Source organism: Cucumis sativus, chromosome 6 (genome assembly GCF_000004075.3).
Source record: "Cucumis sativus cultivar 9930 chromosome 6, Cucumber_9930_V3, whole genome shotgun sequence".
NCBI classification, from domain to species: Eukaryota; Viridiplantae; Streptophyta; class Magnoliopsida; order Cucurbitales; family Cucurbitaceae; genus Cucumis; species Cucumis sativus.
Window position 1 is genome coordinate 7128133 of NC_026660.2, and position 118615 is coordinate 7246747.

The 118615-nt window shown below is 28.2% G+C and overlaps 12 protein-coding genes and 1 non-coding gene across 15 annotated transcripts in view; 10 read left to right on the top strand and 3 right to left on the bottom strand.

Moving 5' to 3' along the window:
* Window positions 1-3543: 3543 nt before the first annotated feature.
* LOC101208220 lies at window positions 3544-7947 on the top strand. The gene is made up of 2 exons (XM_004140455.3): window positions 3544-4378; window positions 7000-7947. The coding sequence occupies exons 1-2, from the start codon at window positions 3595-3597 to the stop codon at window positions 7731-7733; spliced, it is 1518 nt and encodes a 505-aa protein (XP_004140503.3). The 5' UTR covers window positions 3544-3594; the 3' UTR covers window positions 7734-7947.
* A 2408-nt stretch (window positions 7948-10355) lies between these two features.
* On the top strand, window positions 10356-10874 carry LOC101217586 (immune-associated nucleotide-binding protein 9). Its single transcript, XM_004140572.3, has one exon. It carries the CDS (start codon window positions 10356-10358, stop codon window positions 10872-10874), a length of 519 nt encoding a protein of 172 aa, XP_004140620.3.
* A 4640-nt stretch (window positions 10875-15514) lies between these two features.
* TRNAF-GAA lies at window positions 15515-15587 on the top strand. The gene has a single exon. It is a non-coding gene; the product is annotated as a tRNA-Phe (tRNA).
* Window positions 15588-27288: 11701 nt separating this feature from the next.
* LOC101217354 (NAC domain-containing protein 43) lies at window positions 27289-29002 on the bottom strand. Its single transcript, XM_011658553.2, has 3 exons — window positions 28760-29002; window positions 28376-28650; window positions 27289-28283 (listed from the first exon to the last, which is right to left on the bottom strand). The coding sequence occupies exons 1-3, from the start codon at window positions 28938-28940 to the stop codon at window positions 27519-27521; spliced, it is 1221 nt and encodes a 406-aa protein (XP_011656855.1). The 5' UTR covers window positions 28941-29002; the 3' UTR covers window positions 27289-27518.
* A 5997-nt stretch (window positions 29003-34999) lies between these two features.
* Window positions 35000-38441, top strand: LOC101207978 (protein IQ-DOMAIN 1). Its single transcript, XM_011658554.2, has 5 exons — window positions 35000-35276; window positions 35369-35644; window positions 36262-36507; window positions 36629-36775; window positions 37523-38441. The coding sequence occupies exons 1-5, from the start codon at window positions 35196-35198 to the stop codon at window positions 38315-38317; spliced, it is 1545 nt and encodes a 514-aa protein (XP_011656856.1). The 5' UTR covers window positions 35000-35195; the 3' UTR covers window positions 38318-38441.
* Window positions 38442-40513: 2072 nt separating this feature from the next.
* Window positions 40514-41305, bottom strand: LOC105435778. Its single transcript, XM_011658555.2, has one exon. It carries the CDS (start codon window positions 41233-41235, stop codon window positions 40747-40749), a length of 489 nt encoding a protein of 162 aa, XP_011656857.1. The 5' UTR covers window positions 41236-41305; the 3' UTR covers window positions 40514-40746.
* Window positions 41306-46092: 4787 nt separating this feature from the next.
* Window positions 46093-47428, top strand: LOC101217115. Its single transcript, XM_004140570.3, has one exon. The coding sequence runs from the start codon at window positions 46207-46209 to the stop codon at window positions 47176-47178; it is 972 nt and encodes a 323-aa protein (XP_004140618.1). The 5' UTR covers window positions 46093-46206; the 3' UTR covers window positions 47179-47428.
* A 2466-nt stretch (window positions 47429-49894) lies between these two features.
* LOC101216876 (transcription factor MYC2) lies at window positions 49895-51346 on the bottom strand. The gene has a single exon (XM_004140569.3). The coding sequence runs from the start codon at window positions 51224-51226 to the stop codon at window positions 49931-49933; it is 1296 nt and encodes a 431-aa protein (XP_004140617.1). The 5' UTR covers window positions 51227-51346; the 3' UTR covers window positions 49895-49930.
* An 8268-nt stretch (window positions 51347-59614) lies between these two features.
* On the top strand, window positions 59615-61829 carry LOC101216647 (probable serine/threonine-protein kinase samkC). Of its 2 annotated transcripts, none has more exons than XM_031886529.1 (2): window positions 59615-60312; window positions 61019-61829. In XM_031886529.1, the coding sequence occupies exons 1-2, from the start codon at window positions 59698-59700 to the stop codon at window positions 61601-61603; spliced, it is 1200 nt and encodes a 399-aa protein (XP_031742389.1). In that variant the 5' UTR covers window positions 59615-59697; the 3' UTR covers window positions 61604-61829. The 2 variants fall into 2 exon arrangements, with proteins under 2 accessions (XP_031742389.1, XP_004140616.3); XM_004140568.3 differs by having other exon boundaries at window positions 59615-60306.
* Window positions 61830-70915: 9086 nt separating this feature from the next.
* On the top strand, window positions 70916-74615 carry LOC101216403. 2 transcript variants are annotated; one of them, XM_011658558.2, is made up of 5 exons: window positions 70916-71030; window positions 71175-71220; window positions 71341-71954; window positions 72576-72738; window positions 74387-74615. In XM_011658558.2, exons 1-5 carry the CDS (start codon window positions 71025-71027, stop codon window positions 74398-74400), a joined length of 843 nt encoding a protein of 280 aa, XP_011656860.1. In that variant the 5' UTR covers window positions 70916-71024; the 3' UTR covers window positions 74401-74615. The 2 variants fall into 2 exon arrangements, with proteins under 2 accessions (XP_011656860.1, XP_004140615.1); XM_004140567.3 differs by having other exon boundaries at window positions 70917-71030; window positions 74381-74615.
* Window positions 74616-76206: 1591 nt separating this feature from the next.
* Window positions 76207-77715, top strand: LOC101207730 (cytochrome b5). Its single transcript, XM_004140454.3, has 4 exons — window positions 76207-76343; window positions 76546-76673; window positions 76917-76983; window positions 77339-77715. The coding sequence occupies exons 2-4, from the start codon at window positions 76587-76589 to the stop codon at window positions 77578-77580; spliced, it is 396 nt and encodes a 131-aa protein (XP_004140502.1). The 5' UTR covers window positions 76207-76343; window positions 76546-76586; the 3' UTR covers window positions 77581-77715.
* Window positions 77716-108010: 30295 nt separating this feature from the next.
* Window positions 108011-110059, top strand: LOC101216159 (cytochrome P450 78A9). Its single transcript, XM_011658559.2, has 2 exons — window positions 108011-109052; window positions 109160-110059. The coding sequence occupies exons 1-2, from the start codon at window positions 108090-108092 to the stop codon at window positions 109802-109804; spliced, it is 1608 nt and encodes a 535-aa protein (XP_011656861.1). The 5' UTR covers window positions 108011-108089; the 3' UTR covers window positions 109805-110059.
* Window positions 110060-118141: 8082 nt separating this feature from the next.
* LOC101206207 overlaps window positions 118142-118615 on the top strand; it is a 3444-nt gene continuing 2970 nt past the window's right edge. The window contains exon 1 of the mRNA XM_004140447.3: window positions 118142-118615. This exon is cut by the window's right edge and continues 13 nt beyond it. Coding sequence (XP_004140495.1) covers window positions 118242-118615 — 374 coding nt within the window. The 5' untranslated portion in view covers window positions 118142-118241.

Genomic DNA, 118615 nt, shown 5'->3' on the forward strand with positions numbered 1-118615 from the left:
GAGTGTGACACCACTTCTGTTCGCGTTAGTTCTTTGCCTACTCTAGTTTTGTCTTGGTGTCCAGTTCTATAATGTCTCATCTCTCAACACATAAACCAAACTACACTCTTTCGCCTACATGCCCCTGGGAGTCTCCTAGCTTGCCACATTCATTACAACTTTCTGCTTTGGATCACCACTCCAATGCGATCCTTGATTGAATGTTGACTTGGACCTTTTACTAGAACCTCCAATACTTTTCTTCTTTTCTTCTTCTTCCTCTTTGCTAAATTCTAGATTTATTGACTAAACTTTTGAATCTGTTGTGGGCTTAGTTGTAGTCCTTAATCTACTTGCAGCTGACCTATCTCGTCCTCTTGACATCATGATTTCTACTCATTTTCCTCCAAGAACAACACTTAAATACTTAGCTCAACTTTGGCCAAAACATACTTACTCTTGCTCCATTCCCAAGGAACGTATTTCTCTGATACCAAGTTATCACACCCTGCTCGAACACGTCTTAAACTTCAAAAACTCTTCCTCCAAGTTCCTTTAGTTAAGCTCTCATTTTTTTCAAAATGACTCTTCTATTCAGATACGGATCTTACATCATAACATAGTACAACTTGCTTTTGTTATTTTTGACAAATTAATCTGAATAAAAGAAATCAGAAGAAAAAAACGTGTGTTTACTATTTTAAGTAAAAAAATCTTCAAAGTTATTCATCATGATTGGCCAAGTTTCAAATAAGATTTTTAATTATAAGCTCCACAATGTGTACAAATTCATAAACCAAAGTTTATAAATGAACAAAAGTTAAAAATAAATAGATTATCCAATGTAATTTAAAGTAATTAAGGTTGAGAGGAGATTGATTTAATAAGTGTAATTTTTTTTCTTTAATTAAGTTCATATATAATTATCTTCCTAAAATGCATTTTTGATATCATCTTCGCTATATACGTATTTTTTTTCTCCTAATCGTCAAAAGCATCCTTCCTATATTTCTTTTATATCCCCCAATATGGTTGGACAAGAAGTCATATGTCAAATCTTATAAAGAATATTGTAACAATTCAATTGTTCATATTTCATATAATTACTTCCAAACATTCTCCACTTCTTTTTCTCTATAATTAATAACAATTCAAAAAAGTAAAAAGAATAAAGCAATGTACAATAACGAAAGAGTTGCTCCATATTTGAAAATATAAAATATAAAATTCTATCATGACTCGTTCACTCATTTATCAAGTATCGAACAAGAGTTTAGAAGCCCATTATGACTAAAACGAATTTGAACCAAAAGTTTGTAATCAATGAGAAAAAAACTAGAAATAACTTATTGATTATAACTCTAAATGATCACAAGTGTTATATATTTCTTTTCCCTAAATCTCCTTATATCATCAAAACCATTATTGTCCCTGTTTTAGTAGGTCCTTTCGTTGTCTCTTGAGAAGAATAATTTCTGTCAAATCTAATAATTTATTCATTTTAACTCTCGTAATTTTAGTAATTATTCTCATACCTCTTACCATTTCTATTCTTCCTATTTCATATAATTGCTTTATAACATTTTCCAATTTCTTTTTATTTTTTCATAGAAACACTTTGAAAATAAAAGAATAAAGCAATGTCCGATATCAAGAATGAGGTGCTTGGTAATTGGGAAAAAGAAAATGAATAAGATTTTAGGAGCCCTACCACATCCTAAAAATCATCGACAAAGTTTACAATTCAACAAATATATCTTAGAGTATGTGTCAACGATCCTCTTCTTTGTTTATGAAAATTAATTTTTATAAAACAAGCGTGTTTGAAAAATAATTCATTTATTTTATTTTAAAAAGAAAAAAGTTTTTTTCTAAATTATTAAAAAATTTGAAAAAAAAAATATTTTGTTTTCCAAAAACATAAAACAAATCGAGTTATCAAACTTATATAAAATTTTCTTTCCATAAATAATCAAATTCAAAATACAGAAAAATAAAAACAAAAAAAAATTGAAATGATTACAAAAAAAAAAATCTTAATTACCAAAAATTAAATTTGAGACGTGATTTGATTAATTTTTTCTTCAACAGGTCTTGTTCCTCTCTATTAACATTCAATTGTACATAGAGTTTCACTTTTTCTAACATCTTTTTAGTATTTTTGTTTTCGAATTTCATATAACCCCTTTATAACATTCTCCACTTTTTCTTTTGGATACAGTAACAATTCAAACATAAAAAAATCAATTTAGATTAAGCAATTAAGCAATGAGGTTGTTGATATTTGAAAAGCAAAAATATCTCGATCATCATGACTCACTTACTTATTTATTAAGTCTCGAATAAGATTTTAGAACCCCTATGATCTCCAATAATTATTAGACAAAATTTAAAATTAAACAAATTAAAATTAACTTGATTACTATTATAACTAATAAAAAATTAAGAGTTAAAGTGATCTTAACTTCATAAGTATTGACATGATCTGATCTTTTCTCTAATTAAAGATTGAAGGTTAAATCATTTACCTTATAGTTGTTGTACTAAAAATAGTTACTCAAATAAGAATATCGAGGTAACAAGCATCATTTTTCATTGTCGTGTCCTCTCTTATCTTTATCTTTTCTCTTTTTTATCTTTTCTTTTTTCTCCCCTTCTTCAAAACCATCATTCCTTATTTGTGTACTATGTCCCTTAGGATGACGACAAAAATGAGAGAAGACCGTGTCATTCTATGAAGGAGAAGAAGGAATACTGATTTTTGAAGACAGTAGAAAAACGTTTCAAAAATATAAATTTTCTTATCGGAACATTAATGCGAAAACGATTTTCCATATACTAAAACCTTGCTCACAAAGCAGTAACTAAGTTAACGTGTAGATATTTATATATGTCTATTACTCTTTAATTAACATCTATAGAAAGTAAAGTTAAAAAAATGGTTCATTTTACTATATTTAAAAACATTTTTCTTTTGTATGCATATATATTTATCCAATCAAATGGATAATAATGATGATCCGTTTGGTTACGTGCATGCATAGATCGTTTTAATATCATTTTGTCTACCTTCTACAAAAAGGCAAACGATAGTCTAAAGGTATTAGAAAAAATGAATCAATGTTTTTATTATACGGTAATAAAAATCATTAAAATAAAAATAATAATAAAAGTGTTACGTGTGAAAGAAAAATATATAAATAATAAAGATGGTAACTGAATTGCTAGTTTTGGAAGCATAATATTTATTTATTAATCTATTTTTATATTTAGAAAAATATTTTATAATTTTTACATCCGTATTTCGTTGGATGTTTTCATATTGTATTAACTATAATTATTCTTTGTATTTATTTAAATATTATACAAGGTATCTGTGCTTCCATTAATTAAAGTTGAAGAACTGAAACTCGACCTTGACCAATACACTACAAAGAAAAAGAAAAAGAAAAAGAAAAAGAATTGTTATATCCACGTTGCCTAACTCAATAGAAAAAGTTTCATCATTGTCATTTTTTCTTTGGCATATAAAAAGGCTTTAGGTTCATTGAGGGTTTTGAACATACAGAAAACAGTTTGGGAGACACATTACCATCACACACACAATTATACAAAATGATTCCAAGTTTACCTCCTCCAGTTAGTACTCCCGCGACGGAGACGCCCAAGAAAGAAGGAAGATACAAACTTGACTTCTCGTCCTCCGACGACAAATCCATATTCCCTAAATATTTTGCTTTGCAAAACTATAGCCCAAGACATCCCCAGCCAAGAACTGCACCCTTTCTACAGTATATACATGAAAGTTACCTTGAATTCAATGGCGAACACGGCCTCCTTCATCCATTTTCAAAATTCGAATCCGAAATCTCCGATTCTAACCCCAAACTCATCCACATAAGATGTACGGGCATCAACAAATATTGGGTTCGCAAATCATCCGACTCCAACCACATTGTACCCATTGCCACCAAGAAAGAAGACAACGTATCGAAATCGTCGTGCACTTTGTTCGAGCCAATCTATGATGCCAAATATAAGGCTTACCGCTTTCGTCACGTGCAACTCGGTTATGAGTTGTTTCGTGATAAAACGGACAGGTTATTGGCAAGGGAGAATGGTAGTCCAGATTCTGAACGGGAGGATGCATATGGTGTATTCACCAGAGTTATTGATTGGAATTCGTTATGTGTGTTCCCAAAACACGTGACCTTTAAAGGCTACAATGGCAAGTATTTGAGATTTGAGGGTAAGTATTTGCAAGTATCTGGAGAGCAAAATCATTCATCTCTTATCCATGAGATCTACCCTCAAAAGGATGGAAATCTTATGATCAAGAATATTAAGTCCGAAAGGTTTTGGATCCATGATCCTAATTGGATAGTAGCTACCGCGAGAGGTACGAATCTCATACTTAACTCCAACGGCAAAAGTTCCACATCCTTCTGTTTTTAAAATTCTAAAGATTACATGTATAAACACTTTGTTATCCATTGCTTACCAAATTTTCAAAGACACCAAGCCTAATTTTTCTTTTTAAAAAAACATACACTTTAAAATATCGTTTTCAGGGTAGAATTTAAAATTCATAAATTTTTTTAAAACTCATGATAGAAAATTGACAATAGTTTAATTTTCAACCAAACCAGAAAAAACTAAATAGTTACCGAATAATAATAAATTTAAAACAAAATTTTGACTTGTTCTTTCAACAGATATTATTAACTAAGATTAATATCTATTGATCAACTTATGAATGATATATCTCTAGTTTTGATATACCAATTTTGATTGATATTATTAACCAAAGTTTATCATTGATGAAGATCTTATCTGTGTGTGTGATCGTAGGTGTATGCGTCTATTCATAGTTGTTTACATGCTCATAATTTGTTATTATCTTTAATTATTATTAGTTTATCATATCAATAACTTAGAAATAATAGTATATAACATCACGTTGTTTACTAAAGTTACTATTTTCTTTTCATGTTCATTTGTTTTTTTTCTTCTTCTTTTTCAAGTTTTATCATTTTTATAGCACCATATCCAGAATGATAAATTTTATTTTAGTGATATATATTTTGAAATTTCTTTCTATCCATGATTAGGTTTGATGCTCATGTGCTATGAGGTCTATTATAGTTAGTTTATCATACCAATAAATTATAAATTATAATTTTCTAGTATATATTTATCGTTTTTTTTATTAGTAGCTGTTTGCATATTCATTTGTTATTAGGTTTCATTTATGTCTTATACTATTAAATACAAAAGGTCTATTAATAATATTTATATTTTCTATTTATCAATAATTATTATATTTTACTATTTTCTTTATATAGTATTTGATTTATCGTTAATAACTACGAATTTATATAAATAATATTGTGCTTAGTTTTCCACCCAAACGCTTATTTGCTATGAGATTTAATATCCAGATCATAAGGGGGAAATCATATATTGATGACATTTAAATTTGTGATAGATAGTTAACAATAATGTTGATGGATGGTAGGAATTATTGCAAATATAGCAATTAGATTCAAAATAATTAAGTACAGAACAACATTTAATTTTTTTTTACAAATATAACAAAAGCTGTCAAAGTCTATCGATAATAGAAGTCTAATATATATTACAAATATTTGTTTATCAGTTAAAGATTTTGCTATATTTATAATTTTTATAAATATTATTATATACTTAATTATTCGCTTAATTTTCACAAATGTAACAAAATTAAAAAGATATTTATGACCGTAACAAATAGCACAAGCCCATGTTCTAGATTTGCTATTGAATATTACGGAAGATTCATATTATTTCTCTTTCTTCTTCTATTTTGCGGTCTATTCAACTTCCCTTCCAAATTTATTCTTCTCTTTCAGAATTATTTTTTCTTCTATTTTTAAATGATTCATTTTTCTGTTTAAATTTTCTATTTTATTTTTCTGTTTTCAACGAGATTCTTTTAAACTACTTCATATTTCTCATATTCAAGAATATCGAGATCATTTAAATATCATTTTGACATAATCTAATGCGTCTATCATGCATGGTCCACGTGATCGTTTAAATTTAAAATCTTTTTTATCATTATTTAAATTGATCTAAAACAATCACGTTGACATGATCTAAACAATTGTTAACCATAGTTAACATGATCATTAGATTTGAAGTTTTTAACGATCATTTACATTGGCTACATGATAATCACTTACCATAATCGTTTGTCATGGTTAACACGATCGTTTAATATAGTTAACACAATCATTTTATTTGGAAGTATTTTTCTCTATCGTTAAAAAGAACTATACGATCGTGTACCATGAACAAAACGATAGTAGATTATTTGTTTAGACGGTAGTACATGATTGGTTAGAAGTAAATTACTCCCACACATGTGTGGTTGATTAATTGCGTGTTGAATATTGGAGCATTTTTGGTAATTTTCAGTGTGGGCTTCTGGACTTTTTCGACTTTTTCGATTTTAGAATTGTTGTATGGAGTGTAAATGTTTTAATGATTTATTATATTTTCAAAAAAAAATTTAATTTTTATTCTTAAAATTGTTACAGTTGTAATCACCTTCATTCCCAATAAAAACCAATATATGAATGTGATTATGGCTACAACATCAATGAGGTTTGACCTTTTCTTTCTTAATTAACATACCATTTTGGTATACTTCATCATTTGTCCAATTTTAATTCTTAATTTGTTAAATTGTAATAATAATTTGCAGGCTAGAAAATATAATAGGGCGGTATATATGTTTCTAAATCTTGTAGTAAAAATAATAGTAAATAATATCTTTTTAAAAAAGAACAGAAAATATAATCACTAATGAAGGGAAAATGATTAGAATGTTAAAGATGGCGATGTGCTGATGAATAATACCAATTTTTAATGCATATGTTCTATACGTTTTATAATTGTGTCCTCGAGTTCTAAAAATAACAGACATTAATGTAATTTAATGTAATTTAAGCTAAATTGTATAGTTTGATTGAACAGATGGGAATAGAGACGATCCGAACTTATTGTTTCAACCTGTGAGCCTCCACAACAACGTCGTGGCTCTTCGCAGCTTAGGAAACACTGCCTTCTGCGCTATTATATCCGTGGATGACCAGAAAAATTGTTTGAATGCTACTGAATCTGACCCTACTGAAGAAACCCAATTTGAAGTTTCAGAAGATTATATAATATATAGAAGAAAAATAGATATCAACATTCACTATAGGCTTGGAAATGGAAGGATTTATGGGGAGAGAGTTTGGTCAATGGCCAAAGGATATGCCATTAACAAAACCGAAGAACCTGAACAAATCGAATTCACTTTCTCTTTTGAAGACGAAAGGAACATGAAATGGACCAACATATTTGCTAAACAATTTGAATCCACTAAGTATTTTAATGCTGAGTTTCCTTTGATAAAAGACGGCGAAATTACTATAGGAAATGGTACTGCTCAATCAATCATATGGGGAGAAACTTATCGTAAAAAAAAAATTTTGATGTCTTGTGATACCACCATCACCGTACCTCCCATGTCGAAAGTGAAGGTCAATGTTGTCGTCAAACGGGGGTTTTGTGAAGTTCCTTTTTCGTATATGCATGCCACAACTAGCGCAAAACATAGCGTAATAATACCATACAGAGACGGAGTTTTCACTGACGGAGATTTCACCGGTGTTAATTCATACCAATTTCAGATAACGACTGATGAGGAAGCACTACCTATATGAATTAAAAGGCACGAATTATTGGCATTGTCTTGTGTGTTTTAGTCCCATATGTGTGTGTAGTAATAAAGAATAATGTGGTTCAACCACACACCTTTTATATCCTTCATTTACTTAAAGTTTGTCATTTGTGTGTCCTTATGTTTGGAGGGTGTTTGTGATTCGTGTGTTACATATATTTGAAGTTTAATAATAATGACTGATTTATATTTTTCTATCCGCTCACTCTATACACTTTTTAAATTTGTTTTATGTTAGACACTGAGATTAAGCTTATATAAATTTCTATTAGGATTTAATTTGGAATAAGAATTAGCAGATATAATACTAAAAAATTTCTTTAATTCCAACCCGCTTAAGATTGTTGGAAGAAATTGTCTATTAATTAACACTAAAAATTCTCTTTACTTTTTATACATGAGTTAGAGTTGAACCATAATATCTCTACTAGGTAAAAAGTTTCATAATACACTTGTATCACCGTTATCGTTTAAAAATATACATTCATTAATAAACATGAAAAGAAACCAAATACGAAAGACACAAATGTACATTTACTTTATGCGATAAATTAATTCGACTTCTATGAATATTGTTTGTCGTGTAGTTATGAGCCACCATTAGATCTATTTAGAAGTGCTTTAAATTAAAATATAGGTTTTGGGAAGTTGAATAAATTAATTCCTAGCCGTTTCGTCATCTTTATGCTTGTGTGTGTTAGTACGTTGTGTAATTTACTTTCATTGTTCTTATAATGTCTTACAATTGCAGATGCTTTCTATATATTTTCCTATAAAATTGACATGGATGTGAGAGGTCTAAGAACATTTTCTTTTGGTAAAGAAAATAGATATATCCAAGTTCAAGTGGTAGTGGTAAGGGTGGTCTTTTCACACAAAATTAAGTGCATGATAGAAAGTAATTTGGGAAAAGGTGAGTAAAGAGATAATAATTTGGGAGGTAATTAAGGCAATATATATGTGTGTGTTATGTGGAAAGTGAGTTAAAACAACACAATAATAATAGGTAGTAGTAAAATAATAACATGAGACATGATACGATCATATAGATTCCAATTAAATTATGAATTTTATTCCTACATTTTATAAAAATATTTTTCAAAGGAAGTGGCTACCTAATTTTTTTTTTAATGAAATTATATTAAAAGATTATTTAATCTAATTTCACATTTTTTATTATTATTTTAATTTTTCCAAGATACTAACAATGTATCAATCAATAATCCTTCTAGTATGTTAGTTGTATGTATCAAATATCATTGACTTCATGATATTGCCTCTTTGGATTTGTTGTTCTGAGATAAAATCACAAATTTTATTTTTATGTCGAATATAATGCTCATTTGAACTTTAATTAATAATATTAAATACCATATTAGATACCATATTAGATAACATGATAAAGCTCAATCTCAAAAAAAGACACCAAATACCAAGGTCCCAACTGAATAGTTTTGAAATATTAAATCTAATCTCTACATTATATATTGGTTTTCATTCACAAGTCCTATACAAGAAATTTCCTTAATAATTTCATTGTTATCCTTTGCTTCACTTGTTATTGATTTAACTATTTTAGGATTATATTATTTCCTTTTTCTATTTATGTGAAAATTCTTTAATATTCATCCCACTTTCATTTCCATTCTATATACATACGCACTGCAAGAAAATAGTGTAATCAATTTGAACGTGTAGATAAGATTATGAATTTTTATTTTTAAAATTTGTAGTGTGTTTAAGTTTCGAATTTATAAATTAATCTTTACCTATATACACGTGTAGATAAGTTCGAAAGTTACACACTACAAATTTTTAAATTTTTTTTTGAAATTTGTAGGGAGATATATATACTTTTGAACAAGTAGAATTCTATATCTCTCTATGTATAAGTTAGTTTTGGGTTAATATTAAATTAATTGAAGTGTTTAGGTGTTAAATAATTTAACACACCATTGTTTGAATGTGAGTTTGATGCAGTAGATCGGACCCAAGATGGAAAAAGTGCAAGTGGGAACACTATTCTTGGGAGGAAGGCATTCATGTCAAGGTCAAGTTCATTCACCGTTACAAAAGTTTCTGAGTTACGAAATGGAGTGTGGGAAGGGGGCAAATCGTAAATGTCATCGATACTCCTGGTAGTTAACCAAAACATACAAATGAGTTTTTTTATCTAGTGTACCGATAAGTTGTCAATAGGATATATACTCTTCCAAAGAGAGTATGAAATCTTGTTGTTTTCCTTGAAGACTATGATGTCAGTTTTGCTTGAGCCAAATTGATGGAACACTACAATTTTGGGTTTTATTTTGACAAACAAAATTATATAAAGTGTTTTACAAGCATTAATATATTTAATTTAAAATTTAGGCCAAAAGTATTGAAAATTTTATCAAAATGATCACCTATGCTAAACAACTTATTTTCTTTTTTTATGATTTAATCATTAGAGTAGACTACGCAGCAAGGAAAATATCGAGATACGTTCACATGACAAAGTAAGGTATTCATGTCATTTTTATTTGTTTTTTCTGTAACGAATCAATTTTCTCAAGAAGAAGAATAAATCATTCGAACCTTACAAACATTATTCATAACCAAAATTATGGACTACACTATTCTCCTCTTCACTGGAGGTGATGATCTCGAAGAAGACGGCAACGCCCTAGAATACTACTTTACACATGATTCTCCTGATTCCTTAAAGGACATCGTAGCATCTTGCAAAAATCGTTGCGTACTTTTTGATAACAAGACTGAGTGTGAATCAAAAAAATGTGAACAAATGGGGAAGTTGATGGAGATGGTGAATGAGGTAAGGAAGGTAAATGGAGGACAACCTTACATGCATGACTTATGTTCTAGTATGACAGTTGAAACAAAGTTAAAAGAGGTTAAGACCAAACTTGAAAAACAATTGCAAGAGGATGAAAAGGATGCAAGAATTATAGGTGAAAAGAGAGGGGAAGAGAATGTAAAGGAAAAAAGTAGGAACCTTGAAAATCAATTGGCAAAAGCAAGAGAAGAAAGAGTAAATGCAGAGAATAGAACACAAGAGATTCAACGGCAATATAATGATGAAATTAGGAGGCTCAGTCACCAACTACAAAGCGCACTTCAATGAAGGATTATTATGATTGTGTGTTAACTAATATGTGTGTGAATGTAATGCGTATGAATAAAAGTTATTGCATATGGCAGCTACATATGCTTGTGTGTTATTACTAAGATTGTAGTATTGACAATAATAAGAATTCAAATTGTTGCAACCAAACTTGGGGTATTTACTATATGTGTGAGGTGTTATATTGTTGAGGTTATGACTATATGCAGGTTAGAAAATATAGAAACTCACCCTTTCTTATATGATACAACGGGTCACTTCATTTTAAGATTATAATTAAAACTATACAGGACTCTTTTGCAAATTGAGCAAAATATGTTTGAAAAATTAGATAAACGGTCGGTTTAGAATTATTTCTTTTACAAAAAGATCAAACACAACAAATCCAATTTATGAAATGTCAACAAAGTATGGATACACCTAGTACACACCACTCTGTCCATTTGATGATCTTGATACATTTCGATGTTTCCTATTTGTAAAATGAAAAAAAAATTAATGTGTAACACACTTTAAATATCAGATTTTACTAATTATGTTGGTAAGGCCAGACGATAAATCTATTTAACTTATCAAAATTCTTTGAGATGTGAGAGATGAGGAAGGAAAAGTTCTTACAAATCCCCATTCCACATGTCAATAAATAGTGGAAGGAATTGGAGAGAAGGATAATAGAATTGTAGAATTAACACAAATTTTGGCCTTGATTCAAACTATCATATTATTTACAAACAAAAAGTCATGCTTATGTTCAACATTCCCATGAAAGCTCTGGATGATGGAATTTCCCTTATCCTTACAATTGAACCACTGGTGAATATGAAATGCACAACAAAAATGTTCTCCATGATATTACCCTCAACACCCGATCGCTCCTTTACAGCTTCCTTTCAAATGGACCCAAAATTCTTCACTCAATTTACTTGCAATTATTATCACTATGCAATTATTCCCCTCGGTGACTTATACCTTCTCATGTTGGATATGCAACGCCGTGGCTTCTTTGCCCTAACCCTTAATCTTTCTGAACATTTCAATGATCGCCGTGTAGTTGCTGCTCTTGAATTTCATACTTATGGTTAGTTTGATTTGATGTATCATTTCTTGTTGTTTCTTTCTCTTCAAGAATCAATAATAATAAATACTAATCTTGTTTCTTGGATTTTTCTTGCAACTTTGTTATAGGTGACGAGGAGAAACTTTCATTGGCAATGTTGCCTAATTTTATGTCCAAGAATGAGGAGGATGTAGGGGAAATTGATTATACTTACTTTGTCTCGATTGAAATTGAAGATTTCAGAAATTTGGTGAAAGAGTTCAAAAACGAGGATGAAGGTAAGATGTATAATAGTTATATAATGAATCGATGTGTGATAAAGGTACTAAAGTTCGTTGAGATATATATAGCTAGGAATTTTGTTCAAAGAAAATTTAAAAAACTCTTTTTTCTTTTCCTCTTCATTTTTTTTTTTAAACAAAGACTAGTCATTTAATTTCGAAAGCATTTTTGTGTTTGATTGTATCATCTTTTTTGTGACAGTTCGTGTTGTTCTAACGAATTCATATGTCAAGTTATCGTTTGGAAGGAAAGTCATTATTCTTACTACAATGGTATGTTTTCTTTTTCTTTTTTTTTTTATATTGTTTGATTATTATTCATATAGTTTATTTTGTAAACATATTACAGGTTTAATTTGTTGAGTGTGTTTCAAATAGAGTATATAATTTGGAAGAATTTATGAGTTAATAATTTAAAATAATTTAAATTTTTGTCTAGTAATTCATTTGTTTTCTTTTCTAAATTATATTAAGCCTATTAAACACATTACCATCTATTTATAAGTTGCTTAAATTTGTTTTTGTTGTCAAGTTTCTACTAAAACTAAGCCAAAACTTTGAAAAAGGATAGTTTTCGTAAACTTGTTTTGTTTTTAAAATTTGAATAAGAAATAATTTTTTTTTTTTTCTTTTACATGCTAATACCAACTTTAAGAGGACAAAGTTTCGAATTCAGATATGCCAACATAATTGAAATATTATAGTACACTTGTAGATCTTATATTAGTTTAAAGAGTGAGTTTGTAACCGTTTTTCTAAACAAAAATTAAGGTTTAAAATATGTAAAACTAATTATACATTTATTTTGCAGAGAAAAAAATGCATAATTGGAGGCATTGAAGAAGGCGAAGAAATTCAAACCTCAATCAGTTTCTATCCATTTTGTTTTTTCTACAATTTCACATCCAAAAGGGTATGGTTCTTCAAGTCCATTGATCGTGCTTTAATGCTCTCTGCTCCTATGGGATTGTATTCTCAAATTTTAACTTATTCTCCCCAACGATTTTGACTTTTTTTTCCCTACTTTCTTTTAAAGAAATCGATTAGATATGTTCGTATAATATGTGTATATTAATGGTATTACTAATTAGATAAAGCCACCCAATAATTGTTCATTTGTTTAATTGGTGTGGTTTATTAGTACATGATAACATAAATTATATTAAAAGTACTCATGTTAAAGAAATATTATTTAAAAGTATTCACAAGTCAAAAAAGATTAGAGTGTACCAAAATATCGATTAATGATGACAATCGCTTTTGATCTTGGTGTGTGATAAATGTGCTAAAAGAGGTGACATATATTAAAAAAATGTTGTAAGATGTTTATTTAACAGAGTGATGAGGCAAATAATATATACTATAGCAAAGAAAGAGGCTTTTGTTGTTTCTTCAACTAAAGAAAGGAAAAAAAGAACAAAGAGACTAGAGAAAAGCTTCTGTCTTTAAGTCATTATATCAATTATAATAAAAGTTAAAAAGACTTGTTTATAAATTCATGATTAATTTTTTAAAAATATATATTAAATTTAATGATGGAATTAATATTTTATTTGGTAGAAAGTAGAAGAAAAAAGTGCAAGAAAAATGAGTGGAGAGGAGGCTATTGAAGTCGTTCAACGTAACTTTCCATATGATTATTTTTTCCTTTTAGGTTATTGGATGAAAGAACCAAAGTAAAAAAAAAAAAAAAAAAAAAAAGAAAGAAAATGGAAAAAAAATATCTTTTTTCAATGAATTTTTTCTACCTTTTTCAACAATGTGGGAAGAAACAAAAAAGATGCCAATCTTGTAGAGATCGTGAAAAATGTTATAGCTATCCTAAGGTTGATTAGGGTCCACAATTTAATTATATTACATTTTTTTTTCTCTATGTTAATAATTTACTTTATTCTTATAAGGTTCATTTGCCTTCTCCTTTTATTCACCTTTTTCTCATTTTTTTCCTCTCCCTTTTCTATTCATATTTGTTGTAATGTTACATTGCGCATAAACATGAATTGAATTAGGGTTTTAGCATAATCATGAATCATGATGATGAGATTCTTGAACCCTCGTTGAATATTTTGTAACAATTCCTTACTTAAGTTTAGTGTTTTAAATGTGCTCAAAACTATTCTAAAATGGTTAAATATTTCCTTATTCAAATTATTGTAGTTATTTTAACAATCCTTCAGAGAGAAAATAAATTTTAAAGTCATCTCTTGGCTGCTCTCATTTGGAAGGTATCACTGAATTTTTCCATTGTTGATGGTCGCCTTCCTGTTGCCATATGTGTCTTCTAATTCCTTTCCCTTTGGTTTGGAGTTTCGTGAGAGCTTCCATCTCTTTCAAATAATTATTAAATGATAAGGTTTAGTTCCTTTTGGAATAAGATTTTTTTACTAAGGAAATTATGGGCTTTCTTCTAGATGTTTACTTACTATTTATATGAATATTGATCAATTGGACTATTTTCTTGATCACTATTAATCAAAAGGAAATATGTTCCAAAGATGAAAATGGTTTGTATTTGTATAAATATTCCAATTTGGTCGAGGAAATCTTTTTCTTCTTTTTTTTTTTTTTTGAAAAAGGAAGATACCTTCCTAACACCCTTATTCGTCTCCTTCAAGATATTTTGTTAAACACAAGAGAAGTAAAGTAATACATATACTATTAATCTTGAGGTTAGACGTTGAATTTTAAACTTGATTTCTTCTATTTGAAACAAAATAGTCAAAAGATAACAACCAACACCGCACAAAAATATAAAGAATCGCTAATATGTTAACTTTATGGAATGAGAAAAGAGAAGAATCGAAAGAAGATGGATTTATTTGTTATTTACGAAAAATCCACGCTTACAATGTTTCCATCTTAATTCCAACTTAGAGTTGATTTTTAAGTCCTAAGCATTTTATTCTTTTCCTTTTCCTAATTTCTTTTTGAATACATAAACATTTTTAATACATGAAAGTGTATTTTTAGTGTGAATTTCAAAGTTAGATGTTGAAGTATATCCTATCAAGTTTTAACAAAATTTAATATTTTAATCATATGTTTTTTATTTAAATTATTCAACTATAAGCAAAAAGGTATTATTTCAATTTTTCTTAACTTATAAAATGTTATGAAAAATAATTATAATGTTAGAGTTTTGAACGGGGGTTTTTCTAAAAATAATGAAAAGGACTATTTGCATTTTATAGAAGACTATAAATGTTTTGTTGAATATTTGCTCTCTAAAAATAATTTTTTAATTAAATTTTTTTATTTGTTTGAGAAGTTATAAAATTATTTAATTTTTAAATAATTAACAAGCGGGGATAGCTCAGTTGGGAGAGCGTTAGACTGAAGATCTGAAGGTCGCGTGTTCGATCCACGCTCACCGCATATATATTTTTATTTTATTTTTGTGCACTTTTTTAAAATTGATAATAATGAGCTTCTAAAAAGGAGAAAAGGAGAATGGTTTTGAAAAGATGAGTTAATAATAATTTAGTGGAATCTCATGGAGAAGAGTAAAGGGAATATAAATGTAGGGTAAAGCTGTCTCTCTTTTACTAAAACCTCACCTTTTATTTTGTCTTTCAACTTGGAAGTTAGTGAAGAAAAATGAATAATATTAAAATCGAGTTAATCATTTCAAATGTATATATATCTATATACATACCAAATACATTGATTATCATATTTCAGATTGATTCCGTGGCTTTGATTTTCAAAATAAAATATTGTAATCAGAACCTATTCTTAAAGCTGTCTTACCCTAGTCACTTCAATTTAAAATTAATCAATTAAATAAAATTATTATAAACAACAAACTCTTTCAAATATTTACAAGTATAGATCTTAAATTTTATTATTATTTGTTATATTAGAAAATATCTCTAAATAAAATATTCAAATTACATTTCTAAAGATGTAACACTTTGCCTGTTTACATATATCATTATTCAAATTTCAAACCCTTCAAATAGAAAAGTCCCCACCTTCTTTACCTAACTTTCTTGCCCCACTTTTTTGTTCTTCTTGGTTCTTCATCTTCTTTATGTTTTTCTTTTTTTCATATATATCAATCTTCTTAAACAAAGTTTAGATATGTGCAACCTTGAAATTTGTCATTCTTTGGGTTTGATAGAGAAAAATGTGAAAAATGTGAAAAATAATAACCTTAGTTTATTATGGTTAAAAACTCCATATCAATAGATGTGGCTTTTGGTTCATCTCTTTTTTCTTCATTTCTAGTTGAATATAGTTGAAGATTAGAGCTATCAAAAGGAGAGGGGTAGTAGTAATCTTCTAAAAATAAAAGGGGAAAATATTGTCCAAATTCATGTTACTCTTACCTTCTTTAACTTCCCTAGATTATATTGCTTCAAAGAAAAAAAAGAAACATATCCCTAAATTATTATATAAAAAATTAGGTTCAAATACGACTATTATTTCGTTCTAATTTGGACTTTTGTATTTAGTTTCTATTTTGGCTAAAATAAAAAGAATCTTGATTGAAGTTACATTTATAATTATGAAAATATGTTTACTAAGTGTGTCTTTAATTGTCTTGAAAATCTTAATATTGTTTAACCAATTTCAAAAATAATAATTTTAAAAACTAAATTGAAGTCTTATTAATAAAATTCGATGTAGAGTACTGAAACTAAAATGGTTTAGGGATAATATAAGAACTAAAAACATTAAGCAAACGGATTAAACCTTAATTAAATGGATACAAATAATTAGTGTATAAATGTAATATTGCATGCCACAATAATAATCAATGTGTTGCTGTTGGATAGAAGAAATAAAAGTAATTGCAAAGAATTTTGAAGAAATTTCCTTTGTTTAATAATAATAATAGGTTTAAATTCTGAATCATGTACGTGGATTTATGATATTTTAGTGAGTGATGGTTGCCAAAATCCCGTCTCTTTGCCTTTCTAATAATAAAAGCAGTCTTATTTAAACCAATAATAATAATAAGACAGACTCAAAAATATAACAAATGATAATATTATAAATAACAATAACTACAAACTTGTAAAAGAACCTAATTTTTTGTGAAAAATGTGAATACACAATCAAGATATAAAATATGAAAATATTGTGTTTTGAAAGACCATATTATTCATTGCACGAAAACGACTATAAACAATTGATATACTGACAAATTAGAGATGTACATTAATGAATTTAATTTTGATATATCTTTCACTTTTTTTACCAAGTTGTAATTAAAATGCAACAAATAATTACTATGTTAAGAAAAATAAACAAGTGAAAGACCAAAAACAAAAATATGTCACAATAAGATGTGTATTGTCTCTTAATATTATATTGGTGGCTCTACATACAAAGTCAAACAAAAGTAACACCCAACCAGAACGAAGCCTATGCAATCATACATTGTAGTTGCTAAAGATAAACACAATTAACATAGTTTAGTGGTTGATTAGTTTTAGTTTATATATTTTTAAATGTTTAATTAAGTTACTTTGCAGAAATTTAAAATGTTTGGAATCCAACTCAAAATTTATTTTAAACCATTTTTTTTCAAAAGAAATTTAAATAAAACTTACTTTTCTAATATATTTTTTAATCCAACCTATTTGATTGATGCTAAAGTTACAAAATTATATACCCATATTTAGCAGAGGATGGTTTTGAGTATAATTAAACATGGTTGAATATGTTCTCTTCTTTTGATTACAAAAATGAAAATAATATTATAACATTTTGGAGTTCTCTTCTTCTCTAAAAATGTCGTCAAAGTATGTTTAATCAAGAGATAATGTTGTTAAGTTGATATGTTACCAGTGAGTTTGCGTGGGGGGAATTTATAAAAGATAATTGGGAAACATGGCATGGGTGAGGGGACAAAAACAACAAGAATGAGATGGAAATTAGGAGGAATAGATGACAGAATTAGTGTATAGACGATGATGCTGTTCAAAAGTCAGCCAACAACCGATTCATGGGACAAAGTTAAAGCGTACACAATTATTTTATCCCATGGTGAGATGTTTATGTTATGTGTGGGTTCCTTTTTTTTTTCTTTTCTTTTCAAAATAGTTACTATATATCCATATATTATTGCATTGGGTGAGGTTTTGTTTTTTCATATACCTTCAAACTTGTCTTCATAACTTTTTTGGTGACTAAATTTGAATAGATTCATTTTATTTCATTATTGACAACTTCTGTTGTTCACTTCATAATTTCTGATCACTTTCTAGGTTTATTTATTTATTAATTCAACAACTTGACACTCAAATCATTAATATTTAGATGAAATTAAATATTATAACAGAGATGATTCTAGATCAGATCGACCAAAAGAGAGAAGGTTTAGAGCTTGATGAGTTGAAATGCCTAATCCAGCATGCCCTGTCTACATGAGTTGAAACTTGAAAGGTTATCCTGATTGGACTCTCAATCCCTACTCGGGACAACCTACCTAGCTCATATATTTCTATAAATATATATCATTCTAGCTAGTTTTAGAATAAATAATTCTCTTCATAATTATAAAGACCTTTTTTAAGATACACTTTCATAAACTAAAGTACAAAGTACATCAAGTTGAGGTTTAGGGGCGGTGTGCCCTCCAGTGAGATTTGAGGGTAACCCTCCCAAAATCTAAGTAGAATTTTCATATTTGGGGTATTTAATTTTTTAAAATTTTATCTAATTATTATGACTTTAAGGTCAAAGAGAAATACATTATATAAACTTTCAAATCCTAAATATGTGAATAATTTGCATTTTACAACATTCTCTCTTTTAAAATTATTCTCTTTTTGTTCCACGTAAATCTATGTTTTGATTATCTACTACTCTATGTTTTAGATGTATTCCTTATTCGTTGATTTCGTAACATACTCTAAACTTGTTACAACTTATGCACTCTATAATTTAAATAGTGATTGGTGCATATGCCTTCAAGGGACAAGTACATTGACATGTAGGCCTTTCTATTTTGTAGGTAATCATGTATTTACCAAATTTATTGTTGTTGTCACATGAAAGATTTAAATCAATCTTTATCTTATTCAGACTCTTTCATGAATAACTATCATGTAATGTATGGTTTATTTGAATTCTAAACTACTAATTCAAAGTCATTTTTATAAATTTTTAAGAAAGTATATAATATAAGAACACAGATGCTCAAATCTTTATGCCATATCCTACTTTTAGAAAAACGTTGGAAAGTTGTTTTTGTAAATCCTTTGATACGTTTCTAATGTATGTAAACAACCTTAATTTATTGATATCAAAGTCAATATTTCTTTTAGTATATTAAGGAGTACATATAAATCTTTTCACTTTGTAAGTCATCCTCTCTTCTCCCAATCCACACAACTAGATTATATATAAAATGTATATATATATAGTTAAATGTTTTAGAATAAAAAAAAAAAAAAAAACTATCATGAGTAGAAGTTTATGATTCTGAAATTTTACTATACAATATAAATATTTGTAACAGTTTTATTATTTACAATAATTTATCAAAACTATATATATATATAACTCTAACGTTATTCTTCAATGTTTGTACTATATCAGATCTCCAAACTAAAAATAGGAAGAAATTTTTGGTATTTGGGACTTCAACATTTGTATTTTTTAATAAAAAATTGACAACAAAAATGATTTGGTACAAGATATCCCATATGATCTCTTTTGACACGACAATTGACCAATTTAATTAGGCATTTACAAATTAATTAAATAGAAAATTTAATTAAGTTAAGTTGGATGTTGTCATTGAATGAAAGTTTATACCAAAATTTGGGTAGAAATTTAATTTAAAGTGTTATTAGAGGATGATGAAAAATAGGGTTCCAGTTTTAAGAGAAAGGAAAAGACTTGTTTTCTTTCAAATTTGACTTTTTTTTTTTTTTTTATCAAATAATTAAGTTGACAAATGAAGAAAAAGTAAAGGAAATAAAGCAAAGATTGTGACAAAATGATAGATGAAAAGGAGTGAAAGAGTGTATATGTCTTGCATCATTATAGTTACACCAATAACAATAACAATTAAATTATTGTTTCTCGTCACAGCCCACAATTTAATTAAGTTTTTTTATATTATTTTTGGATTAACTAAAAGTAATTCATTTTAACTCAATTGTGTTGAGGTATATTAGGAATTCAATTATGGTAGAAAAGAAAAGTTAATTTGGGAAAACTTTAATTTGCTTTGAATTAATTAAACAAACAATTAGGTAATCAAGTTTAAAAAGTAATATTGAATTAGTTGTGTGTGTTTATGTCTGGAATGGAGACAGAAAAACAAAAGGTCAAGTCAATTTACAAAACACAGCACAAAAGTCAACTATATATTCTTTGATATTTAGAAGGTAGTTGTGTAAGTTCTATCATATGGACACTGTTATCAGATTCTTTTGTCTTTTAATTCCAACTTGTGTAATTCATACTTTACAAATATTTTATATATTATTCTCAAAGTCACACACACACCTGATAGATGTGTCATTTGGCTGTATTACCTCCAACTTTGACAATGAATTTCTCATTATATAACAAAGAAAGAGAGAGAGAGAGAGAGATTCTCTTAAAACTAATGTTGACTTATGGCCATATTTTACAACCACACTATACAAAACATTTTGTTGTCTACTCAAATGAGCACTACAAAAAAGGCTTCAGGATATCAAATTTTCATATTTTTATATATTAATAATGTATTCACACCAAAAACAATATTCATTATAAACCTAACTATCGCTTATCACACCTACAATAAATATATCTTTTAATCAAAAAATTGGACATTCAAATCATTTTCACTTTCACACACATATACAAAGGACATAATATCTACCCTTCATTCTAGTTTCTATTCGCCTTCTTTCAGCCTCTTCCTCTACTGCATTGTGGTTAATCTAATCTATAGGGCTAATTTTCTTTACTTATTCTAACTTCTTTACTACTCTACCTTTTCCTTAGAATTCATTCATTATAGCACATATTCTCCAAAAAGAATAAGGAAGTGAATGTCAAATAAAATTGTTGCTTGCTGGAATAGTATATATGTGATTCAAACATTTATTCAAGTCCCAAACTATATTTGACATTATTTAAGAAAAGTTATACAATAGTGATAATTTAGGAACATTTATAAAAGGTCAAGGTAATATGATAGGCTCACCTTTCTTAAGAAAACATAGACATAATTGTAGGTGTTTTTCATATAAATTTAGCCAAAAGAAAAAAGAAAAATATTATATATGAAATATTAAATTAAAATAGTTGCACTCGTAAACGATTAATACTATTTTTTAAAAACGTGTCTACTGGACATTTAGAAAAGAAATAGAGAGACTGAACTTACAATTTAACCCTAAATTAATGAAGTATCCATGCAAAACTAAATTTAATTATTTTTGTCCAAAGTTTCAACTGTATTAATTATTATTATTTTGAGATATAAATGTAATTGATTATTAATGAAACATATAAAAAAATTAGAAGTATTTCAGAGTATTTCCTTACTATAATAGATTAGCTTTATGTAATGTGTTTAGAAAGTTCATTATTAATTAATTTAGAACAATATACTAAATCTGTTGTTAGATAACACGTCTTTATAGGAATATCATCAAATTTTGGATTTCTTTCTTTCTTTACAAAAGGCAATTATGCAACAGAAAATTTTAAACCCATCATAGATTTTTTTTTTCTCTTTTTCTTTGGGGGGGGTGGGTGATAATCCGTCATAGATTATTGTTTATTGTATTGGGACTAATATTTGATTAATTAATTAGATGGGGACCTATTTCAAAAACTTTTTTTTTAAAAAAAAAAATAAATAATAAGGATTTCTTTCTAATTTAGTTTTTTTAAAAAAAAAAAAATCAATTATTCTATAATTTTGATTAGAAAATTTTAATTTATTTAATTAGATCATTGTTTTGAAAAGGAGTCCAACAATAATAAACATAGCTCAATAATTCAAATATAAAGAATCATAGAAACTTTTCTTCACCAAACTTAGGTTAATTTGTCCAACACTTGCTTTAAATCCTTCTAGAAAACATAATTTTGATTGGATTAAACTCAACATTTTCATATATAACTTTAATTAAATATGATTAGTTTCTTTTTTGTTAATGATTTGTACTTTTATCACTTATATATTTTTTATAAAAAAGAGATGAGGACTTGAAATAATTCTATAAAAAGCTTAGAATAGTGACATTAGAACTCGGCTATAGATCAAAATTAAATATTAATAATCTGAAAATAAATATGGGTTTTGAAAAAGGATAATAATAAATTAAAAAGGGGAATAATTATGATTAATAGGTTGTTATGAAAAAAAAGAAAGTGTGTATGCATGGAAGGTTGTAGGTGAGTGTGTGTGTGTGGGTGTGGGTGATTTATTAACACAATTAATAGAGTTTTGGAAATTAAACCCTTTTTATGATTTAGGTGGTTAAAGGGTCAGTATTTGCAAATTGAGGCTTTATTCAAAGTCCTAATTGACAACACAAACTTAACCTACCACCCTTTTAACTCATACACCTATCACTTTGTAGTTTGTATTCATCAAATCAAACACAATTTCATTTGGGTTTTTTCTTTTCTTTCTCTCTATGCATTCAAACTATCAAACAACCTATATCGCCTCATTGTTTCAGTTATACCTCTAAACTTTTAAAAGCTTTCATTTAAGCTTTGACTTTTGTGATTTGATTCGTCAATACAATCCGTGTATGCTTCTGTCAAAGTCTACCAACGTCTATGATAGATAATATCTATTATCAATCAATTTTGTTGTACTTACAATTATATGAATGTGTTGCTATACAATTAATTATTATCTAAAAAGGTTATTCAATCCAATAAAAACACATTTCACATCTTTTCAACCATATATCTGTTTATATATTTGATAACTATAAACAACAAGATACAAAGCTTTTTATATATATTGATCAACCATCCTACGTTTTTCAATATATATATATATATGTATTCAAAGCTTTATAATTGATAAAAGCCTTCAACAGATGTTTTGAGAAAACCAAATTTTCAACTTTAAGGTGTATAATTATAACCAATTTTATATTTGATGAATATTTTCTTATAATATATAGTTTTTATTTATAATAATTTTGAATTTTATCTTTACCTAAAACTATACACACATTTGCTTTTATTTTTTAGAATATGTTGGCTTTGTTAGTGTGTGTATATTATATAGATAGCAAAATTATTTTCCATTTTTTTTAAAAAAAAATCAAACTAGTTAGCAAAATGAATTCTCATATGATCCTTATATATATAATGTTGTAAGTAAATTGATCTCAATTTGATTCCTTAATACTTTTTTAAATTCTCAAATTTATATCCCTAATATGTAATGCAAATTAATCCTCTCCATTAGGCCACTTACAAACTTTTATTATTAAAATTTGAAATTTCTTATTATAAAAACAAAAGTTGGAGTCTTTGCTTTTATTTATTGGCCCCAAATAACCATAACTTAACTTTACAAAATAAATAAAATAATAGTAATATTTTGTTATATTTTTATAACTATTTGTTATACTCCCACCAGATATGCTGATTAATTTAATTTTTATATGTGATTGACAACCCTAAGTGTTGATATGTATGTTATTTTATTTTCCATATTTTCCATTATCACTTTTTAAGTAAGCTGTGTCTGTAACATCTTGTGAAAATAATGAAGTTTCGTTATATTTTCTCAATATTACTTTTAGACACAATTTTGTTTAAGTTTCTCAACATTTAAAATGTCTCTCTACACATGCTTAAGTCAAATTAATGTAAATAACAACTAAAAAGTAAGCATTATAAACTAATAAGTTCAAATTTGTATTTAAATACCAGGGATAACAATTAAAATTAAAATATTAGTACATATAGCAATTACATTTAAATGAATTTGTAAATATAGTATAGACTGTAACTTACTATTATGATTGATGTTTCAAAAATTGTTATCTATTATAATCACTCAAAACATTATGACTTGACTATGACTATTGTTGGCGCTCACCTGTTGATTGGCCATAGGTGTTCGAGACAATAATTGGTGATAGTTTTAATTACCATAGTAGAAATGAAGGTGTGAAGAGATTTGGGAAAATTGAAATAATGGATAGCACTTTTAGAGTCAATATTTAATTATATAGCAACGTCATTCAAAAAAGATGGTAAATATGGCAAAAATGAATGGTGAGAGAGTTTATTAATACTAAACAAATTTTTATATGAAATGAGATATGGTGGGTTGAGTTAATTAGGTTAATGGTTAAAAATTGGGGTGAATCATGGGATATATAAACACAAGATCTAAGTAGTCTAAATTTTCTTTAAAAAAATGACCACCATATTTATTGATTTTCAGAAGAAGCACGAATCAGTTCTAGAATAGAATTAATAGTACACATCCTACCTAAACTAATAAAAATGGATTATCTTCTATTTTAAATTAGCTACTAACAACAATTATATCTCTCTTTCTCTCTCGAACTAAAATCCACTTTGGATTCTTTCATAATTTGACATCTTCATTTAGAAATAAAATATTATATTGTACTAATTTTATGAGTTTTTTTTTCTCTTTAATTTTTTATTTATTTGAATAATGGGTTTGTTAATGGATTATATTTTTTGAAATAAAGAACAAAGAGTTTGGTTTATGTGATCAACTTTTTTTAATAGAAATTTTCTTAACTTGTAGTATGATTTTAGAATGTAAATAATGTAAAATTATATTTTGGATGTGATATATGTTTAAAGCAATTTTAGAATTAAAGTGAAGAAAAATACAAAACAAAAGATATATCTTTTCAAACAGTTTGGGAAAATAATAGAAAGTAGTTTTAAAAACATAATTTTTCTTAAAAAGTGTACCTAACAGTTCTTTTTTCTACAGTGATTTAAAAATATATTTATGAATAGTCAAAACAAGGTGTTGTTTCAAAAGCATTTAAAATTTTGTCTACTAAATAAAACAATTTATTTTGAAAAGTTATTTCACTACAAATAAATAAATTTCTTCTTTAGATATTGAATTTTAAAAGTTAGTTTAATTAGGTTGAGTATAATTGCTAGAATAGACCCTTTTTCTAAGAAATTAAAATAGAGACCTAATTCTTTTTTTAAGAAGTTAAAGTATAGACCTAATTAAATCTATCACAAACAACTTCAATAATAATAATATGTTACCTATTATTAATATTTATCATCAAAATACTTACTAATGACCACCTCCTACCTAAGTCGTTTGAAGTGATCGATCATCTAATTTATCATTGGCGATGATCGTCGGAGGTGATGTTTGAGTTAGTTGTTTAAGTTTCTGTCAGAGTTGGTCATTGGAAGGGTCCTTGGTGTTGGCCACTGGATGGTGTGTTCGTCAAATATGTGGTGCAAATGGTTGGTTACCAAAGTTTTTGTACAAAGCCGATGATCTTAGAGATTTTTCTCACTGGAGGCCAGTGTCACTAGATATTAGAGGTGGTAATCTGAGTTAGATATTAGAGGGGGTTGTCAAAATCATCATTGTCGACAATAGTTACTGTAGATGGGTGTCAAAATTGCTACTAGGTGGTTGTTGGCATGTTACTGTAAGTGCGCACTATCGTCATCAGATAGCTAGAGTATTTGCTAGATTTGGTTACTAGAGTTGCTAGTAAACGTGGTTGTCATTGGAGTTGGTCATCATAGGTCACTAAAGGTTCTCATATTGAAGTGATCAATTGATTCATAAATAAAAGTCTCAGAAGGTATTTGGTTTTTTTTATCTTAGATCTAAAATCTTTTCTACAATAAAAAAAAAAAAACTAAGATTGTCTAAATATTGAATTGGCAGGTCAACAAAAATATTCTCAAAACTTATAATATTGAACAATCTCATGTTCGTTTAATAATTTGTTATTGAATTAACACACCAAATACACTTAACTTCATTTGATATAAATCATTCAATAGATTAGAGATCAAGTGAAAAAATAAAGATAAACTAAAAATCTGTGGATTACACTTACAAATATTTTAAACCTAAGTTCTCTCAACACACAATCTAAATACAAATTACATTTATCCAAAATCTTATTAAAATGTTTTAATTAACCAAACCATAGATAACAATAATTTTTTTTTAAAAAAAAAAAATTCCTTTGTTTGCATGTATAAATAAATAAAGAAATATGTATATATCGAAAGAGAGAGAGAGGATCGATATCAAAAAACAACTTTTTTTAATCTTTTGATGTATGTCCCAATGCCCTTTTCATCGGCAGTCATTCATGTTGAGGAAGTGGAGCCCATACACCACACTCATATCATTGAGCAATGTATACTTAATTACTTGCAGATTTCTTTCAACTCCTTACTCAATTATATTCCTATATCAAAATTACATCATTTTTTCAACAAAAAAATAAGAGATTTTCGTGTGCCAAATTGTGGTTAGATAACTAAGTTTTATCGGATTTTTTTATAATATCATTAGAGAAAAAGAAACACATTAGTCCACATTTCACCCTTTCTCCTTCTTCACCTTAATCATTTCAACACACAACATCTACCAAAAATACACCTAATTTAGATCCGTTTTGACAAAAGATAAAAATAAAAAATACTCCACGTCAAATAGTCATTACTCATTTGAGATCATAGTTAAATCACCATTTATTCGGTTGATGGATTATATTACTACAAGAATGTATTTTATATTATAATATCAAGTTAAGCGATCAATGTATTGACACAAAAGTTTAAGTTTATGGATTATGAGATCAATAGCGTAACCGTTAGTTTGCACCATTAAATATATGAGAAAGAAACTATACGTAGAGTTATTTATGAAGTAATCACATTTTTATAGTAAGTCATGTTGACTGTTATTGTCTGAAATTAAATTAAATCCGAAAGAGATTCTAGAAGCACAGGAGGTTACAGGTTAAGGACAAAAAAAAATGATTAAACTCTATAAAATGAATTATAAGAAAAGAAAAAATAATTTGGAGTTTGACAATAATGTGACCCCATGCATCTAAAACCCTCTTGAATTTGATTAACCTTTTACTTTTTGAATTTGTGTTTTTTTATTTATGTTACAAAAGATTTCTTCTTCTTTCTTCCTTCCTAATATGATGTAAGACATATGAATTATGATAACTTGATCTATGATAAGATCATATTTCTAAATATTTAATTAATTAATTAAAACCCTTCTCGATAATTTCCTCTTTCCTCTCTGTAAAATTCTTGTCTCCCCCCATAATTTCGATGGATGGTTATTGTCTGTAGCTATATTGTTGTATCGGATACGTGGCATAACGGGTCAGTAGACGACAATCTGGCAAAGCTCCACAACTCGGTGTCGACATTGTTATAATCTTGAGGGGCGGTGGGGGCGGCGACGACTGCGTTGTAGGAAGAAGATGAAGATTTGGAGGAAAAGGATGTGGTTGCACGTAGTGTTGTAGTAGTTGGGAGTTGATCACTGTAATATATCATATTGGATACTTCGACTTGGCCGTTGAGTTGGGAGGCGACCAAACGGTCGAATGCTGCCCAATTATGAGGAGCGGAAGAGACGACGGAAGAGGAGTCCAATTGGTAGCCAGAAACTATCATAGGATCAGCGGGGCCCAGGTGGTTGTTAATAGGTTGGTAACAGTTATGAGTGCTGGTAGAATTTGGGCTTTCCAAGCTTGGAAGTTTGGAGAATCTTCCGTCCAGGTAACTACCGCTACCGTTTATAACAACAGAGGATGTGTCAATAGGATGGAGTAACCTCCCAGCACCCATCCCCATCCCCATCCCGTCCTCATCTTCTTGATCTTCTTCAATAATTTCCTTGCAAGTTCTTCCCATGTAGTGAATGATTTGATCTAATGCTCCGTCATTGCAGGAATCAAGCAACAAAGACGACGTGGTGTCATTAGTTGTAGTACTCATTGGACTATCTAGGGTTTTATGGTGGTTTTTCTTCTTAAAAATCCTACACACCACCCACCCTTCTTCTTGTCCACCATCTCCAATCACAACTACACTGGTTGCCTTCATCATCTAAATCAAAAAAATTCAGCCAATTATAAATAAATAAATTAGGAGGTAATTAACAAAATATATATATAGAGAGAGAGAGAGATTAGCAGTACATTATTGGATTCGGATGTGGAATTTTCATCAAGTCGATACTCATGCATAATCCAATCCGATTTCTGGCCATGAGGAGCGCGACCTTTATAAAACACAAGCGTCTTTCTCATTCCGATTCTTCGACAATTACTATAAATAACTTTATCACGACCTGTTGCCTTCCAGAACCCAGCTGCAGTAGCTCGGTTAGTCCGAGTCCCAGTTGGATACTTTTTATCCTTATGACTAAAAAAATACCAATCGTTTTGCGGAGTGGTTCCAATCTTACATTTCTCTATAGAACAAAACAAGCAAAAGAGAAATGAGACTACACGTCATTATTATGATCATAAGAGTGATCAAAGTTTGGTTGAGTAGTAGTAGTAGTTTGATACAGTAAGTACCTTGGATGTCCCAAGGCTCGAGCTTGTTGAGATCAACATCACGAATGACGTCCAAGTCGATCTTGTCGAAAGAAACCTTCTTGCGGAGATAATACTGGAGGAGCTCTTCTTCGGTAGGGTGGAAGCGAAAGCCAGGAGGGACTTGGGATTGTCCATTGACAGAGATGCTCATTTTTGGCATTGGAAGATTGTGTGTGTGTGTGTGTTGATGGGATTAATGTCATATGGTTATGTGTTATGAAGGGGGGGAGGGGGGGGAGGGGAATATACAATATAATATATATATATATATATATAGATAGATAGATAGATAGATGTTTAAGTTTTATATGAATGAATTAATTAATTTGAAGAAAAACAAAAGAAGAAAAAGGAAAAAGGGTGGGTTAGTTTTACTATGCTTGGAGAAGAGCAAGCTACCAAGAAAGATGGGGAAAGAGGTGGGAGCCACATAGAAGGGGGTATGCCCACATCTAAAACTACGACACTCGACCTTTAATATCTCCCACGAAAACCACCTCTCAAACAACCACTCACCTTTCTCTTTCCTTCCCTATCAAAATTACTCTTTTACACCCTCCACTCTTTCTCCCCTAATTTGGATCCATGATCCAACATCTCATCTCTACAATACACCCTTTTCTTTATTATTATTATTCACTTTAACTTGTTTTAATCATTATTTTTCTTTATTTATATATCTTTGTTTTCTATTACTCTTGGTTGGAAATTACTATATGTAAGTATTTTGGGATGGAGGTTCAACTATAATGGTTTGTTATGTTGGGTGAACTTTAATCTTTTTTAAGAATTTTAGTTTTTAGTATTGTGTGGTTGGATTGATTATTTGAATTGCAAAAATATTTAATATAATTTCTAGATATACTTAACTGTTACTATTATTTTAAAATCTTCACTTTTGTTAAATTCAAATATAAGTCAATTTTCAAAATCAAACCTAGCTAACCCTAAAAACTAACATGGCATTGAAAACTATTTTATTTTATTTATTTATGCAATTTAAGCTTATTAAATCCTAGTTATACTTAAACTTCCTTGTTTTGTTAGCAACGGTCAATTAATGATTTGAAAACTATGTTGAAGTAAAAACAATGGTAACAAATTTGATAATAGAAAATAAACTTCAATTTCAAAAACTAAACAAATATATAAAATAAGATATTATGAAACAAGAGGTAGGTGATTATGACTTAATTACTTCTCATATAGTTTATTTAACTAGTTCATATATGTGCAACTATGTCCAATAACAAACCTTATTTTCTCAACAAAAAGAAAAAAGAAAAAGGACCCTAACCTTCCAACGTGGTATTAAATTAAATAATTTTAAAAATTTTAAAAATATTGTCTAACAGATATGTTAATATTATAAAATATATATATATATATATATATATATATTAAATTTATTTTGAAAGAACAAAAGATGAATAATTTATATATAAGACACAACTAGTAACACAAGTAAAGGTTATAAAAATGGTAAACAAAATGTCAAAATCAATTAAACTAGTATAAACTTGTATTATGAACGTCAAAAATGAGATATTCACATATTGGTTGTTTATGTTTATAAAATTAAAAGAAAAAAAAAAAAGGAATAATGATAGTAGTTGAATTTCTCTCACTTTATGAGAGGGGGGGAAGAGAAAGGGAAGGCATCCACAACCACCGCAACAACAAAAAAGAAAAGTTGATGGGGTAGGGATTGCGCTTTCAAGGCTTTTTCATTTCTTTATTTTTCTATTTATTTAAAAATGTGATGCATGCCAATTTACATTTTTATTTTTATTTTAATCTCACAAAGGCTTGGATTCTATTTACATTTTTTTATTTTATTTTATTAAAGCAAAATCTTCATTATTTAACGGGTGGCTTTTTGGACTATTATATATTCTTAAATTAATTCTCTCAACTCAACACTCTTTTCTTTTCTTTTCTTTTCTTTTCCTTTCTTTCTTTCTTTTTAGGTCTTGTCACTCCAATGTCAAATTTGTACCATAAATTTATATTTACTCTCTTTTTTTAATATATATATATATATATATGACTTCCTTTTAATTATTTATGTTCGTGTCCATTTCATTTCATTATAATTAAGTTTGTTAAATATTAATGTCCCTATAGTGCAAACTAGCTACATGTTCCATCTCCCATCACTTGTTGCTTCTACTAGGATAAACGTTGTTGGAGAAAAGAAGAAAAGAAAACCCACACTAGCTACTCTCACAAGATTAATTAAGTAGACAAATATAACAAAAACAATTTTAAATAAATCGATAACATTGAAAATAACACAAGAAATAACGTGGACATGACACATTTAGCGTAAAATCTCTTCGTGACCTTAAGAAGCGCGTTGAAAAATTGGTTGTACTTCAAAAAGAGTTTGACATTATAAAATTTGAGATAAGTATTGAGATGGTAACACTAAGAAGCATAGTGAAAATATTTTTAAATTAAAATAAAATATTATTGTTTACTTACGATAATGATGATTTATTATTGTATAAGGATAATTTGTAAATATTTTAATTTGTTTTTTTTACTACACTGAAACCAACTTTGAAAAAGAATAGTTAATAATAGATGTCAAATAGTTAATATAGTAGATGTTTTAGGTGGATGTTAATATTAGATGAATAAACAGATTAAATGGAGGGGTGTGATTTTACATTTTACCAGCAGGCAATGGTATTATTTGGTAGCACATCTACCATATGATATGGATGAATCTTTTGACTTTCATTAGTTTTATTTACTTTTGTTTTCTTTTTACTAACAGTAAAAGTAGTAGGGTAAATCTTGTCAAGTGTTCAACATTTTTGCTTTATGTTTCGTGTAATTACATCACTCTGCTATACATTTCACAAGTTAGTTATAAAATTTAACTCTTTTTAATTTCTAATGTAATAGCTACGTTATATAACTTTGCATTTAAGAGAATAGTAATAAAAATAATAATATATACTCACTCTTTCTAACATACTTCTTTTTCAATAATAATAATAATAATATAAAATCTCATGTACATATATTCAACTCTTTTGTTCATAGTTTGGTGGATTTTATACTATTAATGTCCCATAATTTTAATTCAATGTATACTATCACATAATTGTAAATATAACAATCAAATTCAAAATATTAATATATATAACAATATTTTATAGCAAAATTTAACAAGAGTTTATTATCGATAGGAATCTCTCATATTGATAAAACATATTTCAAGTATTGGTCTACCAGAGTATAAAAGAGTTTATTAGTAATAGAAGTATGTCACGCTCATAAACTTTGTTATATTTGCAATTTTTATAAAAATGTTATTGTACCCTTAATTATTATATAAAAATTGTTATTCATGGTAATTATCTCGTGTATGTGTGAAAAAATAACAGTCCTGGCTTTCATGTAAGTTTTTTTTTTCTATCGACTTCTCCAATATTATTTTAAGATATCATACAAGCCCAAAATTTTTATTTCATGTATTTACTTGGATGGTTTACGACATCAAATATTAGTAAATATAATACAATACGAAGAAAAATATGATAATTAAGGGTATATTGGTGTTAGATTATATCACTAAAAGGAGTCTATAAGGTATAATTAATAAAAAATAATATTACATGATAATTTGAATGAATACTTTTATCCATAATATTATATTATCCATTACATTACATGAAAAAGGTGATTCTGTGTTGAGTAATATAAAGTTGAAAACAAAGCCCAATATCATTAATGGCCCAATTCTTTCATTCTTGTAGAGTGATAAGGTTAGTGAATGAACAATAGCCAGAATATTTGCAAAAACATATAAAATATAATGAAAATATTGTAGACATGACAATTTTATATTTAGTTATTCCTTAAATCTTATCCTAATTTATATATGATTGTATATGTGAATATCATACCTATCCATTATGGATTTCTTTAAAAGTAGTATTCAAAATTTTGATTTAGATAGACTATACTATTTCTATTGTTATTCGGTATATAAATGTCATTTATCGTTGATGGATTTCTATTTTACTACTTTCTTATATAAAGTAAATTTATAGAGATGTCAACAGATAAAGGTGAGAGATGAGACTGGGGACGGTTATTTCCATATTTTAATCTTCATTTCCACAAAATTCTCCATTTACTTTTTCGTGAAAATCAAGATAAGACTTTTCATGATCAATTTTATCTTTTTTTTTTTTAAAAGGATGATTGATTTAATAAAACTTATAAATTAATTATATTATTATCATAATATATTTTAAAAAAGAATATTATCTAATAATATAGCAAAAAGAGTTGATATATTGACTTTATTGCAACATTTTTTTTGAAACACAATACAAACATTTCTAGATCTCATGCAAACACAATGCAAAAGTATTTTTTTTTGTAAATTCATAAACGAAATAATGAAAGATTTTACATACATGGCACCATGGAAAAGATTTCACAAGTAAAAAAAACTTGATTTGAATCATACCCTTATATAGATGAAGACAACAACCTGTGGTAAACCTTGATTAGAAAGAATGAAAGATGGTAATTAATTGAAGAAGATTAAAAAAAGTGAAAGAGGAAGCATAATTGATTGTTTGAGCTAATTAAATGATAAATTTAAGTTTAAATAATTTTGAGATTTAGATGACAAAATCAGCCCAATCCAGTGGAAGGCCGCTAATAAACTATATTGTTGGAAACAGAATGATATTTTTTTTCAACATTTGAAAAGGAAAAGGAAAAGGAAAAAGAAAAGAAGTGAATGTAATGAAAACGAAAATTATATAGTTATAAGTTATATGTTTTGAGGAAGAAATGATTGTAAGAGTCATATTGTCCTTAGTATATTAAAAGAAAAAATAAAAAGAAAATGGAAGAGAAATAATGGGAGTAGCTGGAATGCCACGTGGGCAGTCAACAGAAAAAGGCATTGACTAAGTTTGAGTTAAGCATGTGGCTGTGGTCCCCCCATTTACTCAATTGCTTTCTACTGCCACTCTCACGTGGCACCACGTGTCTTTCTTCTCTTTCTCTTTTTTTTATTTATTTTATTTTTCACCTTCAAATACTACAAATTAGTAACCAATCCATTTTCTCTAACCTTTTCTTTTCTTACTTAAATATACGACCAATCAAAAACTCTCACATTCTATTGTGTGTGTGTATATATATATCATATTCCTATTCTCTCTTTTTTCTTTCTAAACCTTATGAAAAATCAAAATGTCAAGGTCACACCGATAATGTAATTGTATCATGAGCATGTGAGTGAGTAAGTTTTGTACCTTCTGGTGGTGTTTTTTTCTTTATGAATTGTGAATTATTATTTACGAAAGATCCCTCTGTGGTTTTTCTGACACCACAACACCATAACCTTTCCCCATGCCTATATTTCTATTTACAAAACCCAATAAACACCAAAACCTTATATATAATATTTATGTATTCTATAATATTAAAACACACACAAAATTCACTCACCCTTACCAACTGGCTTCCTTCCCCAATTACTGACCTTATCTTTAACTATGTGCCCTCCTTCAACTGGGTGCTTACTCTCACTCTCTCCCATGCATCAAAATTAGCAATTACATATTCCTTTTTCTTCTAACTATGATAATATATATATATATATATGTCTGTGAGAGATGTTTAAGATATCGATGAGAACGTGGATATACCAGTAAAAATGTAATAAGGTGAGGAGAGACTAATTTTTCCTCTCAAACATAGATGTAAAAGTAAGCAATCTAACATAACTTGTGAACATCACATACTAAAAGAACAAAAATATTGGTTTGGTTGAACTCAATGCTCTAAGGAATGGATCGAACTTTAACTATCACTCACAAAGGGGTTCACTCTCTGACACTAAAGATCACAAAAATATGGGCAAAATAAAACATATATAATCACAACGCTAATGGAGATGAAAGCAAGAAATAAGAGAACTCAACATATGACACAATGCTTCCGTAACAATCACAAAAAGATACAGGATCTCTTTGTCTAACCTCCCTTCAACTCCAAACAAAAATGCACCTTTTAGGGACATGTTTTTATGATCCATCTTGGTTTAGAAGTGGAATTAATTGATAACTTAGAATGGATATTAATTGGAAGGTAGTATGATGACGTACGTAGCTACCAATTTGACTGAGTGGAGTGTTATTTAAAACAAAGAACAATAATATACAATGGAAATAGATTCCCACATCAATTCCTAACGTCTCTCTGTCTCTCTCATTACCTACATCTCAAGTTCAGCAGCAGTACCAACCAACCTTTCTCTGCCCCCTTGCTTTTAATTATCATGGCTTCCTTCCACATCTTTCTTTCTTCTAAAGATCTCATTTTTCCTTTCTTAGTGTAAATGTAATCCAACCTCCCTTAACAAGATTCAATGGGGAAGAAAGGAGGTAGCTCATGGTTGACTGCTGTCAAAAGGGCTTTCAGATCTCCCACTAAAGATGACGACGAAAAGGTATAAACAAACAAACTAACTAACTAAAAAAAGCTCTGTAATTTTCTATTTTCTTGTCTTTCTTCTTCATTTTAGCTTTCTTCTTTCTGTAGAGGAGAGACAAACGTCGATGGATTTTTAGAAAACCAACTAATCAGCAGCCGGAGCCACTCGCTGCCCACCAACCGCCGTCTAAGCCGGCACCGGCTCTACCCATTGATTCTGTAGCTTTGGAAGACCAGAAACATGCCCTTGCTGTGGCTGAAGCTGCCATGGTTGCTGCTAGAGCGGCTGCACAAGCTGTCCACCTTACTCGCCCTGCTCGGCCTGGGTTGGATCGACATCGTCTCGCCGCCATTGTGATTCAAACGGCCTTTAGAGGATATCTGGTGAGCAATTAGTTTTGAAATGGTTAAATCACTTTTAATTTTGAGAGGTTAAAATCATATCTTTGAAGTGATTTGGAACCGGACAAAGTTATTTTTAAACCTTTCAAAATCATTCTTAATCATGCGCTAAGTTTATATGACTCTTCAGTTTAGACCTTTTGGTTGAGTGAGGTTTAACTTGATAATATCAAGAGGGGGTTGAAAATCTAGTGATATAACGTGACATACTTCTCAACTGATGTTGAGCCCACAATTAGTTTGTTAAACAATCAAAATTGATTTTGAGGGTTAAAATTATGTTTTGAAGTGACTTAGAACCAGACAATAGTGATTTTAACTCTTTCAAAGTCATTATGTAACTCTTGGGTCTAAACATGGTTAAGTGATTGTTAGCCTGATAATATCAAAGTAAGATGTGATTGAATATGCTATCCTTCTCAATTGATGTTTAGCCCACAATGAATTAATAGACTCACTCCTCCATTAACACGATGATAACTTGTTGGGCATACTATTTTCTGTAAATTTCAACTGGATGACTAACAATTTATTAATTTAAAAAAGGCGTAACACATGTTTTATCCACTTAAATTATATTATAATCTTTGGTTTGAAAGGCAAGGAGGGCTCTGCGGGCATTGAAGGGGTTAGTGAAGTTGCAAGCATTAGTGAGAGGACACAATGTGAGGAAGCAAGCAAAGACTACACTGCAATGCATGAAAGCATTAGTGAGAGTACAGGAAAAAGTGCTGGATCACCGGATGCGACTCTCCCTCGAGGGCAGCCGACGGTCGACCTTTAGTGACACCAACAGCGTCTACGAATCTCGCTATCCTCAAGACGTGTCTGAAAGGAAGACTATTGTAAGTTGAAAAAGAAAAACTATACGAACTTTAAAAGATTTCGGGCTCTTATAAAATCATTCAAAACAAGGTTGAAATTAGAATGAAATTTGAGTTCTATTGTGTTTCTTTTGTATGGAAGAAGTGTGTGTCAAGAGAAGGAAGCAGCATTACAGAGGATTGGGATGAACGTGCTCACACAGTTGAAGAAGTTAAGGCAATGTTACAACTTAGAAGAGATGCTGCTTTGAATCGTGACAACATTTTATCTCATTCCTTTTCTCAGCAGGTCCTTACATGCCTCTCTTTTATTTCTATTCGATTTTCGCTGTTTATTATTTAAGCTCCCTTTGGTTTGGCTTTTGATATTTGAAAATTTAATCTATTTCCTCTCACTTTCTTGCCATGGTTTGCCTGTTCTGAAGTTAAACAATTGAAATTTTTACCAGATTTCAGAATCAAAATATATATTTTTTTTATAGTTTTCAAAATTTGACTTAATCTTTAAAAACATTGCTAAAAAGATAGATAACAAACTAAGTGGATGTTTGGAGCTCTCATAAGGTCTGTAGTTAATATATTTGAGTTAAGAAGTTACGTATTTCGCATATAGAACTATTTAGCTGGAATTAGGAAGTATTTCTGATGCAAAGTTGCTTAATTTGGAGTTAGCAAACATTAGAGGGAGTAAGAAAGGGTGATGGAGTCCTCAAATGTGCAAATTTCAATATTGAACAATGTCGAGTTTGATAGAGTTGAGTTATTTAACGTAAACTTGCTAAGTTGATAGGTCAAACATTCTTTAAGAAGTTTAGTAATGAAAAAGTTGTTTCTAAACTTAATTTTCAAAAACAAAAAACTAGCAACCAAATGGTTACCAAATGGAGTATTCGCGTTTAGTAATGTGAACTTTCGGTTTGGATAAGTGAAGCAATTTAAACTTCAAGCCAAAAATCTCCATGCCGTTATTATTTTGTGTTTATGAACAATATTTGTTTCTGAATTTATCTTCTGATGACATAATTGATAACACAAGATATGGAGGACCGGAAAGAGCCCATCAATAGGAAATCAAACAGAGCTTGAAGAAGGACACAAATGGCTAGACCAATGGATGGCAAAGAAGCCATGGGAGAGCAGGGCAAGAGCTTCCATAGATCACAGACCACAGCCCCTTAAAACCCTTGAAATCGACACCTCTCGACCCTACTCCTACTTGTCTCCCAACAATCTCCACACAACCAATTATCAACCTCAATCCCAAAGATCAAACTCGCTTTCCTCCTCATCCCCACTCCACAGAGCCCATCAACACCAATTCTCCATCACCCCATCCCCATCAAAATCACGACCGGTCCCTCAAGTTCGGTCGGCGAGTCCTCGCTACAGCAGAGAAGATAGAAATCAAATCAACCATCACCATGTTACATCCCAAACACCAAGCTTGAGGTCAAAATATCAACATCAAAAAGGGGGTGGTGGTGGTGGGACTTCAATGCCAAATTACATGGCAGCAACAGAGTCAGCCAAGGCACGAGTGCGGTCACAAAGTGCACCAAGGCAAAGGCCAGCAACGCCTGAGAGGGAACGAGTTGGTGGTGGTGGGACTGCGAGGAAACGGCTATCGTTCCCAGTACCGCCGGATCCTTACGGTAGAATAGCAGGGGGTTCTGTTTATGGGAATAGCATGAAGAGTCCAAGTTTTAAGAGTGCTTGTGGAAGGTATGGTGGGTTGGAGGAACAGTCTAACTATTCTTCTTGCTATACAGAAAGCCATGGAGGAGAGGTTTCTCCATCTTCAACCACTGATCTTAGAAGGTGGTTGAGATGATGAACAAAGCCACAAAGTTGAGGAATGTAATTTTTAAGAGGCTTTTGTACTTGAAGATTTCCAAGTGTAAACAGGTTCAGCAGATGAATTAGCACTCAATTGAATAATTTTCTTTTGTCCTTTTCCTTTCCCTCTCTTTTTTAATTATCATTTTTCTTTTAAGCACAGGTACCTAAGAACAAACCAACCACCAAATTACACACTAACTTTTTCATCCAAGATGATGAGAGAATACGATTTCCAAAAACATTTTTCCTGATCAAGAGTAAGTTTGGTAGTATGTTAAAGTTGCAATAGCATGAGTTGCTGACTTATTTACAAGTGTCACTAACATGTAAAAACTGGTAACTCTAATAGATATTTAAATTTCATATATATTTCTGAATGTTGTTGGTCATCTCGGTTATGCTTTTGCGTTTCAAAGTTGTCATTTAAAGTGGTTTCAATATAACTTTCTTTACTTCCTATTAAAATGAAAAAGAAACTATAATTTGGTGATTAGTTTAAAATTGAAAGTAATACGTAAGCGTGCATTCGCAAATACATAAAACTAAGTCATTCATTTCATCCTCTCAAATGAAAAATGAAAAAGTAAGACAATTGTTACAATTGTCAAACAAGTTTGAACGACTTGAATTTCTTTGTTCGCCTCTTCCTCTTCACCATTCGTCTCTAGCATCAACTTCATTTCGAATGTAACTAAGATTATTTGGTATCTTTCTAAAAGCTCACAACTGAAGATAAATAAAGTGGTTCATGGTTGTCTTGAAACAACTGCAACTTAGAATGGAATACTGAACCATTCTCTAAAGTTCATTAGCCATACAAGAACTTGACAAAACGAAACATTCTTTCAAAAGTTTAGATAAGATTATTTGAACCTACGATCATTTTCATTTAGAAAATCAAAGGGTGTCTTGTATGGTTTAACCTAAAAATAGCAAAATACTTGAAAACCCTCCAAACAAAAATTCTAAATATATTTGGGTTAAGTCAGCAATTTTGGTAGGGATGTTTAGACAAATTGGTCAGAGAAGAAAATGAAAACAGTAGGGAACAAGCTATCAAATAGTGAGGAGACCATGCTAAAAAACAGTAATAAAAAAGTTGAGGAGAGTCTTCCACCGAAACATAATCACGTTATTGCAGGCATAAAATGGGTTCAAGGATTTGTTTAAATTTATAATCTTTTAAATAAACTTATAAAGTAACAGTTTCTCTTTGAGCATACCAAGAAAGATTTAAACAAATCTCCAAATCTAAGATGTGCATCATCTGTTGATTTCATAAAAGAATATTGTGAGATTTACAATAGCAAGCTCAGTCTGAGTCATGCAGATCAATACAACAAACTTAAGATCGTATTTAGAAGACTCAATCTGAGATGCCATAGAAGTAAACAAAGATATATGTTCTCAATAACAGCGCGGAAATATGTAACAAGAGCTCTAGGATATGAACTTCACCCAATTCCGGTGGCCAATTCATCTGGTCCGGACCAACGGCAATATGGTTGAATCTTAATGGATTATGAAACTAATCTCACTTCTTAGAATACTCTGTCGTGTATTATAGTCTTGTAGCTCTTTTTTGTCCATTATTATAATTTTCTATTATCTTTTAGACAAATGTAACAGGTAGATACAAACAATCAAGTCCTGGGTAGCTTCCAATAGCTCTCCTTCAGTCCTTGATGGACTGACATGATGTGGTTGGCCACTTATCCGTTGCAAGGAGTGGAGTTCTCAACTTCTTGTTTGGCCCTATGAGTTCATAACTTCGACAACTAAAGGACTGTCAATTTTATACTTTTTAACTCCTAACACGTTGTGAGCCTAGGAGTTCAAAACTCCCTGAGACTATCAGTTTAGTCTCCCTATCTATTAGGTAGAGCATAGTGCATAGAGTTCTGGACAAGGGGGAGCAGAGTTGTTCGGCCGAGTTCGTAGCTCCACAACTAAAAAGAATCAAAATTTTGCCTCAACTCCCACCCTGATCATACGAGTTTACACTCAAAACTTCATAATTCTTTCGAATTCACACAACTCCATCCCCTTTTAATTTCTGACCACGAAGCACAACAAGAAACAAACAACTATCAACCACTATAAACAAGAGGTTTGTTTCATCTAGTTCAAGAATGAGAACAAAACTCAGAAGGAATCCCAAATGGAGGAGTGGCATAACGAATATGAGTGAACTATTAACTCTAGTAGTAAGGTATTGTATTCAAATTTTGGTAATGTCATTTCTTTACTAACTACTACGCCCATCGCCCATCATTTACAGAACGTTGTGAAAACAAGGTGAAGTACCAAAAATATGAAAGATTTGCCATTTTACTTGAAAATTGAACACACGGAGACTTAAAATCTACATAAAACACAACATATGAATATACAAATCAATGACAATTCAAATAAGAATCATCAAACCGGGTCAGAGATTTCCAGAAGGCGTTTTTCCAATTGGGTGAGCCTCAATCCCCAATCTCTGTTGATCTTAAGAGGCCTCACTCTATGATTCATCTCAGATTGACTGTCTTCGGTGGCAGCCCCTTCTTTCTTCTTCTTCTTCTCTTTAACTTGTTGGGTTCTGATCTTCTCCTTCACGGCAGCCGCCTTCTGCAATGCCCTTAGAACATCGGACCCACTAATTTGGGCAGCCTCCGGATGGGATTCGTGTTTGGGGGTCGTTTGGTTTAGGGATTTGGGAGTTGGGGAGTTGACTGCTGAGAGAATTTTGTGGCCAAAGCCTTTGATGCTGCTACTGTTGTTTGGTTTGATGTTTTCAGCATCCGTTCCGGATGGCTGAGACATTGCGCAGAAGACTGATAACGGAGGGGTGGGCGGACGACTGGTTGTGATGGTGAGGCGGTGGCAGGAGGGGATGGGTGAGGTGGAAGAGGCAGCCCACATAGTTTGGAGTGAAGACAACCAAGGAAAGAGAAGCTCCAAGTTCAAACGTGTAAATTTTGATAAAGTTTTAGGAGTCATCTAATGACTAAATGAGATGGTTAAAAATTTTAACAATAAAAAACAATATATTCTCCAACCATTCTTTGATTAACTATACTTACGGATTTTAAAGTATTGTCCACCCATAGTTGCAAAAAAATTTAGCTATTAAATTTAAAATAATTAAATATAAAACAAGATTTTAAAAAATTTACAAATATAACAAAATTTGTCAAATTTTATCAATGATAGAGTGTATCACTAATAGATCATGTTGTAAAAATTGGTCTATCACTGATAGATCATACGAGTTTATCAGTGATACAAGTCAATCCGCGATAGTTTTGCTATATTTGCAATTTTTTTTAAATGATCATCCATTACAATTAACATATTCTTAAATGTCTAACAATTTTCAACTAAGAAAAACAAATACACTTAATATTTGAATTATACGTTTATTTATAAACTCTTCGACCAATGTCATTATTTTTATATTCAATCAATTTTTATATTCACTCACCATACAACTAAAATTCAAATTGAAAAAAAAGAATTAATAGCTAAGAGTACCCAACACGCCAACATAACCAAGAGGATTACAGCAAGTGGAAGATGTGCACGAACAGTGTTTTGTGCATGAGATGCATTATTTTATTGTTCTGTGAATGAGATGAATTATTTTTGCAGCCGCAATGGCCACTGTTATTGCATTTTTTTCATTGTAATACTTAGCAAAAGCGTCAATGTCTTGAGTGACTGGTGGGCTGCCCCAGGACGGCAGGGCAACAATTCAAGAGGAAAGAAAGAAGGAAAATTAGAGGGATAAACAACACATGAGGATGTCCTTGCCAAAAACCATACAAGATAGGATAAGGCACAACCAAGATAGTTGATAGGATACGACACAATCAAGATAATTGACGAAGTCTAGAAACTGTCCAAGAAAGAAGGCTCGAAGAACCAAGATGGTTGACGCATTCAAAAAAAAATGAAAGTGGTTTCCCTCCTCTTTTTAATATTTTTATTTCAAATTAAAAAAAATAATAATAATAATGACCAAAGTGGAATTTGAGAAATATTATAAAAAGTTACCTGTCTAGGGCAGCCTTAAATGGTAAAAGGCTTCTTTCTCCATCCTCTCAAATTCTTTCAACTCTTCCCTAAAAGATCTTCTACTCCCTCTTTTTATAAGACAATGTTGATTGTTTTTTAGACAGTGAGAGCATGCTAGAGAAAGTAGGAGAGTAAGAGAAGGTGGGAGAGTAAGCGTGGTCACGAGGAAAACAAAAAAGAAAAGGAAAATCCTCATCCAACAAAAACCAATATTACTGTAAAATCCAACATGGATTTCCAAAAATAAAGAATAATGTGCCAACCAGACCAATAGAATAATATATTCATAGAGGGCAAGTTTTAGTGGAAAAAAAAGCACTCCATAAATAATGAAAAATCCTGAAAAGTGTTAATATAATAGATTTCGTATTCCAAAAGTGTTAACTCCTATTGCAAATGTATATCAATTGCTAAAGATATATCAATGGAATGCACAATTTTAGAAAATACATAAATATAAAGTAAGACCCTCGCCTCAGTATCATCAACCCTTTGTGGCCGGAGTAATTCCATAAAACTAGAAGAACCAAGTGATAAACGGTCAAAAGTACCATCACACAAAATTCTAGTGCTGTACACGACAAACTTCTATAATAACCATCATCTTTTCATTTATTAATCTTGTTGCTTGAAAACAAGACCATTTTGAATGGTAAATTGTGTGTATATTTTTGGATTCTGCATTTTTATTGCCTTTTTGTTAGATGTGTGCTAGGGATAAGTTTACATGAGCTCATTCATTCATGAAATCGGTAAGATAGGATGATTTCTAGATATTCAATTTTCTCAGAAACACCACCCACCAATGATGCCAGAAGAACAAAGACTAACCTTGTGAAGCGTAATCTTGTTGATATCCAGATGATTTCTTTGGCGTTGCAACACCAATGCGCATGGGAACAATATATCCCATTCATTTCAGTCATAGCTCTTTCCTTTGCATTTTCATCACCAAACCTGACAAAGTCATAACCTTTTGAACGACCTGAATTTCAATCAATAATCACCTTTGCTCCTTTAAAGCAAATATGTTGGATCCCAAAAGTCTTTTTCTAGTTCCACGATCAAAATAAGAAGCTTAGTTTTTCAGTTCAACAGTCAAAAAAATACATTTTAATAAGGTTGGTTTTTGTTAATGATGTAATTTAATTTATTATTCGTATTTTCAATCTCACCGGAAGGGGAAAGATATTAACGAAACTTTTTATTTCTTAGGGTTAAAAAAATATTAAGAAACTTGAAAATTTGAAATTTTTGAATGATTATAATTAAATATGACATATGACCTAAAATCTTCCACCATACGACATTCCACTGCACGTACTTATCAATAATAATTCAATACACTTTATAATATAATAACAATAATTATTAATCACTATATGTTTATATATATATTGAAAGGATCATTAATCAATATTTAAGAAAGCTTGTTGTGCATAATTTTTAATTAGCAATTTCATTTTCTAAAGCTCTAACAAAGTCTCCTGTATTATTAAGAATATGGTGGTTGAATAATTAATTAAAAAATATTGGTTGGTGGATAATGCTTTACTTGTGATTATAATTATAATTCTATCATTAAGCTATTCAATAACATAAAACCCACATTTGGATATAAGAAAAGACATAATAGTAGAAGGTATAATTCATTGTTCAAATTGATTCCACCCAATAATTTTAAGAACATAAGTCAATGTTTCTTTGAGATTTAAACATAAGTTAATTAGCACAATAATAATAATATATATTTACTTTAGTGAAGATTGAAATTTTGATCATTTTTCAGTGGAATGAAAGAATGAAATATGTTAAAGAAAGTCACAACTTTATGGCATTGGACCATATTGTCATGTGATAATATTGGTTGCCATGATTGGTATATTTAAAGTGTTAGAAATATCATTTAGTTGATATTTATATGTATGGCTAATTAATATGAGAATGTGGATTGATGTAATTTTGATATCATCCAAAATATTGTATTTGATTAAAAAGAGACTTTGATATATGCTCAATAAATAGTTAGGATACCCATTGACTTTACCGCCTTCACTTTTATTTCTATTTTTATTTTTAGAAATATTATGAAAAGGTATTTAAATTAATAAATAAACACTTTATTTTTTAAATTATTTATTACTTAAAATATCATTTTTGTTTGTATACTCTAAAATATATTCACTCTTATACTTTCAAATGAACGTATGCAGTTTCAAAATATTTTAAATTATCTCTCAAATTTACCTTTTTTTTTATTTGTATTCAGATTGACCAAATAATAATAATATTAATTTTCACGATACGAAATAAGATTAAATGGATTAAAATAAAAAATTTGAAAGTAGATGGACAAAAATAATTGAACTTCAGACTATAGAAATTGGTATTTTAACTTATTTATATTATATATATTCACATTGGTGTCATTTTATTGCATCTTTTTATGTTTTATGAATTTGTTTTACAATGTAATAAAAATATCAATTTCTTCTAATGTTGACCTGTTGGTAAAAATTAATTTAATATAACTGACAAAAACAAAAAAAAAAAGCTGTAGACTGCACAAAGGATAAAAACTTATTTAAAGGTTCATTTTTTTATCATTTAGAATTCCTACAACTATTATAAGAACTTATTTAAAGGTTCATTTTCTTATCATTTAGAATTCCTACAACTATTATAAGGTTCACGGTTGATTGATATTATTTTGTAATTATTTTATTTTTGTTTTTTTTTTTTAATTAAGGCTATAGATACACTAAGTTTTTTCTTTTTTTCTTTTTTGAAATTTGACTAAAAGTCAACTAATTGTATTTACAAAGGATAGAAATCATTGTAAGATATTAATGGGAAATAGGCTTTATAAATTTTAGAAAAAAAAATATAGTTACTAAATAGAGCTCAAAAACTTAAGAATGTAATTATAGTTATGGATATTTTTACAATATTATTACCTTAAAAAAACTCACAAAGAAATAATATTATCACCTTTAAAAATCACACAAAGAAATAATATTATTACCATAAAAAATCAATAATATTATTAGCTCAAAAAATCACACAAAGAAATAATATTATTACCTTTAAATTAAAATCACACAAAGAAATAATATTATTACCTTTAAATTAAAATCACACAAAGAAATGATATTATTACCTTAAAAAATCACAGAAAGAAATAACATTATTAGCTCAAAAAATCACACAAAGAAATAATATTAGCTTAGAAAAATGAGATGAGAAGAAAGGGATGAGTAATGAGCTTGGGATTTGAATGCTAATTTTTCCAAACCCACATGCTAACCCCTTTCGTCTTGTACACAAAAAGTTTGGCTCATCAACCTAAAGTTGACTTTTATGTCCATTTGTGTGTATATAATTTTATGTTTAACAATTTTGAGGCTTAATTTGTTCCTTTTAGATTAGAAACCCAAATTATTTTTATTTTTTTCTTAATGAAATGATTAGGTGAGAGTTTTTTTTAATTTTTTTTCCCTTTAAGATAGTATGTCAAATTAAACTTTTTTAAAAAATGATTGGGAAATGATATTTTGTAAAATTTCCATATAAAACCAAAAAAAGAGAGAAACGTAGAAAACAAAATAAAATAAAATTATAATTATTATATACTGTGGGTGTATATATTTTATATATTCGACGACTTTGCTTTTCTTCTTATCTAAACGAATGATCATGAAAGTATAGCATCACTATCACACCAATCTCTTTGCTCTTTACTAAAAATCAAACCCCCATTTTAATTCTCCATCTCTCTCTCTTTTTTTCTCCCTCTCTCAAATTATTAACAAAATAATGAAGGACAGATTCCACCGCCGCAACGCCGCCATAGCCTCCTCCCTAGCTGCCATCGTCAAGCCTGCCGCATATTTTATCATCCTCTTATTAACCTACGCTCTCGGTTACTTATCATCATCCCCCTCTACGTCGGCTTCCTCCTCCCTCTCTCCTCCTCCTTTAAATTCCGATATTACGAGTACTCCTCCTCCTTATCATTATTCCACTCCTGATCAATCTCAACTCTTCCAAGTCACCGACACACCCCCTGAGCTCAACCAATTCCGAATCAAAACCCGCTGTTCCCCACCCATCCCTCACCAACAGGTACGTTCAACAATCCTCCAAAACGTCTTCAACGGTCAATCCCCCTTCATCGACTTCCCTCAACCGCACGTCGCTCACCTTCTCCACCCCAAGAAAATCAAGGGATGGGGCTCAAACGGCGCCGTTTTCCGAAACCTTGTTACACAAGTTAAACCACGGACCATTATCGAGGTCGGTTCGTTTTTGGGTGCCTCAGCCACTCATATGGCAGACTTGACTCGTCAACTCGGCCTCCACACTCAGATTCTCTGTGTTGATGATTTTCGTGGCTGGCCCGGTTTCCTCGACCGGTTTAAGGATTTAAGCATGATAAACGGCGACGTTTCATTGCTTTATCAGTTTATGCAGAATGTGGTTTCTACGAATGCTTCGGATTCGATTATTCCTTTGCCGTTCTCGACCGGTTCGGTTCTTGATAGTCTGTGCGAGTGGGGGGTTTATGGGGATCTGATCGAAGTGGATGCGGGGCATGACTTTAACTCGGCTTGGTCTGATATAAACCGGGCTCATCGGATACTTAGACCGGGTGGGGTTTTATTCGGGCATGATTATTTTCTATCGGCTGATAATCGAGGGGTAAGACGGGCGGTTAATTTGTTTGCTCAAATCAATGGTTTCAAAGTGAAAGTTGATGGTCAACACTGGATTCTTGTTTCTCCTTAAATTTCATGCCACCTCTACAATTTGGGTTGCTGATTTTAAAACTTGTGTTCATGTAAATCCATAATTTTAATTTCATTTGTACATCGTCTCAAATTGGCTCATTCTGTATGAGAAAAGAGAATATAATTATTTCCTTTTTTTTTTGCATATAGAAAGATTGGATTGGTAATGAATTTTACTCATTGGTTTTAATTTTAGTTTTATAAGTTTATGTAATTCTATATTGTTGTACAAATTGTACTTTATTTGATTAGTAGTGTATTATGATTCCCTAAGTTTGAAAATAACCTTTACAAAAAGATAAAAATTAATATTTGATTGAATAAATAATTAAGGTTGAATTTGGAAGCATTATACTCAAACCTTACCTAAGTAAGACAAAGCCAACCAATCATTGGGCCCAATAGCTTAAGAGTTGAGTTCCCACACACGTTTTTTCATACGACCACGGTTACAAATATGACAATCACAACAACAAAGGAAGGATATTGACGAATGAAGGATCCAATCCCTTTAAATTGGTTCTAATTCACCACAAAAATCTAATCATCATAAATTCATCCTCAAATAAAAATAGCTTCTATTTATCTAAATTGATACAACTTCAAAATTTAGGGTGTGATAAATGTATAAATCGATTGCGCTATTATGCTTAACTATGAACCCCATAAATGGTAAAAATATCACCTATGTCAAAAGTATTAAGTATTAGAAAATGTATATTATATTGAATGGATTTAGAAGTTTTTATAGTATAATTTGCTAAATATAATATATGTTAGAAGTGAAAATATGAAACAAACGATGGAGATCATTTAATTTTCGTATATAATCAATTTCATTTTATTTAGTACCTCCATAAATTGTAGTGAAAATTTTGAAATAAATAAATAATTAAAGTTGTTTTATATGATATTACAAATCATTTTTATTCAATTATTCGTAAGTTGGTAAATACATTATTGCTTCGTTATTGATTGGTATATAAAGTTCCAAATAAATAATGAAATTTCATGCACAACATAAATGTTATATACTATGTGGGGCTTTATAATAAATGAAACTATATTATTGTTCAATAAGGAAAAAATTTTAATTAATTATTTTAGGTATTTTATTGAATATTCATATTGAAAATGTGTCGTCTGTCCAACAAAATTTATCATATTTAAAAATTTAGATCTTATCGTTTTGAAATAGTCAAAATTTAATTTATATTTTATAATTTGAATTTAGTATTTATAATTTGATAAAATCGTATAATAAATAATCTCTCAAATTTAAAAAGAAATGCTCACGAAGGAGAGCAATGTTTTAACTTCTATGAGAATTATAGAAAGTGTCTACTTTAGATTGCTCCAAGGTCATCTATGTAGATTTCAAACAATTTATAACTATTATGTATGCAAATATTGTATGTCTTCTTTTAATTTTATAATTCATTATCAATATTTATATTATAAAAAATATTTATAATACTATATGGGTTCTACTTATAAATATGATGATTAAACAAAACTTAAATGTAGTTTATTGGGTTTCTTGAACATATTTATTAGATGATATTTAAGACAGAAGGTTGAGTATAGTCTAGAAAGTTGTTTATTTAAAAACCTACGAGGTAAGAAGTTAATAAGCATCTGAGTTTATGCTTTTTAGCTATGGGCTTCATGGTAACTCGTTTAAGACGTTTTGAATGAAACAAACAACTCCACACCTTACACCTCCAATAACTCATACTCTTTGGTCAAAACACGATCTTCCTATTTTCATTTTGAATTGAAAATATATTTGGTGGTATTGGAATTTAGTATCATCTAAATTGACGAAATTGTAACAATTGGATAAAAAAAACAAAACTTATATTATGTTGCACCATCAATACTTCAACCGTCAAGTTTGTAACATTTTTGATAGAGGGCTTAAGAAACAAAAAAACTCTAGTATTTTTTGTATACTTCAATTGTGATGTGCTCTTTTGGTTGTATAGAAATATTGTTTCGTAATCATCATTGGACTAATTAATTTCATTGACTAGTAATTTGACCATTACTAACTTATTTTAATCATCAAGTAATAAATTGCCATAATCATTTTATTGATGAATCAAATACATCCAATGGATCAAATGTTCAACTTTTAAGCACTAAAATTACTTTCATAACTTTTTGACAACTACCATAAAGAACATTATAAGTCGACCTTAAGGCCTTATGATCCACCTTTGGAGAGTTAAACTCCATCACTCTCTTCACATCATAACAACTCCATGGTCGACTAACATTATCATACTTTGTCAAACAAGTAGGTTGAATCATGCTTTTGATACTTATAGATTAATTTTTTATTTTTCACCCCTAACAATGTTCATGTTGTATATTTTCTTAAATTATATTATTATTAAAGATAAAAGAAAAAAAAAACAAAAACATCCAAAGACTAAAATGACATACACTCATTGAAAATGTAGCTAAAAGAAGACAAAATAAAAGGTGGAAATAAACTTGGAAAAAAGTTAGAAAGGTACAGCACGTGCTGTATCTAATGTTATCAATTTGAGGGACCAAAACCCACACACAAAAAATAAAAAGTCCAAGAACTTTTATTATAAAGAAAAGTTAACATTTAATTTCCTCTCAATATATACTTTATCATAAATTTAAACAAAAAGAGAGAGAGAGAGAGAGAGAGAGAGTTTATTTTTGTACAAAGTGAGTAAAAACCAGAACAGCCAAAGAAATGAAGGATTGTTTTAATGTAATCTTGACAAAACAGCAGCTTTCAAAGCTTCATCTGTAGAGAAACCATGAGGAAGCTTAATCAAAACATCTTGAAGCATAATATCATTCACATTTGTTATACTCGCATGCTGAATTTCAAACTCCATATCTCGAAATACACCCATTACAATCGCCGAAGGGAAGTTCAAATTATGAGATTGAACTCTCACCATTGCATCCCTACCAATGATTTTCACCTCCACATCAAACCGTGTCATCGTTGTTGTCGTTGTCGTTATCGTTGGCGTCGTTACACCTCCGCCACTGTTCCCCTTCATTAGCTCCTCTGACGTCGTTGTGGTGCTTTGATTATCCCCACCCTCGTCTCTCGATTTCTTCGACTCTCTCAATTGCAACTCCATCTCCTCCACTTTCGCCTTCAATGCATTTATATACGAAACCGCATCAGAAAGCAATGAAGCTTTATCCATTCTCGATACATTTGGTACTACAGATCGTAATGCGTAGAATCTATTGTTTAGTTTCTCCCTTCTCTGTCGTTCTGCTTCTACGTGATTCATTGCATTTTCTTTACTCATATTCGGCTTCCGTCCTCGTTTTTGCCCTGTTTTTTTCATCACTCCTGTTTTCAAAACTGGGCTATCGGAATCCGACAACTCCCATTCCCCTGTTTTCGTTTTTTTTCTTAATGGGGTTTCCATTTCTTCCTCCGCCACTTCGCTTATAAACCCAATATCCTCGAAGTTGAAGTCTTGATCCAAAAACGGAAGTGGTGTATCGGTGGTGGTACTGAAATTAACAAAATCCGAGTCGAACAGGGATTTTATCTGTTGGATTAATCCCCAGTCCTCGGGGATGATTTGTTGGGAAGCAAGTTCGAGAACACCGTACGAAGTTGGAACGCAAAGGAAGGTTTGAATGCCGTGAGATTTAGCTTCTTTGACTCTATGGCAGTCGTGGAGGTGGAGTTCTTCGGAGCCAGTGAGCCAGACGACAGAAGAAGAGGTGAAGGATTTGCCCGGGAGGGCATCGGCGGCGGGGAAGGAGGAGGTTAAGGACATCATGTAGAACCAATCGAGGTCGGTGGGGTCGTCGGGGAGGAGAGGGGGAGAGAGGGGGTGTTGAGAAGGGAATTGGAAGTGACCATCACGCCAGGAGAGGGAAACAGAGCCATTGTCGTCGGTGGTGGTTTGCCAGAAGATGGCATAGGACCAAGGGAGTGGCTGAGAGTGGAGGAGAAAGCGGAGGCGGTGGTGGAGGGATGAGGAGGAGGAGGAAGATGAAGGAGAAAGAATGAGGTCTTCCATGGATGAGGAGTGAAAATGGTGATGGGGAGGTTGTTGGGGAAAATGGTTTTAGGGATATAAGGTACAATAATGCGTCAGTGTGAGAGATGAGACCTGTGATGGGGAATTGGAACTCTACTACTACTACACTCTACACAATTCAAAATAAATTATGTATGCATGGAAATGCCAATCCAGTTGTTATTTTAATTACATTTAGCCTTAATTCTATCCTAAAAACTGACTTCTTAAACTTAAATAAATGCTAAACCTAAATAGTCGTTAAAGAATTTAGTACAAATTCCCCTTCAAATTTTAAAAATTAAACTCTTAAACTCCTACATTTCTTGCAATTTGTACCTAACTTACTCCAATTTTAACTCTAATATAGATTCTAACATCTTTACTATTTTTAAAATTGAAAGTCTGAAGACAACCACAACTACCCACCATATTTTAGTGGCACTCTTTTAACCAATTCTATTTTTAAAAAATAGCTAAGATAACAAAATCTATCAATATATAATACTATGCAGTGAATTTCTTATAGATAATAATAAAATTTTAGCCTCTATAGTTTTAATAATTAGAGTTCAAATCAAACATCACAACAAATCCCTATGGAGTGATAAATTTTTTTTAAAAAAAGTTAGCCACTAATTTAAACTATTTTGTTAAAATACTAAATGTTAACGGATCAATTTTAATTCACAATCTAACCCAAAAAAGAAGGAGATTAAAGGACACATGGGGTCACTAAACTTTCAAAGAATTAACAACTTAATTTTCTAAATCTAGCTCCTAGAGGTGTTAGTTGTGCCCTTTCATACAACTTTCCATTACTTTACTCTCTGTTTTTATTTGTACATTCCAAATGTAAATTTTTAGTTCATTTTTTGTTGTTGTAATCATCATCTTTTCACATTTTAATTTTATTTTTAAGAAAATAAAATAGTACACATGTGAAAAATATAGTAAAAAAATACATAATTGTCACTTTCCAAAATAACTTATTCTATTCTACACCGTTGGTTCCTTATATTAAAGTTATAATTTCAAAGAATTCACACTCTCCTCTTAATTCTACACTTTCAATTCTACACTTTCAAATATAACATATGAATCAAAATATGTATAAAATATATTAAAAAGTTTAAATTCTATCAAGATAAATAGTAATATAATTTTGTTGATGCATAAGTAGATTAATAGCATTCTATCATTGATAAAATCTTGTAAAAAATTTAATATTTTATTGATATATATATATTTTTTCTAACTAATATGATAATTTAAAGAGTTTGGGGAGGTAGTTAGATTGAGAAATGTGTATATATATGTATAGTAGTAGATGTACTATGAAAGGAAATGGAAAGCATAATTTATGAATGCATGTATATCCCAAACAATAGGGTAGTAATGGAAGGTCTCAATCCCAATAATTTAAGGGTAGTGGGGTACAATTCTATGGACTCTATAGTCTATAGTATTGTTCTCTTGTTTTTTCAAATAAAGACAAGTTATGTATTTATAATATGGCCAACTTGTATTTAATGACAATGCATTGATAATTACAAAATACTCCCAAAATAATTTTCATGGGACTATCTTACTTCTCCAACCATCTTGTAATTTCTATATCCATCTGACAATTGAAAAGAAAGAGAAAAAAAAACGAGTTAGGTCCCTTCCATCAATAGCAACTCAAGACACAAATATAAAAACAGAAAAATATACTAAATCGAGATCAAATCGATATTAAACTTAAACAACTAAAACTGCATTTTGTCCTATATCAAATCTTTTGTTCAATAAATACATGCACTTTCAACTCATGTTTAATCTAATTTTAGTTTTTTTTTCTTCATTTTTTCTGAAAGAAGATGAGTTGTGTACCTCCAACTCAATATGGATGTGTTCTAATATTATTATTGAAAATTTGAGACAATCCAATTCTTAAAATTTTCAATTTTAAATAATATAATTTGTTGATATTAATAGTATATATATCTTACTTAAATATTCAAACTCTTTCTTAGGGAAATCTTCTATAAAACTTTTTTAGTGGTAATTAGTTAATTCTTTTGGATAGCTTAAAAAATAATTGAGTCGGACATCACTACATCACACCCAATTTGCAAGCTCACTTTTTTTTCTTGGATTATTCTTGTTCTCTCCGTATACGAATTAAACCGTCTAAAATTGATTTTTCTTATCTCTCAGTCATAATCTATATATCTATCTATTTATCGTGTGAAAAAACCATTACCCCCATTTGCTAGCTTGTGTTGTGGTCCTTTCCATTTTCACACGTGAAGAAAAACTAAAAAGTACCTACGAAAAACCATATAAATATTTTGCAATTCGTATTTTCAAGATATTCTAAAATTAAGGACCATTTTTTAACATAGTAAAATAACAAAAAATATATATATAAAATAAAACGAAATGTCATGGATGGTCTATCATGACCATGATAGATCAAGATATGCTAAAGAGATCTATGTATATTATGAAAATGAAGTTGTTATTTAAAATACTTTTTATAAAATTAACGATGGATCCAATTAAATCTAATAATTTTGTTAAATTAAAATTCGTTCATATGATTAGTTTCCTACCTTGTTTTAAAAAAAAAAAGGTAATTAAACATATTTTTTGGATATCTACTTATTGTGTCTCTTAAAATTTGACATTTGGCCTTTGTTAACTACCCCCACTCTTTTCCTTCTTAGATGAAAGACATTCTTTTCTTTAATATTATGATTATAAAAGATTAATCATGAAATGAAGGGTTTATTTCAAACTAACAATCATATATAGGGATTTATATAAGGAGATTGTCCAAAGCCCAAAGAAAGATTGATCTAAGTTCAGTCCAAGTTTTGATTGAAGCCTAGTCCAAAGTGAACCATTGGTGGACCAATCCGATCATTCACAAATTAAAATGAACCGGAAAAGAATCTATCTTTTCTAAATTCTCCAAAATTAAGCATGTATGACTCACTATCTAACCATTCTTGGATACATTATTATCCTTCAAAATTTTCTTAACAAAAAACATGGTTACTGAAATTTGTGGAATATCTATATTTGTACCCATCTATACTCATTCTGCATGCTCTTTAAATTATAAATCAACATCTCTTCATGTCCAACATTCCTAATTTTTACGTCTTAATAACCTATTGTATTATTTCTCTTTATTACAAATGAGGGAACTCATCAATGTTTTAATTACAACCAAGTTTAAACAGGTAAACTATAATTTCTTTATAAAAACAAGCTTTTTTTTCTTTTTCCTTTTTAATTTTAAATTTCTGTTTCATTTATTTTATACATTCAAATCTTCTGAATTAAATGACATGAAAATTATTTTTTGTTCATTCTTTTATGGTATTTCACAATATTCATCGTTTCTCCTTTCATATTCTTATTTAATTATGTGAGGTATTAGAGTCATGGGTTTTCTTTTAATGTATTTTTTTCTTTCAATTGTCTTTTATATATATATATATATATATATATATAAAATTTAGAGAAATTCTTGGGAATAGAAACAAATGTATTATTTACAAATTAAATAGACTATAAATTTTTTGATAGATTTTGTTATAAAGTAAATAGTTTTTTTTTTTTTTTTGCTATATTTAAAAATGTTAAAAAAAATAAAAGAATCGTTTGAGTGAGTAATGTTACCAAAGGTGTAGAAAATGGAGAAGAAAATTAGAGACAGAATATGGAAAAAAAATAAACTTTCAAGAAAGATATTTAAACACTTATTAAATAAGTTTTTTTTATTTACATAAAAAAAATCATTTTAATTGATTATTTGCTAATGAGATTTTAATTACACTTCCGTTTCGTAGAAGTAATTAAGTGATTTCTACAAATGTCAAATCGCCGTAAAGAGAAAGAAATAAACTTTAAAATAAATTTGAGGAATATTTTTTCTTGGTTGAATGTCAGTTATTCCTTTGGGGTTTTTCATATGGATTTGATGTTTTTTTATATAAGTTCTGATTCTCAAGTGATTTAATCACTTTAATGAGAAAGAAAATTAATTGATTTAATAATCTAAAAATGATTATTTTTCAAGCATTATTCAAGAGTTTTTTTAACCAACCATTTTTTAGTTTTGATTCTTGTGTTTAATCATTGTGTTATCAAACAAAGTCAAAACAAACACATCCTAAATAAATTAAAATTTTTTGGAGAATCCAATTTCTTATTTTGTTCATTCAATATAGGTTAAGAATGATTGAAAACTTAGTTTACAAGTAATTAACTTTGTTTTTACTTTTAATTTATATTTTGTGGGTTTAATTTAAAGTGGTTTAATGTGATGCTTTCTAAATAAGAGGATAGATGCAATGCTTTCTAAATAGTAGTTTAGTGAGATCGATGAAGAGGAATTTCAAGGTAAAATTAGTGCACTAGCTATTGAGTAGTTTATTATGTCTATAAATATATTTGCAATGTTTTCAATTCAATGCTTGCACGACATTAGGGTTTTTCTTGGAGAGGCTATTCAAGTTTTGCCTTAATTACATCGTACAATATAGAGCATTTGGAATGAAATTTTCTTCGTGTGTAATGGAGATTCATCACCAACTTTTGAAATTATTGATCTACGCTAGATTGCATGCTTGAACATTCAAGTAAATATGATAATTTTTCATGTGGAGTGTTCGAATATTGAATATTATATCTTGGTCTATCCTTAAAAGGTAATTCTATTCTAATTTTTCCTTTTAAAACGACCTCAGCTGACTTGATTGTATTAGAATTTAATATTAGAACATTTTACCAATTTGAGTTCTTATTTTTTAAATAGTAGGGTTTTCATATCACTTTGTGAAGAAGATCATGAGCGATATTGGAAACAATACTTTTGTAGGCAAACTTAGTGTGATGATTATTATAGCTATTGACAATGCTCTATATGTGCGAAAGCTTTTCTTCAAAGCTAAGATTTGTGGATTTTGTTTTGTATGACGATTCAATTTTCAAAAGATGGTATAGAGAATATACGTTGAGGCACAAGAGGAAGTGGAGGCTACAGTGTTACAAAGCCTTATTCGGATCGTCAATTTTTATTGGTAAGGAGTATATGAAGTATGTTTGTGATGAAATTCTCCAAAAAAAGAGTTTGAGAACACAATTGAAAGGTTGTTAACGCTCGAGAGAACATGAGGAAACTGTAGTATTTGGACAATAAAAAACATGTTGGAAAGACACAAGCTAAGGTGGTACTGTTTTGGTTTCAAAATATTTTTAAAAACCAAGACTTTATGTTTTAAAAATTCAAAATTAGAGGAAATTATTAGTGATTCATGTTTTCGTCGGGCACTATCTTATTTCCAACTTGCGAAAGGAGTTTATGTTACTGCTACGTACATTGTTTATTTATTTGATAGACGGTTGTGTAAATCTACCTTGTATCTACTTTGTATCGTTGAGTTAGAACATTAACCAAAGCAAATGGTTAGAAATAACATCTCATTACTTCCAAGGTGGAAGTTGTTCTCTTTATGCAAAAGATAATGCAAAAGTTTATTATTCTTCCAAATGTTCTTCAAATTACAGCAATTGATCGGATGGTAATATCAACAAACAACTCTAATACCACTTGTTGGTGACAATGACCCTCTTGCTATATCTAAAATAATATGATATTGTCCACTTTAGGCATACATCCTCATGATTTTGATCTTCATTTCATCCAAAAGGTCTTATAACAATGAAGATTGTTGCACTTAACTTGTATAAACAAGATCAAGTATTTATCTAAGGTATGTGAAACTTTGGCTGCACTCTTAGGATTAGTTGTTTATAAGTTGATCATCTTTTAAAATCTAAAATTTAAAAATTTAAATGGTTATCAAATAGAACTAATTAACCAATTTGTAACGAATCAACTTTTAGTTGGACACGAGTGAGGACCTATATTTAGCCTCGGGAGCCTCAAAGATAAATATATCTATGTAAGTTTTTTTAAAACAAATATAATAATTTGCATATTCCTTTTATATAATTGTTGAATTTTTAGCCAAATTTCAAAAATAAAAACAGCTTTTTGAAAGCTGATTTTTTTTTCAATTTAACTTGGTTTTTTAACCCATTGGTAGAATGTTGATAACAAATGAAGAAATTGGAAGCAAAAGTTGTGTTTGTAGGCTTAATTAAAAAAAAAAAAAAAAATCTTAGTTTTTCATTTTTGATTTTTGAAAATGAAGCCTATAAACGCCTCTTCCACCTTTAAATCTATTGCTTTGGATATCTATTTTTATCCATGCTTTTAAAAGCAAATTAAATTTTGAAAGAAAAAAAAGTTTTAAAAACTTGTTTTTATTTTCAAATTTGTGGCTAAAATTACAATTTTCCAACTGAATTAATTAATCATACTAAAAATTTGAGAGAAAATAAGTTTAATTTTAGAAAATAAAAAACAAGAAGTGAAATAGTTATCCAACTTAGGTTTTTACTATCCTTCTAACCATTACCAATTGATTTGCCTATTAATTACATTAAGGGGGCTATTTTTTTAATCTAAACTTAAACTTCTTACCAATTATATGTATTATGTATAGATTAAACAATATATATACGTAAAGACATCACATTTTTATATAGTAAACACAAGTTATAGGCAAAGGTAGTGATAATTATATTATACAACAAATAAAAGACAAAAATTATAGGCAAGGTATAGTAGTGAAATTCACATGCATCTATACCAAAGTGTTAAACAACTTACATATTCTTCAAGTGTTCTTTTCATACTGATTGGCCAATAATTAAGTTGGGAATATAACCATTCTCTTAATTAAACGAAGAAAAGAAAAGAAAAGAAAAATTAAGCACTTGAATGAATTTTATTAAAGAGATCAGAGATTAATTAAATTAAACACAATAACAATTAATTAATTGAGGATGAGTATATAGAGGTAGCTCACGATTCATCCCTACATGATAAAGTAAACCCTCTTGCTCTTCTTTGATGGTTGCTTTTGAGGATACCCTTTTGCTTTGTTGGAAGCCTTCCTTAGCTTACCTTACCTTTTTCCCTTTATTAGCTGTATGGTGCCTTCTGAATCTGATGCTTTTCTTCCCCCTTCTCTTCTTCCTCCATTCATTCCCCCCCTTTTCTTTAACCTTATTAGTCTACTCTTCAAAAATTTCTCCCACTTTGAATCATTTTACCCAAAAATACTACTTTTATACCGTAACGTTAATTTTAGATTCAGTGCGTTCTCAAAGTTAACTAAGCTGCATTGCTAATAAAAGTCTATCATGTATTTACACCATATTGTTAATGGATAATAGAGTTTGTTACTGATAGTAAATTTCTAGAAATATAATGTTCACATACATTCAATTATTTCATCAATTTAAACTCCATGCTTTTTTAAAACTTTCTACTACTATTTAATTAATGTGTTGGCTAAATTTGTCCGTACTGAATTAAAAGCACGTGAACCACACAAATAATGAATTTATGATAATTCATTAATATTCTTTAGTACAAAGGTTGAGATGGGATCAAATCATCTACCTTCCAAATAGAAGGTCGTCGTACTAATTACCATTAAACTAGACTTACTTTGACGTTCTCATTTATTAAGTACTAACAAAAATTCCATAACGCTTGCTGGTGTGATATATGTTTTTATAAATCCTTCCAACACAAACAACATTTTTCATAAGAAAGTCTATTTTAAGATGCAATTTGTTGAAAATGATAATGTACTGTAACAATAGGTATTATGAAGTCAAATTTAAGTATAAAATATCACTTTTTTTTAAAAAAAAATCTTTTTTACCGTATCAAATAGAGAATCTAAAATCAATCTCTAACTTTGAAGTTGAGATCAATACATATTTTTATTCTATAAGCATGGTTGATTTTGACAACTATATTACTTATTTACCTCAAAAACTTAAAGACCTTGTAGCAACCATATAAGCTAAAGAAAGAAAGAAGAAGAAAAAGAATTGGGTATATTTAGACATCACTTATTTTTTATATTACACAAAATTATCTAATCATCATTATAAATATTTCAAAATTTCTTATGTGTGTATGAGGAGAATGAAATATATAAAAGCAACACAGTATATGTTGAAATGAGTAAAGTGTTATTTGAAGAAAAGTATTTTTGGTAGTTGTGATAACTCCATCCATTTTAAGGCAACGTTGAGGATTACTTGGCAAGCTGTCTTCATCGTGAGTGTAGCCATTTCTTGTATAATTAATTAAATTTGTAATTAGTAACAAACTTAACTAAACAAATTGTAAATTGTATATTTTTTAACATAAAAATTAAAACTTTTTTTTAAGAAAAAAACTATTTCTCCATTTGTCAACTTTGTGCAGTTCATTTGTTTCCAACTATAAATATTTCCACACTTCTTGTTTCTTCATATCCATCGTCCCTTTCCATTCCAATTCCCTCACTAATTTTCTCATTGTTTAATTTTTATCATCCATGGCTAGTCAACTCCCACGTCCATGGTTCCGTTTGGGCTCGATGACTCGACCAACCACCGCTCCAAACCCGGAACAATCTCGTCCAGTCCCAGCTCGAGTTCGACCACCCATAATCCGCCCCGCCGCCTTGACAGACCCGGCAGAACCCACCACCCCACAACGCTCAAAATCCCCCCCTCCCTTCTCTCGCCCTGCCTCATTAACTCCTCCCGTGAAAAGCTCACCATCGCCACTGCGTGCTCTTCCGTCGCCATCAACCGGACAGGGTGGTGGGACTGCAATGGCGTCCCCAGCCGTGATTCCTAGTAGCCCGAAGGAAAAAAGTTCTTCAGTTGTAGGGTCTCCAAAGGGAAGAAGTACTTCTTCGGTTGTAGGGTCTCCAAAGGGAAGAAGTACTTCTTCGGTTGTAGGGTCTCCGAAGACGATTAATAGTAAACAGCCAAGTCCGTTTCCGTCTCCTTCGATTCCGAAGTCAATACCGTCGGTTCCAACACCTTATCAGTCTCCGAAACCGAAAACCTTTGTTTCTCCACCGTCACCACTGGTTTTACCGCCGCCGCAGTTGCAGTCTGTTGCTGAGACCAAAGATGAGACTATTCCTCAAGAGGTTAGTGTATGTAACTTTACTATTGAGTTATTTTATTTTATTCCCAAAGGTTCTTTAATTTTGATTGATTGGGATATTGTTAATATTCCTTTAAGATTGTATCCAATAAATTTTTATATGGTTTATATTTTTCCACGTACTTGTTTATCTCCCCTTAATTCCTTACCCATCTTTGTTTTACTTTGTTTTTTAATCTTTAAATACAATTATTGTAACATGTGAGAACATGATTTTGCTAATTGAGGAGAGTGCAAGAACAGTTAATATTACCATGTAAAATAATTTATGAATTTCCCAAATGGTTATTTAAACATTTATTTATTCTTTTTAAAGAGAATGAAGCATTAACATAAACTAAACAAAAAACATCTACATATATTTTGTTTTTGTAATGTTTTAAAGAGTTCAGAAAAGATGGCTTCTTTTTTTAACAAGTTTATAACGTGGTAAATAATAATTAAGTAATATAATGAATTGTATATGTAGTTTGAAATGCATCCAAATGTTATCTTTTTAATTTCAGTTAGATCAATAATTCAAATGCTAATTATTCATAAAAACAAGTTGAAAATTAAAGTGTTGACATTTTTGGAATATGAGTATAGAGGAATAAATTCCAAAGCCATGTAAGTTATTGATATATAAACAAGAAGTGGCGTCTCGATGCCACCTCCTTGAGTCTTGTTGCTTAGCTGCTCCAATCGATACACAGGTAGAACGAAAGACGGTTGTATTCCAAAAAGTGATGGACAAGCCTTCACAAGCGGAAGAACATCATCTCCAGAATATCACAAATTACCGTACTCATACTTCTGAATTTGACAAAAATGGGAAGCAAGAATCAAACAAAGGTGATGATGGGGATCGTGATGAGAAAGAAACTAGCAGCAAAAAGAAAGGAGCAACAATTGGAGGTAATAATAATTATAAAAGAACAGCATTTGATCACGATAACAACACAAGAGTTATAACAATGGCTGGTGAAAACAAAGGAGCTTTCATGGAAATAAATCTATCATCAGAAAAAAACAACAGCCGTCATCAACAGCAACAACAAATTCAAGACAACAACACTGTTGTTAGTGTTAAAGACAGTAACAAAAGTATAAACAAAACTAAGGGGATTAAGACTCGAAATGTTTTGCCTATGAGAGCCTTTTTTAACAGCAATGTTCAAGGGATAAACAATTCTATTCTTATGGACTCCAAATTTAGTCACCATGATCCTGGAATTCATCTTGTTTTTTCATCCCTCCCAACATCTCCTGATGACGAAGATGATCAACAACACCAATGAACAACAACTTCTTTGCTTTTATATTCATAAATTTATGTCTCTTATAAGTTAATTATGTGTCGTTTTTTTAAAAAAATTATATATATTTGCTATTGCTTTGAGAGAATAACATATATGCGAGGTAATTGATAGATATGATTCAGCCTAGAGATTGAGAGTTTGTTCTTGTTTGTTAATTATTGTTTAGTTTAATGCATTTAATAAATGGGCTGACATTTCTATTTAACTTTTATCTATGCACACAACCAAAGTTCAAAACAAAAATTAATGTATCCAGATTTCAATTTATGGAAAATCGACATTTATGGAAATTACTCTATAAAAATTGACCAAAATAATTGTTACACCTAATTACTAAAACTTCGACTTAGACTTAAACATACTATAATTAAGCACTTTTAATCATCATTTTTATAAAATAAGACATTTTTTTTATAACCTAGATGTTGATGGGAAAGTATAGATTTAAAAAATAAATGAAAAATAATTACAAAAACAAGATAAAATTTAGGAATATTTTAGGAGAAATGATATGAAAATTTAATGAAAAATAAGTTTGGAGGGGCAAAAATTAAAATAAATATAGGTTTTTTTTTAAGTATTAATAAGATTTAGACTAAAGTACAAAATTACTAATGGAAATGATATGTATCGTTAAAAGTAAAGTTAGGGACTTCAATTTTGGGTGGTTCATTTTTTTCAACTATTAATTAATTGTGTTTTTCACAATCAACTTAGAACCTAAGATCCCTTATTCCACACCAGTTGACATTAGACTATTTTTAACTTTCACTTTTAATATTTAAAAATTCTTATAAATGATAAAACATTCAATCTATTTACAAAATATATAGAAAATGCTTAAATATATTATAGAGAGTTTGATAAGTTTTTATCATCCTAGTTTTAATATTTTACTATTTTTCTTTTGAGAAGGTTTATTAATAATAATACTGTCATTTTTATTTTTACATTATTTAAAATGGTAATTATTATTTATCATTTTCTATAATAATTTTATTTCTCGGTTAAAAAAAAAAAGAAAATTACAATTGATTATCATTTTATGAATAATAATTAAGGATATAGCAACATTTTAAAAAAATTGCAAATATAGCAAAACTATCCCTGATAGACTTTGTATGATTTATTAGTGATAAACCAATATTTGTAACATGGTCTATCATCTATCGATGATAGACTTATATTATTGATAGAATTTGACAAATTTTGCTATATTTGTAATTTTTTTTAAATGTTGCTATATACTTAATTATTTTGAATGTAATTGCTAAATTTGCAACTATTCCTAAAAAAGTGGTCATTTTTTCTCCTAATTTTCATAACATTGTTCTTTTTTTTTAACAAAGTTAAACAATAACATTGATGGAAAGTGTATAAAAAAAATTATATGTGAAAGTAGTGTTTGTAAATTTAATTTTTTAATACTGAAAACAAAAATTAAGGTTTGGTTTTGTAATAATTTGGTTTCTTGTTTTTAGATTAGAAAATTAAACCTATAAATTAAAACAGAATCGTCTACTTCTAAATTTCTTACTTGGTTCTGCACTGTCTACTAATATTTCCAAAATCCAAACATAAATTTGAAAAGAAAAATGAAGAGGAAAACAACTCTAAGAAATTGAGAGAAAATGGATTTAATTTTTGTTTTTTAAGAAAAACAAATGATTACCCAATAAGACTTTGAGTAGTTTTTCAAGAAATTTGGTGTAATAAGAAAGAAAAAAAGAAGTTTTAAAGACTTAAAATTGATACAAGATAAGATTAAAAAGTTGTCAAAATGTGATTATTCCACATTCCCTAAAACATAGAAATTACAATGAGAGCATGTATGAAAGTTTGTCACAAAACAAACATATAATGATATAGTTGAAAATTTCTTTAATTATTAGTTGGGACCATTGAAACCTTTAATATATATACATATATGTGTGTACAAAAAGCCAATATATATAATATCACCTGTGACTGCCCTACAATATTCTTGATTACACAACGGTGCTTGAGAATTTTTTTTAATTTCTTCATTAGTTTCATATTGAAATTTATTACGGAATATTCACTTTTATAATGGATTAGTGGCTACAATAGTGATCAGTAGACAAATCGAAACATCTCATCTATGTTAACTCCTTTGTAGTGCTCTTAGCACCATCAAATAATTACAAAAGTATTTAGTTCTAATACATCAAGGACCACCAAAGTTTTTATAATTTCAAATAGTAAAAATGGAGATGTCTCAATGTATCTGCACCGTTTGAAGCAGAAAAAAAAAAGAAACATTGTAAGAAAAGAAAAATTGTATCTCCTGATAAGACAAAAGCAAAACCAACAATAAAATCCATCATTTTCCTATCCAAAATCACCCCAAAGATACCATCTCAAATCATTAAAAGTTTAAGTTTATGGATGAAAACAAATTCAATATTATATTACTCAACACTTCAATATAATATAATATAATATGAACACCCCGACATAATACGATGGAAAGACGAATTTAATATTATATCACTCAACAACGTATATACATAGATAGTAAATTATATTATTGCTCATTATTATTATTATTTTAAAAAATAATATTCGAAAATTGGTTAGGAGTATGAATCAAAAGGTAGGAAATACCAAGCAGAAGCTAACATTTGTTGTTGGCCAGCTTGAATCCGTACTCTAAATAATAGTAATATGAATATTGTTGCTAAATTACAAAATATTTATGGAATAATATATAAAATATGCTTCAAAGCAAAGTGATTAATTAAGCCACTTTAAGTTTGAATCAATAAATAGAAAACACAATTTTCCAAACAGTATGCACCAACTCTCTATGGGAATAGCTACTTTTTTCTAGGCTTATATATAAAAAACAAATGATTAATAGTCTCACATTACTCGAAATAGGGTGGATGGGTGTAGGTTTTTTGAAAGTGATAAGTGAGATAGTTAATATTTTAGAAAAAGAACATTTTAAACCATCAAATTTAAGTATGATATTACATTCTTGAAAGTGTTTTTATTTATTTAGAATTGATTTTTAATTATTATGTTTGGTTCTAAAAGTTAATTCAGCCTTAACCAATTAGTATTTGTATTTGTCTTGATATCTATAGTTGATATAGTCACAAAAATATATATCATCTTTCCAACATCCTTTCATTTATAAATCGAGATCTGCTTCGGAGAACTAGAAAGAAACATAAGTTCTTAGTATGCATGTACTAGTCCAACATGCCATTTCACATTTCATAATATTCAATTAATTAATATTGTTTACGTGGTTAAATGTATGAACATGGTAAAAAATGATTATATCAATAAACTAATGACTCACAAACCTGCACTAACTCAGCGAAGAGAATTGAGTCAAATAGTTGGTGTGTATTTATATATATATTACCTGATAACGAATATAATCATATGGCTCTGGTAGAAGAGAGGAGCAAAATTCCAAATTTTCTCAACAACTGGAAAAACACACAAAGAAAGTAAAAGATGAAAAAGAATTGATCAGCAAAGCAGTTTAATTTATATATTAACAATAGAATCTGCCTACGTTTTGAACTTCAGAATCTGCGGTTTTCATGGCTTTTGGTCCATATCTCAAACTCTAATAAAAAGTAGTCATATATTTGCTGCCTTTTCCTCTTTATTTTCCCACAATCCAAAGGTAAAACACAACAAATGAAAGAGGTTAAACTTACGTTGATAATGCCTACTGTATATATATTCTCCCTTTACTTTTAAATTAAAAGGGTAACTGTACCTACGCACTACACTCATCGATGTTCATTGTCCTTATCCTTCTTCTTCATCTTTTGGTGGTAATTATGAATCTACTAGCTTTTAGCTTTGAGGTATCCTCCTGTACTTTTCTGATCTCTTCTATCGGTTTACATCCTGCAAACAAAATATAAATATATATAGCAACATCTTTTAAAATTGTAAATATAATCAAATTTATTAGGGATCATAAACTCTATCTCTTTCATTGATGAGCTTCTACAAGTGATCACTATTAAACTTCTAATAATAATACAATCAACCAATAATAAACTTTGAATTCTGAATCTAAATCTTGTCATATATGCAAATTATTTTACATTATGTTAACAAATATTTTGGATCTGATTAATTAAAATATTTGTAATAATTTCTAATGTGTATTTGTAACAATCTGATTATTTGATATATTTGTACAATAGAAACTAGTATAGAACCAAATAATAATAAATAAAAAATTAAAATTTCAAGATATGTATAAAAGAGATTTGAAATTATAAACGGTAATTGAACAAATAGTAATCCATATAATTAGTTCAACGATCCAAACTTAAAATTCAACCTTTCAATATTTTTCACATAAATGATAGTGGTCTAGTTACATTGTAGATTTTGAGGGCAAATTCGTCATCTAGATATATACATAAACTTTAAACTTTAATTTAAAAGTAAGGGAAAACATTACGCTAATAAAGTTGAAGACTAAATAGACACAATAAAAGGACCATACCGACATATATTAATTTAAATTCAACCGTACACGAGTAGGGTATAGAGGGGGTGGAGGGCAAATCAGAGAGAATGAAAAAACACAGAATGTTCTAAAGAAAAAAGCAGAGTGTGTATATATATAAATGGGAAAGTTCCAAAGGAGAAAGGGCAAAGGGAAGTATATATAATAAGGTTTATAAAATTAGTATTAATGAATGGAGGCAATGAATTTGACTTGTTGTAAGTTGTCAGTTTGTAAAGAAGAGGGTTTCAAAAGTGAGAGTGTTTTTAGGGCATTTGGGTCTTACATTGCTACCTAAAAGCTTATCAAATGGCTTTGGATTCGTCTCTCAGCCAGCGGAAAGTGATTTTATCAAAACTTTGTTTGAGTATTTATATCCACAGAAGATGGAACTGTGGGTCATTGCTTTGGTTGTTGAGCTAATCTTGAATTCCAACAAAAGATTTTGTGGTGGATTTGGGGAAGGAATCTCATGGCCTTCCAAATTATATCCCCATAGGGTGGCCAAATATTGTAGTTTAGTCCCAATAATTAATTATATCCCGTCAAAAAAAAAATTACACCTCATCTCGAGTAACCATTTAGTTTCTTTTTTTTTTCAATTTTAATTTTAACAGACTACTAAAAATCGATGAATATCTCAACTAAATTGAAATTTGTAGCTACGAATTCTATAACACCATCATTTTTAGACCTTAATTTATTTTATTTTTTATTTTTCGTTTCGATAATTAAGACTAATTCTCGATTTCTTTCAATTATATACATATTCATGGACTATAAAAGTTGAGTTTTTAGTTGTATTCTAAACACGTAAACAAATTATTATTTTTAAATTTCAAATTTTAGCTTAATTGTTGGAAAGCATATTTGGTAAAATGATGGAAAGATAAAGAAAGTATATAATATAAAATAAAAAATAAAATGATTACTGAACATACTTTTAAAAGGGTAATAAAAAGTAAATAAAAACCAAATAATTGGGCTTACATTATTCGATTACACTTACTCATTTATCTATAGAACCTTGTCAACAGTTAATGGTAAATTAAGAAAGGGACTTGTTTTTATAATAAATAATAATGCCCCTACATTATTGTGTTCTTTGAACTTTGTATATTTTTATTTTTGATAATGAAGATTTTCAAATTTTAGATATTCGTGATAGCATGATTGAATAGTGGGCTTTGTTGAATATTAAATATCTTACATCTTTTCCTTATTCTTATCTTTTATAAGGAGGAATTTTAGAACGATCTAATCTTTTATGTGTGTTGAGAATAATTTTCTTTCTTTCTTTTTCTAATTACTCAACATTCAATAAAATTTAATGTAAATGTTAGATAATAATTTCATATTATGTAAAAGGATGGACTATATTCAACGTTTAAGAAATTAGCATATTTTACATAACCACAAGTGAGGAATGTTATGAATTTTATATGGAAATTAAGTTTCAACCACGTTGTATACAAACTTGACTTTAAAGTTTAGTTAAACGATCTATTAGTAAAAGTATGCATGATTAATATATTATAAATTTTTCTCTACAATTATGTCTTTTTCTCAGAAACTAATCGAATATATGTTAATTGAACTATATAAAAATCCTCTACTTTTTACACTTTCTTGTTAATTATTATTTTTATTTGATGATTTTAATTATTATTTTTATTTGATGATTTTATAAAACTACATGTAAAAATTTATGTTGGCTGTTAAAAGAAGAGAATGATCTATAAGTATATTCATTTAGACATTTCAATTGAGTTAATATACGTTCATAGATTGGCCTAAACTCCATATAGAAAGATTGAGAGTAAAAAAAGAGTGAGTACCACCTCTTCAAAAAAAAAAAAAACTAAGATCACACCCATGCTATAATTGAGTTAAGCAAAATAGGTTTGTAAATTATTTAGTTAAGATATTTTTATTGATTATAAGGATTAATAGTTTCAAATGTTCTCTCTGTAGTATACAATATTACAAAAAAAATCCAACTATAATTCATAGTGAAGAAAAACTAAAAATTCCAAGAATAATCAAGCTGTCTACTTTTTGAGTGTGAAGCAAGATAATTCTATAAATAAATTGAAAATGCCACTTTCAGAGTTATGAGTTAAACTTGTTATGTTAGACAAGTATAGAAGAAAAAGTTGAAAGAGATATAGAGAGCGTTGGAAAAGTGTTAGACTTAGTTGAGATCCTTTGTGTTAATACTCAACTAAAACAAAAATCGTCCGATTATAATTATTTAATTTTTTGAAATTTTAGTCTTAATTCTTTTGCATTTTTTTATTAAAATAGTTGGATTCTAAATCATTTATTCTAAAAATACATTCTTTTAATTTCAAATTTTGGTAAAAAGTAAATCACAAACAAAGATAGACGTTGAATGAATATTAATAGGCTTAAATTTTAAAAACTAAAAGTTAGAAACACATATAGTTACCAAACACGAGATAAGGAATAGTTTAAATAATGACTAAAGAAAGAGTTGTTTTGTCGAACTCAACTTGAATGTATACATTGAATATAACTATTGAAAAAGAAAGGAAGCTGGTATATAAATGACTTGTGCAGTCTAACAATGGATGATCTTTTGACCAAATATATTTACCTATACGCCAACTGAAGAGGAAGAAAGACTAAAACAAAATAGAAAGCAACAACTTTGACCAACTAAATGAAACATCATTTGATTGAGAGAACAAAAATTAATGAAAAGAGAAGCTTAGAAATCATGATTCTCGTTGATATAAAAAACTTTTAAAAAAATCAAACTAGACCAATTGGTTTTTGTTCGACTATACAACAATAAACCAAGTGAATGTTATTTAATAATTAATTTGTTTTTTTATTAAATATTGATGAACTGGTTCGTGATAGAGTTGTTGTTGGAGGTGTTTGTAAGAGCCTAGAGTTGGTGGTTGGAGTTTGGTTAGCAATAGTTATCAATTGTGATCATTGGATAGATGAAGCCTTTGTAAATATTGAAACGAGAGAGAGTTTAGGTGAGTTACTAAAAATAACTAACTCAACGGATCCAACATCTAAAGTTGGTGAACCAAACATTAAGTTGATAATTTTTACCAACTCAACTCAACGCAACCCATATTGATGAGTCGAAGTACTCCATTCAAACAACAAACAACAAAGTATTTATAAAAGTTTAATGTGAGGTTTAATTAATAAATGTATAGGAAGATTTTGATTACTGATATTTATAGTTTATTCTTTTTCTTATAGGTGCTTTTTGTAAGTAGAAAAGTAGATTGGGCATATAGATATAATTAATTTGTATATTGAAAATCTATATTCAATAATATTTTAGAATAAGTTAGATGATGGGATTGTTAGTTTGTATCATATTATATATTGGCTAACTTTAATCACCATTAAACTTTTGTCCTCAAATATTATTTAATGGATAAAAAGGGCCCATCAACCTTTGAAATATAACTATTTTCTCAAAGGTTCCTTCATCGCTAATCAGTTTTGATATAGTGTTAATAGGTATATATGTTCATTTCTATAATCAATGTCCAACTAAACTATTAATAAACTACAAACAAATATACTTCAACAACTCCAAAGTTTTACTACCATTGTTTTAGGAACTGAATAAGTACTTTCTAAACTTTTGTGTTTTTTTTTGGAAGGAAATATATATTAGATAACAACAACGGAGGCCCCAATTAGTCTGTAACTACAAATCCATAAATGGTAAAAAAAATCATTTTGAACCTCTATATAACTTTGTGTGGTAAGCTGCCTAAAATAGTCGACAAAGGTATAAATGTTGTAGTATATATCTTTTTCATAGCATTTGTTTGTCACTATGCATATGTACATATAACTTTTAGGCTAATGAATAAAGTAAAGGTGTTTTCTCTAATAACTATATGTGCTATAAATAAATGCATTCTTCCTCTCCTAAGGGATGTACATTTTTTTCTTAAGCAACTGTGGAGTGCAAAAATGTGTACGGGCATTCTTTCAAAAAATAAAGAGATGTAATTTTAATCATCATGGTGTTAATGTTATGACCTCGTTTGAGAATCAAACATGTGTTACTCATCTCGTTATTTGGTTTTGAGATAAAATGTCTTGAATATGTTATCTGACACTTCCAACAACCAACCCTAATAGAATTCGATGGTGCCTCTAGATCTTAATTTATATTTATGTTACTTGAGGATTATTCAATATAAATTCAAATTTATGTAATTTAAATTGTTCTCTTAGGACTCTAGAGGATGTAGTTAACACTTTCAATAAACTACTTAAATCTTTTATTCGATTATCGATTATTTTGCTTGTTTTATTCATCTTTAATTGTATGTTGATTTCTTAACACACCTATCTACTACGGAATCTTAGATCATGAAGCCAAACATGCATTAAAAAATTAGAATCCAATTCAAGAATAATGAGAAAAATGAAAAAAAAAATTCAAGAACAATACATGTCGGTAAGATGAACTACTTCTTTCATTGTTATCTAATTAATATCATGTCGCAAAAGTATACTTAAAATAGTCGGTTTGGTAAAATGGAATTTCAAAGTAAAGCAGGATGCAGAGAGAGATGTATAAATTATATACAATAAATATACACATAGAAGAAGAAATGATTCTAAGAATTTTGGAAGATCGATGAAGCCAGAAAGAGAAGAACACAATGGCTGGTCAAACATGCCATACAGCCTACAAACATGGCTTCTTCTTTGGACCCACTTTTTCCCCACAGATGTCCTCTCCTTATGCCCCCTTCTTTTTGGCCCCCTTAATGCCTTTTAGTCTTCTCAATTTCTCCTCTTTCATCTCCCCATAATCATTTCCCAATTCTTTCTTGCTTTCTAATTCATCAACTTTCAACAAAAATGAAGGTCTTTACATAATGAACAACCTCCAAACACTTTGTATTTTATATCCTCTTGTTATTAGTAGTATTATTCATTCCAGTGCATACTCTTTTCTTGATTGATTAATTTAATCCACCACTTTCTTCTTTTTGTTTCCTTCCTTTTCAGATCTTCAATTGGGTGCACAAGACTTTTCATCATTCTCTTCTCAAGGGTTTAATTTCTCTCATTTTATTGCAATTCTTTCTTCCTTTGGGTGTAGGATATATATTTTTAAAAATACATATCTTAGAGTTATGTTCGAAACATAAATTGAATGCTTGATATTTTTCAGAGGGTTTTGCGCAAAATGCGACGAAGAAGAATGAAAGTGTAAGCATTAATGAAGTGGATAGTCATGCATTGTTGAAGCAAGTAGCGTTTGATCGTGTGGAAACCATTCATGACTGGAGAGATGGCATTCTCACCATTGGCACATTCGGGTTTGAATCATTGAAACCTTCGAACGAGCAAAAGGAGTATTTCATGCTCGAGAGCGAAGAAGACGACTACGAAGACGAGGAAGAAGAGGAAGAGAAATCGTTCGTTCACGATGAAGATGACGACATTATCGGTTACTTGGAAAACGAAGAACTAAACCCTTTGATGTTGAAAGCATTTGGACACAAATCAAAGGATGTAAGTGCTGAGAAAGGTGAAGATGATTTGATCAAATACAATGCAATTATGGAGATGGAGAATGAGGAGGAGAAGAAGAAAGGGGAGAGGAGAATTACACTGGCTGATTTGTTCTTAGCTGATGCAAGAGATGTGGCAAAAGTACTTGAGGATGACAAAGTGCTTCAAAAGAAAACAGCTGATGTGAGAAGTAAGAGTGGTCTCTCCTTTGCCAAGAAGTTTATCCCTCGAGTTAAGGAGGATTCACACCCTATTAAGAACTTTCAACGAGTGAGTAACCTTATTATTATTTTTTATTATTGTAGTCTTGTAAAGTTTTGGGCCAATGGGTGATTTAACAAGTTTTTAAAATGAATTTCAAAAAACAAGTGTTTGTCTGCAAGTTGCTAAAATCTGATAACGACATTCACTTGGAAATTTGTGTTACGCCACTAAGTTGGGTGAGAAAAAATTGGGTATAGGAGAGCCTAATTAGCCGACAAAGTATTTTTTGTGATAGAATTACTAAAATTTTTGTGATTTTGGGAGATGCAGATTGAAAAAATATTCACCATTTAAAACAAAATTTTAATTTTTTAAACATTCTTAATTCGAAAATGGAGAGTTTATGTTGTTATAAATTCAAAAAAAAATCACACCAAACACAAAAAGGAATGGTGTAAAAATTAATCCAAAACTTAAATCTTGAAAGATAAAAAGATGGCAACAAAAGCAACCTGAAAATAAAATGATGAATCCATAAGTACAAAACATGCATGTTGGTATTGTTTATAGAAAAGAAGAAAGTAGAATTTATGAAAGAAACAACAAAAAGGAAATTTAAAAAGAAAGAGAGAGAGAAGAAATCATTGAGTTGTTGTATGATTGGGATGCCACGTGTACGTTATGCAGTTGATGAGAAGGATGATGAAGAGGAAGATCCATCCAGAGATTGAAGACAAGGTCATCATCAACAAACCATCATCGTCTGACCTAACAACTCACCAAATAGGAATAATCCCCAACAATGGACCTTTTCAATCCTTTGAATCCATCTCTCTTCTTCCAACTCAAGGTAATTTTTACTTTTTTTTTTATTATTATTATTATCTTCTCCTTTTCTTTCTTTCCATGAAATAAGAAAAATTATGAACGTTTCTATACTGAAGTTTCCAACTTAAGTTAGTTAAAGGTTATCCAGCCTAGCTAGGGTTTATTTTATCATTTTAGTTATGTTTGTTTGGTAAGCGTTTTATTTAAAGAACTTTTCACTTTTAAGTTTATTGTTTTGAAATCTACTTCTGGTTCATGTATTCAAAATTTTGAAAACTAAAAATAAAGAATTTTTAAAAACAATTTAACTACATACTCATCACTTCGATTATAAATTTTATCTTTTTCAACTTAATTGACTAAGTGATAAAAACGTCCCTTTTTAAAAATTTTAAATTTTGGTTTGATTTTTAAAAACATAACAAAAAGAAAGAAACTAATTATGGGTGAAAAGTTTTAATTTTAAAAAAAAAAATCAAAAACAAAAAATTAAACCTTTATCTAAGTAGATGATCACGTAGATATGTTGAATTGGACACGTTGATTTCTTGAATTAGACTAAAAGGTCAAATCCATCCTAAAGTGTCAAAAACATGGTAGAAATTGAAAAGATGAGAAATGAAAAACAATCAAACCCATCAAAATTGAGTCAATTCTGTGTCTATTTGTCTTTAATAATTACCCAATTCTATCCTATTTTCAAATAACTTTAGAGAACCATAATACAATTGGTTCATTTGATTACAGCTATTTCAACTTTAGTTTTAACCCAAAATCAAATTATATGGATTCACCTAACACTGAAATTTTCACTATGCCAACAACCCTAGCATAGGGTATATCATGGTGAGACTACAAGTGTTCAATGTAGGCCCTAAAAAACATTTGAATAATTTTATCAACTTTTCTCAATTGGACAAATTTCAATCAAAGCTGTATATGGTCAAATGGGATTATTGAAGATTAAACTTGCATATCACATACAGAAAAGTGTCATTATTACTGTCCTTGTATTTTATCCATGTGACATTTGAAATTTAATGGGCCATTTCATCGCAAACAACACAAAAGCAAATTCCAAGTAAGAAACAGTCAAACAAATCAGTCACAAATCTTTTCCTCTGTCATACAATTCTGGCTATTAATTAAATATCGCAAACTCATCTAATCTGGTGGGCTCTCACATGTCTAATCCACTCATACTTCATGCTATTTGATACAGATATATATGTGAATTATTTAGGTTCCCAAAGTCTATTTTTCTTCACATTCTTAAATACATTGTTCTTAAACCCAAGCAAAAACAAGTTTTTGACTGCATCTTCTTTTGACAACTAAGTATAAACGAAAAATTAAATATAATGGTTCAGAAACGAGGTCTTATTTGAATACTCATTTTGGATTGACTTTTTGCTGCTTTAAGTAATCTTTGTTTTACTATTTCTCTTAAGTGTAATTAGAAAATGCCTCCTTATAATGGGGAATTATTATATACATAGCAAAAAGAAACTAGTAAAAAAAAAAATTCAAATGAGAGAGTGTGTGATGGATTTTAATTACTATATTTTTTAAAATTGTTTCAATATTATATTTTACTATTATAAGTTTGTTTTTGTTTAGTCACTAATTGGTTTTTTTCTTTCTAATTTGGTGTGTTTACTTAGGTGCAGATGCAATTGCGTGATGGATTTAATGGATGGATGTATTTGAAATTAATGAGTTGTGTTTAATTATCTCTTATGGTAATTTGTTGAAAACAATGTTTATTTATTATTTTTGTTCATTAGGTGTTTATTGTATATGGAGCTTTTTAATTAAGACTACTTGTAAGTTGTAAGTTGTTTTGATGTTGTTTTTGGGTTTAGCAAACAAAGTCGTGGAATTGTGGTTTGTGGGTCAGTTCTTGGCGTTTCTCTACTTCCTCAAATTTATTCATTTCCAATCAATATATCTTCACATTATTTATTTTATTTTTCACTTTGCAACAACCTTATTTGAAATCTTAACCAAACAATTAACAACACAACCATAACAAAATAATAATAATAATAACTCAATTCAATACCATATAATCTCAAAATTAATTGAATCTATGTATCTTTTATAAAGAGTTTTTCTATGCCGATTTCTTCACGTATATAACCTATGTTTGGAAGTAGAGTATCCAAAGAAATACAATTTATGACCTAACAACACAACTTAGTGAAAAATAATTTGGACTCTTACTTAATTTGAGAATTCTCTCTCAATCAAGCTTTGATGCACTCTTCTAAGGGTGGGAAACTCTTAATTCTTCCCTTGTCTCAACTTAAGATAGCCTAGAGGGCCAGAACACCATATAACACGTTTCTTTTCCTTATGTATTTTTTATATATTTTTCCTTTGTTGCCTTCTTATAGCATTCATAATGTGAATAGCTCTCCTAACTTAGAGTTATCTAAAAAAAGATATTATTGATTACCGTCTGAATTTGATGTGTTTTCGTAATTTGTCTACTGTGGTTTCTAATAATTCTTTTTTGGGATAGTTGCAAATTTAGCAATTAAATTTAAATTAATTAAGTATATAGCACAGTTTTAAAAAATTTACAAATATAGCAAAATTTGTCAAATTTTATCAATGATATAAGTCTATCACTGATAGACCATGTTGCAAATATTGGTCTATCACTGATATATCATATGAAGTCTATCAGCGATACAAGTCTATCAGTGATAGTTTTGCTATATTTGTAATTTTTTAAAAAAGTTGCTATATCCTTAATTATTATTGCTAAAATAGTCATCTATTACAATTTTTCTAATTTATAGAGTTCATCACTAACAGAAACATCAAGCATTAGATCTAAAAAAATAATTTTATATTTTGCATTGTGTTATATCTTGTAATACTTTGAGCAAAAATATTGTTATATAGATAGTTACAAATATAGCAATAAAATATACGAATACAAAATAATTTTAAAATGAAGCAAATTTTAAAATAAACTTTGTTGAGTATGTCAAGGTGTTAATTATTACGAGCATTTTTTAAAATAACAAAATAAATTAAAATATTTTCTAAGTTATAGTAAAATTTTATATTCTATCAATCATATCTATTTATAGATTTTTATGGATATATATTATTAATAAAATCTGAAAAATTTGTTATATGTTATAAATATTGGGTTAAATTTACTCTTTTTTATAATTATTTAATTATTGTTGATAAATTTTAATTTTTTAAAAAGAGTAATGTACAGTTAGCTATTAGAGTCAAGAAACACCGTGGGGTTTGGACCCAACATTTATAGCCCAATAGATAACTAAAAATAAAAATCCAAAAGAAAAATGTGGATGTGACTCTTTAGTCGTTTTTCACGTGTATTGGCATCAGATCTATTACACTTTTATTCTTCACCAACTCATTCTTAATATAAAATCATAATAAACAAAAATAGGCTTCATATATCTTTCTATCATTTATCAAATTCTGTAATTATGTTCCCTACGTGACCAAAATTTTCACGCGTGAAACTAGGGATGGAGAGATACACAAAATAAATTTAAGTATTACTCATTAATAAATGTCTCGTTTTAACGAATAGAACCATATGGTAATTGACATGATTTTTTTTTTTCAAAGGTAAGAGGTGTGTTTGTTGGATTCCTTCAAATAAATAGATCTGGAAAGGACAACATTTTTCTAAAGCAATCCTTTAGAATAAATTGTTGTATTTTTGCTCACAATATTTACTTCTTTTCTTCTACTTCTTCTTTACTTCTTTTCTTCTACTTCTTCTATTCTTCTTCTATTTAAGGTCTAAAATATTGAAACTCTGTTGAAGGGAAGGATTAGAAAAAGAAAAAGAAAAGTATTTGATAGAAAATGGATTCAAATTCAAAAGTGTATTCCTTTGATGAAGTTGCAAAGCACAACCAGCAGAAGGATTGTTGGCTTATAATCTCTGGATATGTATGTTCTTTATTTCCCTTTTCTTCTTGTTGAATAACTCTCTCTACCTAATTTACAAATATATTCATTGCTTGATTAATTAGTATTTCTATTACATATCATCATAATAAGATTTGGATTAATGTTAATGCGCATTCTGTTGTGTCTAAGTTTTAGAAGAGTGTGAGTGTTGTTGTGTTTATAGTTAGTTCTTGTCTGAAGTGGTTTTGGAGGATTGTGAAGCTAAATGTGTATTGTTTTTAGGTGTACGACGTGACTTCATTTTTGCCGGACCATCCAGGCGGCGATGAGCTTCTGCTACTTGCAGTGGGTGAGATGGCTACACACCCATTTCTAATCATACAAATCCATATCTCTACTTAATTACTTTTTCTAATGTTTTATATATGCACATTAACATGGTTTACTTACTATACATTTTACTCTTTATACTTTTACGAATCTTAAAATTAGTCTCCTCTTGTTTCCTTCAAATTAAGATTCATGCAACTTTTCAAAGGATGACCCTTGAATCACCATCCAATTTTAACATTTTGCTTAACTATATATTTAGTGCTACAAAAACGAATTCAGCTTACGTTTTCTTGTATTTACTTTAACATTTTCTAACGACTAGTTGAAGTATTTTGTGGATTAATTAACGTGATAGATTTGAATATATGCAGAAAAAGATGCAACATTTGATTTTAAGAGTGTTGGACATAGCGAATTAGCTCATGAGAAGATGAAAATGTATCAAATAGGGAAGATCGACATGTCGACTCTCCCTGAAAAACAAAAGTACGTGGAAAGTGCACCATATCAACGAACTCCAAGTCTATTTTCCTTCTCACCCATCCATCTTCTACTCCCTATTTTGCTCTTAGCCTTGGCTTTTGCATTTCCCTACTTCAAACTTAAGGCCTAAAATTCATATTATTTTACATTTCTATTTTACTTTCCCACAAGTATTATTATAGCCTATGGGCTATAAAATAACAATTTCTAGCAACTTCGTGATTGAATCGTTCAATGGATTTCTACCTCTTTACTTCTTTTTCAATACTTCTATATCGTTATTCTTAGTTTTCTTGTCAAAATGATTATATTGTTAAATATTAATAATTTGATCAACAAATCTTAGAAATATAAAATAAATTACAATAAGTTTAATAAATTGTAATAATATTTTTATTGAGAAATTCTACAACAATGTATATATGTTTTTAAATGATTAAACGATTATTATTGCATAGGAAATTATAATGAATAGAAATTTTAGAAATAATAATTAAGTACTATATTTACAGTTTTTTTTAAAAAAGGTTGATATATAATTCAATATTTCATTGCTTAATGTAATGGATGGACCCAAGCTGCTCGAATTCAAACCATTGATCCAATGAGCCAATTCAAGCCTGAGTTGGATATGGATCTTGCTTTTGAGGATTTGGACTGGGCCTGGGACATAATTTCCCATCAACCATATGTATTATTAGGCCCAAGAGTGGATCCGCATTGTTCTTAAAAGCTTGCTTTGGTTGCTCTTAGTTGGCCCTACCATATATCTTATTCAAACCCTTCATTTCTAAATTGAATAATGTTTAAACATTTTAGTCAAATTCGATTTATGTTTTGCTTCGATTTGATCCTTCAAGTTTGAGATTTAATATATTCACTAAATATATACTTTAATTGTCGATTAATTGATATTTTAAAAAAATAAGTAATTAAATGTCCGTATTTTTCAACTCACTATTAAAATTAATTTCAATTTTTTTACTTATTTATTCTAGATTAGTTAATAGACATTAAATAAAAAAAGGATCCTAAATAAAAGAATGGTTGAAAATATTAACAAAATATAGCAAAAGTTTAGATTATATCAATTTGTATAGGTGTCTATCAATATATTTGGTAAATATTTAATTTATTTTGCTATATCTAAAATGTCCATCTATGGACAAAGTGAGTATTTAATTATGTTTAAACATATAAATCTAAAAATTTAGATTCACAACTTGAAAGAAGGAAAACTCAAATCTAACACATAAAAGTATGGCATTTTAAATTTTATAGATTAAAGAAAAAAAAAAAAGTAGTTTTGGATGTTTGCATCCATTTGAGACGTCAAACCTTTCATATTCTCCTAAGTGAAATTTGTTGATGAGTTAAGCCACTTGTGATAAGTGGATTTTGTTTAAGCCACTTGGTTACTTTCATCTTTTAGAAGGCCAATAAATGTGCAGGTTCAATCATGTTTTTAATCGTGATAACCACGTTAGACAATAGTAAACTACTAACACATGTCTATTAGAATGCATATATAAATTATTTGGATTGTTTTTGTCCTTTAACATAATTTCTAAAAGAAAAACTAATTAAAAAGTGTACTGGTTTGATTATTTTAAAAATGGTGTAAAGAAACCAAAATTTGTAATAAATAATACTTTTGAAATGAAACATAGAAGCTACAAAAAGTTGCCTACACGTCTCCTCAACAAAAACAACTTTGAATTAATACACTCTTTGTATTCTTTGTATTCTCTTCATTCTTTTATTTTATTTATTGATTTTCAACAAATCATTAGGTACCTTGCAAATAATCCTCCTCTATGTTTTTGCTCTCCTAATCTAAAACAATATTAATTATAATTGTCCCTACTGCTTAATACATTATTATTTTAAATGAGAAATAAAACAAAACAAGTCATCATTTTATCAATATTAATTCATCTATAACAATGTCAACTATAATAGTCATTTTTTAACCAAAAACAAAAACCACTGTAAATTCAAGATCAGCAACAAAAGAATTTGAAAAAACAAAAAGAAAAGAAATATACGTAAATTATTTAGTATTTTTTTAAAAAAATTCTAGTTCGAGCTAGTTCGTATTTTAATATTAATTTTGCTTATGTCTCATATTAGTATTTTAACACTGACATTTTTTTTAGTTGCATTAGAAGACTTGGATCACATATCTCATAGCACGTGTAGATGTTAATTGAATTGAGTTCATATATGTTGGCTTACAACCATATTGACGTTTATAAGGAAAAGTAAATGAATTAATATAAGTCGACGTTATTTAAGTTAAATTGGTTGATCATCTCAAATCAAACTAGGTAAAAGAAATTTATTGTTAAATTAAAACCATGAAAATTATATAGCAATATAAATAATTCAGTAAATGTTATAATGATAAAAACAATTTTGTTGTTAATTTTGGATAGAAACTTATTTATTTTATCTTATATTTTTAGTTCAACGACGAACAATTTTTTATTTTTTTTAACTCAATTAAATTCCTTTGTATTATTACATAAGGTGAGCTTTCACTAATTTTTTTTTTAATGTTTTCATACGTGTTTTATATTTTATAAATTATTTAACTAAATTATATTTAAACTATAAAAAGAAAAGAGAATTAAAAAAATATTAAAAAATAAGAATAGAGTATTTTCAAACCTAACAAAATTTCGAAACTATTAAATTTATCCCATTACCTTAACTTAAGTTTTTAGATTATACAATTTAATATGGTTTAATTTAAAAAACGATTTACAGTTTTTTGGTGAAGGCGACAAATGAAGGAGAAGTGTTGATATATGTAACTTTAAATTTACTTTTAACAATTAATTTAACTTAAGTCATTTTTTGGGGTCAATTATGTGATATATAATCATTATTAAATGGGTTATAAACTTCTAATGTTAATGGAAAGAACCATGTGACGAAATAAAGATATATATATAAGTAATGAATCCTTCAAAATCCGAAGATAAATCAAAGTTAGTTGATAATTGAATTGAAAACGAAGAGTAATATATATGTATATAAGTCAGAAGTTATATAATGGTTTTTAGTCTTAACAAATGTTGTATATAAAAATGAAATTTATATAAAATGTGAACATTTGCTTTCAGCAGACACATGTGAAAGAAACAAACACCCAAGAAAAATTAAAATGATGATAATAAATAATTAAATAAAAATGGTAGTCTTCTTATTTAGATAGAAACATCCCAACGTCATTGAAATCGACCTTTGAACTTAGAAATAGCTAAGAGAAGAGCCCCACGTTTTGGAATGAGATAACATCACATACACCTCATTCCTTTTTTTCGTTTCGTATCCATTTTGTTTTAAACTAATCTTCTGTTTCCAAAGTTTATGCATGTTTGTTTCTAAATTTCAAAATAAATATTTGAATTTTCTAGTCAAATTATTAAAAGAAAATTAAATTCTATAAAATTTAATCTAATAAATATTATCTCTCTATTTAGGAGTGTATCAGTAGGAACGATACAATCATGTTTGTAGGGATATAGACCAAAAAATTTTAAATAATTTAGCAAACTTTTAAGAAAAGTAATTATAAATAATTTAGTAGCAAACATTTATTGTGACATTAGTCCAAAAAAGTCTCTTAAATCATCAAAAGTTAACTTTTAACTTTTTATTATACAGAATTACTTATGAATAAAAGGGTGGGTCTAAACATTAAAATGATTGTACATTAAAATCATCTTTAACAAAACACACTCACCAAGCAATCCATTTTTGTTAAAATTATTATTTTCATGTCACATCTCATTTTTCGTAAAACACACAAAATTGTAAGTATTATTTATTTCAAACATTACAATAAATAAATAAATAAATAGTTTGAAAAGTGTGACTTGGTCCATTACACAATCTTACCGTTAAATTGAAAAGCATAAGGTGACACATTATGGTATATATATATTTAGTACTTTATATGTTTTTGAATAATTGCTATTTAAGGGTTGCTATCATTACGTAAGGGTCAAGAGGATGCCACGCTAGATTATATTTCTAAATAAACAATAATATTTTATAAATTTAGAGGTGTTCTCGTCACTTTCAAAATGGCTGGTGAAAAATCATTGTCAAGAATCATCAATTGGGCTACACATTTCCATTCTCCTTCTAACTTTGTTTATCATCTTCCAATTCACTAACCAAATTGGTGACAACAACTTTACAACATTTAATGCTTTGGCTTCATTGGCTTTTCCCTTCTCCAAATCTTTCTTTAATATCTCATCAATAGTGATAGGTTTTTATTTTGCATTATTTTTCAATCTTTAATGTTCCTTTCCCATCATATATATAGATTTTCTTTTGTGGCTATCCATTCAATTTTTATATGTATACACTTTTAATATTTATATATAATTTGCATATGCATGCATGATCATCAATATTTGACCATTTTTAAGCACAACAACCAAAGATATTGATAGTAGACCTAACCTTCGATAGATCTCTAGATATACAGAACATGCCAATTTCTTTTGAGCTCAACCTACTTTTGCTAATATTTCTCAATTATATGTTACGTTTGTTTGACAATGGTGATGTTTGTATGTGTATTTATTTTTCATAATATGTGAGATGGAAGAATTAAACCTCTCATTTATAGATTGATAGTATAATCCTTATGATAATTGCGCTAGGTTTATTTTGACAAAAAGTTATATATTTGTCTTAAAACGTTGTAATAATGATATTTAATTAATTAATATTGATGAGTGAATTAAATAAATTGTTGTAACCATGAATTAAAATGTGTATTGTTTATTGTTTAAAAACTATATGGGTGATATTTATATAATTTTATACAAATATTTTAGATGAAACAATTAATTAACGGATAATTGTAAAAAATGAAAAATTGGACAAAACATTTAGATTTATGGCAAAAATGAAGTGGAGTGAATTTTTGTCAAATGGTTTTTTTATTATTTAAAAGAGTCACTAATTAAAATTATAATATCGACATTTTAATAAATTTATTGTAATTTCTAAAACGTAGTTAATTGATATATAGTTGATTAAAGTATATTAGTAATAAATAATAATAAATATATTAAATATTTAGTGATATTATTAAATAGGAATAGATAACCATAGAGTTACCTCCTAAAGTCAATTAGCAGAATATATCTAATTAACATTGTGACGTCTCTTGATTTTTTCAATGGACCATGTGTCACAATTCTCTATTTATATTCAAATCTCGGTTGAATCTCTGATTCCCTCTTTGTCAAGGACTCTTTTCGACCACTCTATTTCAATATCCTAAATAATGTATTTTTCAAATTGCATATTTCAATGTGGTTCACTAGTCTAATGTGGTTCACTAGTCTAACGAAGAAGTAAAAAACAAAAAAGTTGAATGGATATTAAATAGGATTTGGGGAAGATTACATGAAAAATGAATAAATAGTTAATCTCAACTTTCCTACTTGTACAAATTGCATTCAAAAATCAATAAAGTTTGTTGGTTTTGATTTGCCATTTATAAAAGTAAAAAAAAAAAAAAGAAATTGTAGCATTGATATCGATCTTTGAGTGTTATTTTTAATAACTTTCATGTTTTGTTGAAGTTGTTTGTTTGGTTGTTTTTCTCCAAACAATTATGGGGATTAAATTTCAATTCTTCAAAATTGGTAATTAGTGTTCTTGCGCACCCTATCTTCCAAATATATACTATACAATACATTAATGGGTATAGTTGAACATGTTAACACACACACTCTTGTATAAAAGGGTTAAAAGACGGAGTTCAAAAGAATAAAAGAAAAATAAAGTGATAAGAATTTTATTAGACACGTACACAAGACTTGTCGAGTTCAATAATTGATAGATCAAACATGTATATGGTCCCTACAATTGGTTTCATCACATCATGAGTTAGTTTTTGATGCAATATAATCTAGAAAAGATGAGAAAATCTTGATCTCATATACTACAAAATTCAATTTTAGGTCAACTTTGTTGAAGTGAATTATTGGCTCCCAAAACATGAAAACAAAAGTTAATGAAATTTAATTCACACTCTATGAGGTTTTAGATATTTGAATGACGATGAAATCAATTAAAGTAAACTTTGATAATGACAAATGAAGAGATGAGAAGTGAAAATCATAGAGAGATTGAAAGTAATGGTACAAAAATAATTGAGTTTTTGGAAGTAGGCCACTCAAGTTATGACAAAGATAGAGCTAATTCAAATATCATTTATATAATATTTAGCATAAATAGACAACAAACACAACAAAGTTGGGCAACTCTTTACTACTATAAATCAAAATATTTTTTCACCTTATTTTTTATTTATCCATTTTGAAGAGTTAAAATGAGATTTATTCGGTAATCCATTTGTTTTTTATTTCCTTTTTTTAAAAAAATAAGTGTTTTTGTAACTAATTATTCACTCCAAAAAGAAAAATAATAGATTTTCTTTTTAAAAAAAATAAAAAACATGGAAATTTTATTTTAAATATAGAAATCTTTTCACTTTAATACCTCATTCACTCGGTCTCAAATTAAAGTTAGATTATTTTCAATTTTACATCTAATAGATTCTCCTTCTATATACATTCACGTACATAGGTCAATATGTTTTTTTAAAATACATTTCCATTTCACAAAAAAAGACAAGAAATTATAAAAATGTTAAATAAGGATAGGCATATTAAAGGTTATAAATGAAATTAAATAAATTAAAAGTTATTAAAAAATCTAAGACTAAACTCCAATAATATAATTATGTAAGATTTCATCATCCTACATCTTACTAACGTTTACAATAATTATGCTCTAAACAAAAATCAAAATCAAATTTGTGGATTTATGATATAATTATATGATGATGCATGTTGGATTTTTTCTTTCCTTTTTTTTTTTTAATGAAAATCTTTGTGCAGAAGACTCTTCCTATCTCAACTAAATTATCCAAATAAATAAATCAAATATTGGAGGGTTTGGGACCAATTCAACAAATCTATTAGGTCTTTTTTTTATGTATAAATATTATTTTCTTTTCTAAATTTATTTTATTTTTAGAGGGTGGTCCTTTAATTTTTCAATATAAATACATACATACATACATACATGCATGCATACATACATTACTTTTTTTCACTTGATTGAGAACATTTCATTTTAGTCATGGAATGGAAAATTGATTGTTGTAATTTCCAATCACTTGATTGAGTTCTTGTTGATTAATTGAATTTCCATCAATTATTTAACCGATGAATCACATTATTGCAACTATGTGTATGTGTATTATATCATGCTGACAATATAGAAATATTTAATGACAAAAAAATATAATATATATTAATAGATTGCAATAATAAATTATTTTAAAAAATTACAATAAAGAGAAATGAAATTCCATTTCACAATCTAAAATTAAGGCACAAATACAAATAAACTACAACATTAAAGACTAGAAGACAAGGAAACAACATAATAGTTTATGGTAAGAACATAATTATCGATTTTATAAAGGTAATCAAATAATATAATAGACATTTTGAAAGTATGGTAAAAATCTAGACTACTCTCTTACTTTGATAAAAGTTTTAAATATCGATTTTTTTTCATATGATAGTGTGAACATTTATGTGTTCATGATTTTTATTTCTTATATTATATTAACATTTCTTTTTCAAAAGGAATATTATATTAAAATTTTCAATGGAGCCTTTTAAGCAATATTGTGCGATAATTTCGGCTTATCCATGATTTAGGGTGAGAAATATTAAACTAATCACTGTACTATTTAATAATACATTATGGATAAATTTATTTCAAGCCTACACATAACATCTTTAAATAATTGTGCTATTTCTTATCCACAATTTTTTCCCTAACAAGTTATATATAATAATAATAAATTCAAAATTCGTCAAAAGAAATATTTACACTTAAATATTTAATATAATAAATTTAGTTTTTTTAGTTATATTTTTATGAAGGTTAAATAGTTACGTTTTTATATTTTATTTTGAAAAAAACTCCTTAATAAATAAATAAATCAAAGCAAACTAAATGTCTGTTTTTAATTTTATTCTTCTTTTTCTCTAGAGGTTTAAAAATCAGATAGATGGAAAAAATTAGATCAACCAAACGTAATCCCGATCGTTTAGGAGGTGTTGGATTGATTCTTGGGTTCAAACTAGAAAAAAAATCAAATCAACTTTACTTCATGATTAAGTTTTAGAAAATGTATTTTTCAATTCTTACTTATGAGACTATATATACGTATATTTATCTTAGTTTTATGAGTTTTATGGAAAAAAAACTTCTCCACCTCTTTTCTAAAACTAATTCTTTAGACTTTGAAAAGAATTTTTTATAATGTAAGTTGAGATTGTGTAATTAATCTTAATTCTTTATTAACAAAGTGACTCGACTAATCCAAATCAATCCAACCTATAATGTTTGGGTATTTTTCCATCTATTTTTTTATTTGTTTAATTATTATTGTTATTATTATTTGACAGAAGGTCGAGTTCATTTAATATGGATTAATAAGGAATATTGACCTAAGTGGCGGATCTAATTGAATTGGAATAAAATATATGTTTAAAACATAATGGCTGGAAATTAATTGTAAATGTAGGAAGAGGTAGAAGTAATGACCATCCATGGATATCATTATAGTTCATTAATATTATACCTTTTTCTCAATAAAATAATTAATTGTTCATTATGAAAAATAAATATTATTATCTATGAAAACAAATACTTCTAATATAAAATAATAATTGTTGTATTAAGGAATTTTATAAAGAAATAAAATATGGTCATCTTGTTATAAAATTATTATTTAACTTTTTTACTTTTAAAAATAATGCATAAGTCTATTTAAAAGAAAACACATAAATAAAACTACTTGTTCAAGTTGAGGATTGCAATTTTGTTAGGAGGAGGTTTTATCATTGCCTTGACTTATTGAATATTTTAATGTCTATTATTATGTTTTCGGCATTTGATGAACAATGAAAGAGACAATGAGATATGATGCATTCCTTTATTAGTAATCTTATAAACCAAACAATCATATTCTTTCTCCCAACAATCGTACTATCTATAATAAAATTGTACATATCTCTCTTTTCAATATTTTTAAAAGCAAATAAATATTTTAATCACAATATTTTTCTATAATTTTAATTATGAAAATGATATTTAAAATTTTATTAAAAAAATTCAAAAATATTGTTCACTGCTAACTAAATCGAACATAACTCAATTCACATGAATTTGATACTAAAAGTTAATTGAGATAATAAACATGTTATTCTTTTAACATTTGCAAAAGAGAATAGACTATTGTTAGGAATATTAATATTAATTTATAGTCTACAAATTGAAGTAATATACACACAATTGTTTTAAAAGCATTCCAAGATAAACTTTAATTTCTTTTGGTGGGATTTCAATTTGTAATTTGTGAATCATTTGAGAATTATATTAAGCTGTGTGACTTACATATCCTAAGAAGAAGTAAAGTGTATGCCTAAAACTATTTATTATACATATTATTTTTAGAGGTTCAAAATCTTCCTATACCATTTGTCAAAGTAAAATAGCATAAAAAAATTATTTTATAATATATTTTATAAATTCTACAACTTATCAGTGATGTCATTTAGTTTACCTTTATCGTTGATCATACACATATGGGTTTTGATTATTTTACTTGAAGATAATTCTAAATCGTCATAATAGAAAACAGACTACTATTTATTAATCCCCTTGCTAATTGGTAGCTTAAATTATCAATAATACTCATTAACTATAGGGTTGCTTTCATTACCCACTCAAATTTTGGAAACTTTAACTTTTAAAAGGGTATGTAGACGAATTGATTATTACAGTAATTATAATAGTCTACAAATTATAATAATATAAATTTAGAGGGCAAAGACTAGTTATAGTCTGTATTTTAATTGTAGACTAATTTAGTCTAGGTAAAAGATATAAACATGATATCAACAAGGGGAAGAGAGGATGAATAGAAAATAGTAAAAATAGTAATAAATAGGATATTATTTTAAAAACAAAAAAGAAAAAATATATTTAAAATTGTAGGTCATGGTAGTTTAAAATACCAACTATTATAATTAGTCTCAAACGTAATAACTCACTCTGTCCTTTTTAAAACTTGAAGTATATTTTCAAAACAGCCTTCATAAGTTTTTGTTATTAAATTCATAGATAAATAGTATTATATTTGTCCATATATTTTGATATAAATTAGATAAATTATAGACTTTGTAATTGACTATTCAAGATTTTGGGTGTCTCACGATAGTTTCTTTTAAATTTCTAAATTTTTTCAATCTCAATCTAGTTTGTTATTGAATTTTTCAATTTTGTCCTTCATAGATCTTGGAGCCCGAAAGAAAGTCTCTTTCGTGAAAAATCTATTATTAAATATTAAATTAAAATTTTGAAATTGAAGTCTATTGAATAAAAATTGAAAGTTTAAAGAATTATTAAATATATAAAAGAAAAATGATTGAAATCTATGGATCAAACTTTTATATTAATAAATCAAGCTTGTTGAATACGAAATAGGAATAGATTTTTTATGTAGTATGTGTCAATGTATATATGTGTATGTATATGTAAAGAGAATGAAAATTAACATCACAATTAGATTTATTTCTATTTCATATTTTATGTAACTAAATTTTAAAATAATTTACTAAAATTAATAATTTTATAGTTCCACTTTTCATTTGACTTCATCAAACTTTACAATAAATAAAACGAAAAAAAAAACATTAATATTATATGTCTTTTATTATATTTACATTAGGAATAAATTTCAAATTATTTTAAAATATGGAAAACAAACACTTAAAGAAAATATCAAAACTAAAAAAAAAAAATTGAAGGAAAACAAAGAAAAGAAAACAAAGCATTGAAATTGGAAAAAGGAAAAAGAAAAAGAAAAGCAAGAAAGAAATAAGAAAAGAAAAAAATAAAGTATCATTAATTTCCCTTCATTGTGACATATATTATTATTCACAAGGAGTGGAAAACATTAATATTATTTGTTTGGTGGCCACTCTTAATATTTGCTCATATATCTAAAATGTAGTATGATACTATTTTTATACTTTGAAATTGGAATGCAATCGATTACGTAATAAATAGATCACTCCAAAAATACAATAAAGAAAATAAAATGAAATTTCTAAAAAGATAAATATAAATTTAGAAATAAATCATAATTTGTTTAAACAGTCCTTTTAATATTAATAACTAGAACATCCAATTAAATCAATATAAAATAGTAATTACAACATGAAATATACATAACAAAACATGTGATAACTAAAGGATAAGTGATGATTACAAAAACATTTGTAACCCCTACGTCAATAAGTGTTGTGTTGTTTATAAAATCATATCTTATCTTAATTAGATTCATACATTCTTAATGTCTTCGTCATAATTTTCATTCTAAACATTGCATTATTTCATATATGTTACCAATTTTTTTTTAGTGGTGAAGGACCATGATGTATAAGGCACGTTTAGGCATATGCAAAGAAATGGTGTTCAATTGGAATGATATTTATGGTTGATAATGTATTGTTTTTCCAATGTTATATTGAGAGCATTGTTATTTCTCAAATCTATAAAATCTGACCTTATTAGGACCATCAAAGGGGATGATTCTCACATTCTCAAATTTTATATGTTATGTACCCATTTCTACACCACACAACAACACAAGAGACCCATTCTCGTTTAAATACATCAAAATAGCTTGAAAGAAAAAAAAAAAAGTTTATTCTAAATACACAATCAATCAATTTTTTTTATATTAGCTCTTCGTCGTGCCTGTAACTTTTCGTTCAAGGTGACATACTATAGCCTTTATAAGTTATCGTGGTGGAGGTTCTATTACAATTGTTGAATAGTCTTTCAATAGCCATTAGTTTTTTTTTTTTTTTTTCGATGTGAGCAGATATTCAACTGATCATTTATTTATGCTTTGTAAATGAACTGATTGTCGTTTGTGCTACTAAGGGGTTTTAGAATTTTTTCTTCTTAAGTTAGAAAATAAGTTTGAAACCCTTGAATGTAATAAATAGTTAATATTTTGTGTTAGGGTTAGAAGTGTCAGATTTTGTGAGGGGGTTGACTAGAGGTAATAGGTTTCTCCCTAGCTTGTCTTTTTGTGTATTTTATCGGACTCTCCCTGACTCTCTTGAGTTGATTAACATATATGAATTATAAGTTGTTAGATCGAGCATATTACAACATATATTAGTATATAGTTTTAACGAGGACCCACTAGAGTTGGTGTTGCAAAGTTTTAAGTTTATTAGATTACTTTGTTTAGTTGGTCCACTTGTGATTCTTGTTAGTATAACAAGATCATTTCCATCTTACATCTAACCCAACACCCGAAAGTGCCTCTAAGATGATCTTAGTTTAATTAAAAGAAAATGTCCAAACTCAACCACAATAAAACCCCATTTGTTAATGATTTTGAAATAGAATACATGTCATCAAATTTAAATAATTAAAACATTAGTGTATGATTGTCTCTCTTGAGTAAGCATAGGAATAAAATCCAAAAGATGTATCATGAAATTTCTTCTATTCCTTATAATATTACAAAATCTTTGTTTCAAATGAATTTTTTTCTTTCATATATATCATCCAAATTTTCACGATTTTTCCAACCTCTTAAAGGTTATGTGCTTATAAAATAAACAAATAATGTTGTGATCAACAAATTTTCTCTGGCCTTTGTGTCTTGACAAAGAAAGATGGTGGAGCTTTCATTTTTAAAGACCAATAATGACCCCCATGAACAAAACATATCACAATATGAACTAATTAAACAACAATTTTTAAATGTTAAACAAATCAAACCCATGCAGTGGAAATCTATGTAATGATCAATTATAGATGCAACTACACATTAATTAATTACAAAAAAGAATAGGCATAAAGGAATAACACTTTATGCTATGCATTAATGCAACTTGAGATTAATTAAGCACATTTAATCCCAAAGGGCAGCTCCTACCAAATACTAATCATGGCTTTTGATGATCTCTAACCTAGGATATACGCTCTTTCTAAATTAATGCTTTGGATTATATTTAATTAATCATATGATTAAGTTGTATGAACCACGATTCCCAATTAAACTAAGCACCCTTTGAGATTAATCAAATAATTTTTTAAGAATGAAACCTAAAAGTTTTTCTCCAATTTTTTGTTATGTTTTTAAATAAATCAAAAGTTAGACATATGATTTTTTTTTTTTCCTGAGTAAGCTTTTTTCATATAATTTACAAATTGAAAGGGTTGTTGGGTTGTGCTTACCAATTAGGTTGAATTATACCATACACTCTTAAACTTTCAACTTTGCTTAAAAAATTTCTTTTAATTAGGTCATATTCAATAATCCATTTGTTTTCTGTTTTTTGTTTTTTAAAATTAATTTTTATTAGAAGCAGATAGGTTTAATAACGAATTCATTTTTAAAATACAATATTACAAAGAAAATTATAAAAGTGGAAAAAAATTATATTAGAGAAATGGTCGAGGGTAAATGATTTTTGTTCTTATATATGAACAACAAAAATATATTTTAACCACATATTTTTCTCTTAAGTTTTAGGAAACTAACGCAATTTTTAAAAACTCAATGAATAATCTTTTTTATTTTTTTGTATTTTTAAAAATAGAATGCTAACAAATTTCTATAAATAGAGGTATTTTACATTTCTTTTATTAAGTTAAATAGTATCATTAAAATTTTAAAACAAAACTTCATTTAAGACTAACAATAAATTTTTCTTTTGAAATAAAGTTCAAACGAATATTTTTTTAGACTATCATGAAGTAATATTAAACTTTGAAGCACAATTACTTTACAAAATTTATTTAGAAAAAAAAAAACTCTGGAAAAAGTAATCGGTATAATCAATATAGAAGTGACAATGAATCATTATTATTATGATTATTTTGAGAGAAAAAAGTGATGTATAATGTTAGCCAGCCTTTTGATTTGATTAAGTGCAATATATATTATGTATGTCTTATCGAAATTTGAAAATGTAAATAATGAGAAATAATAATGGAATTGAAATGATAGGACTTAAAATGATATTGGGAGAGGACAAGTTGATTGATCTAAAGGAACTTTAAACTTTCAATCATTCAACACAAATCCATTTTGGATTAAATGCTATTTACTAATAATTTGTTTGTTTTTGTTAATTTATTAAAATGAGCTGTTGAGCACCAACCAATTTATGTGGAAACAATTGAGGAAAGTAATTTAAAAAATGTGTCAAAAGAAAGAGAGAAAAAAGTTCCATCTCAAGGTTTTTGGGTGGTGAATATTTATCAAACAACTTGCTTTTGTTAATTATGAGAAAAAAGTTGTTCTTGAATCAAATCTTTAGAAAGGAAGAAAGAATATGATCAAAACCAAGATTATGCTTTATTTATTTATACATATATAAATAAAATCCAGTTGGTTGCACTTTGATTTTAGTTGTGCATTTGCTTTTTTATAAAGTGGGTTCTTCTCTAAAGTTGAAATTAAAGCATCTCTCTTTCTCTATATATCTATCTATAAAAGGATTTGTGTTTGTTTTGTTAAACATATACATATCTGGACTACTCTCATTTCATATAATTATAATTAGTTTTTAAAAAGATTTGTTCAAAATATATTATATTCTTTATCCCTCAGGCTATATATATGTTTGTGTTGTGCAATTGGATTTCTATTTTATTAGTTTTCAACTTTTTTTTCTTTTTCTTTTTTTTTGTCAAAATCTTCTATTAGGAAATGAACAAATATTTGTTTGACTATGTTTGGAATTTTAGTTACTATTGAAGAAATAGACCTAAAATTCTTATACTATACAATATAAAAGCATGCAATACACCAAATAAAAAATAGAGGAATAAAAGGATACACTTTGACACTAAAATCTGAGGACTATATCTCAAAGTCTCATGCAGCTATAAGTTCTCTATATATATATACACACACACACATATACATGAGGGAATAATATAAGATTTTAATTTACACACTTTCAAGAATATATATAATCTCTTTGGTACGTTGCACATAGAAAAAGTACCTACGAAACACTTTTCGAAATTCTCATATATCTTTCTCTTATATAATTTGTCTAATAAAGGCAATCGTTGAAATGTAGTTGATGTACTAATTAATTTTTTGTATAAAAGAAATCATCACAAAGTTTCACCCTACATAACAAAAAAAAATATATATATGAAATTTCTAAAAGTATACATATATATGTCAAAACCCTATTATTTTAATAGTTGTAGAAAAGGTAAATACATTTTACTTAAAAGTAAAGGTATTGTCATATATTCTAAACCCACTTTTCTAATATGGATTGAAGATAAATAGTTAAAAGTGCTTTTTCACTTAGTTTACTTTGTCCCATCTTAAGAGAAAAAAATAATATAATTAACAAAACTTTAGGTGTCAAACGACTCCAACCAGTGATTCAAAAGTATTCATCAAGATTATTTCTATTTTTATTGTATTTCCTAGTAAAGATTCTTAACCAAGAGTTCATAAGAAAAGTATTTGGAATTAACATATTTTTAAGGATATAAGTTTTTCTTTTCCAAAACACATCAACCACAAAAGATTTGAGATTTTAACATTTGACATTCAAGAGGTAGAAAGTCCAATTATCGTTACTTAAACTCACTTTAATAACTACTTTAAAAATGTAAGTTTAAAAGTTATGAAATTAAAACAACGAAATTAATTGTATGTTTTAAATACATTTTCAAGTATGAATGATTTTGAAAGAAATTGAATGATGCCTCAAAAAAGTTTTTTAAAGTATATTTTAATGTTTTTTTTAAAAAAATACATTTTTTGAAAAATATTTTTTTCTCAAATCAATGTACTCCAACTATTTGTTTGCATGTACCAAATTTAAAGCATAATTAAATTTACATAACATTTGTTATATATTTGTAGTTGATTGGTTGATTCACATTTTACTAACTTTATTTTACTAACTTTATCAATTTGTTGCGACTCTCTCGCTCTTGATAATAGATTTTGTACTCTCCACTTTGGCTTCACAAATTTTTTATTAACTCTCTTGATCAATGAAATGATTCTCACTCGACTTTTTACCTATTTAAGATCACATTTGTAATTTTCTCTCTCCTAATATTCTAATTCTACGTTGAAGGAAAAGTTTTCATTGGTTCACACCCACGAAATTAATTGAATGTTATAATTTAGAGATAGTTGCAAATATAGTAATCAAAATTAAAATATTAGCATATAAAAAACATTTAAAAAAACTGTAAATATATAACTAATAGACTATATACAAGTTTATCACCGATATACAATTGAAATCCAATTCATTTCATTTCAACATTTAATCAATTCATGTAATTAAGTTTTGATGCATTGCTTCTAAAATAGCTATATATATATATATATAATATTTGAAAGTTTTGAAAAAAATAGTTTAGCTAACAAATATTATATTAGTTGAGTTATGTTTACTTTAACCTTCTGATTAGATATATAATACACAAATTGATCGAATGAATCACAAAAATTGATAAAAACAAAAACATCATTGAGAATCCATACGTCAATCTTCTCGACAAACAAACAAAAAATGAAAAGAATTAAATGGTTATTTCCAAAGCTGAATTTATTCTTATAGTTCAAAGATTCTAAGCTTGATCAAACAGATTGCCAAAAAGTTAAAAAAAAAAAAAAAACTCAGAATCTTTACACATCTCTCTGACTGCACAATGAAAAAGGCAATGGAGATGAAAATTAAAAGAACAAAATAATAATGATAATGATAATGAAAAGACAAAAACATATTCTACCATTTTTGGATCATCATGAGGGCATCGAATCCAATCCAATCATCGGACTGCTACCCTATTCGCAAAGGGAATTTTTATAGCTTAATTACATATATGGTTCCATCCAATATAATCTAATCATCATTTAAGTGGGTTCTTCCCTCACCCACACCCTCCTCCATAATTCATCAAAATATTGTGTAAGAATACCTTTCAATTTAATATCAAATACCATTCATTATCGAGTTTGAATTCAACAGCAACATCACTTTAATTAAGTTGTATTTCTTTCCGTTATACTTGCAATTATTTTCAAATTTGTCTAAAATTTAGAAAAATGTGTTATGTATATAGATTATGTATTTAATTTAAAATATTCTTGGCATAATCACTTTGAATTAGGAATAATATTTCAACTATTTGTGATTGTGTATTTAATTTAAAATATTCCTATAATAAAATAAATATTTAACATTGTATTCTATTTAAATTATTTAAATAACAAATTATATTATGTTTGCAACCATAACGAATTGCAATAACGGTAAACAAGGGACATGGCATTCATAAAGGGTGAAGAAATCATTGGTTCAATTCATATCATGGTTTTGATAATGAAATGTTATACAGTCATACGAGTTTTAAATCCACCTCCGATGTGAAGGGAAGCATAAAGTACCATCAAAAGTTTATGCTTGATTTTCATGGTTACATCTCTCAGATCAGATGTGTAAAAATCAAGGTTAGTTAGTGTCACGTGAAGGTACGATGTGTTTTTCTTGCATAGATTTTGACAACAATACTGAAAGACGCAGTTCTAGAATATTTTTAGGGCATATAACTTTTTATGTTTTCTCATTTTCCTAAAGTTAGAGCTTCTAAATTTTGTCTTGTAATCGGTACATTTTGATTGTAAACAAAAGATACTCTAAATCTTAGAAAGTGCACTATTAAGATGCTTAAAAGAGAAAGAAAACTATGTGTCCTCATTTTTGTAAGCTAGTAATAAGTAAGGGCAGATTTAGGACAGGTCAAGAGCACGTGTCCCCTCAAATAGTCTGTTATCTATCTATGTGTATTGTTTTTTTTTTAAATTATATATATATAAGAAATAATTAAGTTTAAAATATTGATTTGTTTTTGTTCCCACAACTTTCAATTATCTGACAAAGAAATCTAAAATTTATTTAAGATGTTTAAAAATGAATTGCTTTTGTTAGAAAATTTGTGTCTAATTTTTTAGTTTAATTGTATGACTCAAAAAGCTTATTTAACTCAAAAATTATTTAAAATTAATTTAAACAATTGGATATTAATTGAAACCAATTTTAAAACTGAGAAGGAACTTAATATTATATTGTTATACATAATTCAACCACAGAGTTTTATTTTGTAATTCATTTTGAAAAGATGTGAATAAATACTCCTTTGATACAAAGTTTAATTTAATATCTAATACAACACTTAGATTTTAATAGTCTTTTAAGGCAAACTTAAACTTTATAGTTTAAAAACTAATTAGGACGCAAATTTAAAAATATATAGAAACGTATAAGATATTTTGTAAAGTTTAGAAACTATACATAAACATAAATTTAAAAGTTCATGAATTATATATGTATCGTATTGAATTTTAGAACTCTTGTGACATAAAATTTTCGATTGGTCACTAGAAGATATCTTTAATAAAAGAAAATTCATCAACCATAAAATTTATACAAAAACGTTTAAAATATATATTTGTTTTATGTTGTTTTGTTCTTTATAATCTTTTTAAATAAGATTGAAAATCATGAAAGCCAACCTTTTATTATATATATATATATATATAATTAAGTGTGTTTTATATGCACACTATTAGTATATATATACTATATATAGTTGAATTATTTGTCATTTCCATCCTCCAAAAAGAAAAGGTTGTATATGAGGAGCTATGTGGATTTCAATGTACAAAGATTTTTCTAATTACATACAATATTCTGCTCTTACTACTTGACAAATGCATTTTATGGGATTCAAACTAAAAGCTTTAACCTTTTTTTACCAATTTTATCAATTGAGAATGGATTTTTTTTTTTTTTTTTTGAAAAGACCAATTCAAAAGGGATGACCCTAGAATTTCAAAGATTTTAATCTCTTTTTCCTAAAGCTTTCTAAAGTTTTTTTCCTTCTTCTTTTCCACTTTAGTTTTTCTTTGTCTTGTAATAAAAAATAGTTGACCGAATAAAGTTGGTATCAATTGCCCTCTTAAAAGAAAAAAAAGAAAAGAAAAAGAAAAGATAGTATCCATAGATGAATTGTAAGAAGATTAAAAATGGATAAAAAGGAACAAAAGATCCTAGTGATTTTGTTTTTAGAATTAGAAAAAAAAATAGTATAATTGTAATTATTTATATATTTATGATTATTTTTAATGTATAATCAATATAAAACTTTGTTTGAAAAAATCAAATCAAAGAAAAAAAAAATTAAATTCGTTATATATGGTATACTCTAACAAGTTAGTGAAGTTTTGTCATATATCTCTTTTATTATTATTGTTTTCTATATGATATGTTAGCTGAAATTTGTCCCTATTTTCCTCGAACCTCAATTTCCATTTCACAATTCAATTCTTCTCATCTTTTTCTCTAAGAAAATTGAAATAAAATATTATTTCAACTTGACAATGAATTCAAGCATATTATTAATGAGGACTCATAAATCTTATTATATAACGTCGAAGCTTCCCTGATGTTCGCCTATATAATAAATATTAGAGTTCTTTTTAAAAAAATTCCACCTAATTTGATGTTTATTATGGTTTAACTACTTATTGTAAGACTAGAATAACATAAAAACACATACCAAATGTAAATACACTTTAGAGTAATGTCACTAATTCATTTTAAGAAAAAGTTTAGTTGTTCGGTAAATAAACTAAAACAATTACAAAATAGAGCAATTTTCAAAATTTATTAATAATAGATTTTATATTGTAAAAATTTTATTAACTTAAAAATTTTAATTATATCTATCTAAATCCTAACTTTGAATAAATGCAACTATAATTAATATCTCTTTTAACCCAGTTTAAAAATTATCTATAAGCTACCTAATAAATCATATGTATAACTATCAAATATCATTAAAAAAAAATGTTAGAATTTACCTAATAAAGACACCATAGTTAGAATTTTTTAAAAAAAATGTTAAATCAATAATTTACCTCTAAAATTTTAGATTTGTATCAAATATATATCTCTTAAAATTAGGAAGTTTTCTATATATATATATATATATATTTTAAAAATCTTATAAATTTCTAAACTTTCAATTTGATAAATAATAAAATTTTAAACTTGGTATGTAATAATTTATTGATGTATTCAATATATATTCCTATACCTATATTAAAAACTAAAGTTGAAAGTTAATGGTGGTTAGACTCAAAATTTTATTTTAAAAATCATTAATTTTAAAACTTAAATTTCTTGATTTATTGTTAAATACAAATTTAAAAGTTGATGAAACTTAACATTAGAAAAGAAGAATTAACTAAAAAATATTATTTGAACCACTTATTCAACGGTAAAGTTGGAATCGATAAAATTGATGGCTTTAGATTTAGTGGACTGACCTTATGCTAACTTCAAAGATAGAGATTATGAACTTTTGACTTAAATTTTAAAATAATATATTCATGCTTCTTCTTCTTTTTTTTTTAAGAAATTCTTTTGGAAATTTTTGTTTGCACGTGTGATGGTTAATTAAAATGGCTTGGTCTAAGGTTGAATTTTATGGACCATTTTTCAATGATTAATATTTTATTATCTTCTTGAGAGTGGAATTTTATGTACATTAGATATGATATGAGACAGTTCGCATAATTCTATCTAATCAAACCACACCAATGCTTGTAAAGCTAAGAACATTAGACTTCTTGTTTCAAACAATATCCTCTCTTTTTTCATATTTAGATTGCCTTTTATTTTATTTTAGGTAAAAAATTAAAACCTTTTTTTTTTTTAATTTTATCACAAACTTATTCTTTCTCACTACTTACTCTCTACCTACCTATTTTTATTTGGATCAAAGTTATGTGAATTATGGTTAAGTTAAGTTCACATTTTCATGCATAACCTACTATGTTTAGAACTATTTTCGTTTTTTGTTTGTTTTTTAAATTCTCAATATTGTGTATAATGTATACATCTCTAACCTATAAAATATATACTTTTAAAAAAAGTACAGCGAGAATCTAATAGCTATAGTTAGATTTTATTCTCAATAAACATAAATTTTAATTTAAAATTAACTTTAGAAGTACAAGAACTAAAATTTAAAGTGAATAGACCAAATCAGTATTTTAACCTTAAAAAAAATTGTGAGATGTAGAAGTATTTTTTAAAAGGTGTTTAATATCGTAGGATACCCTAATTCAATATTTTTTATAAACTCCAAAATACCAGTAATTCCCCCCCCCAAAAAAAAAATGATGTATTTATGTTGGTTTTGGTCAAAAGAATAAAGTTTATAGGTATGCAAATGTTCAAAGCTTAATTATTTAATTATCTCATGATGAAAATCGAATTCAAGTTGGTTCAAGCACCTTATTCGTTGTATTATTTTAACTAATTATGACCACCAAACCCTCGAATGAAAAACAAAACCCCATATTAAACAAATAAATCTAATTATATCAAACTTTACTTTGACCATTTTAATATATTTTTCCTATAATTTGATGTTTTTTTTCCTTTATTCAAATGTAAATAACGTAATTCATTTTTTTTTCTTTTTTTTCTTTCTATTTGGTCTAGTCTTTGTCGTATTGTTTTTTCACTTTCTTTTAAAGCAATCAAGCTAATGTAAGAACTCCCCATGCCATTTCCTTTTTCACCACTTCGTTTACTTTTAAAAAGTCTACATTTTTTTCTTTTTTCTTTTTTTTGTCAAAATACTATTGTACGTACAAATTTTATCAATTTTAGTTTGTATATTTTTCACAAATCTAAAACTTAGTACCTTATAATTTTTTACAAACATATTGTAATTAAAGTGTGAACGAAGGAATAAATTAAACTTTTAACCTCAAAGTTAACATATGTGGTGCTAATTGAACTACAATTATATTGGTCTCTACCTAATCAAAATAAACTTGTAAAGAAATACAATATGTTTTTGTAGTGTTATGATTAAAAAATGTTAATAGTTAAGTAAAAGTGAATGAAAATCAATGGTGAATTTTGAAAAGTTGTTTTAAATGAAAATAGTGTCAATTATTAATGATAGGCTTTGATAGACATTTGTTACTGTTTATTAGTAATAGAAGATATTACTCTATTTACATCTTTGAATGAATGTATATTACTAATACATCAATAATATTTTGTTATCTCCAAGCTGCAAATTCAAAATTAATTGAATATTGTAAATAGTTAAATTGGTGAAAATATTTGGAAAATACAGTAAAAAAAATTTATTTGATAACGATAAAATATTGCTACATTTTTTTTTTTTTTTGAATGTTTTTGCTAATTTGACAATTTTTTTTTTTAAAGAAAAAGTTGAAAAAAATCTTAAAATAAAAGAAGGAAAATGGTATATTGACCACTTTATTAGGAAAAGAAAAAAACAAAAGAAGACAGAAGTAAAAAAGGGCATTGAGCAATCACATCAACGGACAGGGATTGCCCATCTCCCTGAGATGCAATATCCACCGTCAATCAAAACACCCATACCTTTGGGTCCTATGGGCATTTCACTTCGTACATTGCATCAGACCCATGTGTGATGTCTACCTCCACAATTACCAAAATGTCCTTTCTTCTTTCTTCTTTCTTTTTCCTAGTTTACTTATTTATTTATGATTTGAAATTATATAAAAAATATGAGAGCAGAGGAATATGTGGAAATCAGTGTCTAACTTTACTTCTTCTTTCTTTTATTTTTGCTTTGTTCGTTTAAAGTGAAAACAAAAGGATTTGGTTTCCTCACCCCTAAACCCTTCGCTCACTCCATCACTTAATGCCCAACAAATGCCAAAGTAGTTTTCATTTCCAACATTTTTGTTGGTGAACAATTTTAATTTAATTACTCCATAAATTATATACAGAAATCTCTTTATATTTTTAAAATTTATTTCTTTTGAAAAAAATATAATAAAAACACAAGTAAATACAGATTGTTATTACTTTTATAATCTCATTATGGGAGGAAAGACTGAAGCAGGGGGTTGAGATGGTGGGTGTTTATGGGAGGAAAGACTTAGTCCAGTAGTGTCTACCTCATTTGTCAAGACTGAGGTGGATAAGTTGAGTGATTGGCTCAGCAACTTTGATTTGCTTTAGTGTCTTACCTGTTTCCTACACTTTTTTAATGCTCTCACGTGATTATTATTATTCCAAATTTACTCAAAAGAAAGTAGAAAAAGAATGGGATGGAAATGAAGATGATAATAGAGAGGGGCATGATGGGAAAAGTAGGATCCACAAAAGGAGAGTGTGGTGTGAGGAAGGGAGATCCACGTGTAGAAGGAAAGTTAAAGGAAGGTGTCAATGTCAGCTCCTTGAGACATATGAATAAAGTGTTGGGAATCGACACGTGGCAGTTAAGTAATGGAAAGAGTAATTTTTAGGATTCCCAAACGACCCTCCAATACAGGGTTTGATGTGATGTATTAGTACCATTCAGGCATTCCACAACCCAAGCCAAGCACCCACGCACGCTCCAAAACAAAATTCTACTTCTTTACTCTTATTCCTACACTCAACCATTCAACTTAGGTCACCAAACTGCCCTTAAATTTTAACTCATCCTTTGCAAAAACTATGTTTTGTAACACAATGTTGATGCCACACTAACTTTTCTTCATATTTGGGACGACATTAGTAAATGGTTCCTACTTCGACGGCACTTCATAACGTATATACATCTGTACATCTGCTTTGTTTATGAGAATGAATAATTAATTTTTGAGATTTAAAAATAGAAAAATGGTAAAAGAAAAAAAAGGTAAGGGGGAGGTGGGTTGGGCACGAGCCAATGGGTGTCACGTGCAAAATATTCGCCACGTTCCACATTAAAGCGGACACCATCCCCACGTGTCCGATTGTGGGTTCCACCAGGCAGACGCGGTCCCACCACCTTAAGTTCTCTCACTCTCTTTTCCACCACGCGCCATTACAACCCATACCAACCAACATGACATGTACTTGATTTCACATTTCTTTTTCTAAATATTACTCCTATCTTTTTTTCTATACTCTAAAATCTTTTTAATTTAATTATCTTACCCCCCTCCTCAAAAATCACTCTCCTATCTCTCAATTTCCATTTCAAAACAATTTTTAACCTTTTCCTATTCCAATAAACAAATATTTTTATTTCAAATTAAAACACTTCTCACATCCCAACCATTATCTTCTTATTTTGAAAAAAAAAAAATATAACGTTTTAAATCTAGGATTCCACACTTGATGACTTTCGCGTTTCTTTCGATCCTGTGCAATTCACCTGCATCATCATTGATTTTATTAAACATTTCTACGAGTGAAAATCGTTCTTAACCCCACAAACAATCTTAGTAGCTTATTCAACCTAATATCGAATTTGCTTGCTTAACTTTAAAGTGCATATTATCAATTACACTTGAGCCACAAAGAAAGAAGGTCACTTAGTTTTCTTTTTTCATATTTTCATATATATACTTAGTATCTTTTTCATTTAAATGTCATATTGGTTCATTCACGTCTTCTTTCTAAATTCAATATTGTTTTTAACCAGACTTTTTAAATTGCAAATTAAAAACACAACTAATGCTATAATTAAATTGGTTGTTAATTGAAATTTGCACAACATGTAGGGTAGTGTTGTATCTTATCCCATTCAAAATTTCTAAATCATGAAACAATTTTTTAATAGACTGGGAAAAATGTATGAAGCTTCAAGGAAGCTGAAGACTAGTGTAGGAAATGAATGATGCATATTCTTTTTTTTTAAAAAAAAAATGTTTAATATAACTACATGAATGTGTGAGGAAATTGAGTCTTGTTATTATTGATTAATATGTTATTCCTTAGTTGCTCATAAGTCAAGATGGTTAGGTTTTGAAGAATTCAACAAAATTTCCACACCACTTTCTCCCCAATTTACTAAACATATAGAAACTTAATTAATCGTAAAAGTATGTTATTGAAAATATGTTTTAAAGTTGATTTGGACAAAAATGTCAACCTCTCCAACTTTTCCAAGACATTGATGGATATAAAATATGAATTTAATTAATATTTTTAAGTTCTCGTAAAATTACAAAAAAAAAATTAACATATTCTGAATAGATTAAAATTGAAAAAATCTAAAAAAAAAAAAAACATAATAGTACTTTAACCTATTTTAAACTAACAAAGAAAAAATTATTTTAAATGGTAAAAGTATTGAAAACGTTAACAAATATAGTCAAATTTTATCCTTTTAAAATAAGTTAAGACTGAAAAGAGAAAAATATATTATTCTTGTTTATATATTTATAATTTATTGGATATTATTGTCAACAATATGAACATAGATCTACCCAGATTTATCTTATAATTAGTGAGGGAAAAAAAATGATGAATATTTAGTTGGTATTTCTTTAGTATTGTTTTGTGGGGGGTTTGAACCTATGGACATAGAAAAAGGTAGATAGAAAATGCAAATTAGTTGACAAAACCTTAAAATGTGCCCTCGTTCTTGGACACAAAATTCAAATAAATATCAATAATTGAATTTGGAAAAATGCATTTTTGCATCCATTGAAAACTACGATTATATTATTTTATTTTGAAAACTTATGTACTATATATTTAAATAATTACTACCCAACACTATATTGCGTTACGAAAAGTAAATTAGCCAATCAAGAACAACATATCAAAGCATCCAAGAAACTTTGTGAGATATATTAAAAATTATATTTCTTTGAAAATAATTTTTTTCTCTCTCTCTCATTTGGTGAAGGATAACGTACAAGCAATGGGAAACAATTTGAATATATGAATTTGATTATTCTATCTTCTATGAATGGGAGAGATGAAAAACAAAAAAGAAATTAATGAAATAGTATTACAAATTAATGTGCTTTTCTATGAAAACTCTTTTATGATATTTTATTTCAGACAATATGACTTTTGACCATTTCAAGATTTTGAATCTCTACCATAATTTTATTTCTTTTTTAGAATTTAAAATTAGGGTTTTATGCATTTAATTGGGACAGTGGTTCACTAATATTTTGGATTTCCCTACTAATTATAGAAAATTAGGTAAAAAAAACAACAACAACAACAAAATGATTAAAATAATATGCTTTTTAATAGCTGGTTTCCTATTATATATAGTCCTGGTTTTATCATAGAAAAATGCATAATGTGGAGTTGTTTTAGTTAATCACTCTAACTATTAAAAGATTTTCTTTTTCATAAAACTAAAAAAAAAAAAATTGAAAGTTACCTTTGTGAACGTAGCATAATTTAATTACTAAAGTATATCCTTTCATTAACTTCAAATCAGTGGCTTGAATCGGAATGCAATAGTTATTGAATTACAAAAGAGAAAAAAAAAAAAAACTAAACATTCACGTGTGAAAGGTGAATTTGATACTTTAGACCGAGTTTTAACATATTTTCTTACCCATTTAAACACGTGTACGTAAACTACTTGTGTTTACTTATTTCTTTTTCTTTATTAATATTAACAAGATACATTAATGAGGAAGGTTAGTAGGTGGCATGGGAAAAATCTCAACTAGGTTAATATAATTCTTTTTGTTAATCATACTACTTTGATCTCTATTAAATTTCTTCAATTTCAATTTGTATAAACATTGAATATTGCAAATTCTTAACACTATAAGGACTAAATTGAAATAACATTCAAAATATAAATTAGCTATTATAACGTATTTAACCTAGTTTGTTTGATGTATATGTGTGGACCTTTGTGAAGTCATGCTCCTCTCCCTTTGGAAGATGGATTAGAATGGACTTAAATTATAAATCATTTCCCATTCATCCTTTTTTCATAAGTATTATTTGTATTATTTAATTTGTACCTTCTCGTCCAACTCGTTTGAATATTTTAAAAATATTTTATATAAATATATGATAGGTGAAGACTAGAACCAAACCTTTACTTTCATTGTCAATTTGAGGAGTATATATGGGAATTAAACAAGTAAATGCTTTTGAAAGATAATAAAATTAGGTTTGAACAATTGAACCATCACATTAATATTGAAAAAGAAGCGTTCAAATTGTCATATGATGTACCACCCTAACTATAAATAAAACGCCAAACTTAATTTAAGTGATTGATATAAACTCGAAAAAAAGGAAAACACAATAACTCAAATCACCTCCTTTTACTTCTCTCATTCTATAATCATTTGACTTTTAAAAATTGAGTTAGTTTTTCAATTATTTTAATTTCATAAGATAAATATTATTTTAAAGTCATACAAACTATTAGCTATTATGTTTTATTATTTACCATAATTTTTTAAAATAAAATGATTATCAACCAAACATTTAACTCAATCAACCATATTCAACAAGTAAACATTTAATTAATTAACTACATAAGAGAGTTCATAAAATAAAAGGAAGTAAATTAAAGAAAAGGAGATTTAATGAATTCAAAATTGAAAATACGTATACTACTCTATGTATATGTTCCCAAAAGTCTTGGAAAACTAATTTTTGGATGTTGTGAAATATATGCTGTCTTTCCATTTTCATGTATGTTCATATAAAGCAATTTAAATTGTTTTTGGTAAACTTCCAAACATAGTTTTCTTTTTTTATATCTTACTTATTATAGGATCAATGAGTTATAGAAATGGATTATATATGATCCAAACCATATTGTATATTTCCTTTTAAATAGATTAATGGTAGATTACAACAAACTAATTAAATGAGATTGTTGTTTTTTTTTTTTAACACAATATTTATATGGATTGAATTAGATCACAACTAAATAAGAGGGATATCTTAAGAAAAAAACTTAGATTAATTAAAAACTACTATCTATACTAACAATACCAATAAGGAACACTTTTCTTTTCGGTGATTCGATTATAAAAATCTTAACATTAAGTGTATTTAACTTACAACAACTCTATGTTAGGTGATGATCCTTCAGGTATTTTTTTAGGAAGTATGAGAATAAAAACAAAGTATGCTATAAAATAACATGTATAATTTGGATTTGAAGTTGATAGTATGAAAGCATATAAAAAATTCTAAAGGTAAAATATGATTTCTTTTAAAGATAGTTTTGGTTGTTGAACATTAATACATAAAAACAAGGTCAAACTCTTGTGTTGGATGATTTTAATGTGAAGTTATATATTATAGGACTCCATGATCATCCATTCAATAAGGATGAAAGAAAATCAAAAGTTTCTTCCACAGAAAAAAACAATTCTTCGGGTAAGATACATATATATTATGTCCACTTATATTTCTTAAAATTTTATTTGAAAAATTATTTTTGAAAGATAAAATTAATAAAAGTAAATTATAAATAGAACAAAATATCACACTATTATCATAGACTGGAATATAATAAGATTAAGATTTGTGTTTATCTGAATTATTTAAAATCTTAAATGTAAATTTACAAATAAATTATGTAAATATATTTTGTATTTAGAAACTTAAAATTAAATATATTTTATATTTTATATTTTGATTGTAAATATAGAATATAAAATATGTTTTCAAGTGTGTGATTGTATTAGTACATGTCATGGTTTTTTTTTTTTTCAAATCTTCCTAACAAAGATATAATATTTATTTATTCAACTTATAGATAATATGTATTAATTTATAATTAATTTTGTTTTTATTTCTTTCTCCAAGGTTGACAAATTTTTTTATATTTATATTAAATAGTATGAAAAGGGAATATTTATTCTTAAACAATAAAAAAAAAGTATTTTTCTGTTTCAAAATAAAACGAATAATCCCTCTCTAATATAAAATGAAAAGTATAAAGAATAATTTAGGAAAAAAATGTTAAAATTCATAGACTTATTAAAAACAATTTTAAAATTCATTAGAAAAAAGTAGTCCATAATTTGCAAATTGGCCCACATTTAATTACAAATAAGATGATTATTGAAAAAAAAAATTGATGTAACGTTGAAAGGCTAGTTAGGTTGTATAAATTAAAATTAAACCACTCTTTAAAATTAATTTTAAAATATTCTAATCATAAATATTATATATATATATTATTATTTATTTATTTATTTAATTAATTAAGATTATAAATGTTGCAAACTCAAAAAATGGAATCAAAGCACAAACCCCAAATTTAATGATTGAAATGATTAAAATTTGAAATGTAGAATGAAATGAAAAATTAGATCCAAAACTTTGTTTTTGTTGATGTCATTTTGATGTTAGTTTGATATATTAATCTAAGATAACATGGTGACATGGCATTAATTTTTGATCTCTCTCTCTCTCCATTCCCTTCTCTAATTCTTTTAATTTCTCTTTCTCACCACACCATTTTGTCTCTCCCCAATTTCCAATCTATTTGATCTGAAAAAATATGCTCATAATGAACTCAAATTAAGATGGAGTAGTTTTAACTTTAGTTTATGACAAACTAATTTTCAATTAACAAAAACCATACTCAATTTTTCAGCATTTAAATATAAAATTTAAAGTTACTTTGATTGAATAATAATAATAAAAAAGTAAATAAATAATCCAAATAAAAAGTAAAAAAAAGGATTGAGATAAAGCGCGTGTGTGTGAAGCGCTCTTATATGTTGGAGCTCGCAAGGCGGCTGCACTCTTCACTAAACCCTATTTTCTTTTTAACATTAATATTTTTATATATATATTTCTTTCATTTAAATATTCTTTTAGTCTTTGTCATTCCCAAACTTAATTTGTTGAAACTTGTAATCATTTTAATATCATTTATATTACACCTTTTTAAAAAAATACTTTTAATTAATATTTTTTTTATAATATCAAACTCATTTCATTCCTATACTTTCAAAACAAATATTTTTTTTCGTATGTTTTCATGCTTTACAATTTTATTTTTGTTTTCTCATATATCTCAACACTTTCAAATTTGATTAAACTACAACTCTTTCAAACTCTGTGATCATATAAGATACTTCACTTGATAAACTTTTCTTTTGTAAAAAAACGATATTTATTCTTATGTTTGTGTTTTCTTGTAATTGAGATGCATGTAGATAACCTGCACTTAGGTGTTGTTCTTTTAATAAACTAATAAATGTTTATAAGACTAAATTCTTTATAAAAGAAAAAAGAAAAAAAAGACCCAACATTTAACCTTAGAGGGTTCAGTCAAGCTCATTTGAAAATTTTCTTTTTATAATTTATTAAAAGCATTTGAGAGTAGTAGACAATAAGCATATCAAAGTTGGGTTTTATGTAAATTAATAATATCATATACTATACTGTACTATATAGTCTATACCGGTATGAATATGTAAATTAAAATGTCTTTCTATTATATATACATATAAATATATATAAAAAAACAAGAAAATTATATTTTCCTCCACTACTCAAGGTTTTGTTTTTCCCCTATATAAACCCATTACCTACCTTTGTTTCCCCTCAAACCCATAAACCAACCACCTTTTCTCTTTCTCTGATCTCCACTCTAAGAAGAAAGAAAAAAAAAATGACATTGAATAGCCAAATTGAAAGCCTATGGCTTTTAGCTTTGGCTTCAAAATGCTCATCTCTCACCGAACAAAACTTCCTTTTCTCTTCACTCCTCCTCCTCCTTATTTCCTTTCTCCTCTCCATTTTCTATTGGGCCCATCCCGGCGGCCCAGCTTGGGGCCGCCGCCGCCGCTCCTCCGCCCTCATCCCTGGCCCAAGAGGCTTCCCAGTCATCGGTAGTATGAACTTGATGACGGGTCTGGCTCACCAAAAAATTGCCTCCGTAGCCAAGTCCTTACAAGCTACTCGTCTCATGGCTTTTTCCCTTGCCAACACTCGAGTGATTGTCACCTGCCATCCCGACGTAGCCAAAGACATCCTCAATAGCTCCGTCTTTGCTGACCGCCCGATCAAAGAATCGGCTTACTCCTTGATGTTCAATCGTGCCATTGGATTCGCTCCTTACGGCGTTTATTGGCGAACCCTCCGTCGGATTGCTTCCCAACATCTCTTCTCTCCTAAACAAATCAAATCCTCGGAATCACAACGCCGTCAAATCGCTTCCCAATTGGTCAAAATCCTCTCGTCAACTGCCACGTCATCCACCCATCATCGCATTCGTCAAACTCTTAAAACCGCTTCTTTGAATAGCATGATGGGTTCGGTTTTTGGGCGGTTTTATAATCTCTCTGACTCTAATCCTGAAGTTGAGCTACTTCAAAGCCTTGTGGACGAAGGGTATGATTTATTAGGCCTTCTTAATTGGTCTGACCATCTCCCTTTCTTGGGTGATTTCGACCCACAAAGAATCCGATTTAGGTGCTCCCGTTTGGTTCCCAAAGTGAACAACTTCGTCACCCGCATCATCGACGAACATCGTCAAAATTCAAACCGTGAAACTATGGATTTCGTCGATGTTCTTCTCTCTCTTCAACAAAACGAAAATCTCTCTGACTCCGATATCATCTCTGTTCTTTGGGTAATTTTATTTTTAGTTATTGAATTAATTTTTTAAAAAAAAGAAAGAAAAAAAAAACACATTTTTTAAAATTCTATATCTAATATGAAATGTATTTGAATGTATAGGAAATGATATTTAGAGGAACTGACACAGTGGCTGTTTTAATCGAGTGGATTCTAGCGAGGATGGTTGTTCATGAGGATGTGCAAAAGAAAGTAGAAGAGGAATTAGATAACGTGGTTGGAAAATCGCGTGCCGTGATGGAATCAGACATTCCGTCGTTGGTGTATTTAACGGCGGTGGTTAAGGAAGTTCTGAGGTTGCATCCACCAGGCCCACTCCTCTCTTGGGCTCGTATTGCTATTACGGATACAACCATTGATGGGTATCACGTGCCACGTGGGACTACTGCTATGGTAAACATGTGGTCGATAGCCCGGGACCCACAGATCTGGTCGGACCCACTTGAATTTATGCCTGAGAGGTTTCTGTCAGCAGGTCCAGGTGGTGGTGGTGACGTGGAGTTTTCTATCATGGGTTCCGATCTCCGACTAGCTCCATTCGGATCGGGTCGGAGAACTTGTCCTGGAAAAGCACTTGCTTGGACAACCGTCACTTTCTGGGTCGCTACACTTTTACATGAATTTAAATGGTTGCCTTCTCCAAACCAAAACCAAGTTGTCAACTTTGATGAAGTTCTCAAGTTGTCTTGTGAGATGGCAAATCCACTCACCGTTAAACTATGTCCAAGACGTATTTCAAATAATTAAATTAAAATAAAATTTCTAAATAATTTTAATAAATTAATAATATTAAAGAAATATAAATATAATATATATATTATATGGGTTTAGGGTTTAAAAAGGGAAAAAAAAAAAAAAGAAAAGAAAACCCCCACAAGATGTTTGGCTTTCTAGGAATGTGTTCCTCGTACATTTTTACATCAAGCTCTTATTTTCCCCCTTCTCCCTTTTTCTTTTTCATGTAAATATTAATGGAATGAAATTTGACTTATTGCCATACAATTTTTCTCTCATCTTATCACCTCCTTTCATAATTGATTAAATTAATGAAAAAAAGAAAAGAAAAGAAAGGTTGAATTGAAGGGATAATAATATAAGAGCAAAAATGGGTGGACAAATAATTAAAAATGAAAGATTTAGAAGGATTATGTTTATATATATGTGGGGGCAATTGGGATATGAAAGATCTTAATCTAAAAAATAGCAATGTTTTGTGCCGACGACTTGTAGGTATCTCAACACCTTTCACCAAATAGATTGGACCAATTAAGGAAAAACTACCCCTCTTTCTTACGTCTATCCAAATTTAAATTTAAATTTTATTATTTCTTTTAACTAATTATCACTTCTACTTTATTAATAATAACTATATATATTCACTTTAATATCTTTCAATCAAATTTGTCAACGTCCTATAACTTTCTTTAATGGATGTGTTTTCCATTCATACTTATGTAAGTATGAGTTATAAACTTTGAAAGGCAAATAATTAATAATATTATATAATAAAAGGAAGGGATTTATGAGTTATATTAAGATGAGATGAAAAAGAATTGTGTTGAGAGAAGAAAATATAAAGGAATAGAAAGAAAAAGAAGAAGAAAGGGGAGGGGGGGGAGTGGTGGGGTTAGAGCATCATAGATGTTAGATTTTGTTGTTTGAGCCATTTTAGGACATGGTCCTTCTTGGATGGAAACAAATAATGACGACAAGCTTTGCACTATATTGTACCTTTAGTGTTTTTATGTGGTAGGTCCCTTCATTTCCCCCCCCAACCCACTTTACTCACTCCCCTAATTAAAACTCATTTTTATTCAAGAATCCTATGTTTTTTTTATCCTTTCTCTATTCCTTTTCTTTTCTAACTTCTTTTTTGCATATTAAGTTAATAACAAATATTCTTCCAAGGTCATCTTTTACTTTTTTTCTCCCTTCATTTAATCAAGCAACATCCCCTAGGCTATGTTATCAATTAAGCTTAAACTAAACCAAATTTGTTATTGTTAACATGATCCCTTCAATCTTGGCTAACATCAAGAAAAATGTCCTTTCAATAGGGTCAAGAGAATTTGGGGACAACATGTTGGTTTTGTATATCAATTTCCAAATATCAAGAAATTTGAACCCATTTCTTAATGGGGAATTACTGCTATTAATTGTAAATTGTATCAAGTTATTTGTTTTTTGGCTACTTGGGGATTCTAATGTCACTCTAACTTGCTTTACTTTTTTGGTCAAAAAGAAAAAAGAGACTTTTCTTTTTATATATATAGAAAAAAAAAAAAAACATATTTGAACTTCCCCAATCCTCCATAGTCATATAGATAATTTTCTCTTTCAAACAATTTGGACACTTGGCTGATTTTGAAACATATTTTTTTTCTTTCAACTTGACATTCAATTATTTGGTGCAACTTTAAGCAATAAAGAATATCTGCCTTTCTCTCTTTCTTTCTTTCTTCTTTTTTTATGGGAATTAATTCTCACATGTCACACTCCATTTCTTTCTAAAACTATCTCTCACCATTAATACCCAATTTGGATTAATACCATTTCAATTTACTCTTTGTATCTTCATTTTAGTTTTAGTTTCAAATTAGTCTTAATACTTTTAAACCTTTCATTATCATTATTCTCTCTATATCTTTAATTTCATCAAAGTTTATCCAAAACAAATTTAATTCATCTAGCTATATATTTCATAAACAAACTCAAATAAATCCATTACACTGTTTGTTGATTGTAACAGCAAATTAGGAATGGAAATTGAATTAAGATGGCACGTGGAAATGGTTGATAGTACGAAAAGGAAAAGTATGATAATTAGTGATTAACACATATGTTGTCTTTTGATCAACGTCGGTTGATTGACTATCATATTATTTGATTAGAGATGTCTACGGTGGACTTGGTATAAACAAAACTTTTTCAATTCTCGATCGTTATTTCCTTTCTCAAATCCATCTTCTTGAAACTTTTAGTTTACATTTGTAAGTTCTATAGATGGAAAGTCCACACACGAGATTTTTACTTAGAAAATTAAATAACTTCATCTTAATTCTATTATTGGTAACTTTTCATTTATTTCCAACCAAAACAATTTAGATATTTCAATTTCATTTCTACTAGATAGTTTTTTTTTTTTAAAAAAAAATTTCTCTAACTCCCTCTCTCATTGTTCGAGTAATCCATTCCAGCTAGTTCAATGAAAACATTTTCTATCATATTAAATAATAGGATTAATATATCTATTTAATGGTACCATGTGATGCTCTTTTTCGGAAGGGATGGCATAACAAAATTTAATTGTTCCTAAAATAAATTTATCACCACAGAAGGTTGCAATTGTTTATTTTTTTCTTTTCTTTTTTAATTACATAAAACAAATCTCTAAACTAAGATATATTACATTAAGAACATCGCAACAACAAAATGGGAATATGCTTAAATTAATTCTTCCTTCCAAGGCTGAAAAAGAAAACAACAAAACTTCAAAGGAAAAAACTAATTAGCTATTAATCATGAATGAAAGGCAAAATCAATCTCATTCAATTTGCACAAAACCTGTCGTGAACACTTCAAAACTGTAATATCCATCACCCATTTCTCCCAGGTAAAATTTAAATAAAAAAAATGTAGAATTAACATTCATCTTAATTAACATCAACATGGTCTTTTCTTTTAAACATGAAATATGAAAATGTAAATTTATACTCTTAAACTTTAGGAGTATATCATTTTAAACTTTATATACTTCATGATTTTTCATTCAAGAAAAAATTGTAAAAATGATCATTGTATTAATTGGAAAGATAGAACAGGTTGGATTCGAGTTAACATAATTATTAGTTGAGATTTTTTAAATTTAGGTTTTAGAAAAATTAAAGATATGGAAGAACTGTAGTTGTGAATTCAAAGTATGTGGATGGATAAGAACTAACAAAAAAGAGATGGAAGAAGTTAATTTTGATAATTAATACAAAATCAAAATTAGGCAACAATATTGAATAAATACAAAGCTATATAAGAATTGTTGCCAAAAATACCCTTATATTATTTTCCTGTCACATGCTGAATTATTTGTGGATGTACTTAAACAGAAGTTGCTAAATTAAAGTAGCATTGGTCATAGCTATATTTTCTTGTACTTTTTAGCCAAAATAATGTTAAGTCTAATCCCAATTCATTTTCCTTTTCAACTAATACAACTAGTTACACTTTTAACTTATTAATTACGTGATTCATTATCAATTCATATAAAAAAAAATATTTATTAACTTTAATTATTACCATAGAGATAAGATGTATATTATAGTGATCACCATGTTAACAAAATTTTAACCAATTTTATGAACGTATGTGAACTTTACAAAGGAAACAACCAATAAATTCTTCATTGATCTACTAAAGGTATTATATTCTTTTGAAAGATTGTTAAGAGATTAAATAATTAATTGAGACCTTTGCAAACCTATCTTTAATTTTCTTAGCTTAATCCTCTTGACATAAAATTCAATAGATTCATCTATTCTTTCAAATCAACTAACACCAAAACTTGAGGTTAGTAGTATTTAGATCTAGAATTGGATGAACAATAATGCTTTTCTAAATTAAAGTAATTGGTAGTTCAGGATTAGACTAGGACTTTTAGTAGATAGAATTGTATTATTTAAAATCATGAGTATGTTATACATACAACCAAAACTCATTATATAGAGGATTCCGAGTATAAAGTTGAAGATGATGAAGCTTCTCTAGTTAATAATTATGTAGAGTTTGATGAAAATCTAATTATATTATATGTGAGGGAGGCTATTCAAAGTCCGATCATTATGTTATACAAAAACAAATTTTGAATTTTAATTGTGGGATGATAATTTGTCTTTGCGTTGAACGATAGAGATTTAGCACCAACTGTTTTGCAATTCTTGATGGACAATTGTGTGCTTGAACTTTGAGATAAAATAATTGAATAATAACTTACTCATCTATAGACTGTTCAAACATTTGAATAGAGAATTAACTCTCCCTCTATCTTTTATTTTTGGTTATCATTTAAAAGTAATCTTTTTTTTTTTTCTCTGTTAGATTTACATCGATTCAATTAACCCTAAAAGGTATATTACAAAATTTTAAAAAATATATCAATTTGGGAAGAAACTAAATGTTTTAAAACCAATAATTGGGTTATTAAACAGGGAGCCCATGCAAACTATATTTCAATTGTCCTATCAAATAGTTTTACCTTAGCTTAGTTATATCTACACCCAAATTTCATAAAACAATCTAACCCTTTTGTTTCATATCATGTTAAATCATTATTCTTACTTTCAATCAATATGCCATCTTATCAAATTTGTTTTATGTTCATATAGTATTAAATTTTCTTTAAACTTATAAACTTATAATGTCTCATGAGGGAATTAACTTCAATAATATTGAAAAGAAAAAAAAGAGAGAAAAAAAGATTGAAAATGACAACAAGTTTTGTAGGAAGAAGGGGGACTTAACCAAAGACATTAATTCATTTCATATCAGTTTGTTCAAATGTTATAATAATTGAGTTAAATAAACTATATAATATAAATATAAAAAAATGATATTCTAATTAATCATAGAAATCATCAACTGGATGAAGACAGAGTTTGTAACATCATTTCTTTCCATTTTGAAAAAACAATGAATGGAACTCGCAAATAATTGCAACAACTAAGTATGTTAGGTTGGAATGTACTCATAGTTTAAATCGAAGAAGCTTAATCCCACCAAAAACCCAATTGATTAACAAATGAAATTAGTTTCATTTATTTATTTTTCTTTGTTTGGTCTTTTCAATAACCTCATCAAATTCGTCCTTCCTTAAATATATATTCAAAATGTCAATTCCATTTTTGTTTTCCAATCCTCGTACTACTCCCCAACTAACAACTCTTATCAAACTTTGAGAATGACATCTCCTCTATATGCCTTCTTTTACTGTCTTTTCAACTCCACATTTTTCTTAGGTTTCAAATTAAAAGAGCAGTTGTCCAATGTCCAAGTAAACTAAACGTGAATGTACTTAGAGTTTTATTTTTTTTATTTATTTGATAAGTTATGGTTTTTCTTTAAGACGAGAGTTTTTCACGTAAATTCTTGTGTTTCTTGTTTTATTTTTGTGTGTTTGTTTGTGCACCAAAGGACGAGAGATTTTTCCAACATTTTTGTTAGGAAAAGTTGTAAAAACTTAATTCATACATTTTTTTTGTTATATTGCAAATTTGGTCACGGTAGTTTTTAGAAAATAAAAGTTAGAATTTAGTTAGAGTCGTTTATAATTGGAGTTCAATCCTTTCCCATAGTAAACAATATATCCCTCCAAAAAGAACTATATAAAGATATTTTATTAAATCATATGAACTATTTACGACGATTTTGTCCTACTATAACTAACTTTTAAAATAATTAAACCTACTCAAAATGTGGTATATCGATTAAAGGTGGAAAGATTGAAAACTAAATCAAAACATTTTCCGTACCATTGTATTAATTACAATCACAACTGAAGTTGAAAATTTTGAAAGCATGTAAGTCAAAAATTTTATCACTAACTTTTTAAAAATTAGATTTTATTAATTTTCACCATAATCTTCTATTTATTTCTATTTGAAAGCTTAATAAAAATTGTTGTCTAACAGTTTTTGCTTCTCTTGTTTCGAGAAAGGGTAAAGATTATTGTTGGTAAAACTGAAGCTGCATAAGCTTATGTCATTTAGTATGATTTAACCTTTTATTATTATTATTATTATTTATGAAATTCAAACTTTTCCTTTACCCAAAAAAGATCAAACTTAACACAAATAACAAAATAAAGAAAAAACTATTTACGTAAATTATTTTCAATTTAAGTTTTGAATTTCGTATATGAATTATATTTTAGATTTGGTTTATAACTTTATTCATAAGATGGGGAGCCTCATCTAATCCCTTTATGTATATATATTCTTTATAGAAATCATATATATATAGAATAGAATAGAATAGTCGAAGGTGGACTCCCCCTAAATAGCATCTTACAATGTCCACACATTTGTTTGTAGTTAATTATATTATGTAAAAGTTCTTTATTACAATTTTCAATAATTAAAAGAAAGAAGTAAACCATAGATAATTTGTTGAAATATTTTTTTAATATATTAATTTATTGAAATCAATAAAATAAATTATTGGAAAATTTTCAAAATATAATTTTAGATATATATAAGAATTTAAATTAGTAGTAGGTAGGACGTGATAGCTAACCTTGATTTTATTACTTAGATAATAACCCTATTTAAAACGATTTTCTTGTGGGATATTTTAATATTTCATAAACAAATAATATGTTAAGTTAATGATTTCAATTCATTATTTTATCCACAAAAGTCAATATTTTATTTACATTAAAATTTCGTTTTAAATAATTGAAATAAGATATTATTTTATGTTGATTATTATTCCATAGTTTAATTTTTTTTTTTATATATAAACATGCAATATAATAATACACTCTTCCTATATCATAAGGACACAAACAAAAATAAATTATTCTTAAGTCTTTGATATCTCGTATTCACAAATGACAAACAACAATTAATTTTCCACTAAATTAATAGAAAACAATATAAATTAAGGAAAATTGTTATTGATGGAAAAAAAGAAAAGAAAAAACTAATACGTCTATTTGTATATTTAATCATTGTTGAGTATACATTTGAATTTCTTTAGAAGTTTTTTTGAATACTAATTTTCAAATTAAACTTGACCTCAGTTTTAAAAGTTTTATAGAATATAAATAAAACAAAACAATCAAATCTATTTACTTTGAGGTGTATATTTATCAAAGGGAGGTTCTAAACTTTTATTTACAATATGAAACGAGGTGTTGATAGGATATTGAACCAATAAGATCCTTTAAGAATTTAGAGATTTCTTTTTTTCTTTTTTCTTTTGGTCATTTAGAAGCTAATATTAATGGCTTTTATTGAATATTGTAATGGAACATAACTGATCAATTATTGAGAATTAAACAACATAAAAAATACACTAATTTTCTTTTTATATTATAAGGTTTCAACCTTCAATACTCAATTAATTTACTAAACAAATGTTAATAATTATACTTAAATAAGTATATATTGAAGTTGAGGTCAACGTTTTGAAGTCATGAATTCATTAAAAAAAAAGAGAGTTCAAATTCAATACATTGTTAAAATATAGGATTAAGATTTTCAACTTAATTAAAAACATAAATCATAATTAAGATGAATGTATTTTTTTAAAAATACAATATAATAGTATTAACTCTTAGTACGTAATGTGCTAGTAACTAAATGGTTTTTGTGATTTGATCCGTATTGAACTTTGTAATACACGTAGGCTTTAAATGACTGTAAGCTAATAATTAATTAAAATAAAATTATAATAAGTTTCAAATATTTTTGTGAAGGATGGGTAAAACATGTGGATGAAAAGGTTATAGTCTTGAATTTGTGAAAGTGTTAGGGAAAAGATATTTGAAAAAATGTTTTGAAGCAAAAGAAAGAAAGAAGGTTAGATCTTTGCTTTGGGCCTCTATTTTATTTGGAAATAAATTGTGAAGTTGGATAATGCATGGAACCTTTGAGTTCCTCAATGTATTTAATCTTAGGTTGTTTGTGTAAAAGTGAAGGCCCATTTATTAAGGCCCAAAATGGATTGTTAGATTTTATGTTCACGAGTTATATAATTTAAAATAAACTCCTTTAATTAATTAGTTGCTATATTTGAAAACATGTTAATAAGGTAATAATTAATGTTTGAAAGATGAGTTTGAATATCAAAAGGTTAAAATGACTTAAAATAGTACTCAATTTCTATTTAAATTTTTGATATCATATGTTTCGTCAATTAATCGAACAAATCAACTTCGATCCTTACGAATGATGAATGTAGACATAAAAATAGTTTGGTGAGTAATAAAGATGAATATTTACGATTTATTTGTTTATTTATGTGAGAAATTGATAAAGATTAGAACCGATTTTGGCAATTAAACTTAAATCAAAATATTGGGTTTCTTATGACATTTTAGAAGTAAAGAACAGTCTCAAACAGCAGCCCAAATCAGCGTCAAAAAGTAATCTTTAATGCTTTGAGGCAGTTGTGACCAAAACTCAAATCCAAAATGTCGAATCGCGACCTTACTGATTCCGAGCACGACGAGGAAACTCCTAATTCTTCAACTACCCACTCAAAGAAGAAGCTCAGAGGTTCCATGAATGGCAGAAACGTCAAGGATGTGCCGGAGTATGAGAAACAGAGGATTTCTAGGATCGCCGAGAACAAGAAGAGAATGGAGGCCCTTGGATTGGCCAAAATGGCCACCTCATTTTTGGATTCCTCCAAAAATTTGAGGAAGACTGATATAAAGGGGAAGCGGAAACTGGGGGAAGCTGCCGATGATGATTATAAGCCTGGCAATGATTCTTCAAGTTCTGAAGATGAGGATGACTCGGAGGAAGGGGATGAAGATTTTGGAAGTGGGAAAGTTTCTGGGTC

Excerpts from the sequence above, each read along its gene's own strand:
- LOC101208220 (XM_004140455.3), top strand. The coding sequence starts at position 3,595 with ATGATTCCAAGTTTACCTCCTCCAGTTAGTACTCCCGCGACGGAGACG. Across the intron at positions 4,379-6,999 it reads GATAGTAGCTACCGCGAGAG|ATGGGAATAGAGACGATCCG; the intron begins GTACGAATCTCA and ends TTGATTGAACAG.
- LOC101217354 (XM_011658553.2), bottom strand. The coding sequence starts at position 28,940 with ATGCCAAAAATGAGCATCTCTGTCAATGGACAATCCCAAGTCCCTCCT. Across the intron at positions 28,651-28,759 it reads CGAGCCTTGGGACATCCAAG|AGAAATGTAAGATTGGAACC; the intron begins GTACTTACTGTA and ends TTTGTTCTATAG. Across the intron at positions 28,284-28,375 it reads CCACATCCGAATCCAATAAT|ATGATGAAGGCAACCAGTGT; the intron begins GTACTGCTAATC and ends TTTTTGATTTAG.
- LOC101207978 (XM_011658554.2), top strand. The coding sequence starts at position 35,196 with ATGGGGAAGAAAGGAGGTAGCTCATGGTTGACTGCTGTCAAAAGGGCT. Across the intron at positions 35,645-36,261 it reads CGGCCTTTAGAGGATATCTG|GCAAGGAGGGCTCTGCGGGC; the intron begins GTGAGCAATTAG and ends TTGGTTTGAAAG. Across the intron at positions 36,508-36,628 it reads TGTCTGAAAGGAAGACTATT|AAGTGTGTGTCAAGAGAAGG; the intron begins GTAAGTTGAAAA and ends TTTGTATGGAAG.
- LOC101216647 (XM_031886529.1), top strand. The coding sequence starts at position 59,698 with ATGGCTAGTCAACTCCCACGTCCATGGTTCCGTTTGGGCTCGATGACT. Across the intron at positions 60,313-61,018 it reads CTATTCCTCAAGAGGTTAGT|GTAGAACGAAAGACGGTTGT; the intron begins GTATGTAACTTT and ends ATCGATACACAG.
- LOC101207730 (XM_004140454.3), top strand. The coding sequence starts at position 76,587 with ATGGATTCAAATTCAAAAGTGTATTCCTTTGATGAAGTTGCAAAGCAC. Across the intron at positions 76,674-76,916 it reads GGCTTATAATCTCTGGATAT|GTGTACGACGTGACTTCATT; the intron begins GTATGTTCTTTA and ends TATTGTTTTTAG. Across the intron at positions 76,984-77,338 it reads GCTTCTGCTACTTGCAGTGG|AAAAAGATGCAACATTTGAT; the intron begins GTGAGATGGCTA and ends GAATATATGCAG.
- LOC101217586 (XM_004140572.3), top strand. The coding sequence starts at position 10,356 with ATGGACTACACTATTCTCCTCTTCACTGGAGGTGATGATCTCGAAGAA.
- LOC105435778 (XM_011658555.2), bottom strand. The coding sequence starts at position 41,235 with ATGTGGGCTGCCTCTTCCACCTCACCCATCCCCTCCTGCCACCGCCTC.
- LOC101216159 (XM_011658559.2), top strand. The coding sequence starts at position 108,090 with ATGACATTGAATAGCCAAATTGAAAGCCTATGGCTTTTAGCTTTGGCT. Across the intron at positions 109,053-109,159 it reads ATATCATCTCTGTTCTTTGG|GAAATGATATTTAGAGGAAC; the intron begins GTAATTTTATTT and ends TTGAATGTATAG.
- LOC101216403 (XM_004140567.3), top strand. Across the intron at positions 71,221-71,340 it reads TCATCATTCTCTTCTCAAGG|AGGGTTTTGCGCAAAATGCG; the intron begins GTTTAATTTCTC and ends GATATTTTTCAG. Across the intron at positions 72,739-74,380 it reads CTCTCTTCTTCCAACTCAAG|GTGCAGATGCAATTGCGTGA; the intron begins GTAATTTTTACT and ends GTGTTTACTTAG.
- LOC101217115 (XM_004140570.3), top strand. The coding sequence starts at position 46,207 with ATGAAGGACAGATTCCACCGCCGCAACGCCGCCATAGCCTCCTCCCTA.
- LOC101216876 (XM_004140569.3), bottom strand. The coding sequence starts at position 51,226 with ATGGAAGACCTCATTCTTTCTCCTTCATCTTCCTCCTCCTCCTCATCC.